The sequence below is a fragment of the Melanerpes formicivorus genome, unplaced genomic scaffold (genome assembly GCF_026170545.1).
Source record: "Melanerpes formicivorus ecotype bairdi unplaced genomic scaffold, bMelFor1.0.p_v2 SCAF_30, whole genome shotgun sequence".
NCBI classification, from domain to species: domain Eukaryota; kingdom Metazoa; phylum Chordata; class Aves; order Piciformes; family Picidae; genus Melanerpes; species Melanerpes formicivorus.
Genome location: NW_027142382.1, coordinates 7,536,003 through 7,665,477, shown reverse-complemented (window position 1 = coordinate 7,665,477; position 129,475 = coordinate 7,536,003). Strand labels below are relative to the sequence as shown.

At 47.2% G+C, this 129,475-nt stretch overlaps 3 protein-coding genes across 10 annotated transcripts; all 3 read right to left on the bottom strand.

Annotated features, from left to right (window-relative positions):
* Positions 1-14,032: 14,032 nt before the first annotated feature.
* Positions 14,033-43,627, bottom strand: LOC137449608 (cystathionine beta-synthase-like). The gene is made up of 16 exons (XM_068155297.1): positions 43,601-43,627; positions 40,947-41,101; positions 37,269-37,375; positions 31,293-31,427; positions 29,841-29,920; positions 28,550-28,681; positions 26,723-26,792; positions 25,408-25,499; positions 24,502-24,627; positions 23,444-23,528; positions 21,292-21,397; positions 20,416-20,487; positions 19,062-19,196; positions 18,399-18,507; positions 17,628-17,712; positions 14,033-14,472 (listed from the first exon to the last, which is right to left on the bottom strand). Exons 1-16 carry the CDS (start codon positions 43,610-43,612, stop codon positions 14,285-14,287), a joined length of 1,689 nt encoding a protein of 562 aa, XP_068011398.1. The 5' UTR covers positions 43,613-43,627; the 3' UTR covers positions 14,033-14,284.
* A 14,204-nt stretch (positions 43,628-57,831) lies between these two features.
* LOC137449559 (cystathionine beta-synthase-like protein) lies at positions 57,832-92,416 on the bottom strand. 4 transcript variants are annotated; one of them, XR_010989424.1, is made up of 18 exons: positions 92,312-92,416; positions 84,657-84,782; positions 83,398-83,609; positions 82,219-82,325; positions 79,499-79,633; positions 76,825-76,904; positions 72,631-72,765; positions 71,411-71,480; positions 69,644-69,735; positions 68,668-68,793; positions 67,858-67,942; positions 67,549-67,654; positions 66,681-66,758; positions 65,843-65,977; positions 64,810-64,918; positions 60,897-60,981; positions 59,056-59,226; positions 57,832-58,401 (listed from the first exon to the last, which is right to left on the bottom strand). XR_010989424.1 is itself a non-coding variant. In XM_068155185.1 (17 exons), the coding sequence occupies exons 2-17, from the start codon at positions 84,741-84,743 to the stop codon at positions 59,117-59,119; spliced, it is 1,752 nt and encodes a 583-aa protein (XP_068011286.1). In that variant the 5' UTR covers positions 84,744-84,782; positions 92,312-92,416; the 3' UTR covers positions 57,832-59,116. The 4 variants fall into 4 exon arrangements, 3 of the variants coding, with proteins under 3 accessions (XP_068011286.1, XP_068011288.1, XP_068011287.1); XM_068155185.1 differs by having other exon boundaries at positions 57,832-59,226; XM_068155187.1 differs by having other exon boundaries at positions 57,832-59,226; positions 83,398-83,582.
* Positions 92,417-105,798: 13,382 nt separating this feature from the next.
* On the bottom strand, positions 105,799-121,130 carry U2AF1 (U2 small nuclear RNA auxiliary factor 1). 5 transcript variants are annotated; one of them, XM_068155180.1, is made up of 11 exons: positions 121,022-121,105; positions 119,607-120,143; positions 118,446-118,533; positions 118,186-118,242; positions 116,298-116,328; positions 115,623-115,689; positions 111,342-111,391; positions 110,687-110,785; positions 109,274-109,407; positions 108,852-108,944; positions 105,799-106,580 (listed from the first exon to the last, which is right to left on the bottom strand). In XM_068155180.1, exons 2-11 carry the CDS (start codon positions 119,791-119,793, stop codon positions 106,445-106,447), a joined length of 942 nt encoding a protein of 313 aa, XP_068011281.1. In that variant the 5' UTR covers positions 119,794-120,143; positions 121,022-121,105; the 3' UTR covers positions 105,799-106,444. The 5 variants fall into 5 exon arrangements, with proteins under 5 accessions (XP_068011281.1, XP_068011282.1, XP_068011284.1 ...); XM_068155181.1 differs by lacking the exon at positions 119,607-120,143 and having other exon boundaries at positions 121,022-121,130; XM_068155183.1 differs by lacking the exons at positions 116,298-116,328; positions 118,186-118,242; positions 119,607-120,143 and having other exon boundaries at positions 121,022-121,130.
* Positions 121,131-129,475: the final 8,345 nt, after the last annotated feature.

Sequence of the window (129,475 nt, the reverse complement as noted above, 5' to 3'; positions counted from 1 at the left end):
CTGCAGCCACTAGCCCATGGCTCTCATTGAGGTGGCCATGCTGAGGGAGACAATATGGTCATGCAGATGCTCTTATCTGCCATGCCCACCTTTGGAGTGCAGTGGTTTTTTGGACATAGAGAGCTCTCATGTCTCTGGTTGAGGCACACAGGAGCCCTGGGCAGCATTAGCCTCCATGGGGACCCTTGTTTAGGCTTGAAAGGCAAATTTTTCTACTTCCTCCAAACGTTTTCTAATCCTTCTCTTGAATCTCATCCACTCACTGTTTTGTGGTGGGTTTGGGGTTGGTTGGTTTGGGGGTTTGGTTTTGCTTTGTTTTTGCAGTTGAACATCAAACAGAGCAGTGAAGAGGAATATGAGAGCAATGCAGGGGGCATGTTTAACCTTTTCAGGTATAGTGGGGTCAGGGTAGCTGGAGAGAGGCTTGCCTGGCCTGAGTAACACCAGCTCATGCACAAGGAAAGCGTTACTGATGTGCTCATCAGGCGCTTCCAGAAGTTTATTGCTAGAGTGCAGTTCATTCAGCCCCTTGAAAGAACAGAATTAACACTTGTTAGTGTGGTTTTATTATAGACTTGCTACATATATGTGTGTGTGTGTGTACATACATCCATATACATCAAAGCATGCAGAAGGTGCAGTTCTGCTGTATCCTGTGCCTGTCTCCAGCAGTGGTAAGGGGAGAGTGGAAATGAGGGGGACATAGGCACTACTGTGCAGTTTGGGGTATTCCTGCTGATACAGGACACAATGAGGACTGGCACAGGGTCAGCCCTGGGTAGCTGCTCATTTGAGATGTCCATGAGTTATTGACCCTTGACTGCCAACCCCCTCTACATGGTCTTCATGGCTTTGCTCTGGAGAATGGAGGCACAAGGTGAGGGGTTCCTTCCTCCCTAGAACACAGCCATGTGCTAGCCTACCTACTCCTCACACCTCAAAAAAGGCCTGGAGAGGGGGATGCCAGCCAATCATCTGATTTTTGTCCCACCACTTTGGACTTAATGAAATCACAGGAAGCACAAGTCTGGCTCCCAGGAGGAAGTTTACCCAGCGAGCTGCAAGCACAGGCTATATAAACAGACACAAAAGCCCAGTCATTTACAAATAACTGCATTGTTTCAGTTACCTGTTAGCAGCTACCTACCCTCTCCCTGCCCACTGCCGTGGAACAAACCTCACAACAAAGAAAGTTCACCCTCTCTAGATGCTTTGCCTGGCCTATACATGACATGCAAAGTGGCACCTCTCCAGCACCCTGTGGCACAGCCACGCCCATTGCCAAGTCCTTTAGGAGAGTTTGAAACATTTAACGCTTTTCAGCAGGGGTGCCCCACGCTGCAGAAAGCCTTCTGCTGCCAGAGAGGCTCCCCTGTCCTCCTGCCCTTGGCCAGCAGAGAGGAGAGGTTCACTCCTTGCTCTCCCCACCACTGCATTGCAGCTGGCCCCCCTCGGGAGGGCAGGTGCAGACCCGGGTGCCCTGGGCAATGACGGTGCCAGCAGGCACTGCCATCTCCTCCTCATTGTAGCAGACGCAGCGGGGGCAGCCGTCAGCCACGGGGCTGCCCACGGCCTGGCAGGTGGGGGGCAGGCGGGGGCACAGCGAGGCACAGGTGATGTCCCCATTGGGGCCACAGGTGCACAGCTTGCGGGCAAAGTCAATGTAGAAGGAGCGGCCGGCAGGGACATGACCACTGGTGAAGCCTTGCGTCTTGCAGTCGTCCTGCAGGTGCGGGGGGCAGGCACAGGCTGGGGGGCACTGGGAGCAGCAGCCGCTGTCAGCAGGGGTGGGTGACTCCTTCACCTCCCTTTCAGAGCATGAGGTGCAGGTACTGGGGTCACAGGTGGGTTTTGGGGCAGCACTGCAGAGCAGGAGGCAGGTGAGCATCCAGCAAAGAGCGCCAGCAAAAGCCATGCTTCTGGGGAGAGAAAGGGGGAGATAGGCAGAGGCATCATGCTGGGCATGGCACACCAAACCCACAGTCTGGACTCTCTCAAGGTTTGAGGTGAGCAGAGCATATCCACCTCTCCCTGCCATGCCCATTAGCCATAGTTCTGGTCATCTGCAGCTTGCTGGGACTAGATTGGTTTGCTCTAAGACAACACCTTGTGCCCAAAAGTCCATCCTGGTGATCTCCAGGCACCAGGTGTTCAGATGGCTGCACACGGGCACTGAGTTATCAAAGCACACAGGGCAGCATGCACTGAGGTTTGACATGGTTGCCTTGGCCAGCAAATGGCTCTTGTTAACCCCTGTATTGATGCTAATAGTTTACATTTCAGTGAATATTATTCCTGGGAGGCATTCAGGCATGGACACATGAAGGGCTCAGAGCAGCACTGTATGCTTTGGTGGCTCATCCTGTGGCTACTACTGCAGTTGGGACCCTCTTTCTCCTTGGACTTAGGTCAGTGCCTGCTCCCAGCCTCTCTTGGTGTGCCTCTCACCACCTGGCAGCTCACTGCCTACCTTTTCCAGCCACCTTGCTCCCTCACAGGGAGACAAGGGCATCACCTCTGGCTTCATTTTTTTCAGCCAGTCTTGTTTTAAAGTGGAGAGCTACTCCAGCATGAAATCCCCTCCCTGTGCCTGCTGCCTTCTCCTCCTCTTGCACCTCCTAGGACACACAGCACTGCCTGGCAGCTCATGCTGGTTCTCTTCTCCGATATAAGGCTCTTTACTACCAGCTTTTCAAGACCAAACATTTCCTTAGCTGTTGCCAGCACTTTTGGATGCCTTTTCCCTGTCTGCATCCTGCTGCATTGAATACACTTGCTTCCCTCCTGCACTGAGTCCTAGCAGCCTGGATGTCTTTCTCTAGTTGCCCCAATGCTGCTTTTGATTACAATTATGTCATTACCTTCATGCTGTGCATTTGATAACCCAAATTTCCTACTCTTGCAGACCTGCAAACTCTCCCAATTACTTCTTAACATTTCCTTAAGCAAAAATATTTCCAAATTGCAAAGTATAAAGAAAACCAGAACCAAACCCAAACAAACAGCAAATTGGAAGCATGGATGCCGTCTGCCTTCATTTTGAAAACAAACCCAGTGGAAGCCCCATCCCTGGAGGTTTTTAAGGCCAGGCTGGGTGTGGCCCTGAGCAACCTGATCTAGTGTGAGGAGTCCCTGCCCATGGCACGGGGGGTTGGAACTAGGTCCCTTCCAACCCTAACAATTCTAAGACTTCAGAGCTTTCCTGTTTTGAAAGCAAACTCTTGCTTGTGTAAGTTACTGGTAAGTGCTCCATTTTAGCTGTAAGTGACTCTTGTGCCCCATTGTTTCATTCACACATTTAACCTGCCAGGTACTTTATCACCCCTCCCAGCAGTGTGATAGCTGTGCTGATTGGCATGGGGCTCAGACCAACGCCTTGTGTTAAGGCTGCTGCTCAACAAGGATCTCGCTTTTGCAGCCCCATGCCCAGGGCTCTCTCCCAGCTGCTTTCCTCTTCAGTCACCCAATTCCTCTGGGCTTCACACACAGGCAGAGCAGAGCACTGCTGTCAAACACTAAGTCAAAGGTTTTGCACCCTCAAGCCTCTGTCTAGCCCCAGCAGTACCATTCACCACCAAAAGCTTTGACCCACCCCAGACAATGAAACTGAGCTCTTTCAAGGGATGGTTCCCAGCAAACCCACAATATTGAGTTTGTCATTGGGCAGTGCAGCAGGAGCAGCCTCCTGCTCACGCCAGGCTACTTTTCCTGGTGAAAATGCTCCTCCTCCTCCTCAGTTTTGGAAAACCAAGCTGCAGGCTGGCCAAGGTGCTACCCTCCCGTCCCATCCCATGTCCCCGTGGGTGCTGGTTACCTGCAGGGTGGCTGGGCAGGCAGGATGGGTGCTGGGGTGCGGTGCAGGACCTTGCACAGCGTCTCCAGTCTTCACCCCACAGCCTGCCCAGGGCCTCTATTTAAGTGCTGCCGGTGGTGGTTCCATGACGAAACACTGGTGGGGGGAGGCAGGGAAGAGTCCATAATGTGAAAGGTGGCTGGGCAGGGCCAGCAAGATGCTTATCTTCTTAGTGGTGTTGGTTTAGTGCTTCTGACTGCAGACTAATCCAACATCTCCCAGCCGTCTGCACGTCTGCTCTCTCTCCTCATGCCTCTCTTCGCAGGCTTCAGTCAGGGGTGTTTGAAGTGTCAGCTTTCCCCTGTGCTTTACAGGCTAACAGAGGCATGGATGACAACGGCCAGAAGAAAAGCAGAATGATTTAAAAGCTTTAGTGAGGTAGCAGGGGTGGAGGGCAGCCAGCCCTGGAGTGATGCACCCCACAACGGAGGTTCTTCTTGGGACATATCAGAGAATCATAGAATTGTCAGGGTTGGAAGGGACCTCAAGGATCATCTAGTTCCAATGCCCCTGCCATGGGCAGGGACACCCCACACTAGATCAGGTTGCTCACAGTCACATCCAGCCTGACTTTAAAAACCTCCAGGGATGAGGCTTCTACCACCTCCCTGGGCAACCTGTTCCAGTGTCTCACCACCCTCACGGGGAAGAACTTCTTTCTAACATCCAACCTGAATTTACCTATTTCTATTTTTGTTCCATTCCCCCTAGTCCTATCACTACCTGAGATCCTGAGCAGTCCCTCCCCAGCCTTCTTGTAGGCCCCCTTCAGATACTGGAAGGCCACAATAAGGTCTCCTCAGAGCCTTCTCTTCTTCAGACTGAACAGCCCTAGCTCCCTCAGTCTGTCCTCATAGGAGAGGTGCTCCAGCCCTCTGCTCATCCTCGTGGCCCTTCTCTGGACACCTTCCAGCACATCCAGATCCTTCCTGTAATAGGGGCTACAGAAACATTTTAACTTTTCCAGTTACCTTGAAAAAGTTGAACACAGTACTCCAGGTGGGGTCTCACCAGAGAGGAGTAGAAGGGGAGAATCACCTCCCCTGACCTGCTGGCTATGCTTCTCTTGATGCAGCCCAGGATGTGATTGGCTTTCTGAGCTGCAAGTGCACACTGAGAGCTCATGTTGAGCTTCTCATCCACCAGTATCCCCAAGTCCTTTTCTTCAGGGCTGATCTATTAATGAACTTGTTAGCCTGATCTATTAATAAGCTCACTAGAAATGTGCCCCCCAGCCTTGCAGAGCAGTGGGATGAAGAGCTGGAAAGTCTTACAGGAGTAGGGACTGTGGAGAGCAGCAAGGGGCTTATCAGCACAGCTCACACACACATGCCCCATAGAGCAAAAAGTATTGGCAGAAGAGCATGGACCTTCTGCCAGGGTCTGTCTCCTGCACCAGAGCTGGGTGCTGTGCCCAGGGCAGGAGGACAGGATGCTGCCTGGCCCTCACCTTCTTTCAGCTGCTATCTCAGGCATTATTAGTTGCCGCATTCGCAGGTGGCACACAGAAATTGTTGTAAGTATTCAAGGTCACTCTTCAGCACTCACCTTACCCTGTGCCGAAGCACAGCCTGACTGCAGCTAGCAACCACCCTCTGCAGTGCTGGGACTGTGAGACTGAGAGGAGCTTCAGGCCAGCAGAAGTCTGGGCAGTCATTCCCTGCTGTCAGGTGGTCACCTGGTTGTTTTTTTCCAGAGCTGCCACATTTTCCCTGTGCAGGGGAGTGCACAGCCCCTCCACCCCAGGCAGCAGCCTGCTCTGCAGGGTTCCCCTTCAAGTGCATCAAATACTGGAGTTGTTTCTGTTCAAGCTCAAAGCAAGAGGACATCTTTTGCAAAAAACCATTTCTGAGAGGACAAGCCATGCCTCCATAGCCTTGGCCACTGCTGGAAAGCTGTCTTAAGCTCCAGTCTGCATGCACATGCAGCAGCAGCCTGGAGCTAACATTCCTGATGCAAAGCTCTTAGGTGCAACTCCTAAACATCCTAAAGCTTCTCTAATCCTCTGGGAGTGACCTGCCCAGCACACAGCATCCCATTTCCATGTGCACTTAGAGAGGCTCCCTCTGGGGCAGGGCGGTGGTAATCTCCAGACACAGGCAAATCACCGCATAGCTCTGGAGCTGTCCAAGGAGCTGTGTCATGCTTGGCCTTAAGACTCATGAGCTGCCTTTGAGAAGAGCCTTCCCACTGAGGTACTTGCATAAGGAGTGGGGGATCTGGGGGCCAGAAGGGAGGATCCCAGCTCCCAGTGAAGGGCAGCTCCCTGCAAAGAGAGAGGTGTCCCTGGCTGTCGGGTGAAGGCAGATCCCCACTCCTTCTCTTGCAGCCAGGTCTATTGCACAGGGAGGCATAACACATTTGGGGGTGTCCAAGAAGGGTCTGGCATGTCCCAGGCTTCAATGTGGTCCAGAGTCAGAGTCAGTTCTGAGCTTCATGGAGTTATGGGACACTTACAACTTGTTCACTTGAATCTGTAATACACACATGGGCTAATATCCTTCAGTCTGCAACAGATCTGCTAATAAATACACTACACTGAGGTCGAGCTAATCAGTTTTTACTTTTTCTGGATAAATATGGTTATTACTTAAGCAAAAATTCACAGAAGATCCGATATAGCTTGTGGCACTCGGGAAGCAAAAGACAGCAGGGCCGCTCCTCCCATATATAAATAATTCAGCAACCTATACTTTAACGAGAGTCTCATACAAACTGGATCAGAGTGATTGCTGATTTTAGCAGCAAGCCAAAATCAAAATTGGTTCTTGCTCCCTTGGAGCAGCTCCTGAGACTGACAGAAGGGCTGCAAAGCTCATTGCATCTTTTGAGAGCAGCTGCCCCGAGACAGGTTTCAAGGCACTTCACAGCTTGGTTCTTCAGCTCTCCTTTCACAAGTACTTTCATTTACAGTTTTCCCAGCCATGGTAAATGGCTCTTCTGACCTTCATTATTAGTTTCTGGATGTGGTGGGTTAACGCCCTTTTCTGAAAACAAAAGAAGAAAGCAGGGGGAGGGCTTGCGGGTACTTTACCCTCCCTGCAGGGCGTTTCCCCTGGGAAAGCTGAGTCTGTTCCACTCCCCCCTCCCTGTCCAGCTATGGTATAAAAAGCAGGACATCATAGCTGTTGGATCTCCTTTTTGGCTCCTGCCTCTGCTGGATGAGAGCTACTGCAGCTGCCCTCCTTCCTGCACCTCAGCAACGTGGCCAGACCTGATCCTTTTCCCTGCTGCCTCCGCACCTCCTCAGAGAAAGACTGGTTTTGTATTATTCTTTTCTGTTCCCCTCCCATCCATTCTTGTTCCTTGCCCTTGTGAACTTTTTTTTTTTTTCCCTATTATTGTCATATATATAATTTGAAGAAAAATTATTCACCTCTCTACTTCCAAGCTGACTCCAGATTGTTGTTTAGTGGATTTGCTCCTTACCCTTTTTTTTCCCTCTCCCTGTTTGGAGGGAGGAGTGTGGGGGGGAGTGGGGAAGAGATTCTCAGCCTTTTCCCCATTTGAGCTTTTAACTCTCAGCTAAGGCTCAAACCACTACAATTTTTTGGCGCCTCCAACTTGGGGCTTGGAAATTGATCTTGTATTGGGAAAGCAATACTTTTTCTGAAAAAGGAGCTAGAAGTAGAAATGGCAATTTTAAAGACCCTGATGGTCCAAGCCTTTGCATGGGCTTTTGGCTGGATCTTTTGGACCCACATCTACAAATTAATAACTTACCATGTGGTGTGGTTAATGATAGAGATGCTGATCAAGTGGATAAAAGCTTTACCAATGAAGTTAGGCATGTATCTCTTGAATTCATTGAATTTCACTGTCAGTACTTTTCTAACATAGGAAACTTTCCTGAAGCAAGTTATGAAACCAATGGTGTAGATAAAAGTGCCTGTGATGGAAAATTGCTCTACGTTGCAATATGCTCCATATGCCTAAATGTAATCCTTATAGGGGCATTTGCTGGGACCGTGTTGGGTGGAGGACTAGCTAACCCATTAAGAGCTGTTTGGAGGGTGATAACACACTCCTTTGTGCTCTTTAATGACTGGGGGCATGTCTGCTGTGGGCATTGTAAGCACTCTGTAAACACAAAAAGGGAGGGGTCGGGTCGTAATGACTGTGCCAGATCTCAGCCTGAGCCCCAGGCACAAGGGTTTGCCCCACCACCAGCAGTCCCACAGTTGACCCCTGATGCTCCTGCAGTCTCTCTAGCACCGGTCACCACACGCAGGAAAAGAAATCAAAAATCATCGCCAAGCACAGATGGTGAGGAAGGAACCTCAGCAGGCCCCAGCACCTCACAGAACCTATCAATGGATGAAGATGATTCAGACCAGGAAATAACTGTTACATCGCTGCCCAGAAAGGAACTAAGGCAAACCTGTCTGGATTACGCAATGAAAGAGGGTGAGCCAATACTAAGCTGGGCCCTGAGATGCTGGGACAAGGGGGTGGACACAGTGGACCTGGATAAGAGGGAGGCAAAGCTTTTAGGCTCCCTGACTCATGATGCTGGTCTGGACAAAGAGTTAGCCAAACTTGAAGGAATACACACTCTCTGGGCCTGGATTCTGAATGCCATCAAGAGCCGGTACCGCTCAAGAGATGACCTGCCCTGGGCCCCAGTTAGATGGACAACTATGGAACAGGGCATTCGGTATCTGAGGCAGATGGCCGTGATGGAAATAATTTATGGGGATGGCCAGCTCCCTTTGGACCCAGATGAGGTGCCCATGAGACGGCCCTTCGTAAAGAAACTCACCCAGGGTGCTCCTCAGAAATATGCTCACACATTAGGAGGGATACTCTTGACTGGACAGGATGGAAGTCCTAATACTGTCTGTGAGTTTGCCAATGATTTAAGGGAATATGAGGACAGCGTAAATCAGAAACCCCTGATCTCAGCCATAGAAACTATGGCTAAAGACATTGTCAAAGAGATCAAGACCTCCATGTCTGAACTGAAAAAGGGGAGCGATGCCTCCTTTTCCCCTTCTCCTTCAGAATGGGTCCAGGTTTCGGCAATCAGGAACAGGCGACCTTCCCCTAGGAGATCACCCCAAGCCAATTGGGGGATGTCAAGGGGGTCTCTGTGGAGGTTCCTCTGTGACCATGGAGAGGACATGGACACCTGGCATGGCCAACCCACCTCTGCCCTCTGGAACAGGGTGCGGGAACTGCAAGGTGGGCACCACGGGGATAACTCATCCAGGAGACGAGCTGCCCCAGTTTCCTGGAGTGGTCCCTCTTGCTCAAGAGACCCTTCCCCTAGTAACACAGGACCGTGTGACAAGTGTGGACATTGCTGCCAGCATTAGAGGTGCCCTACCTCCAGCCAGGTGGAGGCCAGGGACAACAGAGTATACTGGGATGTGTACGTGAAATGGCCTGGCACTTCAGAAGCCCTGAAGTACCGAGCTCTGGTGGACACAGGGGCCCAATGCACCCTGATACCATCGGGGTACAAAGGGGCTGAGCCCATAAGCATTCAGGGAGTCACAGGAGGCTCACAAGACTTGACTGTACTGCAAGCTGAGATAAGCCTGACCGGGAATGAATGGGGAAAGCACTACACAGTGATTGGTCCAGATGCACCTTGCATTCTTGGCATTGACTTTCTGTGGGAGGGATGCTTCAAGGACCCTAGGGGGCACAAGTGGGCATTTGGGGTGGCAGCTGTGGAGACTGCAGGCAAAGAACAGCTGTCCACCATGCCCGAGCTGTCGGATGACCCCTCTGTAGTGGGCAGCCATAAGGTGCAGGATTTGAAGTTACCTATTGCCTCTCGCATAGTACATCGCAGGCAATACAGGACCAACAGAGACTCTCTGCACCCCATACACCAACTGATTCGACGACTGGAGAGCCAGAGCGTGATCAGCAAGGCTCACTCCCCCTTCAACAGCCCGATATGGCCAGTGCGGAAGGCAAATGGGGAATGGAGACTGACTGTGGACTACCGTGGCCTGAATGAAGTGACTCCTCCGATCAGCGCTGCCATGCTGGACATGCTGGAGCTCCAGTACGAGCTGGAATCGAAGGCGGCCAAGTGGTATGCCACAATTGACATTGCTAATGCCTTTTTCTCCATTCCCATTGCAGAAGAATGCAGGCCACAGTTTGATTTCACCTGGAGGGGAGTACAGTATCAATGGAATCGGTTGCCTCAGGGCTGGGTCCATAGCTCAACCATCTGCCATGAGGTGATCCAGACTGCCTTGGAGAAAGGTGGAGCTCCTGAGCATCTGCAGTTCATTGATGACATCATTGTATGGGGTGAGACAGCAGAGGAAGTTTACCAGAAGGGTAAGAGGATAATTGACATCCTGCTGGAGGCTGGCTTTGCCATCAAGAGAAGCAAGGTGAAAGGGCCTGCCAGGGCAATCCAGTTCCTGGGTGTTCAATGGCAGGATGGCCGTCGCCATATTCCTCAGGAGGTGGTGAACAGGGTAGCCACTATGGTGCAGCCCATGAACAAGAAAGAGACACAGTCGTTTTGGGGGCTTGTGGGCTTCTGGAAAATGCACATTCCCGGGTACAGTCAAATTGTGAAACCTCTCTTCCATGTAACAAGGAAGAAAAATGATTTTGTGTGGGGACCTGAGGAGCAGGTGGCGTTTGACCAGATCAAACGAGAGGTGGTCCATGCTATGGCTCTGGGACCTGTTCGAACTGGGCCAGAGATCAAGAATGTGCTGTACACTGCGGCTGGTGAGAATGGTCCTACATGGAGCTTGTGGCAGAAGGCTCCTGGTGAAACCAGGGGCAGGCCCCTAGGTTTCTGGAGTAAGGGGTACAAAGGCTCTGAAGCCAACTACACCACGACAGAGAAGGAAATCCTAGCTGCCTATGAGGGCATCCGGGCTGCCTCTGAGGTAACTGGGACTGAGTCACCTCTATTTCTAGCTCTGAGGCTTCTAGTCCTGACCTGGATGTTCAAAGGGAGAGGCTCAACCCCACATCATGCCACAGATGCTACCTGGAGTAAGTGGATGGCCCTGATAACTCAGTGAGCTCGGATGGGGAACTTCGAACGCCCTGGCATAGTGGAAGTGATCACCAACTGGCCAGAGGGTGCTGACTTTGGAATGCCACCAGAGCAGACAGTGACCCGTGCTGAGGAGGCTCCCCCATATAACGATCTCCCTGACAACGAGAAGGGCTATGCTCTATTTACAGATGGGTCCTGCCGGCTTGTAGGAAGCAAGCGGAGATGGAAGGCAGCTGTCTGGAGCCCAACAAGGCAAGTGGCAGAAGCAAGGGATGGAGAAGATGAATCCAGTCAGTACGCAGAGGTAAAAGCTGTCCAGCTGGCCCTGGATATAGCAGAACAAGAGAACTGGCCAGTGCTGTACCTCTACACTGACTCCTGGATGGTAGCCAACGCCTTGTGGGGGTGGCTGAAGGAATGGAGGAGGAACGGGTGGCAGAGAAAAGGGAAGCCTGTTTGGGCCGCTGACCTGTGGCAAGACATCTCTGGCCGCCTGGACAGGCTGCCAACCAAGGTACGGCACATTGATGCACACATCCCCAAGAGCAGAACCACAGAGGAGCATAAGCACAATCACCAAGCAGACCTGGCTGCTAAGATCTCCCAAATAGACTTGGACTAGGAACACAAGGGCAAGCTGTTCTTAGCTCGCTGGGCCCATGACACTTCTGGCCACCAAGGGAGAGATGCCACATACCGGTGGGCTCAGGACAGATCCGTGGACATCTCTATGGAGGCCATCTCACAGGTCATCCATGAGTGTGACATCTGTGCTGCCATCAATCAGGCCAAGTGCATGAAGCCTCTGTGGTATGGGGGGAGATGGTCGAAATATAAATATGGAGAGGCCTGGCAGATCGACTACATCACCCTTCCTCGGTCTCACAGTGGCAAGCAGTACGTACTGACCATGGTGGAGGCAAGTACAGGGTGGCTGGAGACCTACCCAGTGCCTCATGCCACTGCTCGCAACACCATCCTGGGCCTAGAGAGACATATCCTGTGGAGACATGGCACCCCCGGGAGGATTGAATCAGACAATGGAACCCACTTCAGGAACCATCTCATAAGGGACTGGGCAAAGGAACATGGGATTGAGTGGATTTACCACATCCCATACCATGCACCAGCTGCAGGGAAGGTCAAGTGCTACAATGGCTTGCTAAAGACCACCCTAAAAGCCATGGGGGGTGGAACCTTCAGGAACTGTGAAAAGCACCTAGCTCAAGCCACTTGGTTAGTGAACAGCAGAGGAGCTGTGAACAGAGCTGGTCCTGCCCAGTCCAACCTGCTGCAAACAGTGGATGGAGATGGAGTTCCTGTGATTGCTGAGAAGAACCTGCTGGGGAAGTCAGTGTGGGTTTTCCCTGCTGCTGGTGGGGGCAAACCAACCCGAGGGGTGGTCTCGGCTGAGGGTCCTGGTCACACGTACTGGGTTATGTTAGAAACTGGGGACATTCAGTGTATCCCACAGCAGAATGTGATTCTGGCTGAGAGGGGATGAACTCAGAGGAGGCAACGCTCATAAATGTAATTGTGTGAATAGTTATAAGTTGTTCTAAGTTTCTCCATCCTAGCTTAATACCAGCCTAGCATCCAGGACTCAACGTACCCACTGCACACCAACCCAAAGAGTTCCTGCATCATCTCACCTGCACCTGTTCCTGATGTCCTTACAGCAAGGGACTGTTCCCAATGTCCCTACAGCAACAGACTGTTCCTGATTTACTTTTCTTTCCCTTTCAAAGACAGACTGATTCCTGATTCTTCTCCACATGCCTGCCCAGTTCAAGCACCACCTACAGTGACCATCACTGGAGAGAGAGAGAGACTGCCCTGGGAGAGAGCGAGCCGGGATAGCAAGGGACTTGCACCAAGGATTTAAGTACCACATGTCAAGATTGCGTGAAGGGGCTGTGGCAGGAGGGAGGAAGTGGAACAGAGGGGTGGATTGTGGTGGGTTAACGTCTTTTTCTGAAAACAAAAGAAGAAAGCAGGGGGAGGGCTTGCGGGTACTATACCCTCCCTGCAGGGCGTTTCCCTGGAAAAGCTGAGTCTGTTCCACTCCCCGCTCCCTGCCCAGCTAGGGTATAAAAAGCAGGACCTCATAGCTGTTGGATCTCCTTTTTGGCTCCTGCCTCTGCTGGATGAGAGCTACTGCAGCTGCCCTCCTGCTCCTCAGCCACATGGCCGGACCTGACCCTTTTCCCTGCTGCCACCGCACCTTCTCAGAGAAAGACTGGTTTTGTATTGTTCTTTTCTGTTCCACTCCCATCCATTCTTGTTCCTTGCCCTTGTGAACCTTTTTTTTTCCCTGTTATTGTCATACATATAATTTGAAGAAAAATTATTTGCCTCTCTACTTCCAAGCTGACTCCAGATTGTTGTTGTGGATTTGCTCCTTACCCTTTTTTTCCCCTCTCCCTGTTTGGAGGGAGGAGTGTGGGGGGGAGTGGGGAAGAGATTCTCAGCCTTTTCCCCATTTGAGCTTTTAACTCTCAGTTAAGGCTCAAACCACTACACTGGAACACAATAGTCTGGCACCAAAATTAAGATCAACCTCTCCTTCCCCTCTACCCCTCATTAATGAGCTCTCAGGACACATATTCATGAGATGATTGTTACAGTACACGGGGCTGATGCCATGTCGCCTCTCCCAGTTACTGCATCATGAGAATGAGTCTTCTTGAACAGGTTCAGTTCATTGCCTTCTCCCACAGGACCATGTGTGAGACACCTAGTGCTGACAGCTCCCCCAGATGTGGGGAAGGTACTTTCCAAAGCCTAGTTGTCATGACAGGAGCAATCATTTCCCAGCAGCCCAATAACTCATCCCACTTGCCTGTCACCGTCCTCAGCTGTTCCTTCCCATTCCTCCCACCCATGCCTGCCTAGCTCCCCCTTTTGTGTGCCAGAGTGCCATGTCCCATCCACCCTCCTCCTCAGGAATCCTTAGGGGCCTTGCCCCTTACACTCCTCCCTGGGGTGGAAGAGGCTGTCTTCTTGGCCCCCAGATGGAACTGAGGGTGAGAAGGAAGGTCTCTTGGGGGCTGTCTGCAACCCTCCCTTTGAGGAGTGGAAAGAAGCAGGAGGGTGTAGCTATGATGTGTCTTGCCCCCAGCCCTCAAGAAGGCTGGAACTTCTCATGGCAGAGAGAGGCTCCAGCCCTGGTGGGACCAGGACAAGTCACAGCACACTGGCAAACACATCAATTCCCCTCCATCTGCTAAAATCTGGGCAGCAAAAAACGTCTCCTTCCAAACTCCTTTGTGTTACCTCTCTAGCTCTGGGAAGCTTGATGTAACTACACATGGCTATGAAATGCAATTTCTTTAGTTATTTTCTCTTCAGTGTTGGTCTGGGTGGCATTTAGTGGACAAATGGTTATTACATCACAATTTTCACATAGTCATTTTGAGAAACTCTCAGCTGGGTTACTCCTAGAAAGACTCTCGGCCAGGTGGTTCAGGCGTAGGGGTTGCAGCTGGCCCTGCTGGGGGAGCAGAGCTGGATGCAGCCAAGCTGCTGTGCTTGCTCATGTCATCTCTACTGACAAAGGTGAGGAGGTCCATTGCTGTCACCACACCAAACACCACCTCCTTCCTGAGGGAACTGCCATTTCCATTGACTGTAAACACAGAAAATGCCAATTTAGTGGGGGAAAGAAACAGAAAATAATAATGAGCCACCCCCACCCCCACCCCCCCCCGCCCCGAGCTGTGCAGAGGCTGCTGTTAGTTTATTAAGAGAAAACCCCAGTGGGCACAGCAGCTGTCTCTGCTCCACTTCAACATCCACTGGGGCAGCTTCTGTCAGGTTACTGGGATCACATCACAGAGGGTTTAGCTGCTTTAGCTGCTTTACCAGAGCAGGGAACTTCATTTCCCAGTTGTTTTTACCCAGCCTCTGTTCCAGTCCTGCTTCTATCACCACAGAAGTTTTCACGCCAAGCTAATGAGGCTCTCCAAGAGCAGCAATGAGACACTTTCCCCTCTGTTCTCATAATGTCCTACAGCACCCTTAATAAAACAGCATTGCAACAACCACTTTAACTACCTGAGAAACCCTTCTCTTAAATAAAAACAAAATTAGCCACCAGAGCCTGAACAGGAGATGAAATGCAAGCTCTGAAGATGTGTCAAAAAAGTAATAAATAAGAAGGTAACTGTGACAACATTAAAACAGCAGCTCTGGAAAAGAAACAGGAGGTTGTTTGAAAAGCAGAGCAAGAGGCACTGCCTACAGCTGGCTGATACTTTTTGGGGGGTGACATTTAATTTGCTGATACCACTGGATTTATAACAAAATGTGGTACAAAATGGATTTTCATTATTTTGTGACAGAACAAGAGGACACAGTCTCTAGCTGTGCCAGGGGAGGTTCAGGCTGGATGTTAGGAGGAAGTTCTTCATAGAAAGAGAGATTGGCCATTGGAATGTGCTGCCCAGGGAGGTGGCGGAATCACCATCCCTGGAGGTGTTTAGGAAGAGACTGGATGGGGTGCTTGGTGCCATGGTTTAGTTAATTAGATAGTGCTGGGTGCTAGCTTGGACTCGATGACCTCTGAGGTCTTTTCCAACCTGGTTAATTCTATTCTATTCTAAACATAAAATAGTGACCTTCGGAGGTCCCTTCCAACCCAGACTATTCCATGATTCTATGATCCTATGGTTCTATGAACCTATGGTTCTATGAACCTATGGTTCTATGAACATAGGTGAGAAAGGAAATCCTCTCTAGCATTATTTTTGGTGAGAGAACTGGAAATGTGCATCAAAGTTAGTTCTGAATGACAAAACTCAGTTTGCAACACTTTTTGGGAAGGTGTCTGGACTTACAAGGCAGGTTTAGGGCTGGTGAGGCTTCAGGGCAGCAGGCCATGGAGATAGAAGTAGAAGAGCTGGGATGTTTGAATGGGGTGAGTTTTGGAGGCCCCAGGTTCACAGCATCACAGTATCACAGTACATTAGAGGCTGGAAGGGACCTCCAGAGATCATTGAGTCCAACCCCCTGCCAAAGCAGGATCACTTAGGGCAGTCCACACAGGAATGCATCCAGATGGGTTTTGAAAGTCTCCAGAGAAGGAGACTCCACAACCTCCCTGGGCAGCCTGTTCCAGTGCTCCATCACCCTCACTGTAAAGAAGTTTCTTCTCATGCTGAGGTGAAATCTTCTATGTTCAAGCTTGAACCTGTTGTTTCTTGTTTGTGATACAGTGCAATATTGCATAGTGTTCAATGTAGGAATGCCTTGCATGTTCAGTGTGCAATGCCATGAAATTAGTGTAATGACAGCCTTCAGCTTTTCTAAATAGAAGACTGGGCCCTAATTTGGAGGACTGGGCTCTGGTTTAGAAGACTGGTCCTTCTGGCTGCTTTTCTCATCTTGCTAATGTTTTAAACAAAGCAACTCCCTCAAGGCAAGGCCGAATCTGTACTCCTGGAAGTTTTGTGGTATAATTGCACTGGAAAGGTGTGTTAGGTCAGATTTGCAGAACAACACCTGCCACCATACCTGGGTTTGGTCAGGGCAGCAATGAGGTGTGAACCCTGCTGCCATCAATGTGTCAGCAACACTTGTGCTGGTGTGGTCCCATTTGCTTCCTCAAGAAGGGGGTGGCTGTGCAGTGCCTTGAGAGTAAATCAAACCTGCTGGTACAGCTGCTTTGTTAGACTGGTATAATAGTGCTCCTGAACTGGCAGAGTACCTCTATACCCAGCCAGGGACCAGGTAAGGCTCATATACAGATGCCCCAGGCTGCACAGAGCAGTGTGCATTGTGCTTCCTGACTCATGTCCCCCTGCCACAGGGTTTCCTTGCTGTCCAACACATCTGTTTTCAGCTTTCTTGACTTATCCTGGACCTCCAGGGAAGGTATCTGATAGCACCCGGTATCTGATAGCACCCAGTATCTGATAGCATCCAGCAAGCTCCCTTAGCATACCAATTTACCCAGACCCGTTGGAGCACACACCAGTAAGGACAGCTCACTGCTGCATCTCCAGAGGTGGCAAGTGGCAACAGATGGCACAGCCTTGGGGCATGCACAAAAGATGGTCTCTAAGCAGTGGGATGAGGCTGTGTAGTTTGTTCCCTTACAATTACACATCTGAATTCCACCTAAGCTTTATCTCATGTGTCCAAATGCTCCTTTGCACCTTTCCCTTGGGATATTAAGTCTATAGAGATTCTTAACTCTGCTGCCCATAACCAGCCAGGCAGTGATTTGAATTCAAGATCAAGAGACTAAACAAGTACTGGAGGCCTGAACCCACAGCTGTGCAGCAGAGGCACTGCACCTCAAGCTGCTACCTACAGTCCACCTTGCCTATCAGAGGGGACCAAACAAAATCCCATAATGAGTATCTTTTCATCCTCAGAAATGCATTTCCAGGGAAACCATGAGATGAAGGGAGGGCATGGAGTTGATAGAAGCCTCACTGTCACCCCTGCATGGGGAAATAACACAGCTCCCATGGCCAGGATCTTGGAAGTGCTCCTGTAGGACACACACCCAGAAGTGTGCTAGTTCCAGACTCCTGTGGTTAAGGCTTCCCACTTCTCCCCTCATCCCTGTGGTGTCAGAAAAGGAAATGGGTGAATAGTTGGCCGTTTCAGAGCTTTGCAGAGCCATGGGGCAGAAATCCTTCCTGCAAAGGCTCAGGGGCCACATGTGGATCAGCTATGCTGATACCTGCCAAGCTACCTCAAAAGTTTAAGAATTTCCCTTTCCTGTCTCAAGTATTCATGCCAAGGCCATCCAGTGCTTCTGCAGATACCCACACTGTGTTTGCTCCTGAAACACAACAGCGAAATGATCATCCTCCAGGATGCAGGAAAGCTTCCCAAGGCTGTCCTCCAGGCCAATCTAAACAGGACAAAGAGACTCGTTATTGCGTTTCACTTTACTCCTAAAGGACAGTGGTGTGGAGCCTGACTCCTGGCTTCGACTAGCCATGAGTGGGCAGGATGGCAGCCTGCTGGCCTGAGCTGAGGTGTGCCTCATCCACCTGCACTGTTCTGGGAACACTGAAGGGGATGCAGGCAACCTGCAGACCTGGCTTTGCTGTGATATCTGCCCCCAGCCCAATGGGTTTCTATGGACTCCAGCTGTGCTAACACCATCCATTTACTTCATCTCTGGACCACTGGTGGCTGTATAACCCAGGCATCCCTCCCCTGCACATCCACGGGACCTGCCCTGTGTCTCATCAGCCTGTGCCTGTACCCCAGCCCTGCTGAGCCCTGGCAACGGTTCAGAAGATGCCAACCTCCCAGCTGGATAAAATCCTCTGACAACGTAAGACTAGGGCTGGACTTTCACAGACTTTGCCCCCTGGTGTGAAAGCTCCCATGTCTGAACCCTACAGGCTCAGTATCTTTTTTGCAGGTACTGGCTCTCACTCTCACCTCCTTGCTGTCTCCATAACTCTCTCCACCTCCCCCTGCCTTTTTAGTGGCCTCTTCTTCCAGCTCCTCTCACACCTTAGGGTGGTGGTGCACCTCTCCCTGTCCCTGGATACCACTTGACACCAGCCACAGCCTTAGTGTTACCTTTGAGTACTGGTTGCAGATGACCTTTGTAACAGGGTCTGAGAAGTGTGCGTTTCCAGCCAGAACTGAAGTGAGGGTATTGCTGAGGGTCACCATACCCACAATAACTCTGCAAGAGAACAGAGTGCTTTCCACAAGGCCAGACTTGAGGCAGGACACATGTTTTTATGTAGGGACAGAACTGCTCCTCTTTAAGTCAGTGACTAAATTGCTGCTGCTTTTAGTAGAAGGCAAGAGGTTTCTCCTCATCTGAGAAGGGCAAGAAGATCCTTTCCCTCACCAAGCTGTTGGTTTAGCAGTAGTTAAAGTCTGCTATTGCAGTCCAGGGCTTGGCAGTGGGGAGAAGGAAAACTCGTGGACCTCCTCTTGCTTATTTAGGTGGGTTTCCCATCCAGCCCTCACCTCTCCTCTGGCCTCCCCTTGTCTGTGCATTGATCCAACCTCTGCTGGGTCTGAAGGGCTTTGACTTTAGCCACCTTATTTACAGGGAGTTTTCTTGATGAATCCTCACAAGGAAGCAGATTGATATTTGCAGAACGTGCATCACAGAAGCCAATGTAAGAGCCCCAACACTGCAGGAGTAAATGGAACTTTCTCTTTAGCTTCATCATGGCTGCTTTTCCTATCAGAATGGCCATCTCTGTAATGAGTAAAAATAGTTACCCTGATTCAGAAACTACAGGAGCTTGGTCATATCCCTTCTCCTGAAGGATCTCAATTGCCTTCTGACAGCTGACTTCTGGAAGGAGAATGAAAGGGGCTGAGAGATTCAGTTTCTGCACCTTGATGTTCCACCACCTGTTGAAAGACAAATGGCAGGAGCACACAGTTACTCTCTGCTGTGTGGCTGTGGGCTTTGCTCAGGGAGGCAAGACCAGCAGAATTCAGACCAACCAGAGATATTCTGCTTGCCTGCAAAGCTTGCCACACTCCTAGCCCCAAAGCAGTAATGCCACAAGGCCACCATGACCAGGTCATGTTGAAGCCAAGGTTTTCCTATGCCTAGCGTTCATACAGCTCCAGAGGAAAGGCTGAAGCCAGTGGCTGGTAAGGTGCTGAGCTGTCCTGAACCCAAAGAAGCCACTGAGGACTTCGCTTCAAGCTCTTGAGTGGGGAAGCCTAACAGTTTTACTTCTTTGGTTTGCATCCTTGGTCCTCCAAAGGCAGCACTGCAGAGCTGCTTGTGTGACTTATGAGGGACAAGCTATGATTGTGGGTGGCAACAGGCAGCTCCCAACTCCTCTCAGCCCTTTGTCCTTGCAGAAAGGGCAGGGCAATGCTAGAGGCTGGAAGAGCCAAAAGCAGCTCTAACCAGTCATGAGAGCCCTTGGAAATGTATTCAGTCTTTAGGAAACAGTTTGCAATAACCTTTGGTTGCAGCAATCCAGAGGAGCAGGTGACATCAACAATACCTGCTGGCTTTAAAATGACCATAGACACTTTCTAAAGATCCAGCATTTGCTCAGCCACAAGTCCACTGGCATCAGAGGTCTGCCTGGGATTCCCTGTCTGAAGAGGACTCTTTCCCCATGGTGTGCAGCAGACAGCTGAATTGGTCATCTTTCTGACCCACAGCCCTGGGGTGTGAAAAGTTCCTATTCCCTGCCTGAAAAGACCACCAGAGCTGACTGAAAGGGTGCATTCTACAGGAGGGACTCATCACCCCACTGGCCCAATGATTGTTTGAACATGAGTCGTGGAGCAGAGGAGTTTTTGGGTGGAGCTAGATGTCCACTCCAGATGTTCTGCTTGGGAAGATTAAGGTGGCCTGGGCAATGACTGGCAGGTGGGAGTGGGCTGGCAACTTCAGGACAGAAATGTCTCCTTTACAGACATTGATTTGAGAGCTGGGATATTTAACCACTCCAAAGAGAGGAGCTGACATTATGGACTCCCAAAAGGGATCTAGGCTTTTTAATAAATACTAAAAGAGAAGACTTTCCTTTGAAGATAGTAATTTCCAGACTCAGAAAGCTGACTCCCTTGGCACAGTTTATACTGCTGGAAGTTGTCTTACCAAGGTTTGTGCTCCTGGATGTCATTTAGGAAATCATTTCTTATCATCCACTTGTCATTCACAAATTTGGACCTAGAAATCACCAGAAAAAGAGTGAGTCTGTGAGCCTTCCAAGAGAACTCTTGCTTTGTTTCATGCACTAGACTGCACTACTGCTCTGGGGCTCCCACAGTTTTTGCAGCTGGCTGCTCTTAGTCCCTTCTAAGGACAACAGAAGCTGAGGGTGCTCAGTAAGTCTTAGAAGCATGCCAGCTATTTGCCTGCCTAACCTTAGGCATGCAACTTCAAAAACTGTAGCTCAACAGATTCCTGCTCTGTGTAGTAATTCAGTGACAAGAGAAAATAAACCCCAAGTGCCACAACACCCAGCCCTTGGGGTTTGCCATGGTGGGACACTATTTCTCCCCATTGCTTATTTTTTTAACCCTGTGAGCTGCTTGAGAGAGACTCTCAGCTCTGGGCTCACTCCAGGTGTCATGTTATGAGAGTTACTGGAGTGGTTTGTAGATAGGCTGTAGATTTAGACTTGAAGTAAGGATGGCATTTCTTATAATGAGGGTGGTGAAACATTCTAACAGGTTGCCCAGAAACATGGTGGATGCTTTGTCCTTGGAAACATTCAAGCTCAGGCTGGATGGGGCTCTAAGCAACCTGATCTAGTTAAAGACGTCCCTGCTGACTGCTGGGGCACTGAACTAGATGGCCTTCAAGCATCCCTTCCAACCCCAACCATTCCATGATTCTGTATTTTCCCAGCAGCCCACAGCACCTGGGCTCAGCAGTCACTGAAGGGTCCGCCTGAAACACATGCAAAGAGTGAAGGAGAAGACTATAGAAGGTCCCACCCCAGCACTGGAAAGGAAGCAAGGAACTCACATGTAGTTTCTGACAGAGTCAGGCAGGATAACAACACAGCGCTGGCCTTCCTTCAGGTCCTGGGCAGCTCGCACAGCAGCAGACATGGCACTGCCTGAGCTGCCACCTGACAGGTGCCAAGAAGAGAAAGAGCAGCATGAGGGTTGCCCAGAGTGCAATACCAAAGTGCTGGTGTGTGTGTGCCACCCAGCTAACAGCACAGGGGCACCCAGGCAAAGCAGTAGCAGAGGTGGCACCTTGTGCACCAGGGGAGCTCAAGACATTGGGGCTGGGAAGACATTTGGCCCCACTCCCTTATAGGCTTTAAGGTCAGGAAGAGGTAGGGATTGAAGGAACATATTCATATAGTGGCTCTTGGCAATGGGCTTTCTAGGCATCACAAAAAATCACCTTATGAACTTCATGAACCGCTTCTTGTGGTGACTCTGTGGGCAGGCCAAAGGCCGGAAGGTTCTACAGGGGGATATTTGTGCCACTGCTGCCCATCCCAGACCCTTCCTTTGGGTGAGGAAAGGACCATGCCAAGTCTAGAGCTTCTGGCTGACATACTTGGCAATCAAAGACTGGCTTTAAACACATTGTAAAGACTGAAAAAAACCATAAACATTACATTCATGCTTGGAATACCAGGCCAGCGTGATGGGAAGACTGGAACGCTCCCTGTGTCTGCGTGCACACATGTGGTTGGCTGCACGTAGGGAAAGCAGGTCCCTGCTTTACAGAGGCAATCCTTCCAGCAGTGCTGAAAGTCAAACACACTGCACTATCTGTGTGCCAGTTACACACTGCACTCCAGGCAGCACGTATTTTACAGCAGGTTGATTATCACTGGGTCACGCTTTTCAAACAAATGAGGAAAGGCCCTGGAAAGTGCAGTTCAGGGAACACGAAGCTATTAACAAATGATAGTTGAGTTCAACAGGGCGGTTTCTATTGAAACACAGTGTCTCTGTGTCTGCCAGGTTAAATCAACATTCAAGTGTTTCATTACAAACGGCCTGATCTTTTGCAAAACTCTCCAGGTGTGAGCGCTCAGGACTCTTATCAGCTGTAACTACAGGTCTACATACTGTCTGGTCCTGGCTGCAAACCTGCAGCTATCTGCTGGCTGACAGGAAAGGCTGATAAAACCCTGATGCTGTGTAGAAGCTCTTTGGGTAGAGGCAGGGTCTGTCTGAGTGCATCTGTTCACTTTGGAAAGCCCATGGGATTATTTACAGCTTGTTGGCACAGGGATAAATGCTCAGTAAGAACATCTCATGCTTTCTTTACTTTCAAACTTTCCTGGTCCAAACCTGGCACTTCCAGCGTGGCAACTGTTCAACAACAGAGAGCACAGCCTCACAGAGCTCTTAGCAGAGCAGCAGTTTTAACCCACCTGTCCTGCCCCAAGTCCCACTAATCCTCTCGTCAGCACATGTAACCCTACACTGCACAGGATTAGGCCTGAAGATCCAGTTCCATGTGCAAAAGCGTCCCTTGCAAAAGCACCAATTATAGAATTGCTTCTATAATTATTGTGGCTGATGAGTCAGATCCCAGACCACAGTCTCACTGCCACACCTCTGAAGTCTACAGAGACTTACAGACCAGCTCAGGGTTTCACAGGATCACAGGATGTTAGGGGTTGGAAGGGACCCTGAAAATCATCGAGTCCAACCCCCCTGCCAGAGCAGGACCATAGAATCTAGCACAGGTCACACAGGAATGCATCCAGGTGGGTCTTGAAAGCCTCCAGAGAAGAAGACTCCACAACCTCTTTGGGGAGCCTGTCCCAGTGCTCTGTGACCCTCACAGTGTTCTTCACTCCTCCTCATGTTGAGGTGGGTTTGGCCATTCAGCCCTGATAACCTAGCAGACAGGTGATAGGTTGGACTTGATGATCTCAAAGGTCTTTTCCAACCTGGTCTGGTCTATTCTATTCTATTCTATTCTATTCTATTCTATTCTATTCTATTCTATTCTATTCTATTCTATTCTATTCTATTCTATTCCATTCCATTCCATTCCATTCCATTCCATTCCATTCCATTCCATTCCATTCCATTCCGATACAAAGTGCAGAGAGCTCCTACCCCAAAGTATTTTGGTCCTAAAAGCATGAGGTTGAGAAAGCTTGTTAGGAGAGGCAGCTGTTGCCATTGGTGCTTACCACACAGCAATCCTTCCTCTCTGATCAGCCTGCGAGACATGAGAAACGAATCTCTGTCGTTGCACTTGTACCACTGATCAATCACCTGAAGAGAAAGCAAGAAAGCTGGGTCTTCAAAATGGTCTTTTGTGCTGTCCTGACCCCCTGACCCTTTGACTTATGCTGTGATCCTGATGCCTGCAACATCTGGCAGATTGCTGCTGCTTCCTGCACTTCAAAGCAAAGATATCTGTCAGGCCCCCTTGGTTTGGAGGGTGTGTCCTCGCTTGCTGTCACCCACTCCAGCTTTTCCTTGGAGGTCCAGAGTCAGGATGCAGAAGAGGGAGTGGTGTTCATGATGTTCTGACTAGGCTACGATAATGGTCAAATTTTGGCAGGCAAAATCAGATTCAATTGGAAAAAGAGTTCTGGGTTATTAGAGGTCATGGCTCTAAAGCCATATGCCAACAGCAGAGACACACTGAACATCAGAAAAGAATCTGAGGTGTGAGGCTGTGGAAGATCTTTCCAAGGAAGGAGCCAGGGGAGCACAGCAGCTTGAATTAGGGCATTAAACCTCTGTGCCTGGTGGCTACTGATACAGAGAAGAAACCTTACCAGATGTGGTATGAGGTTCATGATCTATCATCTTACATGGCCCACAAAGGGGGAAGATTTTCTGCTCTGTGTGGTGCCTGCAACAGTGAAGGCTCAGGAAACAGCAGGAGAATGAAGAGCAGCCAGGGCACTGATCTCTTCTGTATGATCACAGCAAAGGAAGTGAACCCTGAATGTTGTTGAGGCTGAGTTGAGGAAGTTGGTACTGTGACAAATTCCTACTTTGCCCCTGTATTTGTCTTCTCCTTGTAGGTCAGTTATAATCAGATTTACTCAGAGACATGCTTTAGTGCTGGGATCACAGTCCTGCCACAGAGGCTTGTTCTGCCCTGGGAAGGTACGCAAGTAGCCTCAGGGCTGTGCCACAGCCCAGTGCCAGAGCTCTGAACCTCTGAACTTGGGAGTAGGTGGGATGCAAAGCCAAAGATGAGACAGAGGACTCTTCACACATGGCTACTTACTGATCTATCAAGGACAGTAGGGATAAAGTCATGCCCAATGCCCTCCACCTCACTGCTTGTGGTGTTTGTTCCGTTCAGCTCACTGGGCAGGGCGACGATGGATCCATCAGGATCTACACCAACGATCTTTGAGAGAAGGAAGTTTTGTTAAACCACAAAGAGAGTTCAGAAGTAGTCACATACACAAGTCAAAGGAAAAATTACCCCCACTCTTTTCAGCAACATTTTCCTTCCCATGATGTTCAATAACATTCCTATCCATTGGCAAAGCAGAAATCTTTCAGGATAAAGGGGTTCTGTTTCCCACTGGCTTTTTAAATTGATCCTGGGTAGTGTTTACCTGATGCACAATGACTGGTGGCTTAGAATTACCACTTCCCACTCTCAAAGTGCTTCTGGTGGACGGGGGATTGCTCACACACTGGCTACACTGGAGAGACAGTTAACTGTCAAGCCTCCTCCAGACTGCCTTGAAGCACAAACTCTGCAGAATGAGCACCTCTGACTGGCATCAGCCATAAGGCAGGGATGCATGTGAGAGGCACTCACACACTGTGCCCACACACAGCTGCCAGAAGAGAAACTTTCAGCAGGTAGAGCAATGCTGTCAGCTGGGACAGCCACTTCTGCAGTGGATGCCTGACAGTGTCCTGCAAAGGGCACAGCACCAGGCAGTGTGGGATTAGTAACGGGGCCGTGGAGCTTTTGACTTCTAGGGCGCTCGATGGATCTAGGTCAAGCTGAGAATAACTCTAAATTACTTCCAGCAAAAGACAGGCTCACTGTGAAAAAACAAATAGGGGGAGACTAGCTCAGGTGAGCCATGGGGTTATGCTTGATCAAAAGCACAGGCAGAAAAACCCAGGGGACACAGCTCTGAGTGGGCAGTTCTGCCCCCCAGCTTACCTTGCACTCTGGGCACTTCTCCTTCAGCTTCCTTCCAATGCCAGTAACAGTGCCTCCTGTGCCAGACCCAATCACCACCATGTGGACTTTGCCTGCAGGTCAGGGAAAAGAGAGGCTTGCAACTACTCATCATGGCTTCCAGCACTGTCTGCCCTTTGTTCAGGGTCCTGAACTGATGCAGAGCCTGTATCCCTCAACTGCTAGAACCACACATGTGAAAAGGAGAGACAGAGGTCATGCCAGGGGCTAAAGTGTGGTCCTGTGAAGCTCAGATGAGTGTGTAGGATCTGAGCATAGTTGATCCTCCCTCAGCACAGGAGGCTGAAGGTGACCTCCCAGTCTTGCACTAGTGCCCACCATTTCTGTGTCTGTGGCACCTCCTGGCTCATGGTCTCAGCACTTCTAGCCTTTTCCATCCACACCATGTTAAAGCAAAGCATGCATGTGGATAGCAGCACATACCAGTAACAGGCACCACTTTTTAGCTAGTGTGTCAGCATCCACAGTGGGGAGATGAAAGAGCTCTGCCCTGGCACTGGTGTCAGTCACATGTAGCCCCACTGGTGTCAGTGAAATTATAATGATTTAGGACTGGTAGGAGCAGAATCAGCCAGGCCTTCAGAGCCTTATGCTGCAAGTGCTTTGGGAAAAGGGGACTTGTAATTCACTGCTGGCAGCCAGTAGGAACAAATCATAACATTGGAGTGGAAAGGAGGGTAGGACTGTCTTTGCTCCTGTTGCTACCCAACTGGTTTACTGTTAGATAACTGCTCTCCAGTGAAAACCCTCTTCACATTTTGCAGTGCTCCCAGAACTGGCAATAAATTCCACTTCTATCTATACAGACATGGTCTGGGGTAGACTTTCATCCTCACCTAGCTGTCACATCAATTGTCATTAGTCTGTGAAGTTTCAGTCTTTTTTGACTTGTGAATGAGTGTGCTGGATCAAACGCAGTTTGCCATGTTCTGGTGAGGCCTCTTGGGGCTAAAACAGAGATGTTGTAGCCAACAAGAGATAGGTTCTTCATTCTTGGGTATAGCCTTAAGCTGTTAGCACTCCAATCTCCTCCCTTAGGCTTTTGAAATAGGGGGCCATAGCAGGGAAGCCCTGCAGGCTCAGATCTACCTGGAGTGGATTATGAGAAGTTGCTACACTCTGCCTGTTAGCATTATTAAGGGTGCCTTCACTTACAGAGGCCCTTCTGGCCATTTCTAAACATTTAGGTTAATAGGGTATGTAAAATGAGCCTCTCAAAGAGGGTTATAGCCCTGTGCACCTCCCCAGCACGTAGAAATGACAGCACAGGCAGTACCTTCACACTGCTCCAGGATCTCCTCAGCTGTGGTGTCGTAATGAGCCAGGGGGTTGCTTGGATTTCGGTACTGTTTATTTCAACAGAGAACAGCATGAGTTACTGCGTGAAGCATAGGTCAAATACCAAACTAGCAATAGCTCCTGGTGAGCTTTACACAAAGCATGCAACTTCCCCCTCCCTTCCTTGATGAGAGGTGGACTGCAATCTGGCTAGGCCAGGTCACAGGTGTTCCTCCTGGCTGTCACTTTGGGACAGATTTCCGAGGAGACTTGGGATTTGTTCACACTGGAAGATTAAACGTGCCCATAAACACTCCCTCCCTGTAGCTCGGTGCCCATTCAGTGTGGGGAAGGTGCAGCTGTCCCATAAGCTGCAGTGCTGGGTTTTCTGCAATCTGGTGCTTTTGCTGAAGCCCTAGCTTTAACACCCAGAGTTTCTGGGCATTTTAGCTATCCCTGAGGTAGAATCATACAATCATAGAATTGTCAGGGTTGGAAGGGACCTCAAGGATCATTCAGTTCCAAATCCCCTGCCATGGGCAGGAACACCTCACACTAGGTCAAGTTGCTCAGAGCCACATCCAACCTGGCCTTAAAAACCTCCAGGGATGAGGCTTCTACCACCTCCCTGGGCAAACTGCTCCAGTGTCTCATGACCCTCATGGTGAGGAACTTCTTCCTAACATCCAATCTGAATCTACCCATTTCTATTTTTGTTCCATTCCCCCTAGTCCTATCATTACCTGACACCCTTAAAATGTCCCTCACCAGCTTTCTTGTAGGCCCCCTTAAAATTCTGGAAGGCCACAATAAGGTCTCCTCAGAGCCTTCTCTTCTCCAGACTGAACAGCCCCAACTCCCTCAGTCTGTCCTCATAGGAGAGGTGCTCCAGCCCTCTGCTCATCCTCGTGGCCCTTCTCTGGACACACTCCAGCACCTCCAGATCCTTCCTGTAAAAGGGGCTCCAGAAACATTTTAACTTTTCCAGTTACCTTGAAAAAGTTGAACACAGCCCCAAAATACTAAAAAGCTCAGAAAGCAAGCAAACAAAAAACCTCTCCTCAAATGTCAAATGCCATATTAGAGAATTTTTTTCAAGTACCATATATATATGTGTGTATATATATCTATATCCTTTTGAGGGCTGCTCTGTCAGTTTTCTGGTTGACACTGCTCCCAGCAAGTTATGTGGCTGAGAACTGTGCCCAGAGGGATTCACCCCAGGGGCTGCAAGGGTAGGGCACTGAAATGTATGCAGTCCCATGTGCTGCTTCTGAAAGGTGCATTCAGATATTGAACTCCTTTGGGTTTTCCTCAAAAGAATGGAGCTTCCCTGACTTTTCTGCACTGTGGGGACTCCCTACTCACTGTGGGGATGCCTTCCTGCAGCAAGGTCAGGCTAAAGGGAGAAGTGCCCTCCTGTACAAGAACCAGTGCTGCAGGAACAGCTGGTGTGAATCATCACCGTTTGCCCTTTACAGCCTGAGGCTCGGTTTTGAGGCAGAACAGAGGCTGCTGGCCAGGCATTAAAAGTTATTTTTTCTTTCAGGTCAAAGTTAAATCTGAAGTCTTTGAATTGTGCAAGAAAACCCAGCCTCCCCCACACCCAAGTTTTGGCAGAAGCATTGCAGGTTTGGAAGTGTCCCTTGTTTTGTTTCTGCCACCCTGTGATTTACAGAGGAGCGACTGAGTTTCCGGCGCCATAAGCCGCTGATGAAATCTGCCTCTGCTGCCGGTTTGAATGGAGCCCCCAGACGCAGGCACCCTTGGAGCACAAGCTATAAGCTGTGTTTGGTAGAGGTGTCAGTGGAGGAATGATGTATACCTGGTCCAGGATGTGGGAGTTTGGGATTTCACTTTTCAGCTTCCAGGCGACACGGATGTTAGAGTCCGGGGCGTCGAAGCTGCCACAGGGGGTCCTCACAATTTCAGCGCCCAGTGCCCTCAGAATGTCAACCTTTGGGAGGGAAGAGAGGTAAGGTAACTCACATAGCAATGGTAATCCTAGCCTGTGAGCTCATGGCAGTGTCAGATGCCAAAGGGACTTTGCACATGGGAGACTTTTAGCATTTGGAGATACTTAGCTCTACTATCTTTGGCACCCTCCTGGCACTCAGGGCTTCCTGCCTGAGGCTGGCACACAGATTCAAGCCTGGCCTTGTGCCCTGCCCTACTCAGAAGGCAGGCTAGGGACACAGCAGAGGTAGCAACTGTGCTATTTCTTGGTGTCTGGGGCAAAAGAGAAATGGGGTAGGGAATACTACCTCCTGTGTGCTGTGGTCTGAGCCCTTGCATGCAAGGAGGAAGTTAAAGCTGTCTTTACTCCAAGTCTCATCTCCTCTCTCCCCTCATCAAGCCCATGGAAGAAGCAACTACAAATTAGCCTTAGGGTATTAATCCAGTGGAAAGGTCCTCTCCAGGGAAAAGGGGTTCAAAAAAGAAGGGTAGGTGAGTGTCAGGGCCACCTGGAGATGAAGCCTATGGTAGCTGGAGGGGGCATCTGATCCAGACTGAGCTTAAATGAGACTTAGGTTGAAATGAAAGCAGTACTTTGGAGGGCTCAGTTTTGATCCTTGTCAGGGTCCAAGTCTAGCTTCACTAGTGTGAGTTCAGATGAGCAGTTTGTGAGACTTTTGGCTTGCTAAGGTGGAGATTTCTGCCACCTCCAGGATGGCAGTTGTACCTGAGCATCAGCTCCCATCATTTCTAGAAAGCCTCAGACAATCATAATTGTCTCCAGGTTAAAGAAAATCATAGAGACACAGAGACACTAAGTGACACATCAGAAGGGAAATTAACAGGACCAGAAGCTGAGCCTCAGCACCTGCCTGCTTCTCCTCTGCTCCATCCAGCCCTTGTCCTTGTAGGCAGCAGATCCTGCTCCGATTCTCTGCAGCCACACTGTGTTTGGCCAGCACATGAGCCCAGCTCCACCACTGACACTACACTGTCAGTCAGGCCATCACAGAGAGGAAACCTGAATAACTACAAGGCAGTGTGTGTGGCAGGGCTTGTCACCTTTTAAAGGAGAGGGCATGTGGTCTCGAGAAAAGGAGAGACAGAGAAAGACAGAGGAGATGTTCCCTGCTGGGGGTGATAGTGTGGAGAGTTCTGACCTTCTCCTTGCTCATGTTCTCCGGTAAGACAATGATGCAGCGGTAACCTTTCACTGCAGCTACCAGTGCCAGTCCAATTCCTAGGTGGTGGAGAGGAAAGGGAATTGGTTGACAACAGCATTTGGCAAGGCTGACCCATGTGTTGCTTCCTATGCTCCTCTCTCCCACAGGTGAGCATAACCTAGAAATGCTCACTAAGGAGCTACGAGTGAGAGCATCCTCCACGATCCTCTGGGGGTGTGCCAGGAGCACCAGGAGCACGGGAGGGTGTGCTAAAAGGCAAGCTGAGCTGCAGTAACCCCCTCGCTCGCAGGAGCCTGTTAGTGTAGCAGAGTGAGCAGAAAGGCTCGGGAGCACCTTCTTCCCCTCACCAGGCTCAGGCCTCTTCCTTTGTTCTCGGAAACAAAGAGGTGGTTTACTTCAGAGGTATTTTCCCCTCCCCCTCAAACGCTCTCAGCTGAGGGAAAACGCACACGAAGTGGCACATGTCACCCCGTGGCGAGCAGGTGAACAGAGTCTCTACTCCAATTTCACTGAGAGTGATGGATGGAGCCAGCTGCTCCCCAGCAGGTGAGGCTGCAGCAGCGCGTCCCTGTGAGAGGGCACTGGAGGTGGCTACAGGGAGTGTGTGCCATCCTGACTGCCCCCCGGGGTTGGGGAGCCAGCACAGCCACCCGAGGAACAGCCCGAGGCACACAGGTCCCTTCACAGGTCGGGGGAAAGAGGGACTGGCTCTGGGGTGTCTGCAGCCACAGGCCAGTAAGGAGTAAAATCCTTTGTGGCTAATGAGGAGGAGATGAGAAACACAGCAAGGGACATGATCTCAACTCCATCCAGAGTGCCTTGACAGCTTCCATCATGCTGTTTGCTGTAAAGCAAGCTATGCACACATGCACCTCCCTGCCGTGGTGGGGATCAAAGGGACATGGAACCTTATACCAAGGAGCCTGTGTAAGCTGAAAACTTAGGGGGATGCTCCTCTATTGTGTTTCCTTGTCTTGTACCCTCTGGTGGTACCAAAACCTAATGCCTGAGAGAGATGACAGTGAAAAAGAAGAAAACCCCACAGACTATTTCTCTCCCAGCCCATCAGGGGAAACTTCTCTGAGAGCTCTCTGAATATTAAGAGCTTCCCAGTCTGAAAACACCCAGGGGTGCCCAGCTCCTTCAGCTCTCCAGGCTGTTTGCCTTGCTGCAAGGTAACCTGTCAGACACACCTGTGTAGGTGTGGGACCCTTACAGACCCTCAGGAATTTTTCTCATGATGCATCTCAGAGCCCCAGCTGCTGGGATGGGGCTGAGGTGAGGATGAAGCCAGATCTGTGGAGACCAAATCTGTCTTCATAGCTGTCAAGTGGAAGAGATCCTCAAATCCCTTGCCCTTCCTACAGTCCCTCAGAAAGGCCACCTTACCCAGTACCCTGGCAGAGAAAGCATCTTTGTCCTTCCCACCTGTGTTTCCTGAAGTAGGTTCAATCAGTGTGTCTCCTGGTTTTATAATCCCAGCTTTCTCTGCATCTTCCACCATCCTCAGGCCGATGCGGTCCTTCACACTGCCCCCTGCATTGAAGTACTCACATTTGGCCACTGGAAATGAGAGGAGAGGCTCCATCAGGGACAAGGTGCAGCAGGGAACACCAGCTCTCTGCTCCCCCAGCCCTCACTGCAGACATTTGTGGACACTCTTTTCTACCCTGTCAGATGGTCCTTTGCTCAAGGAAAAGCATCCACCATCTGCTCACAGAGTGCTGAAACTTGTCATGGGATTACCCATCAGTATATCTGCCTGTAGTTCATCTGTCCCCCAAGTTTCATCTACCTGCAGCACCCTGCAGTAGGCAGGCCCAGCAAGCCCAGGATGGGTTTAAAATCGTACAGTGGTTGCTATAAGTCCCACATCAGTACTATACACCTTGCTGCCCTGCCTCAAGGACTCTTCTGCACATTGACCACAACAACCCCATGCAGTGCTACAGGCTGGGGTCAGAGCGGCTGGAGGGCAGCCAGGCAGAGAGGGACCTGGGGGTGCTGGTCGATGGTAGGCTGAACATGAGCCTGCAGTGTGCCCAGGCAGCCAGGAGGGCCAATGGCATCCTGGCCTGCATCAGGAACAGTGTGGCCAGCAGGAACAGGCCCATTGGAATGTGCTGCCCGAGGAGGTGGTGGAGTCACCATCACTGGAGGTGTTCAAGAGGAGACTTGATAGGGTGCTTGGTTGCATGGTTTAGTTGGTTGGGTGGTGTTGGATGATAGGTTGGACATGATGATCTTGAAGGTATCTTCCAACCTGGTCTGGTCTATCCTATCCTATCCTATCCTATCCTATCCTATCCTATCCTATCCTATCCTATCCTATCCTATCCTATCCTATCCTATCCTATCCTATCCTATCCTATTTCCAAGTAACAGAGACTTTGCAAGGCACACTCAAACTGCAAGGCACACCTTGGCTCCCAGTCAGGCCCTCCACACTGCTAATGCTTGGGGCATGACTCTTCCTGCTAAGGTTTTGATGAACATCTAGAGCTGAATTGATGGTACTGAGCTCTAGAGGGTTTATGGACAGTAGGAAGAAATAGGTACTTTCAGGTTCACCAACAGAACCTCCACCTTGGACTTCCGAAGGGCGAACTTCAGCCTATTTAAAAAACTTGTCTGCAAAGTCCCCTGGGTACCAGCCCTCATGAACCAAGGGGTTCAGGAGGGTTGGACCTACTTCAAACAGGAGCTCTTGAAGGCACAGGAATTGGCGGTTCCCATGTGCCGGAAGGCAAGCCGGCGGGGAAGGCGACCGGCCTGGATGAGCAAGCAGCTCCTGGAGGATTTAAGGGGGAAGAGGAGGCTGTATCACCTTTGGAAGGAGGGGAAGGCTTCTCGAGGTATGTTCAAGGAAGCTGTTAGATTATGTAGGAATAAAATTAGGGAGGCTAAGGCCCAGCTGGAACTGAAGCTGGCCACCTCAGTCAAAGATAATAAAAAGCATTTTTATAAATATATTAACAATAAGAAGAAGGGCAGGAAGAACCTGAACTCCCTAGTGGACCTGGAGGGGAACACAGTTACTGAGGATGAGGATAAAGCTGAGGTCCTGAACACCTTCTTTACCTCAATGTTTAACAGCAAGGCAGGAGTTCAGGACGAGTGGTCTCCGGAGCTGGGCGTTGGGGTCGGGGAGCAGAGTAATACCCTGGAAATCCATGAGGAGTTAGTTCGGGACCTGCTGAGCCACTTGGATATCCACAAGTCCATGGGACCAGATGGGATCCATCCTAGGGTGCTGAGAGAGCTGGCGGATGTGCTAGCTAGGCCACTCTCCATCATTTTCCTCCAGTCCTGGCTCACAGGTGAGGTCCCAGATGACTGGAAACTGGCCAACGTGGTCCCCATCCACAAGAAGGGTCGGATGGAGGAACCTGGAAACTACAGGCCGGTCAGCCTGACCTCAGTGCCAGGGAAAGTGATGGAGCAGATTATCCTGGCAGCAATAACTATGCACCTGAAGGATGGCCAAGGGCTCAGGTCCAGCCAACATGGATTCAGGAAGGGCAGATCCTGCCTCTCCAACCTGATCTCTTTCTATGATCAGGTGACCCGTCTGGTGGATGTGGGGAGGCCTGTGGATGTGGTCTACCTAGACTTCAGCAAGGCCTTTGACACCGTCCCCCACAGCAAACTGCTGGCTAAGCTGTCAGCCTGTGGCTTGGACCACTACACTCTGTGCTGGGTTAGGAACTGGCTGGAGGGCCGGGCCCAGAGAGTGGTCGTGAACGGTGCCGCATCCAGCTGGAGGCCAGTCACCAGTGGTGTCCCCCAGGGATCAGTGCTGGGCCCTGTCCTCTTCAACATATTCGTTGATGATCTGGATGAAGGGGTAGAGTCAGTCATCAGCAAGTTTGCAGATGACACAAAGTTAGGGGCAGATGTTAGTCAATTAGAGGGTAGAAAGGCTCTGCAGAGGGACCTCGACCTCGACCGACTGGACAGATGGGCAGAGTCCAATGGGATGGCATTCAACAAGTCCAAGTGCCAGGGGCTGCACTTTGGCTATGGCAATCCCATGCAGAGCTATAGGCTGGGGTCGGAGTGGCTGAGAGCTCCCAGACAGAGAGGGACCTGGGTGTGCTGATTGACAGCCACCTGAATATGAGCCAGCAGTGTGCTCAGGTGGCCAGGAGGGCCAATAGCATTCTGGCCTGCATTAGGAATAGTGTGGCCAGCAGGAGCAGGGAGGTCATAGTGCCCCTGTACTCTGCTCTGGTTAGGCCGCACCTTGAGTACTGTGTCCAGTTCTGGGCTCCTCAGTTTAAGAAGGACATTGAGACACTTGAGCGTGTCCAGAGAAGGGCAACAAGGCTGGTGAGAGGCCTTGAACACAAGCCCTATGAGGAGAGGCTGAGGGAGCTGGGATTGTTTAGCCTGGAGAAGAGGAGGCTCAGGGGTGACCTTATTGCCCTCTACAACTACCTGAAGGGTGGTTGTAGCCAGGAGGGAGTTGGCCTCTTCTCCCAGGCAACCAGCACCAGAACAAGGGGACACAGTCTCAAGCTGCGCCAGGGGAGGTTTAGACTCGAGGTGAGTTCGTCATTGGAATGGGTTGCCCAGGGAGGTGGTTGAGTCATCGACCCTGGAGGCGTTCAAGGGGAGATTGGACGTGGCACTTGGTGCCATGGTCTAGTCATGGGGTCTGCGGTGTCAGGTTGGACTCGATGATCCTCGAGGTCCTTTCCAACCTAAGTGATACTGTGATACTGTGATACTGTGATTCACTTCATCCTAGCAGAGGCAAATCAGGTTGATAACCCAATACTTGAGTAGCCAGCCTTATGGGGAAAACACAAATCTTGTGCTCATCATTACATTTTATAATGCAACACTGCCAAAATTTCAGCTCCTCAGAAGTCCCTGAAGGCACAGCAATTACCAGGTAATGGTGTCCAACCATAGCTGATTCCTTGACACAGAACCGCTGCAAGCACTCTTGCATTTGTTCAGCCTGGGAAAAAGCAGGCTTCAGGGAACCTTGCTGCAGCCTTTCAGTTCCTGCAGGGGGGCCTATAGGAAAGATGGGGACAGCCTATTTAGCAAGGCCTCTTGCAACAGGGAAAAGGGGTAATGGTTTTAAATTGAAAGAGGGTAGAATCAGACTTGGCATAAGGAAGTAATTTTTTACAGTGAGGGTGGTGAAACACTGGCACGAGTTGCCAGAGAGGTGGTAGATGGCCCATCCCTGGAAACATTCAAGGATAGGTTGGATGGGTCTCTGAGCAACCTGACCTAGTTGAAGATATCCCTGCTGACTGCAAGGGGGTTGGACTAGATGACTTTTAAAGGCCCTTTACAACACAAGATGTTCTATGAAGCTATGATTTGCTTGGTAAGAGACTGCTGACCTGCAGCTCACTGATGGCCACGCAGCTGCTCTGCCTGTTCTGCTCTCCCTCCCTTCCTGTGCCAGGGGAGGGAGACACCATCCCACCAAATCCTGGCTTCCCTGCTGCTGCTGGCACCAAATACTCCTACTCTCGTTAGAAATACTCCCCACTGAGACATCCTCCATGGGACAGACTGCTTCTGAGAGGAACTAGGCATTGTAGACCTGTCCTTCTGCCTCTGACACCTCTGCTCCATGGTGCCCTACTGTCCCTGAAGTCTCATTCCTGGAAGAGAAGGGTGGTGCAGCATGGGAGATTGCAGTGCTAGCAGCCTGAGGATCTCAGATCCTGAGAAGGGATCTGGCCAGCATGCACAGCATGCTCCTGGGAAGATTCCCTGCTGCTATACAGAACTGCAAGGTCCCACTCAGAGTACTCATCAAGTCATCTTCCTACCCAGCTACATGATACTTGTGAATCTTACTGTCCTTCTGTCCAATTTGGCTGAAGAGAATTAGAGGAAATAAGACTGAAAAGTCCATATACACAGAGACAGCCTCATCACATCATCCTTATCTTTCAAGGGAGCAGGCTAAAAATAACCTTTACATGAGGTAGCACCAGTGCTGCCCTAACATCCCACCATGGGAGGACTTGGGTCCTGCTGGCAAACCTGACTTCACAGCCAGCACCATGGCCTGGCTTTGAGCAGGCCTAGCATTGGTGTTGTGAGTCACTGATAAACCTGTCTGTCTGCAGCCCCCACTCTTCTGCCTTGGGCTGCATTTTGGGAAGGTCCCCAAGGGGAAGCTCTTTCCATCTGCAGGACAGTGATGCAGCAGAGAGCAGCCCCAGGCTCAGCCACAGGTGACCCGGGGGAAGTGGCATGGCCAGGCAATCACAGAACCATAGAATGTTTTGGGTTGGAAGGGCTATTTAAAGGTTGTCTAGTCCAATCCCTCTGCAGTGAGCAGGGACATCTTTAACTAGATCAGGTTACTCAGAGCCCCATCCAACCTGATTTTGAATGTTTCCAGGAATGGGACACCCACCACTTCTGGGCAACCTGTGACGGTGTTTTGCTACCCTCCTTGCTAAAGTTATTCTTTGTATCAGTCTACCCTCTTTTCATTTAAAACCATTACCCCTTTTCTGTATTGCAACAGGTCTTGCTAAAAAGAATGTTCCTATCTTTCTTATAACACCACCACCCCCCAACACACCCACCCCCCCTTCCCTTTTAAATACCAAAAGGCTTCCATAAGGTCTCTCAGAAGTCTTCTTTTCTAGGCTGAACACCCCCAACTCTCTCAGTCTTTCTTCATAGAAGACATGTTCCAGCCCTCTGATAATTTCTGCGGCTCTCCTCTGGACTCACTCCAACAGGTTCACATTTTTCTTATGCTGAGGACTCCTGAGCTGGACACACTTCTCTAGGTAAGGTCTCACCGGAGCATAGTGGCAGATGCCAAGGCAGAGCAGGGCTCCCCCTGTGTGGGACTTGTGGAGCTATGAGTCATTGGTCTGGTGCCTGGCTGAAGCCTGTCATGAGCTCTGCCTGGTGGCCAGGGGCTGCCCTGGTGTGTATATCCTGCAGCCTGAGCTGGCTCCCTCTGCCAGGGCAGGCTCTGGGAAGGTTCCTGCCATGCTCTTTGCCCCATTCCAGTCACCACATTTTGGGAAGGCTCAGCCAGTCTCTCCTGTGTGTGTGGTATACTACCCTGGGTGCTGCATCATTCCTGTCAGTTGTCATGGTGTCATCCACTCATCCCTAAATCCAGCCCAACTCTGTTCTGATTTGAGGCTGCAGTTACTTGGGGAAAGTGATGCCTCCATTACTGTTGGGCCCCTGTGCATTGTAGCCTGAAACCATCCTGTTTGACCTGACAAATGACTTTAGTGTACCCTAGTAAGCAGGAGAACACAACACATTCCCCATCTGGTCCCCTCCATCTGTGCTTGCTGTCCACAAAGCCTCTTCTGAAGCTTCCCTCCAATGTCACCCCTCACCCTCACCTCATGGCACGGAAAAACCTGGTGGAAAGGGAACACTCACAGAGCTCACACTTGAGCCCATAGGACTTCCCAATCTTGTTGATTCGGACTAGTGGGGTGGAGCCAATTTTCCTCAGGATGTTGGGCAAGATCTTTGTTTCTTTGGGCCTGAAATAATGCAGGAGGAAAAAAAATAAAGTCAGATTAAAACAACTGTTGTACAATATCAACCCTGATAAACTCAAAATGAGGCTTTGGTAAGCTGAGCAAAGCCACCAAGAGATGCCCCATCTCCAAGAGCAAAGGTCCTCATTGACAATGAACGGCACTAGGAGCTACTTACAGCTTTTTATCACTCTTGCAATGAATTATTAATTCTTTGGCATTGCAAAAAATAAAAGATAAAGCAATTAATTTCAGAGCTGTTCTGAAATGTCTTGTTCTGCAAGGCCCTAGACCAGGCCTGAAGTGAGAAGAGCTGATAAGCCTTAGGATTTTACACAGCAGGTGAGAAAGAGAAGGCCCTGTACATCCTACCCAGCATCACCTCCGCTCTCAGCATTTTCAGCTACCTCTGGGCCAACTGGTGCTTGCCTGGCCAGGACTTCCAGAACTTCAAAGCCATCAGGGAGGCCCAAGCCATAGAGGACTCTGGAGAGTTTGGGGGATTTTTTTGCAAATAATTAAACTGAGCACTTTGATCTGTGCAACCCAGCCTCCCAGTTTTGCTAGCCCCTGCCAGACTCCAGCAGAAGCCAGGAACCACATCACAGCAATTGCAACCATAATCAAAAAAAACAACTTTGTTTGCCAAGTGCACAACCAAACTCACCGTGCAGCCAGGCAACTCGTGTCCTTGGACTTCTCAGAAGATGGAGGGAAAATATTGATGAGAACTGCCTTTATTTGGGCCACAAATGCATTGCCCCTGGTTGGCAGCCAGCACCTGTCTTTTTTGAGCAGGGTGAAGTGCCAAAGCTCCAATTCTTTGCTGCTCAGCTTCCCCTTGCACAGCTGATGACATCCTGATTTTCTTAGAGACACAGACGCCTCCCTCCAAGTTTTGCAAGCTTGGTATGAACACCTCTTGTTTGCAAGAGTAGGGGGGTAGTAGTTTAGTGCAGGTCTTTACTACTAAAAGGAGTCAGCATTCTTACATCTCAAGCCCAGAAATGAGTTTTATAGTGCTGCTACCTCTCCCTCCATTGTGTGACCATGCACATCACAAACTCTCTTGAGTGCTGGTAAATGAATGTGGGGCAATGCTCACTTAAATGAGCTTTCCCCCACAGCAGCAGCTATTTGCCATCTGTGCTAAAAGCCACCAAAATGCTCAGGGTTTTCAGTGGGGTTGAGCCATGGCATGGGGAAACTCCATCTCCTTCAGCTGGCATTTAACTAGAGCCTGTCCCTTACATTACACATCTGGATTGCAGGAAGCCAGCTCAAGAGAAGAAAGTAAGGACATGTGCCTTCAGCTAGTAATTGTGGTAAACAAGAAGCTACCATGCCCTTTGAACCCCAGCAAGGCATGATGTGGAATGGAGAGATGTTTTGCAGCTCTAGAGTCTGCAATGATGGAGCCTGGTGAGGGGACAGGGAAGTGGAAGAGAACCTGCTCCAGGGTGAGCTGTGCCAGGCGGGAAAAGGTGGGAACCAGAAAGAGGACAACTCTTTTGCATTGCCACCAGCTACCATCCCCTAAAAATAACAGCCTTTCCCTCACCCTGGGGCAAATTTTCTGCAGGTCCTATCAATTTTATTTCCTAATCACTACCATATTTTACTACAAAAATAATAGTAGCTCTCCTCCCCAGCTGCATGAGCTCTGTGCAGGAGTCTGCAGGCAGCAGGTGTATGGGGATACGAGGGTCTGTGGCCAATGTCTTTGGTGCCCCTAAAGGATGTGGTGGGGACATTGAGGCCTGTAGCTGCTGGTATAGGCTCAGGATTGCAGTGGACAAGGATGTTTTTTCTCCAGGATTTCTGCTTTTACTGATGGCCTGTTATTCCATAAGATATCCAGGGGAAAACCAGTCCTGGTAAACCAAGTGATTGCTGCTGAGGTTATGGCAGGTTAGAGTGGGCTCAAGGGCTATCAGAACTAGTCTACCTGTATTCTTGGGGGGAAAAATATTCTTAATTAAAATAACATCACTGTCCTCCTCCACCCCATCCCCTGCTTCTACCCCCAGAACTCAATCAGGTTTCACATGGGAACCTCAGAAAGCCCAGAGATGTTTTGTACATTGGCTGTCATTTGTGATCTACCCAGGGCACAGAAACCAAGCAACCCTCTCCATACACTGCTGCAAAACAAAAGTGTGGTGTGTCCCAGTGTATTTTCTTCACTGCTATGTTTCAGTCCCTGCCCCAGTGCTACTGCATGGTCCCCTTCAAACAGAAGACTTATCCAGGGAGCTTTCTGATGCCTGGCTGCCCATCTCTTCTAATGTGGGGTGTAGGATGAGCCCTGGCACCAGCTGTGCCTCTCTGCCCAGTGGCACCCTGATGCTAAATTGGTAAACCCCAAGAATGTTATCCTGTTCAGTGTGATAATGGAGGAAAAAAAAGCCAACACTTTGGCTGAAAAGAGCTAATTCTATCCGTGGACACTAGCTGCAAGGATCGCCCTGAGTGCCTTGAAGCATGTTTGCTGAACCTGCTCTGAGGTTCTGGAGCCTACTCCTCCCTTTTTCATGGCCCAGACCCAGAGCCTATTTTGGTCTTCACACATGCTGATGGCCGTGCTGTGTCCATGTCCTGCCTGGCATGCAGTATGAAACTCCCCCAGTCAGCTCCCAGCTGGCAGGTATCCACACAGAGCAGTGTCACACCTCCCATGGGCTCCAGTTCCTCATATGCTGGAGCTGAATTCATGTTTTACATCTTCAGCACAGCCAGAGAAATGTCCACAGTTCTCCTGACATTTATAGAACAGCCTTACCTTTATTACCTTGTCTGGGTCTGGTTTGCTGGGCCATTAAAGCTCCTCTCGACTAGCCTAGTCTGGGTATTTTGGCAAGCTTGCCTCACCCCAGGAGGAAACTTGCTGCTGTGAGGACAAGAGGCACTCATAACTGTCAATTCACCTTGCACTGCGCTCTTGGCTTGCTTACAAAGAGCGGGCAACCTCTGTGTGGGCCATTTTCTGCTTATTTAAAAGCCCAGTTTTGGCAACCTGTTTCCATGGAAGTCTCTTAGGTGAAGGTATTGCTACTACTTAGAAATCTCCTTACACACAGCCTTGGACTGTTTGAATGGAGAAGGGCAGTCAGCCTGCAGCCCTTTGCTGACTTTGTGCACCGTGTAACAGGATGAGTGCAACAGCATCGAGGAATCTTCATGCCTTACAGTACAACCAGGAGAGCCAACACTGCATTACACTTGGTTAGAGGTGTACAAGGCCCTGGTTGAAATCTACCTCTAAAATATGTTCATCTTAGTTCTTCTGAAAGGAGATGCCCCAGTCTAGCAGATGCTTTCCAAAGCGTGCTGGGAAGCACAGATCTGAGTCTCGAGCCAGCCATGTCTTTCTGCAGGACTCAAGGGAGTGGGAAAGCTCTTCCTGGAGAGGAGATACTAGGTAGGTTTTGCCTCCTGGAAAAGTATCTGTCATTAACATAACATACTGCCAAACTACTGACTTCTGTTGCAACAATAGCACTTTGTCTTCAGAAGAGAAAGAAGATACTGAGCTGTCTGCACCCTGAAGAGCCAGGATGACAGAATTACTCACAAGGCTATGCAGGAGTGTGGAGACATGGCAGCTGGCGTTGCAGCAGTCCACGTGCACCGACTGGGCAAGTTGGGAAGAATCCACGTGCTGTCAGCTTCACTTTCCTGACTTCCCCTGCAGCTGCTGTCTGTGAGCAGGCATGTCTTGGTCAGCTCCTGTGTTGTGGAAACACAGACACACAATCAACTGGGAGGAAAAGCGTGCAGTCAGGCCCCAGGTTAACACTTGTCAAAGGCAGGAAATGACATTTGGGTGTGAAGGCAGAGTGGCCAGCCTGCATAGAGCTCAAGTCTCCTTCTCTGGAGACCTTCAAAATCCACCTGGATTAATTCCTGTGAGGACAACCCTAAGTGATCCTGCTTTGGCAGTGGGGTTGGACTCAATGATCTCTGGAGGTCCCTTCCAACCATGCACATCACAAACTCTCTTGAGTGCTGGTAAATGAATGTGGGGCAATAACTCACTTAAATGAGCTTTCCCCCACAGCAGCAGCTATTTTCCATCTGCTCTAAAAGCCACCAAAATGCTCAGGTGTACTGTGATACTGGCATTTCAAAAACCTCAACATAACAGAGGCACAAAGGTGCCTCTGTCAGGTGGTACACCACGCCATGTACACCTGGCCACCATCTTCAGTAAATGATCCTCTGCTCTAGTGTACATTGAAACATTCACTCCACTAGAAAATTCAGTGCTCTGCATTTAGTGCACTCCTTAGTGCACTTCCCTGCTCCTGCTGGCCACACTAGTCCTGATGCAGGCCAGGATGTTGTAGGCCTTCTTGGATGCCTGAACACACTGCTGGCTCATGTTCAGCCAGTGGTCAACCGGCACTCCCAGGTCCTTCTCTGCTGGGCAACTTTTCATCTACTCTGCCCTAATCCTGCAGCATTGCATTGGGTTGTTGTGACCCAAGTGCAGCACCTGGCACTTGGTTTTGTTAAACCTCACATAATTGACCTCAGCCCATTAATCCAGCCTGTCCAGCTCTCTCTGTAGAGCCTTCCTACCCTCAAGCAGATCAACACTCCCACCCAGTTAAGTGTCATCTGCAAACTTACTGAGGGTGCACTCAATTCCCTCATCCAGGTCATTGATAAAGACATTAAAGAGCCCTGGGGAACACCACTTGTGACCAGCTGCAAACTGGATTTAACTCCATTCACCACCACTCTCTGGACCTGACCATCCAGCCAGTTTTTCACCCAGCACTGTCTACCCACCCAAGCCATGTGCAGCCAGTTCCTCCAGGAGGATGCTGAGGGATACAGTGTCAAATTGAGATAAAAAAAATGTGTATGGTGGTAGCAGGCACAAAGTGCCAGAACATCTCTGCTCTGGCACTTGAGTGTAATAAAAGTGAAAAAAAGATATCTGATAGAAACAAAATGTCAGGGAAAGGTAGCAAAGGTCCTCAGGGGTACAGAGAAAGTTCCACAGTAAACCAGCTTAACTAGAGGAGAGTTCATCAGACTGGAAATGACACAGGTGGCTGATGGTGAGAGCAGGCTGTACATCTTGGGGGGGTCTGGGGAAGGTGACAGAAAAATGCTTTTTTGTTTCCCAGCATCAAAAAAGTAAAGCAAAATGACATTATCAGGAACAACTACAGGAGCACAGCAGGTAAAAGTGGCTCCAGACAAGGGTTAAACAAGTTTGCAAAGGTTGAATTCCTTAGTGGCTCTTAAACACAGCAGCTCTAATGGTACCTTTGCTCTGTGACCATGGTGATTTGCTGTGCTGGTTTCCCTGTCACCAGAGTATACACAGGCAAAAGATGGGCTCTCTTTGTGCAGTTTGTTCTCAGCAGGTGCTGCTGATATAACAAGAGTTACAAGCAGCTTTGGCATGACCTCTCTGCTGTGACTCTTCAATCCCACCCTTTTGTACCAAGGAAACCAGTCCCATGGAGGACAGGCACATATTTTTGGTAACTGGAAGCTTCCCTTCTGGCTTGGTCCCAAAATGAATTTGCCCTGCTTCAGCCTGTGCTGAGTAAAGGGACCTTGCAGCTCAACAGGGTCATGGTTGCAGACTTGTGTCTTACTTTGATTGGTGATGAAAGTTGGTGTTAACCTGCTTGTTGTAGCATAGCCTGCCCTATCTTCCTACACTCCTGTCATGGTGTATTTTGCAGTTAGAGCAAGTGTAGTGCTCTTGGCAACTTTACTGTAGTGGGAATTCTCAAGGGTATGATGCAGAACCTTCCTTCTCCATTTAATGTCAGGCTGAGAACAAAGATGTAATTTTGCAGTTTGATAGAACCACATCAGTGGCACGAAGAAGAAATAGCTCATTTCTAAACATAGAGCTCTGCCTACAAAAGAACCTGGCCTGCTACCACGTGGAGAGGATGTGGGAAATCCACTTCAGCTGCTTCACTGGGGAGGGAATTCCGGCAGCTGACAGAAGGATGTTGAAGCCAACACGCACAGCACAGATAGCACAGGCTAATAGGTCTGGTGAGCATCATCTTCATCCCAGGCCATAAAGTTACTGCTCCACCCCTTCATGACACCCAAACTGTCTGCAGTGCATGTGAAGACCTGCTGACTCACAACAGCCAGGCAAGCAGACAGCACACAGTCATGGCCAGGCCCAGATTATCCCATTAATTTGTGGCTTCACACGAGCCAGAGGGCAGCCTTAATTACCATTTCTGCCATCCTCCTTCTGCTCTCTTGCTTGCTTCAGCCACTTGGCAGGAGGTGCTTTGAAGCAGCACAGTGGGACCACCTGAAGTTAGAGCTGTGATTTCCTCCCTGTCCAGGAAGATGGGGCTGCAGTTCACTCCCTGTGTGCTGGGGAGTCCCTGAAACACAGAAATACACCACACTGTTATTCTAGCTACAGCAGAGGGCTAAAATGGCCCACGCTGTGCAGCTGAGCTTTCTTCTCAGCCAGAGGTGCTCAAGCATCTTGAAAATAGAGGTCAGCAACCTCATGCCACCTCCTGGCTCTGCAGCTGAAGCTTGAAGCAATATGGCAGGCAGGGGACACTGATCCACATCATTAGGTGCCGAGTTGTCTTTTCTCCCCTGCAGACACCAACCTCAGCCCCACAATGCAGTGAAAGACCATGAGGGTACAGGGAAGTCATGCTGAACAGCCTGGACCCTGCAGCTGGTCAAGCAAAAAACTCTCACAGTAAACTTTGCTTCTCAGCACTCTTCCCCTCCACCACCAAACTTGCTGCTTCTTGGCAGGGGGGAAAGAAATAGTTAACTTCCTTGCTAGTCAGGATTTGTGTCAGCCTTGAGCATGTCTCCCCAAGCAAATCCATATTTACCTGATGAATTAGCTGGGAAGGATCAAAAGTCACTTGTGGGTGAAGAAGAGATAAGCTGCAGCATACCGGAGGTGGTGAGCACACTTTCACAACTGAGGTCCCTGGTTCCTAACTGAAAGGTTGGCAAAACAGATTTTACAAGTAGGTTTTTTTCCCCTTTTTATTTCTGGTGATGCCCATCTCCACTGTTTTGCAGTGGGATGAAAAAAGGGGAGAGGTGGGGGGCTGAAATTATTAGGGATGCTTTTGCAGGCATTTTCTCTCTCTACCAGCATGTGGCTTCCCTGTGTCTGTGGATGCTGGCCCTGAGGGAGGCTGCTAGCATTGGCTCTGGGGCCCTGCAAAAGCCCTCCAGCTCTGACTCCATGGGTGTACTGCCTGTGTCCCATCTTTCCCATGGGGCAGCTGCAGGAGTGACATCAAGCTGTGGGGATTACTGGAGAGGGACGCAATGCCACCGGTCCCCCTCTACACCAGGGTTTGCACCCCAGCTTTGTTCGTAGAGCCTTTGCATTCCTGCTGAGCACATGGGCAGCCCAATGTCACAAAATGGGGACAGTGACCTGGCAACCCTGGGTGAAAGTGGGTGATCTCTCCAGGGGCTCAGGAGAACCCTGACACCACTCAGGCACCTGCCACGGAACAGCAGCACCCAACCACCTCCCTCTTCACCACCACAAAGCACTGCAGGCCCCAGCATCATCCCTGCAAGGGAAGACAGCCTGGACCTAAAACTGAGAGTTGGAGGCAGCACACGATGCTGAAGTGGTTGGTTCCTAGAGGGAAGAGCATGACTGGCTTTCCACCTTGCTGTGCTCAGTTCCCTTAACATCTGATAGAAGAAAATGGCAAGATGGGCGGGGTGGGGTGGGGTGGGGGTGGTGTTTCATTTGCTTGCTCACCCAAAGTAGATACAGACCTATTTTCTAGAAGCCCAGGGAACAAAGAAACAAGACTTGCCTCTTGACTAGGTCAACAGCTACATTCTTCTCTACTGGAGAATTTCTCCTAAGTCTCCTCAAAGTTTGGTTTATTCCTGGCATAGTGCTGCAGGACTACACAGATGTTTGCATGCAGACATCTGAATCCATCTCTGCATCACTGTGCCCTACGCCTAGATTCATATTTAAGCTAAGCTATGGTCCAGCCCACTGTCTCTCTGAAGGTAATATTAAAAACTACCTCAAGTATAGGAATACCAACAGTATCTATGCAAGGTGGTGACTTGAAACAGTACCAAAGGATGGGAAGAATCTGACCTTCTCATCTTTTGGAGGCCTTGACATGACACCAGTGAGCCGCTCCCCTGCTGATGGCCTCAGCAGTCACATCCTGTAGGGCTGAGAGGAGCAATGTCCAGTGTAAACATCTCCCCATGCTGACTCCAGTGCAGTTTCAAGTCACCTTATGACACAAAGCAAAGTTGTGTCCTCTCTTGATTCCCATAACTATTACTTATTGCTAATGCTCCTCCTAACCCTTGCCTGAAGCTTCAGCTGTGCTTGATCAGCCACCAAAGACATCTAAGCTATTACAGGTGCCCTGTAACAGCCTCATGACTGTCTTCTAAAGAGAGAAGCATGAGATAGCACAGGCTAGACAAAGGGTCAATGGAAATATCCACTGGAGCTTGGAAGTACGCCATGCTAACGTGCAATTATGCAGCTGCTGCCACTTACTGAAGATATACAGCAAAGAACACAGGCCAATGTTTACAGAGTACCTTGCAGATAGGAGATTGCAATTATTAGGTTATCAGACTGCACTGATACGAGACACTCATGAATTAAACTGCAGGAAAATCAGATGAACTCAGCAGAGCAGAGAGAGCTACCTGCCAATATGCCCCAGTCAAAGCAAGATGCCATTGCCTTGCTTTGTTTTAAAGAAATGGTATTGCTGTCACTGAGCAAGACAAATGCAACATGGGTTTAACAGGATCATGGAGTGACCCAGGCTGGAAAGGACTTTAGGAGGTCCCCAGTCCAGCCTTCTCTTCTAAGTTGGATCAGCACTAAGATTAGACCAGTTCACTCGGGGCTTTGTCTTCCAGTCTTGAAGACTTCCATGGATGGAAACTGCACGAGCTTTCCAGCAACCTGACTGACTTTGCAGCATGAAGCCAGAATCTCCTTAGTTTTCAGATTTATTCAGATCTTGCTGAAAGTTCAGGCACTCCCCAAAGCAGAGTCAAGCTTTGAAGAGGCTGAGAAGCAGAGGGAAGGCTGTGGATTCCTTTTCCTTTCAGTCCCCTACACAACAAAGTTACCTGGTTAGTAGGCATTGCTCCCATGCAGTCTGCCATTAGAAAGCAGTTCAGGAACAGACTTACCACCTTCGGTCGCATCAGCAAAGTGCCTTTGCTGCACTCCAGCACTGAGCTTATATGAGCCCAGTGGCAGGGGACACCAATGAGCAGCACTTAGCCCCTGCGAAGGGATGCTGATTGGGTCCTGCTCCACACCTCACCGTGTCCAGCAGCTGATTGCTCTCCAAGCTTTAAACGATTGGGGTATAAAGAAAGATAAGCAGATCATTGTTCATTTTAGTTGGTATTTACCGTCAGAAGTTCTCTCCTCCCATGTCCTAGCGGTTTTGTGATGTTTTAAGAATCTTGCTTCTGATCTGATTCCATGACTCGTGCTTAACCTGCTGCTTGGACTGTGATCATCTGTGTCAACACGTGCCTCGCTGAATCAGGAATAAGCACTGACAGAAATGACAGATTACATTAATTGCTGCCTGATATGAACTCTGTGTCTTCTGAGATTCTTGGGTTAGTCTCACCTCCAGCCCTAAAGCTCTTTCTCTTTCTCTTCCTCACACTTTACTGTTAAAACAGCTGAAAGCAGTGACCAGCTTGTACCCCATCACCACTCCTAAACGCTGGCTGGGCTATTAGGAGATCCGGGTTCAGATTTACTGGAACAAGAAAAGCCCCCAGGAATTTCACTCCCTGCTTTCCCCATTCCTTTCCACAGCTGTGGCAGTGCACAGTGTCATCAGTCCCAGGCTGGGCTGATGTTCCCCCAACACACAGCTGTGAAGGAAACTTCAGTACTGTTCAGATGATCAGGCAAGAAGGCAGCTTATTGGAATGCTTGCTTTGGCATTAGGACTTTCAAAACCACGACTGTTGTAAGTGTTAGGACAGGAATGAAATTACCTTTGATCTTTTTGCAATAAATGAACTCTCTGGAAATCATTGCCAGAGATAATCTGTTGTAAGAAAATCTTGTGAGCTATCTGATATGATGCAGAGCTTGCAGGTTTCTCACAAAGAGGCTGCAAATAACCCTAACTCCTGCAAGAATTGTGTTTTCTGGGCATTGCAGTTACAGAATAACCCAGGGACCCCTTCCTGTCTACCTCCTGAAGCAGTGCCTGCTTCAAGTGAAGACAGTGAACAATGAGATTCTTCCCTTCAGCAACCAAACTGCAAAACAAAAATGAAGTTCTTTTCAGCCTAAAATGAAGCAGAAATATGGATGGGCATCAGTAGGGACAGAGGGACTAAAATACTTGGTTTAATGATTTTATCTTTGTAATAAAACATTTTCTTTAGAAAAGATCTAAATGACAGGTTTGAGGACTTTGGAAAAAATCCCCCCATGCCCTTTTTTTGGGGCAAGGTGTAAGGTGTTAGCTAAATTGGATCAAAATGCTAGAGTAATTTGCCCATCACCCCCATCCCCAGAGCTGCTGTGCAGTCTGGCTCTGTCTGGCACCGCCAGCCCTAGGGGCACACACACAACTGGCTTTGCCCCTCACAGGTGAGCATGGCAGGTGGCTTGATGTGGGTTTTCCTGGTTTGCCTGAGTGCTGGTTAAGGGCAGAGGAGAAGCTGTTCTGTGGGGGTGTGACTGAGGCCTGCACTGGCATCCTTGTCATGCTCCCATTCCATACAGACACAGCAGGCACATCACAGCCCATGCACCTAACACATCCCATAGGCACTTAGTCTTACCTCTACAACTACCTGAAGGGTGGTTGTAGCCAGGAAGGGGTTGGCCTCTTCTCCCAGGCAACCAGCACCAGAACAAGGGGACACAGTCTCAAGCTGCGCCAGGGGAGGTTTAGACTCGAGGTGAGGAGGAAGTTCTTCACCGAGCGAGTCATTCGTCATTGGAACCGGTTGCCCAGGGAGGTGGTGGAGTCATCGACCCTGGAGGCGTTCAAGGGGAGATTGGATGTGGCACTTGGTGCCATGGTCTAGGCATGGGGTCTGTGTTGATAGGTTGGACTCGATGATCCTCGAGGTCCTTTCCAACCTAAGTGATACTGTGATACATGATACCTCGCTCTTCTCTGGTGCTTGTGTGTAAGCATTACTAACATTACTAAGTTGAAAAAAACACATAAGAGTGCAGCACACAGCTGTTTATTCTACAGCAGGTTGACATCACCCTATTCTCTATCTGATCAGCTACCCTGCAGCTTTTTACCCTGCAAAACCCTGCTGATTAAACAGCAGTGTCCTTGGATGGGGAAGCAACCACAGGCCAGAACCAGCCAGCTAGCTGCGAAAGGAGAGAGAGGCACAGGGAGGGATGGAGGCAGCTGAGAGAACCAGGAAGGCTCCTGGCTCTCACAAGAAGTTGTGAGATGAATGGGAGAGTCCATGCCTGTGCACAGGGTGAGGGCCTCTGCTTTTAAAGCATCATCAGAAAGAATCTTTGCAGAGGTAGATTTATAGCACCAGCATCAGCAAGGTCGGAAGGGACACAGCACTCACGTTTTACTTCTGGGTGCTTCCAAGGAGGGATCGTTTGTGACTGGCAGATACACATCCACTGGTGATTTTTCTTCTCCTAGAAGAGACAATGCAGTTTTACAGTGTTTCATATTCTGCTGTATGAAGCAGGAAGTAATCCATATTTTCCCCTCCTGTGTAATTCAATAATCAAAATGGCTTCATCAAAGCAGTTGAAGACCTGTGGTAAAGCTTGATAGGATGTCTGGAGAAGAAGGATTAGCAACATTCTGGGAAGGCACATCAGTTAATTCAGGGCAGAATAGGCTTTCCTGGGCTCTTGGTTTATCTCTGGCTGTCAAAGAAAGCTACTTTGGTGTGAAGATGTGGGGTTAAAATGACTACTGATCAAGCTGGATGGGATACTGGCCAGGCTGAGTTGGAGCACTGATGATAATAGCTGCTATCTGAATTACATGGGGAAAGTAGGAGAAAAGTAGGATGTTGCTTGAGGTTGAACATATTGTTCATCAGTTCAACACACTAGGTGTTAAAGCCTTATCATAGCACAAAACTGTTCCAGATGAAATACGACAGGTGCTAGCTGTACAAAATATGGATTTTATGATCTTACCAAAACCAGACAGAATTTAACTGACTGTGGCTAGAGCCCACTGCCACTTCTGCTCAGTGCCACAGTTCAGGAGTAGCCTCGCTTTGGAAGGTATCCCGATGGTGGAGTGAGGTACTTGGTGTAAGGTACACTAGCTGAAGTCTGCCACAGTCCAAGGCAGAAATGGATTAGAAAAGTCCTATTGTTGTCACTGCATTGAAGAAACCATTCACACCCACCTGCTTCAGGAGAGGTTAGTATTTGCTTGTAAATCCCATGGAGGATTCCAGTACATCTGATGTGCCTCCTGTGGTGTTGCACCTGCTGCTGGTGACTGTAGGGAGAGCTATGCTCCAGAGGTAGATGTGTTCTCCAGAGGAGAACAGACATGCTACCTTTTCTTATGAGGACACTGGGAAGAACTCACGGCATGAGCAGCTCCAGATGTGCAGGTTTCCCACTCTTTCCAGGTTAGATCCACTGTGCTTGCCCCATGGGGCTGAACTGTGCATTTCCATGCCCTGGTGGGTTCAAAAGGCAGAAGTCTCACTGTGAATTAGCACATTGCCTTCACTCTGGTTTCCCCACAGACATAAAGCATCTGCTAGGTACCACACTGTGCAGGGAAGGCAGGGGCAGGCAGTCCATGCAGGCCATGTGCCATCTTTGGGCACACTAATCCAGCTGGTTACCACCTGGAAAGGCAGTGACTTTTCAAAGTCCAAGAGCTGGAAGCTGTGAAAGAGAAAGGCACATTCATGAAGAAGCTGTACATGAGCAGACAGTGTGTGCTTGCAGCCCAGAAGGCCAGTCACATCCCGGGCTGCATCAAAAGAAGCACTGACAGCAGATCCAGAGAGGTGATTCTGCCACTTTGCTTTGGTGAGCACTCACCTGGAGTACTGCATCCAGGTCTGGAGCCCTCAATACAGGAAGGACATGGACCTGATGGAGTGGGTCCAGTGGAGGGCCACGAAAATGATGAGGTGGTTGGAGCATCTCTGCTGGGGCTATGGGAGCTGGGGTTGATCAGCCTGGAGAAGAGGAGGCTCCAGAGACCTAATAGCAGCCTTCCAGTACCTGAAGGGGGGGCTAAAAGGAGGTTGGAGAGAGGCTGTTTACCAAGGCCTGTGGTGATAGGATGAGGGGCAAAGCCTTCACACTAGAAAAGAACAGATTTAGATTGGATATTAGGGATGAGTTCTTTATCATGAGGGTGGTGGAACACCAGAACAGGCTGTCCAGGGAGGTAGTTGAGGCCCTGTCCCTGAAGATATTCAAAGTGAAGCTCCAGAGGGCTCTGGGCAACCTGATCTAGTTGAGGATGCCTCTGCTCACTGCAGAGGAGGTCAGACTAGATGGCCTTTGGAGGTCCTTTCCAACCCAGACCATTCTGTGTTTCAGCTGAAGCAGCTATGGTGTATCTGCTTTTTCCATAGCTAATCTGCAGTGCAAACAGCACTTGGCTTTGCCAAATCTACTAGGGGTAGATTTTTCTTACGAGAGGGGTGCATGGAAGGCAGCAGAATTGCCTCTGGCTGCCACAGCGCGGGTCAGGTTCTGCCGGCTCTCCCCTTGGGTCCCCATCCTCCCTCACTACTGCCACCATGTGACTCTCGGTGCCGGCACTGGAAGAAGCGGTGGCTGGGGACAGCCGAACACGTGCCTCGCCTCCACGGTTCCTTCTCGACCTTGAGGAATGCAGGGGACACAGTTAGATGCATCAGGTGTACCCAGCCAAGCAACCCTGCTTCCCACCCTCTCTCCAGTCATCCCTCTCGGACGCTGCCCTTTTTATTACCGAAGCCTAGAGGAAAAAAACAGAAAACCAATGTCACCGATGAGGTGACGTGGTGCAAGGGCAAAGCTGCATTCCAGCTGGATGTGGTCTGCAATGCAATTCACTCTGTAGAGCTAAGGCAGCTCTGAGGCCAAGCCAGGGTCCTGGCAAGCAAGACAGCAGCATGGGTGGCTGGCTGCAAGGCTGGGCGCGGGCATGGCTGCAGCACAGCTTGGGCAGGGACTGAAGGAAAGGGTCCAGGCTCACACAGGAGGCCATATGTGCAGGAGAATCCCTGCTCTGTGCATTTATACACCACAGCAAGAAGGGCCAGCACCGTGATGCAGGCTGGGCTCCTTGCACCTGACCAGGAGCTGAGCCTTCACACATCTGCACACAGCCACTTCCCTCTCCAAAGCTCCACCTTCAGTTAACTCACATAGATAAAGAACACCTGCAGAAATATTGCAGGACAAAACCCCAAAGACCTCTGCTGTTACCTTGCAGGAGCATTCCCAGCAGCAACACAAGTGTGGCTTGGTGGGTTTGTTGCTGTTTGGGGGTTTTGTGTGTGGTTGGTGTTTGTTTTTTTCTCTCCAAAGGGTATTTATTGCTTTTGCATGGTAGCTTTCTGGACTGAAGTCCTGTGTTTATCTCTAGAGCCAGAACATCAGATTGTACCCAGTACTTTTCCCATGTGTCAGTGACCTTTGAGGAGAGGCACCTCTGCAGCTGGGGCCAGTTCAGTCCTAGCAGTGCCATGAGGCAGTGCCTCAGCAGTCAGGAAAGGACTTGCCTCGCTCTGCAGAAGTTGGGGGTGTGCAGTCTCCTACGTGCAACACTTGAATCTGGAGGCAGCTGCTGATGGGATGTCCTTGGGGCACATTGAGGAGATCTGGATGTTTCTTTCAGTAGCTGCATTGGCTGAAATTGCCCCTTTTCTACCTAGGGTACTTTTAAACTGGTTCAGCTCCCCCTCTGGGACTGCAGCCATGGCACGGTGGCAGGAGCTGCAACACAGAGCAGGGGCTACAGCTGGGGCAGGGCTACCTTTAATCTGCAGGCAGGTGGAACGTGATCCCATCTGCTGCCTGCTACTGTCTGTGCTTTTGGCCTTTCTGCTGAAACGTTCTCTCCTTGCCCAGGTGAGCCTGGGAAAGACATTGGCCCTCTGCCTGTCAGAGTGTGATATCAGGATAATTTTTGCTTCTGAGCAGACAACCAAAAGGTAAAGGTAAAGCAATGATCTGCAATGACTGCTGGCAGTGGCAGCATTTCAAATAATCAGAAAAGGTTGTGTGAGGTAAAGGAAGTTTAGTGTATTGTATACCTGCTGCTGGAGAGCAAACTGGATCGGGAGTGAGAAGATGAAGCTGAGGATAGAACAGTGTGGGTCTGAGGAGGCAAATGAACCTAAAACATGCCCCTGTAAGAAAATTTGATATACAGGTGAGCAAGCCAGCAAGCTCATGCCACACACCTGCAGGCCTGGCCCCAGCAACTGAGGCAGGCAGAAGCAGCCCCTCCTGCAACTCTCCACCCACCAGTCTTCCCCTGTGTCTCTCTGCAAATGGAACAACATCCCAGTGAGACTGTCTGACAAGGTCTTAAGCCAGTTGGACAGGGTTAAGTAAGGACTGACCACACAAGGAAATGAGGACCAAAAAATCAGGGGATGAGGGGTTTACTTGCTTGTTTAGCAGATATAAGCCACCTTCAGCCTGCTCTAACTTGAGCAATTGACCAAGACACTGAGTGGCAGCACAAACACACAGCTCTGAAATAACTGAGCCAGCCCCTTTGGTTTCTCCCATAGAATGGTTTGCATTGGAAGGGACCTCCAAAGGTCTTCTATGAGCAGGGACATCCTGAACTAGATCAGGTTGCCCAGAGCCCTGTCAAGACTCACCCTGAGCATCTCCAGGGATGGGACCTCTCTCTGCTGGATGCAGTACTCCAGGTGAGGTCTTACCAGAGCAAAGCAGAGATCCTTATTCAAAGAACAGCATCCATGCACCTCACTTTATTAGCATGATAGCTTCACCATAATTCCCCAGAGACATTGCCATCTCACAGATGCACAGGTTTGCCCAAACTCCTTACATTTATTCAGAAATGTCTATCCAACTGACCACACATGAACCTACTGCTCTAGGAATTTCAACTGTGGCAGCTAAGCCCTTGCTCTCCATCCTTCTTTCCTACTCTATGCAGAAATACTAGAACTGTAGTAAGAGAAGCAGTCAAGAGAAGCAAATCATAGGCTGGCTCACCGTGGGCTGGCTCACTGACAGCCCTGCCACACCAGCATCTCTCTGGAGACTGAGCAGAACTGCAGAGCACTGCAGTCAGCACACTGAACACAAGAGGTCTTCTGCAGCTGACTAATTTCTCAGGCTACAGTTTAACACTCTCAACTCAAACTGCATTAAAAACCCCAGAGACATTCTGCACTCAAACAACATTTACTGAACTCTCTCTACTATACATTTGTGAACACTGGTGCAGCAGAGTGCACAGTATTGATTTTGCCCAGCTCCTTCTTGTGTTTAACCCCAGGTGGCAACCAAAACCCACACAGTCGCTCGCTCACCAGTGGGATGGGGGAGTAGAAAACTGATGGGCTGAGATTAAGAGTTTAATAGGTTCAGCAAAAGCTGTGCACACATCCAAAGGAAACAAGGAATTAATTCACCACTTTTCCTCAGCAGGCAGGTGTTCAGCCATCTCCAGGAAAGCAGGGCTCCAGTACCTGTAATGGTTACTTGGGAAGTCAAATGCTGTTAACCCCAAGCATCCCCTCCTTTTCCCTTCTTCTTCCTCCAGCTGTATATGCTTTATATGGAGTAGCCCTTCGGTCAGTTGGGGTCAGCTATCCCCACTGTGTACTCTCTCGAATTCTTGTGTAGCCCCAGCCTACTTGCTGGTGGGGTGGTGTGACAAGCACTGCTCAGCCATAATGAAAAGATCCCTGTGTTATCAATCCTGTTTCCAATACAATTTCACAACATAGCCCCATGTTAGCTACTGTGAAGATGATGAACCCTGTCCCAGACAAAACCAGCACACTCCTACACTCCTAAAAGCATAAAAGGTAGAAACACTACTTTTGTCACAGGAGTGTGTTGACACTACCCAGTTGGATCTTGAGCACAGCCCTATGAGGAGAGGCTGAGGGAGCTGGGGTTGCTTAGCCTGGAGAAGAGGAGGCTCAGGGGAGACCTTCTGGCTCTCTACAACTACCTGAAGGGTGGCTGTAGTCAGGAAGGGGTTGGTCTCTTCTCCCAGGCAACCAGCACCAGAATAAGATGACACAGTCTCAAGCTGTGCCAGGGGAGGTTTAGACTCAAGGTGAGGAGAAAGTTCTTTACAGAGAGAGTTGTTAGGCATTGGAATGTGCTGCCCGGGGAGGTGGTGGAGTCACTGTCCCTGGAGGTGTTCAAGAGAGGCTTGGACATGGCAGTTGGTGCCATGGTTTAGTAGCCATGAGGTCTGTGGTGACAGGTTGGACTTGATGATCTTTGAGGTCTTTTCCAACCTTGTTGATTCTATGATTGTACGAAAGGCTGTTGGCTGACAGCAGCAGTGCTAGGAAACGCCTAGCAGTAAGCGTACTCTGTGCAATTCACAACGGCAAACAGAAGATTTCAGAAACCATTTAATGATGTTTGGTGAGCAGATGAGGCTGCCCTGGCTGCTTAGAGGAAACACAGCTAGAGAGAGTTCTGGAGTCTGCCACAGCTTGTGCAGGCAGTGGGAAATCACGTCGGATGTGACGACTTCAAAACGATCCTCGACTCATGGCCCGATAACTGCTTGCAAAATATTACACAGGTCTTAATGGATAATTGTCTTCAGGTAAGAAAAACAAATCTATTTTTGCAGAGCCAACAGTAGACCAAAAAAACTGATATGCTCTTAGGGTGACAAACAGATACAGCATAAATAGCTGATGTGAGTAACCATGTGCAAAATAGTGTCCAGGCATATGGCCGGCAGCTGTTTAATCAGCAGAGGTAAATAAAAGGCACAGGCATGCTCTTCAGGAACAAAAAGCCCAAACAAAAGCAAACAACAACCCCACTCAAACAAACAAACAAAACCCCCAATCAAAAAAAACCCCAACAAAACAAACAAAAAAATTCAAGCCCACAAAACCCCCAATCCAAAACACCACCACAACCCGAGCTCAAACAAAATCTCCAATACAAAACAACAAAACAAAACCAAAATCCCCCCCAAAAAAGACAAACAAAACAAACCCCAGCAAACTATTCTGTTCAAGCTTTGGAGCTGAATTTCAGGGTAAACACCAAACTGGTCCTCATGTTGTTTGAAAGAGAGGAGTGCAGCACTCACACAGTCCTACCACTACTAACCAGGACCAGGCTACTAACAGCATTCTCACAAGCACAGAAGAGCATCATGCTCATAAGCTTCTGCACCAGAGGAGCTTCAGCTCTGCAGGATTCCCCATCCCTTTCCTTTGCTGCCTTCATCCCTGCTATGGGAAAAAGCTCTGGAAAGCTTTTCAGTCATTCAGCAACTCCTTATTTATTTACCCAATTCTGATCAGCTGCTACTGTGGGTAAGGATGGATGCTGGACACCTTTTCCTCCTTGTGCCAGTGTAGAACAGGAGACAGCTCCTGCTCTTAACAAGCTGCACAGGCAGAACAGCCTAGGTACATTTCTTTAGATGCTTTGTCATACCTAGAGTGCTTCAAGACTGGCATCCCCTCTTCCACCTAACCCTTAATGGGAAGGCCGTGAGTTCAAGCCTGCAGTGGGCAGTAGCGTCCTCCCTACTCTAGTCATGAGGTCTGTGGTGACAGGTTGGACTCGATGGTCTTTGAGGTCTCTTCCAACCTTAGTGATACTGCATACTGAACCAGCCCTAACCACCCCTTCCTTCTCAGTCAGCAGTGCTGCCTGCTTTCATATAGAATAGAATAGAATAGAATAGAATAGAATAGAATAGAATAGAATAGAATAGAATAGAATAGAATAGAATAGAATAGAATAGAATAGAATAGAATAGAATAGACCAGGTTGGAAGAGACCTTCAAGATCATCCTGTCCAACCTATCATCCAACACCACCCAATCAACTAACCCATGTAACCAAGCACCCTGTCAAGTCTCCTCCTGAACACCTCCAGTGACGGCGACTCCACCACCTCCCCGGGCAGCCCATTCCAATGGGCAATCACTCTCTCCGTGTAAAACTTCCTCCTGACCTCCAGCCTGAACTTCCCCTGGCACAGCCTGAGACTGTGTCCTCCTGTTCTGGTGCTGGCTGCCTGGGAGAAGAGACCAACCTCTGCCTGTTTACAACCCCCCTTCAGGTAGTTGTAGAGAGCAGTAAGGTCACCCCTGAGCCTCCTCCTCTCCAGGCTAAGCAGCCCCAGCTCCCTCAGTCTCTCCTCATAGGGCTTGTGTTCCAAGCCCCTCACTAACTTCATTGCCCTTCTCTGGACTCTGGAACAGTAAACTAAACCCAAGCAAACAAAAACCCCATGAATTATAAATCTGTATATGTTCCTCTGTCACAGGTAAAGCTTCCCCTTAATCTTCTTCTCCCCCAACTCCAAATTCTCTCCTGCTGTTCTGAAAAGCAGCCTTGGGGAATCTACTCCTATCATTCTTATATTCTTGCTAAATTCATGCTAGAGGTTGGGACATGGAGATTTTACAGACACAAATGAGAAAAGGAAAAAAAAAAAACCCAAATAATTACTTGTATATTTTTAGACTTTAGTAGTTCATTCCAGAGCCCTGAGAAAAGTTGTCTGAAATCTTAAAGAGGTATTTGAATTGAATGGTTAGACTGTAGTTTGAGGTATGTATGGATGATGTGACTTCATTAATGACCCTAATCTAAAGGGACAGCCAATATCTAAGGAAATAAAGTGAACAAGGGCAGAATAAACTTTGCTCTTTAATGCCATGCTGGCGAATGCTATCAGAAATCAATCTCGGGCTTTTTATTATTACAAAGTTCTTAGCATTCACAAATTTAAGGTGAGAGGGAAGCAGCTGGAAAATATACCAGGCTGTCACAGTGCTGACAGGCAGCACTGCCACTGGGGTCACTTCTTTGGCTTTGAGCTCTTGCCTCCTTTGGGCTTCTCTCCCTCCTCCAGGCCACCTTCCTCACTCAGGGCACAACTGCAAAGGCTCTGCTCGATGCTCTTTGCTCAGCACTGACATGGGACAGGGCGGCTTTCACCACCTCTCCTCTAAGCACACACTTCCAAACTGTACAGCAAATTCAACTGGCACAGGAAGGCCAAGGTAGAATGAAATCTGTACACAGGAGGCAGCAATTGTGATTTTTAAATGACCCCTTTGTTTCCTCTCAGCTGACTCAACCCTCTTCAGCTTTTTAAAATATCCAAACAAACCAAAAGTGACCAACCAAATCACTTTGCTATCCTACCAGCAATAGCCCCAGCCTAAACAGTATTTTTCTACTTCAGTGGAGAGAAACAAGCAGAGAAAAACATCACTTTTACTGACCAAAATCTTTATTCTTAGCGAAAGACCAGTCAGAAGATGATTAGAGCAGTCATTACGAAGATGAAGAGCAGCTATTCTTCTGCATTAACCACAAGGTGATTCCAGTCATCAATTACCACTAGCAGCAGTCAGTAGCCTGAGCACAGCTACAGAAGTCAAACATTACTGAAGAATCCAAAGGTACAGAAGTGGTGAAAAGTTGTAGTTGCACACACCTGCCACACATTACTCTCGTGTACTCTTGACATTACCAGTCCATATTGTGCTTGCCAGTTACTTCCAAGCTTGGCTGCAGTGAATTCAATTGATATGATAGAGTTTTTCTTCTGGAATAAAGCAGTACAGTATAGAAGCACTTGAACAGGATTTGAAAGAATTTACAGCTCTTGACAGATTACCTTTGGTTCTTCTAAAGCATGCATAAAAAGAAGCACTTGAACATAACTAAGAAGGTGAAGAAGTAAGGGGAAGGTAGTAGGTGAAACAGTCTGATTTTCAGAAACCTTCAGGCGAGAAGCTTGATCTTACGTTTTCACTTGTGCTTAGGTGTCAGGGTACAACTGGAAGAAAGGAGAAAGGGCTGTGTCTGCAATGAAAGCTGGTGCACTGTGTAAAACAAAGGCATTGGTCTGTCACTTCACTGTCAGGCTGCCACTGAAGCCATTTCTTTCCTCAACCCCAGCCCTCTGGATTTGTTCCTGTTTTGCACTGGTGTGACCAAAAATGGAAACCCTCCTTTCTCCTCCTCACATCCCAGTCCCATTTTAGTCTTCACAAATATATTATCTAACTTAACACTCTTGCATGAAAGAAAACCCCAACTAATCCAGAACTTCCCAGAGCTCCCTTGGTCCTCTGCTTCAGTAACTTTTTTATTTCCACACATCTTATGAAACTGAAACAATGCTTCGGAAAGCGGGACTTTAGACACCACAAGTAAGGAACACACCAGTTAGTTTAGACAGTATCTTTTACACATATACACACACATACACATATATATATATATATATATAGGTAAAAAAATAAATTGTCTTGATAAGAACTATTGCCTAAGCCGATTAAGGAACAAGTCCCCAGAAGTTGTGCAATGCAGCAAAATGCGCTGGCTGGATAGGTGGCGTCAGGATAGTTAACTGCTCATTTTCAGGATTTGGAAAGAAGGAGAAACAAACAACACCTCAGGGAGAGACCACTGTACCAAAGAAATAAACCTGATTCTTTGCTGGAGATTGCAAAATGTTGTTGAAGAGGCTGCACGCCGCTGCTTGGGCCTCAGTTGTACTTCCTTTCCCGTTCCCGTGCGGTCACAAAGTTAAGCAGGTCGATGGCTGTGACGATGCCAAACACCATTTGTCGCTTGCTGGAGGAACCGTCACTGTGATCTGCACACAAAGAGGGGATCCCAGCTTTAGGAGGCACCAAAACACAGCATGCCACCCCGTTTTCGTGGCACTGCTTGTAAAGGCAAGTGCCAAGCCACCTCAGCTCCATGTGTCTGGGCCTATTGGTGGAGCTGGTTATCACTGACAGCCTTTGTACATTGAGGGAGAACCCAAGAGGCATCTTGACCAACAGTCACACATGAAGTGGCAAGGATTTTCTTTGCAGCAAAAGGGATACAGAAGCCAAAACATTATGGAAGGAAGGAAGAAAGGAAATAAGGCAGGCAGGCAGGAAATAATGCAGGCAGGCAAGGGTCCATCAGATTTTTCTTAACATAAAAATTCAACCCTAAGGCTCTGTTATAAAGTGTATTTTCCTTGTACATTACTTTCTGCAGCTAGGCTTGAAGCAGCTACAAACAAATATTACCTTGCTTGAACCAGGGGCCACTAAAGAGGGATATGTGACACTGCCACTGTCAGATATAGACACAATTAGCATAAAACTCACAATACAACATTTCACCATTTATATACCAAAAAAAAACCCAACTTATTAACCATCTAATCATTGCTGCATTGAGAGGACAGGTCCAAGTGATTTTCCATTGGGATCATAAGCCTTTGACCTAGGAACTAAGTGTCCAAGTGAATTCTGACCATTTGTCTATGGTCTAAGTTCTCTGTTCCTAAAGTCTGGCTGTATTGAGATGTTTAACCTGCTCAGTTAGTTCAGCCTGCTGAATTGTCCTGTACTTTTCCTTTACACAATCTTTGCTCCACTGCAAGCTTCAAGTCAAATTCTAGGTTTATAAACAGTTAGTCACAGTACAGCCAGGAGCATATCCTTATCAGGAACAAGTCCAAATTTGATGACTATTCTTCAATTGCAGTTATAATTGAGGTGCCTGTCAGATAAATTTATCAAGTGAGTCTTAATATTGGTTTTAGTTTAGTTTTTCAGTGTCTGTAATCTTGCAAGTTGCCTGCAATAAGGAAGAAAAAAACCAGGAAAAAATGTTACATGTACCAGTGAAACAGCCTAGCTTTGGAGATTATTTAGTCATGTACAGTTCATAAAGAAGGCAATGCAAAGAGATTTGAGATGGATGAAGCAAAGCAGGGCTTGGTGGAAAACTACCAGGTGAAGGAGAGTAAGGTAGAGTAAATGAAACAGACAGGAAAATGAAATACTAAGCTGTCTTGAGATGGTGATGTCAGTGTTGACACCTAGATCTTAAACTTTGTGAAGTTGTAACAAAGGCTTTGCTTTAGGAAGGGAAAACTGAAGCATAGTTAACCTGCAGGGGTCACTGTGGTGGAACTGTGGAAGTTGTACGACTGGAGTAGGAAGAAGCAAAGATCAGTTATACTGCAGGAGAATATCTGTTGGCTTACTGCTACTAACAAAGCCACTGTGCAGTGGCATCCAATTCGGGGCAGCAGCTTTCTCCAAAAGCTGGTAGATGGCAGTTTGTGAGGCTATGCATGGATCTAACATTTACTCCCCAAGAATTAAAGTGCCAGTGTCTTACCAAGCATTATGAGCGCACAGTTACACAGACAGAGGATTTGTCTTCTTCAGAAGTTATTTTCACACTCACACTTGTACTTGCTTCTTGCTACCACTCACAGATTACCTCTTACAAGGTGCAGTACATCATACTCACATTGAATTTGTTCGTGAACCACTAGAGCAAAGTGGTCTATTTCCAGGATATGAGAGAGTTTGCCCAAGTTGTCTTTCAGGTTAATCTGAGGAGACAATTAGAAAGCTTAAAGGAAAGAGCCCTTTATATGTTTAGTAGTCAATAAACCAGTACTAAACCAAATACCTTTCCACACTGCTCCCATCTCAAGTACTGTTCAACGCTAACAAATCAAAAGCTAACTTAAAAGACCAGCTTGCTTTGTTTCTAATTTCCAAACCAGAACAAAACACACCAAACCACAGGAAGTTAACCATTCTGACTCTGTAAACATGATGAATAGACTGAATACCATCTGAAAAAAATGTTAATGATGGAAGGAGGTCGAATGTTCCATGTGTCTAACAAAGGAGGTTACCATAAAGCTCATTCCACTCGGTGATTTCACCCTAGCAAGGCTGGGAACAAGTGAATGAATCGGGCTGCAAATCATTATGAAAGTGAATACAGTCTGCAAAGGTGGCAGGGGAAAAGTCCAAACAAGCCCCCAAAAAACCCCAAAACCAACCCAGGGTGAAGATTGCTCAGCTAACACTACATTGAAGTGCAAATCAAGGAACTGAGAATTAATAGTGCATTTCTAGGGAAGTTTAACTTTACTAAGACTAAACAAGAAAGGGCCCTGTGCTGACTCAGCCGGAAGAAACACTCAGCCAATCAGCTACTGGAACCATATGAAAGAATGCATCAAACTCTTCTTCCTACATGCTTTAAAATATTGAGCATCAGCAACAGGTCTGTTACTCAGGTGACTCTCCCTGGGTAACGGTTGCACCCATTATCTGACACACTTCCACTAAAAGATTAAAGGAATGTACAGCAAAGTCAAACCTTGCATTGCAGGTTAAAAAAGCCTTTATCATGCAGTGAGCTTGGCTTGTGGCTGAGCAATAAATGCCACAGCATGAACACTTAGGCTGTACTGGAACACAGGGCTCTTGTCTCCATGCTGAGAGTTAGAAGAGATCAAAAGGATTCCCAGCAGCTTGTGTTTAAGGGGTGTGCAAGCTGTATTGCATACTGCAGCATCAATCCTTAAGCCTGTGGGTCAGGCAAGGGCTGAGGTGAAGTCTGCAGCTACTGCCACATCAGTCCTACTATCAGTCACCACCACTGACAAGCAGTTTTGTGCAAATGGACATGCAAAGCCTGACTTTTGAACCTAAGTTCAAAGCTCACTGAAGGGGTAGAGCCTGTTGCCATCTGACTGAGCACAATCAATAGCCTTGTTTTCAGGGACTAGGTAGGCTGAAGATGACCAGGAGAAGCAGCCCATCAGCAGCTCTGGGATAGCTACGAAGCCATAAACATGTTTTGAAATGCTTAATGGAAATACAAGAGAACTCCCACTGAGTTTTCCCCTGTTTCATCACTGCTCATTCAGGCTCTCTAAAAACGTTGTTCAGGAGTTTTCTCACATTTAGGCACTTTAAGAAAGAGCCCTACTGTGTGCGTAATGCAATTAGCCTATGCTCATGCTACTACACTGCACAACTGGGAGTGCTTCTTGAGCTCTTAGGGCAAGTGATAATGCACTGCTCATGGCCTTACAACTCAGTTCTCTTCTTCCACACATCTAACAAATGCTAGCAGTTGATCCTTTGAAGAAAAATGGGTAGTAAGACTCCAAAACAGTGGAACTAAGCTCTGAGTTCACAGGAGTTGCCCCACTCTCCACTAACACTCAACACTCATTTGGATTGGCAAATTATCCTGTGATTTGTGGTTCAGATCCTTAGAGTTTTATCCTACTGGAGACTTTAAAAATCCATGACCATTGCTCTTCTATTCTAAGAGACTGTCACAAAATGGTCATATCAGAGTGATCGTATCAAAGAAAGCTTCCCAGGTTGCCAGAAAGATAGCTTAGCCTTGGTAGGCACAGGCAAAGCTGATTATCTTATTGATGCATACCATGGTACATGTCCCAACTGTAGGATATCCTAAGTCATTTCAGTGACACAGATGACCTGTTTTCCCCATTCCATCAGTAAACAAGCCAAATAAGCTTGACTAAAGCAGGAGAAAACCAAAGTGCATTAAATCATCAATTCAAGTGGGAAATAGCTAATGAATTATGCTTTTGGTTAGCATTTTACCAATACCACCACTTGTGGTGCTATTCTCCATTAAATCATCAATTCAGATGGAAAACAGCCTTTCAGTTAGCATTTTACCAATACCACCACTTGTATGTTACCCCTTTTCCATCCTCCACCAAAAGTCAGAACTAAAGAGGAAAGAAGAAAGAGGAAAGAGGAAAGCTCTTCTCTGCTGAAGAAGCATGAGGAACTTCAAGCTGCCCAGGGAAAAAAAAGCCACAACTTCAGAAGCACAGAGGATTGGCTGCTACAGCTAACACCAGTACAGCTTCAGAAATGATGACAAACCACCAGCCCCAGAAAAACTTAAGGTGTCCAAGTGAGGGAGAACATGAACTAAACAGATTTGTTATGCACCACATTTCCACCTGCTGCTTGATTATCTGTCTGGGGAGGAAAAAGTACCTTTACATTTGTCCATAAAGAATAAGCATCATTTCTCAACCTCAGGGACTTTGTAGTTTGTAGACTGAAGGGACCCATTACATTCAGAGTCATAGAATTATAGAATTGTTAGGGCTGGAAGGGACTCCAAGGATCATCTAGTTCCAACCCCCCTGCCCTGGGCAGGGATACCTCACACTAGAGCAGGTTGCTTACAGCCACACCCAGCCTGGCCTTAAAAACTTCCAGGGATGAGGCTTCTACCACCTCTCTGGGCAACCTGTTCCAGTGTCTCACCACCCTCATGGGGAAGAACTTCTTCCTAACATCCAATCTGAATCTAGCCATTTCTATTTTTTTCTTCATTCCCCCTAGTCCTATCACTCCCTGACACCCTAAAAAGTCCCTCCCCAGCCTTCCTGTAGGCCCCCTTCAGATACTGGAAGGCCACAATAAGGTCTCTTCAGAGCCTTCTCTTCTCCAGACTGAACAGCCCCAACTCCTTCAGTCTGTCCTCACAGGAGAGGTGCTCCAGTCCTCTGCTCATCCTCGTGGCCCTTCTCTGGACATGCTCCAGCACCTCCAGATCCTTCCTGTAATAGGTGCTCCAGAACTGGATGTGGTACTCCAGGTGGGGTCCCACCAGAGCAGAGTAGAGGGGGAGGATCACCTTGCTCAACCTGCTGGTTACTCTTCTCTTGATGCAGCCCAGGATATGCTTGGCTTTCTGGGCTGGAATATGATGTGATTTGCTTTCTTATTTCTGGAATATGGTCCCTCATCTGCTCTGAGACACTGTTGCAATTAAAAGCCTGGTGGCAACTAGGGCAAGCATTCCATGTTAAAAATGAAATCCCTTTCCTGCTAGAGAAGCAAAGTGACAGCAACAATAGTTTATATTTTAAAAGAGCATCCACAGAGCTGGGGAGTTGTGGTGTCTTGCACACTACGTTGGATGGACAGGTGAAACTGGCTGGCATCAAAATTCACTTGTCTTGACAACATCAGCATTCAGCAGCCATCCCCATTTCAAGCAAGGTGCCTGATACAAGAGGCAAACAGCTGCTTGTTTTTAGCTGATACAGAAATTATTCAGAAGAGCTGTTTCAACATCTCTGTCTCTCCTCCTGGATTGCCCAGATTTGTGCTGGCATTTTGGGGGAAGGAGGAAAGGACTATCATGCTAGAAGAAAGCCTGTTGAAGTAATGGAACAGCACAATACAGAGACACAATACAAACCTGGGAGTTTAGGCCATGTCTGTGCTCTGTAATGGCTGCTTTGTGTGACTCCACGTAAACCTTACCCAGCCTGATGCCACTGTCACGTTAGGACACTTACAGCAGTACTTTAAACCAGAGTTAGGAACTGCAGAATATACCTGCTTACCTGCTTAAATTGCTTGTAGATTACTTTTCTGACTTCATCAGAAGGTTGAACTTTTCCAGCAAGCAGTGAAGAAAGCATGTTACCCAAGGTCACCATGCCCAGAATCACCCTGACAAAGCAGAGAGAAAAGGTAGGCCTAAACAACACAAACCCCTCAAGTGTTCCTGAAGATAACAGCATCCACTCTCAGCCAGCCTGCAGAAGTCAGCTCACTGCTTCCTTGTGTGAAGTTGTATTAATGGTGTATTTGGATTCTGTGTCTGAGAGTCCAGTTCTCAGAAGTTCTGGAGACACACAGAAGTCAGCAGGTGCTGTGGGTGCCCGGCCCTTTTGAGCTTTGAGCTCTTTGTAGCTCTGGCTCTTGCAGCTTCCAGAGAGAGCTTTTGAAAAGCACAACTTCATTGTTTTAAATCCTCCTCTGCCTTTTGAAAGGTGTGACAGGGCCAGAGACATGCTCACCTCAGTTCTGCTTATTCCCCTTCTTCCTGTTGCATGAAGCTGTGACAACCAAGCCCCTGGAGTTATCTAGAGAATAACTGCACAACTCTTCATTATTCACCCTGCCCTAGGGCAGACTTTCAGGGTAATAAGGCATCCCAGGTTGCTGGGGACATCCTAGTTTATAAGGGTCACTACAACATTGCATTGTAATGCAGTGTTCCGAATCAACTGGGTGAAAGCTGTGGTGGAGATTGGTAGGTTTGGAGTTGTTCATTTTAAATATGATTTTTTTTTCTTTGTTAGGTTAAACAGCTATTTACAAAAAATAAATTACCTTATCCTGCAGAGAGACTTAACTAAGTGTACCATAATAATCATTAGAAGCTTATTAAGTGAAGGGCAGGACAGTTCTGGCATTACAACATCTTAAGTCCAGCACTGGTGTGTTTAAGCTAACATTTCTGAGCTCTCTTACTTATGACTGGAGAATTATGAGAGGATATTATACTTCTAGTAAGCATTTAAAAGACATCCCTTGGGACCTGGTGAGGGGAGTGATACATATGCTGAATAGTGATATATGTGGACATACCCAGATTCATCAACAACTGGTACCTGGTCGAATCCCTTCTCCCGGAGAATTTCAACAGTCTTTGCACAGGTAACAGTTGGAAGCACAGTCAGGGGAGCAGAGAGGCTTAGCTCCTGAATGCTGATGTTCCACCACCTGAGGATGAAATGAAAAACAAACCCATGCAAGTTTTATGCAAAGGACAGAACCAGCTGTTCACATACAGCAGCCTTCAGCACTACAGAAATGACAAAAGGCTGCAAGGCAGAGCCAGAATTCAGCCAGGGTCAGGTCAGTAAAGTTTCAAGGCTTTCACATTCTCTTCCCAGTGTCAGAAGCTTAGTAGAGTATGAAAAGGTTTTAAGACCAAACCTTTTTCCTTCATTTAATCTCCTTCTAGGTTTACAGACAGTTAGTGGAGAGTACTAATCTCTCTAGTTTCATTATTTATATCTTACACAGAAAGTGTTATGCTCCTCCTCAAAGAGTTAGCCATATTTATAGTCATTATGTGCAGTAATTTAGGGAAGATCTCCTTCCAACTATTGTAGACTTGCAGTGCTTTGCACTCAAGAACTCTGATCTTGGAAGGCTTCTTTGTATACATTTTCATTTCAAATACAACCCTTTTCATTATACAAAAAACAAAACAAACAAACCAACCCCCAAATAAACATTAAATACCAAGTCCTATTCTGCAGCCATGCAGCTCAAAGGAGAGGTTAATAAGGGCAGTGAACACAGTGAAAGATTGGCTAATCAAACAAAGTAGTGTAAATTGAAATAAGTTTTAAATTAGCAATGCCATACAGTCACTTGAATAGACTCATGAAAGTCCAAATGGATCTGACATGCTCACCAAGGTTTATTGACAAGGTCATCATCTTCTTTCATGAACCCTTTCTGAATCATCCATTTGTCGCTCAAGAACTTGGTCCTGGAAAGCATCAGGAAGTGAAAAGCTCATGAAAAGGCTGAACACGTGACAGAAAACCTAGAGGCAGCTATTTACAGCTCACTAGCACTAACATCTAAAGCATAGTTGAAAATATACTGCCATTTACCATCCAAGCTTAACAGCCAGGGACACTGAGAAGAAATAGGAATCCCATAAGAAACAAGAGTTTCAACTACATCAGTCCCATGTACTATAATAGACACAACCTGGAGAGGAGAAGTGCCAGCCTGTACTCAGGCAATGTCTGTCCTTAAGTTCCTAGTTGCTTAGCATGGTGCTGCAGGAAAAGTCAGGAAGCACAACTGAAAATACAGTGTTTTCAGATATGTTTCAATGCAGTAGGAGAGAAATAACTGCTCAGCACAGCTCCAAGCCCTCTCTCTTCCACCTATAGAGTCACCCCAACCCTGGCTGCTGCTGCAGTAGTGTTGTGTTCTGCTGTGGACACAGGCAAAGAGAGCAGTTTTAAAGGGGCACATCCAGGAATGAGATAATACCAATGGTCCCCAGTAAAGCAAACACTGAAAGCAAGTCTACTGCTGTGAAAGATGCTAACCAGTGATGGTTATATATTGAAGTCAGGCACGAGTTGGAGCTCAGCTTTCAGAGGCGTAAGCTCCTTTCTACTCAATGTTAGACCCTTTCCAGATATCGTCACAAGTTGTGCTCCAGACACATTCCTTACTTCAGTAACTGACTGCTACAGAAATAAGGAGGTCTGAGGGGCTGCTTTACCCTTTTGCCAGATAGGAAACAAGCAAGTTCTTACATGTAGTTCCTGACGGAGTCAGGGAGGATAACAACACAGCGCTGACCTTCCTTCAGCTCTTTGGCTGCTTTCAAAGCTGCAGCCATGGCACTGCCTGAGCTGCCACCTGCCAAGATTCAGATCAGAGACCAAAACTGTCAAACATTGAGCAAAACAAGAAAAAAAATGAAAGAGAGGAGGAGAGATAGTAGAAGAAGTGAGGGTGAGGAGGACAGTTTCTGAAGTGGAATGAAGTCTCCTTGACCTGCACAACGCTTCAGCCTTCCACATGCTGTTCAGAGAAACCCAAAGGATTTAAATCTCTCTTACCACACAGAAGCCCTTCCTCTCGGATCAGCAGGCGTGCTAAAGCAAATGACTCCTCATCATTGCTCTTGTACCACTGGTCCACGGCCTGGGGAGGGGCAGGAAGACAGAAACAAAGGCCTGTTTAAATGAGAAGGGCTAGGGGAGATACACAACCAGTGTGAATCCAAGCCACGCTTTTAGAGGTAACCGCTGCCCTGACAAGACATGTTCCTGGATTTCCATTCTCCAAATGCCAAGCATTTGTGTTTGTCTGCCAAAGTAAGATGACCACACTAGCACAGAAGGCTTCTTATTGAAACCTTACTGTGAGAGCTGGCTTTTCTTGTGAGTCAGACAGAGAGAGCATCAGTGTGCTCCCTTCTCAGAGGGCTTCCCAGGGACACGGGCTCTGCTCAGGACACAGTCACATTGCTTATGGCCAAGAGGGGCTGGGGTGCTTCATTGGTTTCTTTTTGTTGTTGTTGGTTTGGCTTTTTTTTGTTGGGTTTTTCTGTTTGGTTGCTGGGGGCTTGTTTGTCTGGGTTTATTTATTTACTTGTTGGGGGGAATTTTTGTTTGTTTAAAAGAAAAGTACTGTGTTCTAGCCCAGTGTTATCTGCTCACAGCATTTCAACTTAGCATTGCAAGTCAAATATGGCCAGTGCAGAAGCCTTCCAAGGACTGTTTTTTTCTCATGGAGAGCACAGGTTTTGCCTGCTAGCCCTCCCCTTTCAGCTCAAACAAATACTTCTAAGTTTTTCCTCCACCTTTCACCTCAATTCTGCATCCCAACAGAGGGCTAAGAGCAGTAAACCAAGAAATATGACTTACAGATCTGTCCAGCACTGTGGGGATAAAATCATATCCAATTCCTTCCACTTCATACGTTGTCTTGTCTGTCTTATTCAGTTCTTCTGGTGTGGCAAGGATGGAGCCTTCAGGATCGACACCTACAATCTGGAGAAGCAGTTTCCACTTTGGCTACCATGATACACTGCTTTTGAGAGGACAGCTATTTACTCAGGAGCTCTGACCTTGCTACATTTGTTGGTGCCACACTGGCCACACAAACAGCCAAGCCAACCTAGTTATTTCTTCTAGCCATCTCATTTGTTCTTGGCACCCTTCACCTTCCCAAAGAGCAAAATGCTCTGCTGCTTCAGACCCCATGGCAACCCATTGTGTCTCCTCAGGCTGTGGACACTAAGTAAGGGGCATCACTTGTTCTACATGGGTTTTGCTTGGTTTCCTCAAGACAAGATTGTCCTCATTCACATCAGGCACCACTACAGCCATTACCTTTGTGCCACATGTATGATGCTAAGTTTTGTTTTGTTTACCACTCCCTGCATACATAGTAAAATATAACTGAAACGTAATACCAGCTTCTGTGAGACAATCTAACACAGCACCCAGACAGACACACAGCTTTGTGTGTGCAGAGAGAATTTCACTGAGCAAAAACTGAGCAGCTCCAGACAAGGTAACGAAGGGGCAGTCAGAGAAGAAACATAAGACTGTAGACCACACCATAGAATGAAGTTTCTCAGACACTCCATGAAGGGCTCTGAGGGCCAGTTTTCATCTGCTGAGCCAGTCCTGAGCTCTGGTCACAAGTAAGCCCAAAGCATGATGGTTCCAGATAATCTGATTTTTTTTCTTTGCTGCTCAGAACTACCTTCTAAATGAGAACATCCAAGAATTTCCCATGGAGACCTGGGACAGGCATGCAAGGCATGGGATGTGCCAAGTGGAGCAGTTTGAGGTTCACTCTACTAAAGAGAAATGTTTCAGGCTTGCCACTTACTTTGCAATCTGGACACTTCTCCTTTAGCTTTCTGGAGATACCAGTGATAGTACCTCCTGTGCCAGCACCAGCCACCACCATGTCTACTTTCCCTGTTTAAAGGTGAAGAATAGAAGGCATTTGTGCAATTTCTCCAGCACAACAGATTAAAACCCCACTTAAATCAAAGTGCAAACTTTCTTTAACAAACACACACACACAGAGGTAAGATAAGGCTCTGTGTTACGAGATCTACTTTGAGACCACCTTGCTCAATCCCCCTTTACTTCAACAACGGTTTTGAAATACCCATCCAGCAGCCTGGCACCAATTCATGGTACTTTGAACAGAGCTGGAGATGGGCCCACACAGCTGACACCTGTAGTTTTCCAGTCACTGCATTTGCTGATGTAGATGATTCATGCTTTAACTTAGAATGAGCAGCCCATTATATTAATTTACTGACTGAGAGCCAAGAGCATGGGGTAGGCATTCATTGAGAGATCTGCTAACACAACTACTCTGGCATTTTCATGTGAAAAACACTGCTCTGCTCTGCTCATCAGCACCCAGAGTGAGCACAGGTACAGCAGTTCACTCTGCTGTGACACAGTTTCCATGATGCACCCACACGACAGCTTTGTTAATAAGAGCACATTTTAACAGGTCACTAATTCACACACAAAACCAAATGCTCACCAGGCAGAACAATTACAACCCTAGGCACAAGTTCAGTAATAACTATGTAGTGCCTGGCCTGTGAGAAAAGGTAAATAAAACAAGAAGCCTAAAGCTAGAACTCATCTAGACTCTCAGTTTGGCAGTTTATATACTCATTTTAATTCAAATGTGAAGGAAAGTTTGCCACACAAAGACAAGCTGAATCATCTGAACAACTCGAGTTACTGTGGAGAGAGGGAAGAACTTTTTGCTTGGCCCTCACCTTATTGAGAGGGAATTTAACTACTTTGCTTATTAGAGGGTCCCATCAGAATCTGCACTGTTTCATAAGGCAGGTCAGTAGCCTCTTACATGACTTCCTTCTACTATCTATGGCAAATGCCTACATGAAAGGCTGCAGTATCCCACTGAATGCTTCCCATAGCTCTCAAACCAATTTCTCAGCTGGATGAATTAGCCCAGCTAACAAAAGCTCTCTGCTGCCACAGCTCAACCACTTCTGGCACTCCAGCTTAGCTCAGTGACCCCTGCAGAGTGAAAAAGGTCTTATTGGTGACAGCTGCAACACAGAGCAGTTTGTACTCCTGAGGGTACCTGACTGAAGAAGCTTGCAGCATTCTGGAGTATTTGGTCTGTATTTGTGATTTGAGAAAATTGACCCTGTTCTTTTATGCCAGTCTACTTACAGCTCCTTCTCTTTCACAGAATCATATAATGGTCCTCCAAAGGTCAGCTAGTCTGACTTCCCCTCAGTCAGCAGGGACATCCTCCACTAGACCAGGCTGCCAGGGCCTCTTCGATCCTTACCTTGAATATCTCCAGGGATATATTCAAGGGAGAGAGTTTCTAAGAGCTCATTTCCACATCACTACTTTCTCTACAAGCAGAGGAGACTAAATCCAAAGTATTCTTCTTGAACAGAAAAAAACCCTGAAACACTACTGCAGCTACTCAGGCAAGGGAATTCTCTAATGACACAGCATATATATGGGATTCACTGTACCAAAGTCCAAACATTTCTCATCTACCTCAGGTCTCACTCTCCAAGTACCTAACAACAAGAGAGGACTAGGGTGCCACTGAAGAAGAGCAGTAGAGCAAACATACCATCACACTGCTGCAGGATCTCTTCTGCTGTGGTGTCATAATGCGTCAGAGGGTTGCTGGCATTACGGTACTGTGTCAAAAGACAGAGCAGCCATTAAGCAGATCAGAGAGACAAACCTGACATTATCAGGCTTTTCAAGAACATGACAAACATTCTCCAAGCCCCACAACAGCTACACATACTGGACATAGGCTTTTGGGGGGGTGGGGGGGAAGGTACAACCTTCCTAAGCAACCTAATTTAAAAGTAGCTCTAAGGTGCCAGCTGGCTCCCGTGCCAAGATCAGTCCCGTCTGTGGGGCAGTTTCTTTTAGCAACACGACCTTTGTAGCCATTCTTCCACACAGGACTGCCAGCTGAGTGGAAAAAGCCACTCACGTGTTCTGCCGTTTCTGCCAACACAGGCTCGTTTCTGCCCTCTAGTGACACTAAAACCTTGCTACCCTACAGGGCGGTCACAGAATCACACAGAATCGAGCAGGTTGGAAGAGATCTCCAAGATCAAGTCCAACCAATCACCTAACCCTAACTAATCAACTAGACCATGGCACTAAGTGCCTCATCCACCTCTAGGGACGTCGACCCCACCACCTCCCTCGGCAGCCCATTCCAATGGGCAATCAGTCTCTTTCTGGGAAGAACTTCTTTCTAACATCCAGCCTAAACTTTCCCTGGCACAGCTTGAGACTGTGTCCTCTTGTTCTGGTGCTGGTTGCCTGGGAGAAGAGACCAACCCCCACCTGGGTACAACCTCCCTTCAGGTAATTGTAGACAGCAGTAAGGTCTTCCCTGAGCCTCCTCTTCTCCAGGCTAAGCAACCCCAGCTCCCTCAGCCTCTCCTCACAGGGCTGTGCTCCAGACCCCTCCCCAGCTTTGCTGCCCTTCTCTGGACACCTTCCAGCAACTCAACATCTTCCTTGAATTGAGGGGCCCAGAACTGGACATAGTACCCAAGGTGTGGTCTAACCAGTGCTGAGCACAGGGGCAGAAGGACTTCCCTGCTCTTGCTGACCACACTATTCCTGATACAGGCCAGGATGCCACTGGCCTTCTTGGCCACCCGGGCACACCAATGCCTCCTGTTTGCTCAATGATTGCTCAACTACTACCTGGGACATCTTTTCCTCCAGAGACACTTGTAAGGTGTTGAAGTCTGTCAAGGACACTAAGGAACAAGGCTGCAATACCTCCTGCCACAATACCTGCACCTTGGCTCTTACCTGGTCTAGTATGTGTGCATTTGGGATTTCATTTTTCAGTCTCCATGCTACTCCCACGTGAGATTCAGGAGAATCAAATCTGGCAGTAGTTGGGGTCCTCACAATTTCAGCACCCAGTGCTCTCAGAACATCCACCTGTAGGAAATAAAGGTGGTCAAAGTACCCCCAAACAAGCTCCCAGCATAGAGACTTCATTGAGATGCAGGGAAAAGAAAACACCTTCCTTTTCAACTTGTCAGCAACAGTGGTTCTCCTAAACCCCAGCCTCGCATCACTGAGCCAAAGGTCCAAATCCTTAATGTCATTTGGTTGCAATTAAGCTTTACATGGAAGCTAGATGTCAAATTTAGGTTTCTATTCTGAGCTTTGAGACCTGTAGGGACTATTACTACACCTTCAGAAGCCTCATTCAGGCAAAAACACCTTTTCCTTTCATGTCAGTCGCACATGTTCTGCACTCAGCAGTGCTATAACCCAGGATTTTATATATAAGTACAAATTACATGCATTTGCCTCCTCCTCTGGCCATAGTCAACAAAGGTGACCTCCAGGGTCCTATGCACAATTCAACTGCTACAAGGGAAAGAAAGTTTATGACACTGAGCTAAGGCATGTCTCCTATGAGGACAGACTGAAGGAGTTGGGGCTGTTCAGGCTGGAGAAGAGAAGGCTCCGAGGTGACCTCATTGTGGCCTTCCAGTATCTGAAGGGGGCCTACAGGAAGGCTGGGGAGGGACTGCTCAGGATCTCAGGTAGTGATAGGACTAGGGGGAATGGAATGAAGCTGGAGGTGGGGAGATTCAGGCTGCAGGTGAGGAGGAAGTTCTTCCCCATGAGAGTGGTGAAGCCCTGGAATGGGTTGTCCAGGGAGGTGGTTGGGGTCCTGTCCCTGGAGGTGTTTAAGCCCAGGCTGGCTGAGGCTCTGGCCAGCCTGATCTAGTGTGGGGTGTCCCTGCCCATGGCAGGGGGGGTGGAACTAGATGATCCTTGTGGTCCCTTCCAACCCTGACTGATACTGTGATACTATGATAGTGGGGTGGGAGGCCTTTGGTGCTGTGGCACATGGCAACAGCCATACTGTATCTTTCTCTCCAGAGCAGGCAAGAACAAGCAATGGATATAGGCCTTCAGAGTTATGTCCTCATTTGTGCCACTGCCTTTCAGTTGGAACATTGAAAATGTTCAAATTGAAACAAGTGGCTTTGCTGACAGAAACTTACTGCCTCAGCTGTGAAGCACAGGGGATCTCTATTCTCTTTTTTGGGTGTAGGTGCAGTACCACATACCAGGGCTTGCTGTAGAGCTAGATGTTTTGTGTTTTCCACACTGAAGGTAAGAGGATATTACCCAGGTGGCTTTTCCTTCATTTGTTGCTGTGGTGACACAGATGAGACACTTGCCAATACCCCAGTGTAACTTGAGAAGATAAACAGTCTCCCTCACAGCCTTGCCCAGAACAGAATATTAAAGGCTTCAGCATTGCTTTCCTTGGCTCCCCTTTGCTCAGTGAAGGAAAGCTAACCAAGTGTCATGGATTGAACTGAACCTGCTGCTGTTATTCCTACCATGCTGCAGGCATGCCAGCTTCAAAAATGAAAGTGCTGACTGGACCAAAAAGTATTATGGGGCTTGAAGTTCAGATTGCAGCATGGAAGGTTTCCTGTTCCAGTTGCTGCTTCTGGGTTCTGGGTTCTTGGGGTGTTGGTCTTTTCCACTGGGATGGCAGTGGGACAAGGAAGGATGGGGCAGTAGTTTTCTGGTGTGGGTTTTTGGCTGGCTTGCTGCTGCTTTGTGCTGTGCTGCTTCTGCAAATAGACTAAGGTAATTCTGCATTCTGTACCATGGATATCAGAGGTTTGATCAGTAAACTCTCTTCTGCTCTCACTACTTTTTTTTTCCTTTTTTTGGTCTCAGTCCCAGGGTTTTTTGTGTGTTACCTCTTCCCCTCACTCCTGTGCTGGGAAAACAGCCAGGTCAAGCCAGTGGTTCTGCTCGGCCCCTTTTGTTCTGATTCAAACCATATTGCAGTGCACCAACACGAGGCAGCAAAAGCAGCTGTGTTAATTAAGACAGTCGACTTTGGCAGCACACAAAAGGATTGAGACAACAAAAGAGAGAGATAACAAGGGGATTCAATTAAGACTTGAAGCTTGTTAAAAGAGTTTTATATAGTTTTTTCCCCCTGTGCTGCATTCACTGTGTTGAAGTATTTGCTATCTGCTGGCAGCTGGCTCCTGTGTGTTGGCATTTTGTGTATATCCCTTCTGGTGAGGAGCCTTATCTCAGGGAAATGGCTTACAGCTGTGATGCTCCTGTGCTGGATGCCAGCAGGCCAGGGTTTTTGTGGAGCAATACAGGGCTTTCTCAAGGATATCACTGAGAGATCCGCCCCGATGCTGAATAATGAGGAGTGGCAGGGTGCATGGGAATATCTTGAGTAAATTCTTAGGGCAGTGGAGTCCTCTGCTGGTTAGGAAATTCACCTCTGAGCAAGTGCAAAATGCTGAGAAGCTGGTGAAATGTTTAGGAAAAGTCTGTTGTCAGCCAGGGAGTCCCGAGAGAAAGAAATCATTGTGGTGTGCTGGGGATTAGCACATGCATAGCAAAATCTTCTCACCACTGTTCAGAGGGCTCAGGAGCAAGAGGAGGTCTCTGGGCAAGCAGACATGGCTGCAGCAGAAAATCAGCCTGTGCCAGTACCAGCTCCCCCTGTGCAGGAAGAGAAACCTAAGGGGAAAGCAGCTTTTTCTACAGAAGATGAGGACAAGCAAGGGCCATTGTGAGAACATGAGAAAAAGCCAGAGCTGCTTGTGCAGTTCTTATCTCTGGCTTTGGAAGATGGCCAAGGACAAAGAGTGGATGAACCAAACAGAAGGCCTCAGCAATGTGAGGGAGAAAATCTCTCCTCCTCTGTCCAAGCCTATATTTCAGCTGTGAAGAAACTGCCCCAGGAGGTCCATCAACTCAAGAACAATGCTCTGCTCCCCACCTGTACAGTCCTGTGTTTCAGCTGGGAGGAGCAGGTGCTCCCCCATCTGAGGGAGTGAATCTGGGAGGTACACACCACAGTGTACCCTGTGGGTTTATTTGCATGACCGTGGGGAGGACATGAGGAAGTGGGATAGAAACCCCACTTCAGTCCTAGCTGAATGAGTATGTGAATTACAGGGGAATTCTTCCCTGCAGAATGATGCCTCAGTTTCCAGTGGGAAATCACCCCAGAAGAGCAGACAAGCTGATACTGCTTCTGATTCTTCTGAAAAGACTCCCAAAGCATCTTTACAAGATGTAAGTGATTCCAGTCAGAATTAGAGGGGCCCTGCTTCCAAACAGATGGAGGGGAGGGACAACTAGGTTTATTGGACTGTATGGAACCAATGGCTTGGCAGGTTGAAGAGGTGGAACCCATCTGTATTTCTGGTGTGACAGAGGGATCTCCACTCCTGCATCCCTTGGAAGCTGAACATCAGAATGAAGCCATAGTTTGCTTTCACTTGGAGGGGTGGAAGGAGTCACTGGACTCAACTGCCCCACTTGACTGCCCCAGGGGTAGAAACACAGCTCCACCATTTGGACTGATCCAGACTATACTGGAATGAGTGGAGCTCCAGAGCATCAGCAATGAGCCATCTGTGCGCTGCAAAGTGATCTCACTTTGAGTGAGAATGGGCAGTGACTGATGAATGATGCCTATTCTTTGATGTTGATTGCTGCTGGGCATGATGCAGATGGCACAGAATAAGGGGTGAAAAATGTCATGGATTGAACTGAACCTGCTGCTGTTGTTCCTACCACGCTGCAGGCATGCCAGCTTCAGAAATGAAAGTGCTGACTGGACCAAAGTATTATGGGGCTTGAAGTTCAGGTTGCAGCATGGGAGGTTTCCTGTTCCAGTTGCTGCTTCTGGGTTTTGGGTTCTTGGGGTGTTGGTCTTTTCCAGTGGGATGGCAGTGGGACAAGGAAGGATGGGGCAGTAGTTTTCTGGTGTGGGTTTTTGGCTGGCTTGCTGCTGCTTTGTGCTGTGCTGCTTCTGCAAATAGGCTAAGGTAATTCTGCATTCTGTACCATGGTTATCAGAGGTTTGATCAGCAAGCTCTGTTCTTCTCTCACACTACAGCACTCATCTGCACCAGGAACTCTGCAAGTGAAAACATGCTTATTTTTAAACACTTGGAAAATGAAAGCAGACCTGACCTTTTCCATGCTCATTTTCTCTGGCATCACAATGATACAGCGGTAACCCTTCACTGCTGCAGCCAAGGCCAGCCCAATTCCTGGAAGCAAGCAAAGACATGTAGAACGTACAAGGAGGAGCAACAAACAACAAAATCCACAATGCCAGCTTTGGCATGCCTGGCTTTAATCAGATTTTCAGCAAAGGAGGTTGGAAAGGGAAGGTTTCTGACTGCTGAGGAGATCTGCCTTTACAGATGCTGCTAGTTCTGAGGATCCCAGCCAACAAAAGTTTAGTCAAGGATAGGGAAACTTGACATGTGCCAACTGCTAGCTTTACCACATGTACAGCACCTTCCTCCTGTCTCACCCACTTCATTTTTACAGAAGTAATTCAGGAAAGGAATGAGTTTTAAGCTAAGGCAGACTACATCAATCATTTCTGTACTGTCAGAAGAGCATTAGAGTCCAACTGACTCACTTCTGCACTAAAGCCCTAGTTAGCAACGTGCCAAAATGAAGTCTTTTCTAAAAAGACAAGATCTAGATGCTGTGTGTGATTAAGGTTCTAAGGCACCACATTAACTTGCTACCACAGTAAAGTACCTTGAATGTTAGAGACACACCTCATTTTTACTTCAAAATCTGTGTGTCCAGCCTGATTTCTGCCTTACAGCTTGTCACTGTCTGCCTTCCTGATGAGGTAAGATCAGAAGTGTCTAACCCATAGAGGACAAGCTTATACCTGTCATCAAATCTGCTGCACAAGCAAAACAGATCTAGTTAGTGGATGTGTTTCTGTGGGCAAACTGCACCTCCTTTGCTGTTTTCAGTACTGGGTATGATATCAAGACATGCCCATGACAATGCCTCACAGAGCAGTGTACCCCACACAGACACTTGCTTGTTCAAAGCTGTTTCTATATGGTGCTGGATTGTGTAGGGGTTAAAAAAAGAAAGCCTTCAACTGTCACTGGGAGGTGTGCAAAACTTACACCTCAAGTAATTAAGTACTGTTTAAATATTGGGGGTGGGAACTTCTTCAGTATATTAGAGAGAAATATGGATTCCCAAATACAAAAGGAAAAAGACAGCACTCTCTAGTGTTGACAGACTAGTGCCAGACAGATTCTCACTGAGGTCAAAGGCTAAAGAGAAGCCATCCAGCACTTTCCCTTACAGTCTGTGATGAAGAAAGCATTTTGAGACCTGGGCTCTTAACACTTTGTACTTTCTGCTACCAACCTGGAAATGCAGCAAACATCAAACCAGAACTCTGGCTGAGGAAGAAGCAAGATGCAGAGAGGACAAAAAGTGTAACACATTAGCTCTCACATTTAACTTGCTCACAAGCTCTGAGCAGTAGCCTAGAGCAAAAGCCAATTCTCTCCAGTTACTGTCTGCCCTCATCTTTGCTTTTACATGAAGAGACAACTTTCTGGAGTACCTGCCCTGTATTTCCTTCAGTTCTGCCTTCCTTCTAACTTTTGGCTTCTGTGGCAAGGAGGATCATTTATCAAGTACAGATGAGGAAATCAGGATGTCATTGTATGACCTCGGATACTGAGGGAACGCAATCTATAAGGATATCTTCTGCTAGATGCCATTGCTCAGGCAAAAGGTATAGCCACAGTCACAAGGGCTTCAGTTACACTGCTCCCCCCACAGAATACCTGCCAAGCAAACAGCCACAAATACAACTTTCCACTTGTCTGCTGAAAGCAGGGGAACTGGTCACAGAGCAGCTCATCAACCCAGTCTCTCCATTAACAAAGGCTGGACAGGATCAAAAGAGCAACAGAAGGATCTGCCTGGCCTGTCTCTAGCAGAAGGCAACAGTGGATGACTGCCAGGAAAGAGTGTAAGAGTAGGACAAGACACCTCTCCAGAACACATACGAGGAAGTAGCTTGTAGCTCAGCTCAAGAACCTCTTTAGAGGTGGCAGTGTATTCCATATTTAACAAGCTCAAGTGGGAACATTCCAGGTATGTCCACTCCCCACCAGCAGAGCAGCTTAACAGTGTAGTACAACAGAGCAGTACAACAGCTTGATGTGGGAGCCCAAGTTAACACCAGTCTGCTTAGATCATCAGATGGCCCCTGACTAGCTGAATTGTTCCTTCCTCCAGCCTTCCAAGAAGAGACACTAGCCCGAGTGGAACCTGTTGAAAGGTATGCAAGGGCTGTGTTAGCAGATAGTGCTGTTGGGACTCATTTAATCTCCCATCTTAGCTGCAGCACATGGGAAAGACTGTTTCTCAAACCATGTCCACCTCAACTGACAAGAACATAGGAACAAGGACCATGGGACTTCCCAAAGAGAAAGAGAATATTCAGATTCATAGCAGTCATTTGGTGCTTGATTTCCAGTAACTGCAGTCAGACTTTAGTTCCTAAATAGGACCTAAAAGACCTTAATGAATCTGGCCTAACGTTTCTTTTCACTTAAAGCAGAGACCCTACAAATTTGGCAGCCCTTCTCAGATGCTCTGGTCAGCACAGGACATTGCAGAATTCCTCCTTGTACAACACAGAAGCAGCTCTGCTCCCTACTATCATGCAGGCAGGATGAGATTCCCTTTTGTCCTTGCACAGCCAGCCTCCATGCTCCAATCTCAAGTCTGCCTCCTCCTCCAGGAAAACCACTACAGCACTTTTCCCCCCACACTTTGCTAATCTCTCCCCATCCTCTACCTGTGTTTCCAGAGGTTGGCTCTATGATTGTGTCCCCAGGCTTCAAGATTCCAGCCTTCTCAGCATCCTCTACCATCCTCAGGCTGATGCGGTCCTTCACACTTCCCCCAGCATTGAAGTATTCACATTTTGCCACTGGAACCAAAAGAAATCAAGCAGACTTCTTAAACAGGAGTCATTTGTTGAACAGGCTGCTGGTCCCTAACACATCTGCAAAGGTGTTAGCATGTCTGCCAAATTTACCTCCCTGCTTTATAACACTAGAGATGAGAATTTGGCTCACAGCATCTCCACCATTATGGGTCACCACCACACGGTGAGTTTGGTACCTGATACTGGCCAAAGAAGCCAGGAACCCATACTCTGTCAGCCTCCTCAAAAGATCTCTCATCTTTCCTCTTCATTACAGCCTAATCATTAGTAAAAAAAACACCCCAGGGCTCTTCCAGAGCAACAGCACAGGGGACAGAGAACTTGCCTTTTCCCTGCACCTTTCTCCAGCCAAAGAGTTTCTGATCAAATGGTTAAGTTTCAGCCTACACTTATTTCAGGACTCCCAGCATTAATCCCTACAGTGGTGTTCAAATCCACCTTTCGGGATTTTATTCAGAGTCTCCAGATATTTCCAATATCATTGGTTTAAAACAAACAAACAAAATGTTAGGTCATTGGCTGTGCTGGCTCAGGAACTGGCTGGAGGGCCGAGCCCAGACAGTGGTGGTGAATGGTGCCACAGCCAGCTGGCAGCCAGGCACTAGTGACGACCCCCAGGGATCAGTGCTGGGCCCCATCCTCTTTAACATCTTCATTGATGATCTGGATGAAGGGGTTGAGTCAGTCATCAGCAAATTTGCAGATGACACCAAGTCAGGAGCAGATGTTGGTCAGTTAGAGGGTGGAAGGGCTCTGCAGAGGGACCTCGACCGACTGGACAGATGGGCAGAGTCCAACAGGATGGCATTCAACAAGTCCAAGTGCCAGGGGCTGCACTTTGGCTATGACAATCCCATGCAGAGCTACAGGCTGGGGTCAGAGTGGCTGGAGAGCTGCCAAACAGACAGGGACCTGGGGGTGCTGATTGACAGCTGCCTAAACATGAGCCAGCAGTGTGCCCAGGTGGCCAAGAGGGCCAATGGCATCCTGGCCTGCATTAGGAATAGTGTGGCCAGCAGGAGCAGGGAAGTCATTGTGCCCCTGTACTCTGCATTGGTTAGGCCACACCTTGAGTCCTGTGTCCAGTTCTGGGCCCCTCAGTTTAAGAAGGACATCGAAACACTTGAAGGTGTCCAGAGAAGGGCAACAAGGCTGGGGAGAGGCCTTGAGCACAGCCCTGTGAGGAGAGGCTGAGGGAGCTGGGGTTGCTTAGCCTGGAGAAGAGGAGGCTCAGGGGTGACCTCATTGCCCTCTACAACTACCTGAAGGGTGGTTGTAGCCAGGAAGGGGTTGGTCTCTTCTCCCAGGCAAGCAGCACCAGAACAAGGGGACACAGTCTCAAGCTGTGCCAGGGGAAGTTTAGGCTGGAGGTGAGGAGAAAGTTCTTGACCGAGAGAGTCATTGGTCATTGGAATGGGCTGCCCAGGGAGGTGGTGGAGTCACTGCCCCTGGAGGTGTTTGGGAGGAGACTGGACGTGGCACTTGGTGCCATGGTCTAGCCATGAGGTCTGTGGTGACAGGTTAGACCTGATGATCCTCCAGGTCTCTTCCAACCTTAGTGATACTGTGACCTCAGGTCTATTCCAGCCTCAGTTATTCTGTGATCCTGTAAAATCCACAAACCTAAACACCCCACCAACACCCATTCACTGCCAGTTTGATCCCTGTCATCATTTTTAGTGATCTGCATTTTTACACACACTGATGAATACTCTGAAGGTAAAAAGCAGTCAAAAACTTCCTACAACGTTTTGGAAATTTAAAAACAACCACAAAAAAGTATTTTCTGTGAAAAAAGTTTTACTTTTTCTCCCCCCCTTCCCCAGAAAAAAAAGAAGATCAAAGAGATGACTGAAATGCTACATGAAGTAAAAATGGAAAGAGATTTATGGTAGTTTTGGGCTATGCCTTTAAAGTTTTTTTTCACAGATGTTGAACAGAAAGGTAGTAAAATGTAAATAAGTCACTGCTGGGTGGAAAAAGGAAAACAAAGATAATTCTAAACAATTCCACTGGAGAGACAAGATTGGGTAGAGCAAAACAATTCCCTCTAGCTAACTTGCTTCTGCTGGGCTGTGGCTGCATGGTTTTGGTTAAGTCTAACAGCAACTTTCTCTGCTCCTTTCTCCCTTCTTTTGTTTGGTGGGGTCGGGGGGGCAGAAAAGGAGAAGCTAGAAGCTTCCCCTGGTCTTTAGCCAGGGAGGTCCTTGTGCCATTTATTACTTGTAAATACTGTTATTTTGCACATATTCATTGCATTCCATTGTAGATTGTAGTTTTCCCTGTAAATACAGCTTTCATTGGCTTCCAGCTTTCATTGGCTTCCACCTGAGCTGGTCTGGCAAAGTTAATGTTGGGGGGGGGGGAAATTATTTCAACCCACCACAATATTTTAGTTGACCAAATCCTTAAATCTGGAAAACCTGCCACCAAAAAGGAGGAATTTTTCTCACCATTTTCTGCAGGGTATATCCACTCCTCCTCCATCTAGATGACATGACACACTGCTAACCATGACTACCCAACAGTGTTTCTCACTTTGATTTTCTGCCTGCAGCAGTACTCACAGAGTTCACACTTCAGCCCATACTGCTTCCCAATCTTGTTGATTCGCACCAAGGGCGTATTGCCAACTTTATTCAGGATGCTTGGCAGGATTTTCAGAGGCTCTGGCCTGGTACACACATTGAAAAAAAAAGTCAGTGTATTCACAGAAGGGGCCACAGGCAGGTCACACAAAAGCAACACAGTATTTCCAACGCTTTCTATTTTAGCCAGGTTTCTCCTTTCCCTTTATCATGCAAGCGATTGTAGATAACTTGTTTTGAAAGGACGTCCCTTGGATACACATTCACAAAACATCCAGTCCTTGATCCAGAACAAGGGTTAATCAGACATCAAGCCAAGTGCTAAGGCAAGAACAAAGTGCTCTGCACTCCTTCCTGGCATGAAGTAGCTTAGCACTGCTCAGAGTCAGCTGTTTTACAAGCAAAAGGCATCAACAGAGCAATCTTTCATTCAGTCATGGAACTGCTTTCCAGGTAACTTAATGTGTTAGTTCCAGGCCATGCAGTTTCACATCTTTGGTGTGCTTAATCTGAGTTCTTATCTTTGCTTACAGTGTCCAATTCTGGGCCCCTCAGTTTAGGAAGGAGGTTGACTTGCTGGAACGAGTCAGAGAAGGGCAACAAAGTTGGTGAGGGGTTTGGAACACAAGCCCTGTGAGGAAAGACTGAGGGAGCTGGGGTTGCTTAGCCTGGAGAAGAGGAGATTCAGGGGTGACCTTATTGCTCTCTACAACTACCTGAAGGGAGGTTGTAGACAGGCAGAGGTTGGTCTCTTCTCCCAGGCAGCCAGTACCAGAACAAGAGGACACAGTCTCAGGCTGCACCAGGGGAGGTTTAGGCTGGATATTAGGAAGAAGTTCTATACAGAGAGAGTGATTGCCCATTGGAATGGGCTGCCCGGGGAGGTGATGGAGTCACTGCCCCTGGAGGTGTTTGGGAGGAGACTTGATAGGGTGCTTGGTGCCATGGGTTAGTTGTTTGGGTGGGTTGGATTGGTTGATGGATTGGACACGATGATCTTGAAGGTCTCTTCCAACCTGGTCTGGTCTATTCTATTCTAAATTAAGAAGCACCAGCATATCCAAATTTAAAACCGTCATCTTTTAATAAATCCACATGTCTCTGAGAGGACCTGGATTAGTGCTGTACTGAAAATCTGCAGATAAAAGTAATACTTACAGAGTGACATGGCGATGTGGGGAGGCAGAGAGGGGCTTCCCAAGCTTCCATGTACATTTGCTAGGTGTATCAGGGCGGATCCACTCTCTTTCCTTCTCATTAGCCTTGCAGTTCTCATTGTCCATCCCACCAGGGAGAAAATATTTGCCAGGCCCATGAGGGCATGAGTTTGCATCTGGTGTGTCCTGGGAAGGAAGTGTAGATGTTTCATCCTTGGGGAAGGGAGGGGAAAAAAAGAAAAGAAAAACGAAGAGGAAGGAGGAAATCCCAACCCAAACAAGAGAGAGTGATTCATAAGCCCCACTTTAACAAGGTCTGAACATCTTGTGACACTGCCAAAATCATTGAAGTTCTGCACCATGGGAAACCACCCATTCACAACCCTGCCCTCCCTACAATTGCTAAAAATCATGTTGCTAATAAGGAGACCTTATTCTTATCTCTGTCCCGTCACCAACTTAATCTATTTCCTGTCTAGTGTTTCAGCATGCAGTTCTTCAGAGGGAAGCCTGAAGAGAAACTGCCCTGGTGCCAGTTTTCAAGAGAGAATCATTGTCTATAAGCCAAAAGAGACAACAGCAACAACAGCTTAATGCTCAAGAGCAGGTTCTACCACTGACAAGAGATCCTGTCACTGTACCTAGGACCTAAGTATTAGGACACAGCAGAGGATGTCTCAGGACAAATCCCATTCTCAAGTGTCCCAGTCTTGTTTTTTCCTTATATAAAAAAGGCCACAACAATGGTTGGTTGATGTTTTCACAGTACTGTGAAGATGGGAAAGCACTTCAGCCTAGCTTTGATTTGCCAACTCCTCCTCACCAGAACAAGAGCTTTGCACCACAGTGCAGAGTGCAAAAGCTCAGTACAGTGGCCTACCTGAGGGTAACTTAAGCACACTGAAATAGGTGCTTACTTTAAACAGTGTCCATAAATATCAAGAGAACAAAAAAAACCTAGCCTCATATGAGACACTCTTCCCACACCAAAAACCAGCTTTCTGAAATAAAACCTCCCCAATTCCAAGAAGAGAGGAAAAGAGTAGGACTAATTAGAAAGTGGTGCTCAAAGACTGCATTGCTATTTGTGGTCCTGGAAAACTCCCTGAGAAGGGCTACTGGTTTTGACAGTGTCTACCTACACTGCATTCCAGAAAAGGAAAAAAAACCTAGAAATCCCTCTGAAAAACAGGTAGGGCTTCCCCAGATTCTGGTGACAGAAAGGCAGACAAAGAGTATTCTCCAAATACCAATGAATACCTTGGGCACAGGAAGAGGCTTATCCATTATCAGCTCCTCCAGCTTCTTTGGCAAGGGTGATGGAACAGCAGAGTGAACTTTCTTCATGACACTGTGTGGATCACAAGATTGGAATCCTCTTCAGAGCTGCACATCATGCAAGTTAGGAAAAAAAAACCAAACACACATAAGTGGCAGGAAAGGGTCTCATGTAGGGGAAAGATACATGTCCTACTGTCATAGAGCGGGGAAAAAAAGGTAGCTACAAAGTAATTTGTATAGATTGGACTTAGAATAGAATAGAATAGAATAGGAGTGTCCTCTTATCCAGTCTAAGCAACCCCATCTCCCTCAGCCTCTCCTCATAGGGCTGTGTTCCAAACCCCTCACCAACTTTGTTGCCCTTCTCTGGACATGCTCCAGCAAGTCAACCTCCTTCCTAAACTGAGGGGCCCAGAACTGGACACAGGACTCGAGGTGTGGCCTAACCAGTGCAGTGTACAGGGGCGGAATGACCTCCCTGCTCCTGCTGGCCACACTGTTCCTGATGCAGGCCAAGATGCCATTGGCCCTCCTGGCTGCCTGGGCACACTGCAGGCTCATGAACAGGATCAATGAACAGGATCAATGAACTTTAGCACTTGATCTTGCACCACTAATCACTATCAACTCCTTTCTTGCATGCTGATTTGAAGAAAATGTGCAAGGCATTTATACTGCCTTCCTTGAGAGGCAAAAATTCCAACACTTTCCAGACTAAAGCCTGAAATAGTTCTTCTCCTGTATATAAAGACTTCCATGCCACCACAATGATACAATTCTACTTTATTTGGGTTAGTACATGCCCAAGAGCTAAGATGTACTTCACCCTGACTTAGACTACTGACCAGAACCAGACTGAGAAAGCTAATTATCCCTTAAATATACCAGATCTAACACCAGCCAGGTTTTGTTACCAGAAATTAGCTTACTTATGTTTCTAGAGGGAAACTCTGCATTCACTTCTATTCCTAAAAGAGTGATTTGTTCACAATCCAGAGCATCAGGACTTTTTTTAGAAAGGAGCTGCAAGGCTTCTAGGAACCACATCCATACGCTCCTTCAAACAGCTGGCACACAATGCCAGGCATAGACATGGACTGCCTCTGCTCACAGGGTAACACTACCAATATTTTCAAAGTCCATCTAACAAAGGTACCTTGCTGCCAAAGGATCAAGCCCTTTCAATGAGCAGGAAGAAGGGATCAAGGAGTTACAGACAGCAGATTTTGTTCCTTTCTTAGGTTCTCATAAATTAGGTGTGCAAAACCTTTAAGAGGTTTACATCACCAAAGTGCAGTGTCCTTCAAGACAGTCCAAAAATTGAGGAAAAAGGGAGAGAAATTTGTGGCAATAGAGGTTTCAGAGGTTTCAAACAACAAGGACTTGTTCCTTGTATTGACCACAGGAAAGAAATCACAGTATCACTAAGGTTGGAAGAGACTTCAAAGATCACCAAGTCCAACCTGTCACCACAGACCTCATGACTAGACCATGGCACCAAGTGCCACGTCCAATCTCCTCCCAAACACCTCCAGGGGCAGTGACTCCACCACCTCCCTGGGCAGCCCATTCCAATGACTCTCTCAGTGAAGAACTTTCTCCTCACCTTGAGCCCAAACTTCCCCTGGCACAGCTTGAGGCTGTGTCCTCTTGTTCTGGTGCTGCTTGCCTGGGAGAAGAGACCAACCCCTTCCTGGCTACAACCACCTTTCAGGTAGCTGTAGACAGCAATGAGGTCTCCGCTGAGCCTCCTCTTCTCCAGCCTAAACAACCCCAGCTCCCTCAGCCTCTCCTCACAGGGCTGTGCTCAAGGCCTCTCCCCAGCCTTGTTGCCCTTCTCTGGACACGTTCAAGTGTCTCAATGTCCTTCTTAAACTGAGGGACCCAGAACTGGACACAGGACTCAAGGTGTGGCCTAACCAATGCAGAGTACAGGGGCACAATGACTTCCCTGCTCCTGCTGGCCACACTATTCCTAATGCAGGCCAGGATGCCACTGGCCCTCTTGGCCACCTGGGCACACTGCTGGCTCATGTTGAGGCGGCTGTCAATCAGCACCCCCAGGTCCCTCTCTGTTTGGCAGCTCTCCAGCCACTCTGACCCCAGCCTGTAGCTCTGTATGGGGTTGTTGTGGCCAAAGTGCAGCACCTGGCACTTGGACTTGTTGAATGCCATCCTGTTGGACTCTGCCCATCTGTCCAGTCGGTCGAGGTCCCTCTGCAGAGCCCTTCCACCCTCTAACTGACCAACATCTGCTCCTGACTCGGTGTCATCTGCAAATTTGCTGATGACTGACTCGACCCCCTCATCCAGATCATCAATGAAGATGTTAAAGAGGATGGGGCCCAGTACTGATCCCTAGGGGATCAAATCAATGTGGCTCTCTTCAAAAGCTGTCTTTTGGAGGATCTCCTCCAAACTAGGCAAGACAATACCTTCTCATTTCTTTGATTGCCAGGCAATTAGAAAGAAAAATCCATAGTCAACAGCAACAGCCCCCACCTCTGGAACCAGAAACAGCAAAAATGGAGAAAAAGCTGTATTTATTTCCCTTCAGCTAAGCTGTGAGAGTCTCTCATATGTTTACAATGGCAATACTCTAGTGTTTGGTAAAAGTTTCAACAATGGGGCTAGAACTGTGAAGAAAAACAAGGAGAGAGAAAAAGATCATCACTAATGCTGCCAACAAAAATCCTGTCACCAAACCATAAGCAAGATCCTTCCTTGGAAGGAACACAAGCTCCTGTTCAAACAAACCCATTCAAATCATTTCATGAGGCATCATTTTAAATAATCCCACACAGCCTAGAGGAGATATGTATGCGGATATAAAAGTTAAACTCTAATCATGCTAGTAGAGAGTAAGTCCCAGCTACAATCTAGCTAACGTCTTATGGCTTTGAAGGCAGGCAAAGCCTAGGCCAGCCTTGGCTGTTCTCCAAGAGGAAGTCTTACTACAGTTCTCAACACAGACACAAAAGCACCTGCAATGGCTTACAGTTATTGTTAAGAAACAGGTCAAGCACACAGGAGCGACTTCATCCAGAAAGAATAGGATAGACCAGGTTGGAAGAGACCTTCAAGATCATCGCGTCCAACCTATCATCCAACACCACCTAAACAACTAAACCATGCAACTAAGTACCCCATCAAGTCCCCTCCTGAATACCTCCAGTGATGGTGACTTCACCACCTCCCCAGGCAGCCCATTCCAATGGGCAATCACTCTCTCTGTGTAGAACTTCCTCCTAACCTCCAGCCTGAACCTCCCCTGGTGCAGCCTGAGACTGTGTCCTCTTGTTCTGGTGCTGGCTGCCTGGGAGAAGAGACCAACCTCTGCCTGCCTACAACCTCCCTTCAGGTAGTTGTAGAGAGCACTAAGGTCACCCCTGAGTCTCCTCTTCTCCAGGCTAAACAACCCCAGCTCCCTCAGCCTCTCCTCATAGGGCTTGTGTTCCAAACCCCTCACCAACTTCGTTGCCCTTCTCTGGACTCGTTCCAGCAAGTCAACCTCCTTCCTAAACTGAAGGGCCCAGAACTGGACACAGGACTCGAGGTGTGGCCTAACCAGTGCAGTGTACAGGGGCAGAATGACCTCCCTGCTCCTGCTGGCCACACTGTTCCTGATGCAGGCCAGGATGCCATTGGCCCTCCTGGCCACCTGGCCACACTGCAGGCTCATGTTCAGCCTACCATCAACCACTACCCCAGGTCCCTCTCTGCCTGGCTGCTCTCCAGCCACTCTGACCCCAGCCTGTAGCACTGCATGGGGTTGTTGTGGCCAATGTGCAGAACCCAGCACTTGGATGTGTTCAGTCTCCTGCCCTTGGACTCTGCCCATCTGTCCAGCCTGTCGAGGTCCCTCTGCAGAGCCTCTCTACCCTCCAGCAGATCAACTCCTGCCCCCAGCTTGGTGTCTTGACTTGTTGCATTCAAAACTAGAAGGAAGACCTCAGATCTTTGAGCTACTTCAATGCTACTGATGAGCTTCCTGACACACCACACAGAACATCCTGCTGATGCTTACAGTCCTAGGTGATGCAACTTCAGCAAAACAGGAAGCAGAGATGGCCAGTCCAGGACATCCAAATTCCCTGGCTGCTGGCCCAAAACCAGCCATAGGAAGCTGGCACATCTTTCTACTGTGAACATCTTAGGGGAACAAAGGAAAAGAGGCGAGCAGAAATCACCAAAACAGAGGTTGACAGCAACTTCTTCACTAGCCTGACTTTCTACTGGGATGCAGACTGGGGAGACAGTACAGGAGAATGGCAGTGCCTCTTCTGTAACTACAGCTGAATGTTGCTCAGGAGAGTTAGAAGAAAAGCTGCAGGAAGAGTTTCCCATCTTCAGGAAGAAAGCCTGTCAGCCTGAATTTGATCGGGGTGTGGGCAGAAAGTAACTAGAAAAGCCTGACTAACTTCTGCCATTACGTCTGCAGAGCACAGGACGCAGAAAAATCAGAAAGACAATTTACAAAGCCACTTAAACATAAGTCATTATGAGATCCAGAATGCCTCATGAGTAGGGATCACATCTCTGGATGCCTCTCCACAAGGAACCCAAAAACTATGCTGTTTTTCAGCTCTTACAAAACTGGATCCAAGGCCAGTGAGTGAAATTAATCCCCAAAGAGCCTGAGCCGAACTCCTTCCACAGATGTTAGGAGCTACAGTTTCTAAGGCTGTTTATGTTGTCAGCACTGCTGTAGATATTTAGTGTCGTGTATACAAGAACCTAATTAATTTGAGCCTTTCCTGAAGCAGAAATTATGCTGTCTAAAAGCCAGGTATGAGAGGTGGATCAGAGAAATGCCCCAAAGGCAGACAACTCAGCAAGAGATGTGATACCAGATTCCATTATGCTATGGCCTGAGAACGGGAAACTTTGATGTGAAGCAGCTACTTTGAGCAAGTAAACCACTACCAACCAGTTGTTCTGCTCAAAGAGTATCACACGGCCTTGGCAAGCTTTCGGGTCTTTACAGGTTACCAGATGTAGCAATACTCACTCAGCTTCTGGAAGCTGTTTGGAAGCACCAGAGCTATCAGTGATTCAGGAGCCAGCCAGCCATTTGGGGTTTTTCCTGTTCTTGTTGCGTTGTGTGTGTGTGTGTGTCCCGTCCCTGCTACTTCCTCAGTAGCAGCTAGCCATTGCTCCTGGGCCAGAAGACATCAACAAATTAACAACTCTATGGCTCTAGGAAGATTCCTCAAGAGCTGAAAGTCTTATTTGCACTTTCTTCTATGATGCAGATGAGCACGTAAGTGTCCTCTCAATGATCACTCTCTTTCAAGGACAGACTTCCGTGCTAGATAGCCTTTGTGATGGGAAATGGATAGCTCTTTAATGCCCCCCACCTCAGTAACACTGCGAAGATATTAAAAATTCAACAGCAGAGCAACTTCCACCACTATGGCAACTGTTATGCCAGAGATCAGCCAGTGAAAACATGACACCATTCAGTCACCTTCCTCCCAAAGAATGGAAGCTTGGTATGCACCCCTAATACAGGGATCTTCTGACATCCCCCTTTCCCAAGTTCACTTCAGCTCTGTCCAGACTCACGTGGTAAGTCTTCCAAGTGAAGTAATGCCTTCAGGGAGCACTACAGCATTAAAGACTGGAGAATGGCTTACCTGCATTTTTACTTGTCACAATTAGAAGCTTTCATGACTTCTTTCATTGCTTCTAGTTCCCTCTCCTTTGTCACCACACAAAGACAGACCAACACTACAGCCTGAACTCTTCAACTGCCAAGCTTACCAAATATAGGGAGAGCAGCACTACAGGTAGGGCAACTGAAGCTTAGAGGTTAAGCAAGTTGCCCAGCATGACAAAGAGCTGGAGCTCTGCTCTCAATTTCTGACCAGGTCTATAAAACAGGTAGAAGCAGAGCTCCTCTTACCCAGCACTGTGGCATGCTGCCAGGTATCACATCTTTTGTCAGCCATGGGACTTCTGATAAAGGCTGGCCGAAAACTGCTGGCCACCACAGCCCGGGCAGAAAGCCAGCTTTTTGGTCGATATGTGTTTGGTGGGAAAGGCCAGCTGCCACTCTGGTTACATCTGTAGAGCTGTTGGCAAGCATTCACCGTGCAGCCAGGAGCACAGGCCATCCTGCTATCTGCCTAGGTCCTATGGATGTCACATGCAGACATGGCCAATAGCCAGAGGCCAGCCCAACCCAGCCGTCGTGGCAGCACCTGAGCCAGCAGGTGCACTCCAGGACATAGGATCCTCAAGAGCCTGAGTACTAAGCACAGTTTGTAGAGGTACTGCTCTGGCTTCAGGAAAGCAGGCTGGTGAACTCACACATGGCAGGCAGCACAATAAGATACTAAAAAGCCACCAACTAATATCAAAAAGGATGACATGCCCAAACACCCCAGGTACCGGACCTAACCTAGCACCTAAGCCATACTTCATCAGTAGAGATCTCCCTGCAGCCATTTTCCTGCCAAGAAATAGCAGGTTCTGAGGAGGTCTCAGTTTCCCAAGAAATACCTTTCATCTCTGACATAAAATCCTCAGGTTCCACGTATGTCCATGTTCTGATCCCTCCCTTCTTTCTGCGGTCCAAGCTTTGTAGAACACGGAGCTCTCATGCCTCAGATCAGCAGATTCGTTTGAAGTGTAAACAATCTGAGCAACTTTGCTGGAACAGGGCCCAGCACCTCAAAAACCTCTATGGTCAAAGGCTTTAAAGTTAGAGATACACAGAAGACTAGACACAGAACAAGAAGAGGAGAAGAATCACTTGTCTTTCAAGTAGTGGCTGGTTTAATAATATGCTAGCATTACTAATGCTGCTACTGAAGTAGCTCTTTAAGGTTTCAGTCATGTTCTGACCTTTTCCAATAGATTTAGAGCAACTTATGAAATAAAACATAAGAAAAGATGCTTCTTGATCTACCGCATTAGCCATGCTTGACAAAAAACATTGGCAAGAGGTCCTGATGGACCCCTGAGAACAATGGGTGACAAGCCACAAATGGCACAAGAGCTGGTGCCAAAGCCAAAGAGAAAAACAAAAGGCAAGCCTGTGCAAGAGGCAAAAAGACAGTCCTTTCTCCTCCTCTTCCCTGCTCGCAGGAGGGACTCCTTAGGCACCCTCTGAGCTGCCCTGAGCATCCCCAGCAGCCGGCACCTTCCTGAGGCCTGCCCTCCCATCCTCCCCGCAGGCAGGCCGGCGCCAGGTCTGGCTCCAGGGCTCCACTTGCCTAAACACCTCTGAAGCTGCCCATTCCTATCTCTTTTCTTAATTACAAAAGGAAAACTAGTATCCGAACTAGTAGCACAACCACGTCCACCCACCAGCCCGCAGCCCTCCATCACTGCACGCCACCGGAGACCGCAGCGAGCGAAGCGCTCCTGAGGCAGCCTTCCCACCACCGCCCTCGCGGTCACGCCACTCCACGCCACGGCAATCGTTCAACGGCCGCCGCCGCTGAGGGAGAATGCGGTACTGCCCGTCTCACGCGGCCCGGCAGAGTCGGAGGTTGAGGGGATGGAAAGACACGACCTCCCCTCGCCCAGTTCTCCTCCATCACCCCACGCCCGTGGATGATGCAACGGGCGGGCGAGAAGGGATGCAGCCGCCCTGGTTCCTCCCGCTACGGCCGCCACCTCACCCACGCGAGCAGGGGGCTTTCCAGGTCACGGCCGCCGCCCGCCCGGGCTGCAGTGCTGGCACCCCGCCGAGGATCAGCAGCAGGAGGACGACGACGAAAGGGAGGCTCAGGCGCAGCACGAAGCCGGCCGGCGTGCGAGGGTTAAGAACAGCCCGCGAGCCCCGTGGCCCCGCCCCAGACGCCCTCGGAGAGGAGGGAGAGGAATCGCCCACGGCCATTGGCCGGTACGGGGGCGTCGGCGAGTCAGAGACAGCCAATGGGGCGGCGGTGCGCGGACGCGGGGCAGTGCCGCCCGCAGCTTTGCGGAGGCCGGGCCGGACTGAGCCGAGCCGGGTCGGGCGTACGGGCTGCCGGCGCTGCCCGAGTGGGGCACAGAGGGACAGCAGAGGGTAGAAGGCCTGGGGTTCTCCAGATGGCTCTCTGCAGAGCACGGGGCGAAGTCCCTGGGCTCTGCCGAGAGCGTAATTGCCCAGGCACCGGCATTGAAAAGCGACGTGTGATCGTGGGCTTGCGGGCACCATCGGGAGGAGCGGACACAGATTGCTTGTGACTCCCAAACACTGCGTGTTTTATTGGCTTCTTCTCTAATCTGGAAAAAAAAATCCCACCGCATCAGAGAGGACTGCTGTGTGGAGAGTTTCACAGTCAGATGCTGCTCCTTGACAGCTGAGCTCTCTGAGGTTGCACTGCATCAGATCATCTCGCCTTGTGCTGCCAGCATTGCAGACCCTGGCCTAGCTTGTCTTGACCAGCGCAGCAGCAGAGGGGGGGGGCCCAGGCACCTCTTTCGTCGAAGCACGGGAAATACCCAGCCTGGAGCTTGGAGGGGCCAGGAAATCCCCCAGCTAGTAGCTGCAGGCTAGAACTGCTTCTATAGAGGTCTACACCTGGGCTGGGGCAGTCTTTGCTATCGATACTGGCTAGGGAATGATGGGATTGAGAGCAGCCCTGTGGAGGACCTGGGGATACTGATGGATGAAAACTAGGACATGAACCAGCAATGTGTGCTCGCAGCCCAGAAAGCCAGTGGTATCCTGGACTCCATCAAAAGAAGAATGGCCCCCAGGTCAAGGGAAGTGACTCCCTCTACACTACTCTGGTGAGACCCTTCCTGGAGTAGTGTGTCCAGTCCTGGAATTGTCAGCACAAGACAGACATGGACCAGTTAGAACAGGTCCAGAGGAGGGCCACAAAAATGATCAGTGGGATTGAACATCTCTCCTGTGAGGACAGGCTGAGTTGGGGTTGTTCAGCCTGGAGTAGAGAAGGCTCTGGGGACATCATACAACAGCCTTCCAAGACTTAAAGGGGGCCTATAAGAAAGATGGGAACAGTCTTTTTAGCAGGGCCTGTTGCAACAGGACAAGGGGTACTGGTTCTAAACTAAAAGAGTGTAGGTTTAGACCGGGTAAAAAGAAGAATATTTTTACAAAGAGGGTGGTGAAACACTGGAACAAGTTCCTCAAAGGTGGTAGACACCCTGGAAACATTCACAGTCAGGTTGGACAGGGCTCTAGATAAGCTGACCTAGTTGAAGATATCCCTGGTGACTAAACTTTAAAGGTCCCTTCCAACCCAAAACATTCCATGATACAAAAACTAAGTGCAAGTGCATCTCACTGAAACAAACCTATTTCCCTAGCAGTAGCTGTGCCACAAATCAGGAAGCAAATTGACCCTGCAAGTGCCAAGCCCTGAGCGTGACTTTGGAAAATACTGAAACACTTTCTGTTAGAAGCTCCTCTGCTGCCTGGAATTTAGCACTCATCTGCTGGTGCACTTGCTGGCACTGAGGCAAGCAGGCTGCACATTGCTTGTGGAGGAGGAGCAGCCATCTCAAGCCTTGGCGGGGACGGGGGCTATGCCCTAGCTGAACTAGTTTCATCTCCAAGAGTCATTATGACACCAATGCAATGAACAATTTTTATGCTCTGATGTAATTATTATACTTCCAATGGCATCCAAAGAATGTGATAATGAGGTTTTGGCTTGGGAAAGTCACTTGGTGTCACAATGGCTGCATTTGCATCGTGAACTGAGCTTTATGATGCAGAACAGGGAATGCAGGTGAAGGTAACACGCTCACTGCAAATTGTCTCAGAGCAATTCTTGAAAACCACAAGGTGCTCCAGGATTATGCAAATTAAAAAACCCCACCCAACCAAAAACCCCACAAAAACCCAAACAAAAACCAACCAACAAAAAAAAACCCAACCAACCAACAAACCCCCACAGAAACCCTTCCACAAAAGCGTGAGGTACTGAAAAGGCTTACCAGAGAGAAATGTCTCGAGAATGTAACTTGCTGCTGTAGAAAGCCCAAGCAGCAATTTCTTCTTTATCTATAAAAACCCAAAACCAAACCCAACCAAACACACAAAAACCCCAACAAAACAAAACATAAAGACAAACCAAAAAAGAGAACAGCAATTTGAGATAGCTTTATTTCAGAGCCTGATTCACCCTGCAGTGTTCCATGTGTTTTAGGTAGGCGAGGGAATGATTTGGGTGTACATCTCCATCTGTTCATAGAGGTACTGCATAGTGTAACTACTTGAAGAGCACTGTATGCCATATAAAAATAAAAAGTGAGCAGCAGGATGTTTTAATCAAGTGGTAAAAATGACAGAGGAGATTTCACAACGGGATGTGACTGGGTCTGAAGTCGAATGATCAGTCTCAGTGAAAATAAGGGTCTCCTTGGTAAGGAGATTGACCATGTATATAGAGTGTGGGGTGAAATTTATGGGGAAAAAAACCACATGGGAAAAACACTGACCAATTAAAAACACATCAAGATAAAGAACCAGGTATTTCATAGTGGCCTCAAATAAGAGCAACAGAAGCAGCTGTATCACAGTCTCACAGTATCACTAAGGTTGGAAGAGACCTCAAGGATCATCGAGTCCAACCTGTCACCACAGACCTCATGACTAGACCATGGCACCAAGTGCCACGTCCAATCTCCTCTTGAACACCTCCAGGGATGGGGACTCCAACACCTCTCTGGGCAGCACATTCCAATGACAAATGACTTGCCCGGTGAAGAACTTTCTCCTCACCTCCGGCCTAAACCTCCCCTGGTGCAGCTTGAGACTGTGTCCCCTTGTTCTGGTGCTGGTTGCCTGGGAGAAGAGACCAACCCCTTCCCGGCCACAACCACCCTTCAGGTAGTTGTAGAGGGCAATGAGGTCACCCCTGAGCGTCCTCTTCTCCAGGCTAAACAACCCCAGCTCCCTCAGCCTCTCCTCACAGGGCTGTGCTCAAGGCCTCTCCCCAGCCTTGTTGCCCTTCTCTGGACATGTTCAAGTGTCTCGATGTCCTTCTTAAACTGAGGGGCCCAGAACTGGACACAGGACTCAAGGTGTGGCCTAACCAATGCAGAGTACAGGGCACAATGACTTCCCTGCTCCTGCTGGCCACACTATTCCTAATGCAGGCCAGGATGCCATTGGCCCTCTTGGCCACCTGAGCACACTGCTGGCTCATGTTGAGGCAGCTGTCAATCAGCACCCCCAGGTCCCTCTCTGGGAGCTCTCCAGCCACTCTGACCCCAGCCTGTAGCTCTGCACGGGGTTGCTGTGGCCAAAGTGCAGCATCTGGCACTTGGACTTGCTGAATGCCATCCTGTTGGCCTCTGCCCATCTGTCCAGTCGGTCGAGGTCCCTCTGCAGAGCCCTTCTGCCCTCTAACTGACCAACATCTGCTCCTAACTTGGTGTCATCTGCAAATTTGCTGATGACTGACTCAATCCCCTCATCCAGATCATCAATGAAGATGTTAAAGAGTTTCATTACATATGCTAAAAAACCCCAACTAAATAAATTAAAAATCACACAAATTGCAGAGAAAAATCCTTGCTGCTGACAGACTACACTGCTTTTTTAATCTGTCTCTTTCTGGATTTGAAGTTTGAATACCACATTGTTACTCTCATTTACCTAAAGAAAGATTCACTAGAAAATGCTGCTGTTAAACTGGACAATGATTTACTTTAAACAACAGTTTGCCTGCTAACTATATCTGAAATAGGCAAGTAAAATGAGGTTTGCATATAACTGTTAGCCCCACTGGAAAAAACATCCATTTGAAAAGCATGAGGAATCGTATTCTAGCTGTTGTTTGGTGCAGCTAAATTACAGAATGGCACAAGAGGAGTGCAAAATGTGAAAACAGTGATGCTTGACCCTTGAAATAGGCATCTGAAAACCTTGAGACACCAGGACATGTGTGAAGCCCAGCTTCAGAGCACAGGTAAACAAAAATCCATGAATATTTGGAACAGAATAGGTGCATGTGTTTGAAAACTGCAGTGATAGCCACTAAGGACAGCCAAGGAGGGATAACCATACCTTTGTTTTGCCTTTCAGGAGGGACTGAGGGACAAAGCACTGAGTCAGCTGTTCTGTCTGAAAAAGTGCCAGCCTCACAGCAACCACTGCAACTTCAAGCAGATGGTTGTCAGGATATGAAACCAGAAGCACAGATGGGTTTGCCAGATCCTGTAAAACATAAACCAGATACCTCAGAGGAGGCTTGTAGGACCAAGTGACAGCTCTTTGCATGTTGGAAACTATCTGAACATAATGTGTGAGTCTAATGACAGGGATTTGTAATTGCATCACAGCTCTGCATTGAAAATCCAATCTCCTTCACCATGGTAGCAGCCAAGTGAAGGTAATCTGGCAACACAAATTCTTGTTGGAGTTTTCACTTTAAAAAAAATTATTACTCAAAAGATATCCACAGCAACACTGATCCACACTGTGCCATTGGCATTAGTGGCATTAAAACCACTCATGGTGGCTGGGAATGAATCATAGAATCACAGAATTGTTAGGGTTGAAAGGGACCCTCAAGGATCATCTAGTTCTAACCCCTCTGTCATGAACAGGGACACCTCACACTAGATCAGGTTGTTCAAAGCCAGATCCAAATTGGCCTTAAAAACCTCCAGGGATGAGGCTTCCACCACCTCCCTGGGTAACCTGTGCCAGTGTCTCACCAACCTCATGGGGAAGAACTTCTTCCTAACATCCAATCTGAATCTAGCCATTTCTATTTTTGTTCCATTCCCCCTAGTCCTATCACTACCTGACACCCTAAAAAGTCCCTTCCCAGCTTTCTTGTAGGCCCCTTTCAGACACTGGAAGGCCACAATAAGGTCTCCTCGGAGCCTTCTCTTCTCCAGACTGAGCAACCCCAACTCTCTCAGTCTGTCCTCATAGGAGAGGTGCTCCAGCCCTCTAATTGTCCTTGTGGCCCTTCTCTGGACACGCTCCAGCATGTGAATGAATATACAAAGTTTTTCTTCACCCTACTGCCCACTGATTAGACCCATCATAGCTGAGCCAAATCAGTGGGACACTTGGATTACTTTTCAACCCAGCCTTGTGCATAGCTCCCATAAATCAGGAGGTCATCACTGATTTCAGAAGTAGATCTGAAAATGCTTTGGATTTTTTTTCTCCCATGGAACAAGAGAAGTTGCAGTGAGGGTTGGTATATAATCAGAATTATGATGGGATCAGCACAGCAGAGATGTGACACTGCCTGGAATATTAACATAGAAAGAAACAGATTGTTTAGGAATGGCAAGGAGAGAATGTTGTGTCTTGTATCAGTGATGAGTAGACGTGCTGAAGACTGAAAGGTTGAGGAGGGAGATTCTTTGGATAAATGCAATCAGTTATCAAAGGGAGGGGGAGAAAAGGATAAATGCTGTTGTGGTAGGATCACTGCAGGAGGAAGATTATGGGGGAGGCTTTTTGTGAGTGACTAATGAAGTCACCCAAAGAACCAATGGTACCTTCCTGGTGCTCAGAGCCTTTTTGGGAAGGGAGAGTAGAAGGCTCATGGAAATATTTTCATACAAAGGGAGAAAAGAGCAGCCTAAGAAGATATTTTAAGTTGATATTTTAACTTCATGGGAGAGGCCACAAATTTGGAGGATACAATCATAATTTTAAATTATCTTGGACAGACTAGGGAAACAAGGGAAAGCAAAATAAGAAGTTGTCTGATAAGGACAAATGCAAAATTTTATAGCCAGGCAGGAACAATCAACTGCTAAGGTATCTGAACAATGATTGTGTAGAGTGGAAAGTATGAGTATAGTGCCATGTAAACTCAATGTGAGTCAACAAGGCCCTGCTGTTGTGAAAAAAGCAAACATCATACAGGGTTATGCAAACAGGAATAATGCCTGCAGGACACATGGCACTCTGAGCACTGGTGTGCTTTGTGGAGGTACCATCTCCCATCTGGAATGCTGCACTTCAAAAAAGGTATGGCTCGTGTGGGCCATGGCCTGAGGAGCACGAGAAAGTGCAGAGAGAAATATGACTCAGGAGTATACACTGAAAGAAAGGGACTTGTGCAAAGACAAAACTGAGAAAAGGCAGGGCTGCCTCCATTTAGCTAAAGAGTCATAAGGAAGGTGATAAACCATTTTTCATGCCCCTTCAGGGCAGGTGAAGGTGTAAAAGGCCAAAATTACAGTATCAAGGATTTAGGCTGAACATCTGAACCAACATTGCTCAGGCTGGAGAGGACCTCACATCATCTGCAGCTTCCCTCTCAAGGCAGGGTCCATCTAGAAGTCAACACAAGTTGCTCACACCTTGCCCAATCAGGTCTTGAAGGACTCCCAGGTCAGACTGCAGCACCAGCCCAATGCCTTTATAGGGAAATAGTTTTCCCTACACCCAGCTAGAACCTCCCTGTTCTCAATTTATGACTTCAGTAAAGATCCTGAGTTTCCCCACCCCACAGGCTAACCAATCCCTGCTCACCTGGCCTGTCCTCACAGAGTCACCACTCTAGCCCCTGACTGTCGTAGAGGCCCTCTCCCCTCTTACTTACTGATGCATTTTCCATCTTGGCCATCCAAAATTATAAACAGTATTGGATGTGGTCTAATGGGTGTCAGGTAGAGGGGAAAAATCACTTCAATCTGCTAGCTGCTTCTGTTCATCTCATCAAGGATGCAGCTGTCCCTCTGCTCTGAGGACACACTGTGGCTTTATGTCCATTTTGCGGCCCACCATGACCACCAGGGCCCTGCCTGAAGAGCTGCTCCCCTGCCAAGCAGCACCCAGGCTGTGCCCTGCTAGGGATTGGTCTACTCCAGGGGTAGGACTTTGTGCTCATTAAATTTCATGAGGCTCCTGTTGGCCCATCCCTTCATCACATCCAGGTCCTTGTGGAGGACTGCCTTGTCCTCTCATGTGTCAGGTGTACCATTTGGTGTCATCCACAAACCCGATGAAGATACACTCATTTTCTCCTCTAAGCTGTTGATAAAAAGATTAGACCAGGACAGTTTGCCAGCACAGGCCCTATGGTACTCGTAACTGGTCTCCTGGGAAGGTATGAACTATTAATCACTACCTCCTACATCAAATGACCCAGCTAGCTTTTTCAGTCACATGGCAAGCCACCTGTGCAGGCTGTACCCACCTTGGATACCAGGGTAGAGTGAGAGACTGGCAGAAGCCTTGCCCAGTCATCTACTGGTACTGAACAGAGGACATCATCCCTTGCTCTCTTTACTGAAGATGTATTTGGTTGTTGTTTTTTTTTCCCTTTCTTTTCCTGTAAGGTGTTACAGCTGCCAGTTCATGTATTTGAGAATCACAGGACTGCCCAAAAGCCCAAAGGCTTCCTCCTTGGAAGCTGAGCAAGAATGGCACTTAAATGTCTCTTTGTTGTGGTTAAGACAGTTACATGAAAGGGTCAAAAATCATGACTCAAACCCTTCCAGAATGAAAAGGCTGTTCCAGACATTAACGAGGCCATTACTTGGTCAGATCAAGGCCTTAGACTTTGGAATTTCTCTTGCCTGTGTTCAACAATGCAACAATTAACTCCAAGACAGCAAGGCTGCCTGCTCACTTTCCATAAGTGCTTTGCCCAGAAACCAGTTCTTCATGTCCTGCCTCAAAATTCCTTTATCAAGTCTCTTGCTTCTGCAGCTCCAGGACTCTGTTCTCCACCAATACTAGAAGAAGCAGAGAGGAAGAATCCACTGTGCTCACTAAAGAAGAAGGAGAAGCAAATGATGGAAGATGCAAGACTGTGTTAAACCAGGAAGGCGTCTCTCCTCTTTCTCATAGACATGAGCAATATTAACTCTCAAGGGAAATGGGTTGGTAGAAAAGAAAGAAGCAGTCACTCCCCTTGGCTCCTCCCACAGCTCACAGGCCCAGGAGGGAGGCTGGCACACAGGCTGCAGTAGGAGCAGCTCCTTCCCTTTACCTGGCCAGAATCCCAGAGTGCTCCAGGAAGAAAAAGTGACAGCAATCTGAAACGTGTCCAGTATTCAGCTGCATAGGTAGCAAGACTTGAAATCAAGCCAAGTACTGGGAAATGGGCTTGATTGCCATCTGCTGCCTTTTCTCCTCACTTGTATCTTGCAGCTCAGTGACACCAGAGAAGAAACTATTTTTTCCCCCTCCAGACCTGACTAACCATGCAGCTTTTGAAACAGAGCTAGAAATGGCCTACAGTGCACCTATCACAGCACTCAGGAAAACAGCACTCTGCATACCTTTGTCAAAAAATGCATAGGAACCCAACCCCAAACCACACTCATTTTCTCTTTCTAGTGAGAACAGTTTACAGACTCCTGGATATTTTACAGTGCTTGGATCAAAGCAGCAACTATAGTCTCACAATCTGCTACAGGGCTCCAGCTGACTCAGCATGACCATTTCATCACAGAATCACAAAAACATTCAGGTTGGAAAAGATCCTTGGGATCACCAAGTCCAACTGATAACCCTGCTCTACAAGGTTCACCCCTAAATCAGATCCCCACGCACCACATCCAAATGACCTTTGAAGACATCCAGGGTTGGTGACTCAACCACCTCCCTGGGCAGCACATTCCAATGCCTGACCACTCTTTCCATGAAAAAAATATTTCCTAATGTCCAGTCTAAACCTGCCCAATCACAGCTTGAGGCTGTTCCCTCTTGCTCTATCACTTACTACCTGTGAGAAGAGACCAGCATCAGCCTCTCCACAACATCCTTTCAGGTTGTTGTACACAGCAATGAGGTCTTCCCTCAGCCTCCTCTTTCAAACTAACGATCCCCAGCTCCTTCAGTTGCTCTTCATAAGATTTATTCTCCAGGCCCTTCACCAGCTTCGTTGCCCTCCTCTGCACTCTCTCCAGCATCTCCACATCTCTCTTGTATTGAGGTGCTCAAAACTGAACCCAATATTTGAGGTGTGGCCTCATCAGAGCTGACTACAAGGGGACAAATTTCTGCTAGCAAATTTCTGCTCTCCTAATGTACAAATGCAATTAACTTCCTTTTGGTCCTGTCAAAATGATATAGCTAGGAAGCAAGCATCCACACTGAAATTATAAAAAGGTACTGAACCTAATGATTACCAGAGCCCTGCTAAGAAGCAGGCATTTACATCCTGACAGTTAGGTAAGCACACCCTTCCCCCTCTCCCTTTGCACGTGTTGAAAGGAAGCCACTGGTTACCAGAGCTAGCCTGTTGGCTGCAGACCTGGTTTGTAAGCTTTCACCATTCAACCACAAATCCCATTCACAGTTGAAACTTAAGATCAATTGAATTAACACCTATTTTTGGAAGTAACCTCCAGCAGGGGAACTGGGGGGGTGGGGAAAGGGACCTTCTAAAGTGGTTCTGCTGCTGCTGCGTTAGTACTGCAGGAGTGCAGTGTATGATAGCAGAGTCCTTTCACTAGTGGCTCTCCTTGCTGTAGGTTGTAACTGTATTAAAAAGGTAAAACATGGGATGCATTAACAGGGGATTAGATGTTTATGAATGATGAGCACGCTGCTGACAAGGAAGGTTTGTCCCCATAGTTCTGGAAACTGTTTCTGCTTCTTTTTCCAAAACATGGATTTCACAAAATTGATGTTGAAAACAGGGAAAAAAAATGATTTGGATGAATCTGTGAAAACATTGGCTAATCAGGTGAATTCAGCATGGCATACATGGTTTTTAAATGCACCAGGCTGAGGGAGCTGAGATTGTTCAGCATAGAGAAGGCTCTGGGGAGACTTAATAGTGACATTCCAGTACCTGAAGAGAACCTACAAGGATGGAGGTGTACAAAGGCCTGCAGTGATAGGATGAGAGGCAACTGTTTCACAATAGAGATTTAGATTGGATGTTAGGAACAAGTTCTGCACCACGAGGGTAGTGGAACACTGGGACAGGTTGCCCAGGGTGGTAATCAAGGCCCCATCCCTGGAAATATTCAAAGTGTGGCCTGACAGGGCTCTGGGCAACCTATCTAGTTGAGGATGCCCCAGCTCACTGCAGGACAGGTTGGGCTAGACGACCTTTGGAGATCCCTTCCAACCCAAACCATTCTGCAATTCTATGTATGACTCCAGCCTGAGGTACTGTTTATTCTATATTTGGTTGCAATTTCAATTTTTTTCAAGATGTAATTTATGTACTCCAAAGTAAAAATTCCTCTCAAGTAAGACAGCTCACCTTCATCCTTGCAATAGATAGCAAATTGCTGCAGCTACAAACCTCTACCACAGCAGCCTTACCTTTGAGGTCTTAAATCCTTAGCAGCTGAAGTGAGCTTGGTTCTGGATTTTGGCTCTTTTACTGAAGAGGACTGTGTTTTGGGGCAGCCATCAGCACAGCAGCATCAGCAGTTAGAAGCATTTGGAGAACAGTGATTAACACACCCTCCCACCTCGCAGTGTGACTGCTATGAAGGCAGTTTCATTTCTTGTGTATCAGAAACCGTATGTGAAGTTTAAGGTGCTGCTGTTAAATAGCAGCAAGGGGGACAGTTGCTAGAGCCCAGTTTTGCAGCTTGAGCAATGCAACTCTAGAACAACCTTTTAAAAGCTATAAGCCCTATCAGTGACTTGTTTCTCCAGTTAAACATGCTCCTTCAGTCAAAAGCACCTTCTCGTTCCCTAGACCATCCCTACAGAAGCTTGTAGGATCTCTCAACCGGAACCCTTACACACTTAAAACCAGAATAAAACCCCAAGTCCCAAGCATAAGTTGCACTCTTGATACTTCAACTTCATGAAGCAAATATGGAAAGGTTTGCTTTTTTGTGATTTTTATTATTTTTAGTTGAAGACATGCTCCACCAGCTCTAAAACCAGAAGGCAAAGAATCACTCCAAAAATAGCTCAAGACCAGTGCTAAGAATGTGAAACTTGTAGTCTAGGTCCTCATCGGTAATTTCAAGAGCAACATCCCATCTAAAGCAAAGGGATAATTTTTTGTCAGATTCTTATAAAAAAGGCTTTATTTTGAACAAGTTTTCTCCATTTGGTTTTACAGTCTCAACATACATCATATTCATGGACAAGCAGCATTTTCACAGAATAAGAGCCAAATACAAAGAGGAAGCCACTTAGGATTAACAGTTTCAACCTGACTCAAGACTTCAGAAAATACTGTATGCTGTCACTTATTTGAGGTAAAGGAATTCCATAAATTAAGATCCACTGTTTAACAGAAGAGTCAACAATGAAATATTTCTGAGAAGTAGGTACACCTTGGGGAAGAGAGGAAAAAATGATCAAAAAACTTAAGACACTGAACAATAAAAGGGGGAGGCAGGATCTCCACTTGGTTTGCATTAGTAAGCCAATAGTTTGTACAGCCACCTCTAAAATGTTCAGCCCAATTCGTGCAGCTTAAATTTCAAGTTTGATGAATTCTACTGGCAGTATAGTCTTAAAGGTGAACCTAACTGCAGTTATGTTGTGAGTTTAGTTTATATGCTGAATGCTGTCACTAGGTAATCATTACACAATCAGGTAATGATCAGTGCACAAGTTGGTTTTTTTCCTCCTTCAAATATCCAGTAAAATCCACTGCTTTCAGTGCCTGTTGTGACCTATTCCAGTTACACTGTTGATTTTGGGGTAGCTATGCAATTAGCCTGCAAAATGATGCACTTGGCAGAATTCAAGAGTGCTTAACATGGGGAAGAGGAAGAAAAAAATATCAACCTGCTGTCTGCCCATGCAAAAATATACCTGCAGTTTAGCACACTTTAGATAAACCAATGAGAGCCATTACGAGGATACCCTTATACTAGTTCAAAATGAACTTGCTTATGCAGCAAATCAGCTTGTGTCTGTGTAAAAACAATCTTAACCCTTTTTATATAGTTCACATTATGGTAGAAACTTCTATAAAACCAGAAAGACTCCTCACCTTTTTGAGATTTTAATCAGTTCCCCATTAATCCTAAACCTCACTGAAGAAAGGGAGCTAGATTCATATCCTGTAATCTGTGGGAACTGAATTAGCAATGTTAAATTCATGTCTAGCAGAACTATCACAGGTTTCAGTTCAGCCATTTATTGCCAGACACTGCTCAGTTTCTTCCAGTGGGGAAAAAAACAAAGGCATCATTTGGTGTATGAACTTACAACTGCAACAAAACATAAGCAGTCAAGCCAACTTCACACAAGAGTGATGAATTCCTTTGAAGTTTGTGGAATTTACTTTGCCAGTAATTTGGGTGGCCAAAACACCCAGTGCTTCAAATTGAATTGGTGTAAAAGGCAAAGCAGATCCATTTAGAAAAGCTGCTTTTAGAAATATTGGTTTCTTTGCCAACTCCAAGTTCCAGTGAGTGCTTTTGGAGGCATAAACTGGTTTCTTAATCTGGCTGTCTAATGCTTCCCATATCCTATTTCTTTCATTTAAAAAAGTAGACTCAAGGAGCAGATTTATCATTTAGCAAGCTGACTCAGAACTCAAAACACACTAGTAAATTCTCTGCCCCATTGGAAAGCTGTACTGCCTTGTATAGTATCATGTGTATGAAGTTCTATCTTGCAGGAACTTGACCAGACCAAAACATTACTTCGAATAAAAGCAGACAGACTGCAAGTCAGTCATGTACAAATTCTCTCAAGATGCTCCAGCAACGTTTCAATTAGAACTTTATCTCCTTCAGAAATACACAACCTATGATCTATAGCTATTGTGCAAGTCAATTAAAACTCAAGACAGAAAGATGTCTTGTTTGAGAAGAAACTCCTATGTATGTATTAGCTTTTATCACACTTCAGAAGATCAGAAAGCAAGTGAAAGTGGGAAAAAATATTTTCCACTACCACCTGACATAGTTTCCTATGACCTTGGACACTAACAAAATGCTTTTCATGAAATGACAGGTAAGAGAACATACAAGTGAAAAAACCCCACAAAGCAACAAAATTATCAGTCTCAGAGATTTGGACCTTGTATGTCCTTCCACAGATCCTTTGTACCATGCTGCATGGAGCAGTTTCTTTTTAAACTTCAACTGCCTGCTACAAATAATTGCAATAAAAATCTTTTTTTCCCCCACAGTGCACTAAGCAACTTTCTTTCCAGTCAAAGGCAAGGAATTTAGTCCAAAAAAAACCCCACCAAAAATTGAATTATGAACTCTGGCACAGCCAGGAGTAGCAACTCAACTACTCCAGAGTGCTTAGAAAATAGGCTTTAGCTTTTACATCAAGAAATTGGATTTATTGTAAATGCCACAGTCACATTGATAGACAGAGCACAGACTTCTGGTAACAAACAAACATACATTGGTTTTTTGTAACTAAGCGTTTCTACTGGGTAAATAAATGCATTTCGCACAGCCTTCCTTTTCAATGTGCCTAAACTAACCTAAATAAGCAGACAGCATAGCAGAGAAGGGAAACTTATGTAACTGTTTCTTAAGCAGTATATTATTTTTTACTATGTATATAATATTTTATATTATATACACACATTTTCAGCAACAGTTCAAATTATATCCGAATAAAAAAAAAACCCCAACCAAACAAAAAAAGATCAAACCCAAAAAAACAAAGGGGGAAAAAAAAACCCCAAACCAACCACAAACCCAAACCAAGAACCCAAACTGGCGCTCCTCCAACACATTTACCACCTTTCCCTCAGGCATAGTTAATCCATGTATTTGTCAAGATAGAGGAATGACAGTTAAAAAGACTCCCCCCACAAGAAACAAGTTACACAAAGAATACTGTATCACTACAAATTTTTTTATTCAGAAGCCCATCTTTAAAAAAAATCTCATTATGAACTTGTTTGGTCAAACTACAACACTTTCTAGCAGACATACAGTAAAAATGGCATGGCTCAGAATCGACCGGATCGTTCACGATCTCTGGATCGCCTCCTATCACGTTCGCGTCCTCCTCCACCACCGCCACCTCCACGACCACGATCTCTGGATCTAGACCGACGTTCACGGGACCTTGACCTGGATCTATGCCTTCAAAGAAAGTGTGAACATTTTAGTGTTTCATCCCACCCAGCCAGTTACTTACAGTACCACACAGCGGAACACTCAGGAATTTAAGTAATGAAGGAGAAGAAAGACAACGTGGCATTAGGAGGACTGGTAAATTGGCACTCAGGCTGCCAAGCCATGTATTTACAAACTGAGCAGAACACAAGGACTCAACACACTGCTAAAAGCCTCAACTCTTTGCTGCCAGTCACTCATTAGAACGGGTATGCAAAACCTAAGGACTGAGGTGTGCAGAAGAACCAAAGTTACACAGCTGTTAAAGAAGCAAGAGAAAGGGACACCTGCTTTTGCAGCTGTGAATAGTTCTAAACAACACACTGCAAAAGTCTACAGCTGTTTCCAAGTCCTTTCCTATTAGATCAGTTGTGTTAATTGGCAATTACAACTTGGTGGGGTTTTGTTTGTTTGTTTTCTCTTTCCTTCCACCACTCTTCCCCTTCCCCCCATTCCAGAAGCATTTGCAAATACTCTTCCTTGCCTCAGCCTGATGACATGAACTTAACCTGGAGAAGAGCAGGCTCAGAGGTGACCTCATTGCCCTCTACAACTACCTGAAAGGTGGTTGTAGCCAGGAAGGGGTTGGTCTCTTCTCCCAGGCAAGCAGCACCAGAACAAGGGGACACAGTCTCAAGCTGTGCCAGGGGAGGTTTAGACTCGAGGTGAGGAGAAAGTTCTTCACAGAGAGAGTCATTAGTCATTGGAATGGGCTGCCAAGGGAGGTGGTGGAGTCACCGTCCCTGGAGGTGTTCAAGAGGAGATTGGACATGGCACGTGGTGCCATGGTCTAGTCATGGGGTCTGTGTTGATAGGTTGGACTCAATGATCCTTGAGGTCTTTTCCAACCTTAGTTATACTGTGAAGAAAGCTAAAGTCATCCAGACTGTACTGCTAAGACATCTACTATGGATTTAAAGTTTACATGGCACTTGTCAAGGAAAAGAGTGGCCTGAGTGTTTTGAAGCCTTTTAGAGAAGTTGATTTGATAAGATTCGCAACCAGTAGTTTCTAAGGGGTGCAGGAATCACAGCAGAACTAAAAGCTCAAGGAAGCAAATAGTGCAAGTCTTATTTTGTAGACTATTGCTCTGTGGTGAATGAATTTGGGTTGGGAGCATGTGTTGTGAGAAATTTTACTGACAGACACACATACATAACTCTAGCACACACTGAATTGCCCCAGGTTATTAAAATCATTCTGTGTAAAATTACTTTCAGGTCAATCTAGTCTATACTATCTACCCATGAAACCCCACTGACACAAGAAGTATCTTTTTCCCCCATCAAGCCTTACTGCTAACCTCTGCCAGCTTTAGTTTCATGAAGAACTGAAATAGGAAAAATAAGAAAACTGTACGGAGGATTCAGCTCTCTTGTTTTAACAGAGACTGAAATTGAGGTGTATGTATAACAAGCCTGTTCCAAAGCCAAACACACACATCTTATATTTCTCGCAATAAAAGGTGATATCTTTTAATTAAAAGTTACTAAGTCAGAGATTCAGGTTCATAAAATAATCCAAAAAGCCATTAAGAGTGTAATTTGCCTTTTTCATAAGTTACTCAAACTCCTGAAAAGTTTGCACTTATATTTCAATTACTATTGGTTGAGATATTTCAGTATGTATTTAGGCATAAATATGTGTGCCTAAGCAACACCATCTACATTTTCCTAAGTTAAATTCACCCTCAGAGACACTGCCAACTAGAAACTTTTCTAGGAAAAACACATTCATGATCCTAGGCTCCTTCTGTGATAGAAACAAACCTACAAAACTGCTTTATTTGACCTACAGATACCCATGATTGCCTAACACTGAAAGCAGCCCATCTGATCCTGTCAGAATTCCCATTAGCCAAGTAGCCTGCTTCTAACAGCGGCCACAAGCAACTACATTTAGAAGAAAATAAAAGAGAGAAGCAGCACTTCTCCCAAATAATGTCTGCCTGTAACTGTCTGCAGTTTGGACATTTCAACCACAAATATGTTCCATGTACTTAGTAACTCGGTGAACATCCTCGTCCTTTAACCCTGTTTTCTTTTAAAGCTGTATAAACATTCAACATCCACAGCACCACAGAGCAAGAAGCACCACAGCTGGTCACTTGATGCTGTCACTGGCACGCATCATTAAGCTGTCTAAGGAAAAGCAAGACAGTTTAAAAGATTTGCCTTCAAAACTTTCAGCAATGCTCCTTGATTTACATGCTTCCATTGTGTCTGAAAGTAAACTTACTTTTTACGACGACGTCCATACAACTCGCGTCTCAACTCTCGAGAAATGGGCTTCAAATGCATGAAGTTGCAGAAACCTCCTCGTGTACACTCCCTGAAACAATTCACGAGACAGTTAGAAATCTCAGCTTTGCACTGTATAAGCTTGCCCAAGCTCTACTGGTCCTCTAGTCATGTAATAGCTAATCACCTCTAACATTAAAACCAGTGAATTGCAAGTACCAATTACTGACACCAACTCATTCCTAGACCAATATCCTAAAAATATGGCAGAAGCCAAGCAGTTGAATGCAGGCCTTGGACACTAACAGGAGGGGTTTTCTTTCTATACTAAGCCACACAAAAGCCACACCCAAGCACCCACCCTGTCTGTGCAAGCATTTCAAAGATACTGTCATAGGCAAAGAGCAAGTCAGTGTTTACCCCATTTCATATTGACGACAACAGGCCTCTCTGAAATCAGTCACAGGTGAAAGCTCAGCATGAATGGGCTGTCCATTAAACCAGCGGTTGTTCAGGTCAATCACAGCCTTTTCCGCATCCTCTTCACGGCGAAACTGAAAGTAAAGTTAACATTCACTCAGGTTGTAAATAGAGAAGAAACGGAAGCAGGATCAGGACTCAAAGCTCATTAAAACACATTTTATCTTAATTATCTGCTGTTTGAGCTTTCCAGCTTTGTGGCTTGTATTAGAAGATATGGTAGCTTAATATACCTTTAATCAAAGAGAATGCTTAAGAGTACTTTCTAGAACATTAATGCTCAAAGTGTGTTCTAAGCACATGAAAGAAACTGTGTGAGAACTGAAGCTCTCCTCCAGGTAAATGGGAATTTGCAGAAATCTGATCCTGTTTTATGATGGATGCAAAACTCAAATTTGCAATTCCTATTCATGACTTGCAAATTTTAAACCCCCTTTTATTTCTGATGACCTACACTGCTGAGAATTTTAGGTGTGACAGCATTTTTCAGTTAAGGGAACAAACAGTAAAGATATTAAAAAACCCAATTAAAACCCTCTTACACATCTTCAAGACCATGTACACGATAAAAATCCTGCAGGTGACAGCTTTATACTCCTTGTTCTGGACATACAAATGCTTTTTAACAGCTAAACCTAAGTGCTCTGCTTTGCACCTGAAACTCTCTAACTACTCCCCAATATAACTTGGTTGCAAGACATTTTGTTTAACTGCAAAGATAGAAAATAAATTAAGCTGTTGAAAATAAACACTCTTCTTGCTAACAAACCTCTGTCCATTACAAAGTGCTTTAAAGTCAGCGTGAAGGGAAGACAGATCCCAAATTCCATTCTCACAGGTTATTAGCAATAGAACAAGAGGCAATGGGCTCAAGCTGCAACAGGAGAGGTTCAGACTGGACAGTAGGAAAAATTTTTTCACAGAGAGAGTGGTCAAGCACTGCAACAGGCTGCCCAGTGATGTGGTTGTCACAACGCTGGGTGTGTTTAAAGGTCGTCTGGATGTGGTGCTTGAGGATCTGGTTTAGGGGTGAACCTTGTAGAGTAAGGTTATCAGTCTTTTCCACCCTGAATGTTTCTGTGATTCTGTTAAATTAAACCTGGCAAAGTGAACAGTCCAGCAGTGTTGGTCATGTGTTTGACCATGTAAAATTAAGGGTTTATCTATATAAACGCCACAGATTTTGACTACAAAGAAAGCTTCTCATGTCTTCATCTATTAACGTTTATACTGTGGAGAGGAGCAAATATCCTGGAGAGCTACTAGTGCAGAATCTACAAGCATTCAGTAGCTTTTAGAAGTATACATCAATAAATACCCTCTCATGAGGATACAAACATCTCTTTATCCTACCTTTACGTATACATTTCCAACTAGATGATCTCCAAGGTTATCACAAACGTTCATCTCCTCCACTTCACCATATTTTTCTTCCATTTCTGTGAAGACCTCCTAAGCACAAATCAACCAATTAAAAGTTTGCAGCACACTGGGTTTAAGTACAGAACTATTGTATTTAGCTGTAAGTAAGGATTATATTTTTCACAATTCTGATTTTAAACTTAATACTTGCTTGGCCCATACTGTGTCCATCTCTAAGTACAGGTCACAGGATACAATAAAAAGCTAGGGAAAGCACTATGCATACAGTATTCACAGAATACATGAGACACTGAAAATACTACAGCTAAGCCACGATGTCACAGTTGTAGTTGATTTGATTCTATACAAACAATTAAGTATATTTTCAATATACAGGAAAGGAAATTATGAAATCCAAATGATATGACTCTTAATTGCTGATTTAAACAGTCTATCACAAACAGTAAAAGTTAAGGCCAAACTAATCAAAGGTTATAGAACTTCCAGAGCTAAGTATTTCCTGGTAAGTTTTACAGGAACAGCTGCAGAAACAAACCATCTGACTGTGCTATGCACTGAACACATCCAACTCACACACTGACAAATCCACATACGCTTTAATGCATTGTGAGCGTCTTCTACGTACCTCAAAGAACTCATCGTAATGTTCCTGCATCTCCACATCGCTCACGGCACCTACGAAAAACGGAGATTCATATCGATTAGAGCCTACAGATAAGGAAGAAGACATTTTGATCACACTACAAACAATCTACAGAGGCCATCTGGAGCATTAAAGACACCATATAGCATGGAGCTAACTAACAGTAACATTACAGATACTTGTGTGTGAAGAGCTTTGAGTCCCCAAAGTTTACGTCAAGACATTACGCTGACATGACCAAATTGAAACAAGTTTTAATCGGAGCCAAACTTCTGCACCACAAATTTAAAGGGGAATTACTTTGAAGTATCACTTAAGTTTAATGTACAGTCCCAGTCTCTAATTTTACCTAAACAGAAGGCAAGTGCTTTGAACATCTGTGTATTTTAAAAAGACAATTACAATTTAGTTTTCCTTGTCTTAATAGCAGAACTTTAAGATGTCAAGCTCTCCAGCACCTACATTACAACCTCAGAGTTCACAATCTACCATTGCCCAGAATTCCTTTAAAATTTACTCAGAACAGATACTGGGAAAAGTGTGTCATTTCAGTGCCCTCAAAGAAGGGCACCATAATGCTTTGCAATCAAAAGCAATTTTCTAGTTTAAGTATCACTGAGTATTTGTGTAGTCCTGGGTAATACCTTTTAGGGCAAGACAAGCCAGTCACATGTTCAGGTTAGATTATTTTCAAGTTCCAAGCTGGAATTTACAGATGAGCACTGCTTGCCTGCTGCTACAGAACACGATGCAAGTTTGGCTGTTTTTTCAAAGCATTTGGTATATGAAAATCAATTTATTTCTTCCAGTCTACAGTATTCCAAGCTCCACTAAGCTGTGCATGTTAAAATCTAACATATTAGCTCTTCGCAGTTAAGTGGTTTATTAAGATAAAGTGGAGCAGTTTTTAAAATGAACCCTGTATTTCATGCCAGAAAAATATTCTAGCCTTTAAATTACAGATGCTACTGTTTTAGTTTGCAGAATGTGAAAGCCAAGAAACTCAGCCAACAAAGCTGTTTTTTTGGTTTTGGGTTGTTTTGGTTTTTTTTTTCCCCCACTTCATGCTGCTGTGAGAAAAAGAGATGCTTTGGGCTCAGTCCTTTTTGCCTAACAGTGCCACTGGACAAACTTTACATTCTTCTTCCAAGACTTTAATATTAACCAGCCACACACTGTAGCTGCAATTACTTTTCTTCCACCCAGGTCACCTCCTGAAGAAGTGCACAGGGCACTTGTTATATAATTTATACTAACAACATTTTTGCAACTGAAAGATGTTTGCTTCCAAGAACTTTTTTCTTCCCTGTGCTTATACAACAAATTAAGGAATAGCAAACATTAAACCAGTATTCTTAGATAGTTTAATACTTAACTATATTCCCAAGTCTCTACCAGTACCACTGGTAACAGCTTACTAGTAGCTACCTAAAGGTCTGGGGTTGTTTTTCCTTATGAATGTTTTTGTTTTGTCTGTTGGGTTGGGTTGTTTTTTTACAACACATTGGACAGGCTCAGTAAGCCACACTGGGAAGCACTACTTTTTACCAGCTGGACAAGTGCTAAAAACTTCTAAGGAGATTCCATTAATCAAGTTAGGAGATCATAACAGTTAGTTAATGACTACTTAAATGTCCTCCTGAAGTGGGAAGTAAAGTACACATAGGCACAAGCTTTACAAACATCCATACTCCAGGGCTATCGGTATCTAAACCTTGACAAGCCCAATTACTAATTACTCAGGAAAACTATTGCTGTTCAAAACTAAGGTTAATCCTCTACGACGGCAATAGAAAGGAAGACAGTTAAGCAACAACAGAAGCATTAAATAGCTACCCAAAAGTTATCCATTTAAAATACATGCAGTACTGAAGTAGGGACAAGTATCAAAAAACCAGGGAGCCAGAGATTTCAGCAAGCCTACTGGTAACAGAGCTCCAGCTCTACCACAGAAGGTACAGTCAGGCTATCTCACAGAGCTACCGTTTGCCAAGAGACACTGGAGCTGGATACCGATATTTAGTGCACTAGAAAATCTGTCCAGAGACTCTTGCAGCTGTACAATCTAAACAGCTCCACAGACCAATCTGCCGTAACTTTGTGCAAATTAGTTACCAGCGCATCGGTGATTTAGCAACAGAGTGGAAATACCCAACTGTGTGTTGTTTGGTTTGCTGACACAGCATTCACTACTGAACATCTGCAACAAGGACACCTACTACAAACCAATAGAACTGTTTAAGCATCTAGACAAAATGACATCGTTCATTGTGTAGCTAGCTTGATTGTGTGACAAAACTCGCTAATTACTTAATTGGGCCACTACTACTTTTAGAAGCAGAAGAGACAGTGTTGACTTTAAAGTGGCTGATTTCACAAAGTATGTCTAATCAGAAGCTGGTAACTAATCTGAACTAGTCTGGAATACAACAGTCAAAAAAAAATAAGAAAGAAAAAAAAAAAAAATAAAGCCAAACAAAGCTTTATTACCACACAGTCAATATTCACTTCAACAAGAAATATTAGTTAGAAAATAACACCAATCCTTTTTGGTTCTGAAATTATGACTAGTTTTAAAAATCTTATTCTACTGTTGATGATTCAATCACAGTTATCAGTAATCGCCGATCAACAATCAGGATCATTTAACCTTCTGCCAGTCTCACAGTAGCTGTGTTTCTTTTTAATGCCCATTCCTACCTCACCAGGAGTCATTAAATTACTTCATGACCATACCCAAATGCCTTCCCCTCCTCAGAAGTACTTTTAAAGATATATTTTCCTAGGTAAATATGCAACTTGGGTTTGGAATTTGAATTTTTGAAGCATGGAAGGAATCTGAAGCATGCACCTATCCAAAAAGGACAGCTGCCAGAAAGGAAGCATTTGTCAGAGTATTCTTACAAAGCAGACTCTAAATGGAAGCTGCATTAACCTAGCACAAGTTTCTGCATGCAGTCTGAAAAGTTTCAAATGAAAGTTCTCTTTAACATTTACAGAGCAGGACATATGTTCTGGGTGAAGTCAAGGTGTCACTGTCCTGTTCTTTTAGACACTGTAATCTAAGGGACAGCATAAAACATACAGAAAAGCATCCCTAGGATGCAGCCAACAGGCGGGGAGAAAGGAAGGGGAAAGAAAGCAGTGCAACCAAGACTGCTTTACAGGGGAAGGACAATTTTAACTCTTTTAGAACAGAGGGTAGAGATTCTCCTCATAGTTTTGGGAGTAGGGACAGGAAAAAAAAAAGGATAGTATTTTTGGTTTGGTTTCTTTTTTGGTGTGTTTGTTTTGAACACAATTTAATGAAATGTGGTCAGTTTGATCTGTTAAACTAAAATGGTAGACCAGCTTAAGTCGACACTGAGCTCTGACAATCAAGCCCAGGGAACCAGTGAAGGAACTTGTATGAACTTACAGCGCAAACCGTCAGCAGACTGGGAAGAGTTTTGAGGGTTACGGTAAATGTTCAAGAGGGCAATGGTCTGAAATACAAAACGCAACAACTTTATATTATGGAAAATAATTTTAACAAGAAACCGGTTTCCTTTAGGGTCGCTTTAGCCGAGTCTGTGCTGAAAGAGAGGTGGTTATTCTCTCCCTAGAAGGAGAACTTTCACTGAGATGGTGACCTTTCTGATTCAACCTAACACTGTAAAGCAATGGAGATCTCATGATACTTCATTATTGTATTTGGTTTTTTCATTCACCGGTATTACTATGCACGATTTCAGGCAGACATGCAGTAGATGGCTTCCAAACACAGTATTCAAATTACACCTTGTTTGAATTTGATCTTACCAAGTTGTTCCTTAATAGCAAAATCCCGCGGAAGGAAGCAATACAATAATTACAGCATAGCATGAAATCTCCATTTTCCTTAAAAAGATAAGATGAAGAAAAACCTCAAGTTTTGGGAAACTTACCGTACACCATGTATACACCTATTTATTTGGTTTTGGGGTGCTTTTTCTTTTGTTACATCAAGAATTTGAGAAACGTCTGCAGCTTTACTACGAATGTCAGCTTCGCTTTGCAGCGCAAGTGAACCCGCATCGAGCCCAATTTATGCACTCGGTTCTACATTCCGAGCCGCAGACATTTGCCAAGTTCTCGATCTGTGCGCAAGGAGAGTTCCGTCACTTGTCCTGTTTGCAACAGCTTTATGTCAGCAGCTCAGAAGCCAACATTATTTTCTCATAAATTAGGAGTGGGCTCTTTAACACCATTCTTTAAAAAAATTTCTCCAACTGTGGGACTTACAGTGTGAGCCGTCAGCCGTCTGTGCACTGTTTTGGGGGTTACGATAGATGTTTTGAATCAAGATGGTCTGCGGGGAAAAAAAATAAAAAGGGGAATTCTACTGGCTGCTGTGCATAGAATAGACAATTGCAAAGAGACAACTTTTGCTTGCAAACAGCTAAAAGTAATATTTTAGTCTTAAAGAATTCCTCTCGTATTTGCAGAATATCTTCCAAAACTGCATCCAGACCATCATATTATGAAAACAGTTGTAATTAACCACCAAGAAAGAGCTGCGTTCGTCTCAATGGCTAGCCTCAAAACGGGAGTTGCGAGGCACAGTCACCTGAACCATGGTATTATGGAGATGCCTAACTTTCAAGACCAGATCCATTATTGTGAGTCTTGGGCGGCAGGGGGTGGGGGGGAGTGTGGTGGGGAAAAAAAAATGTGTTATGTGCACAGCATGTCATACATAACGCCACAGAGTCTAAAACGTTACACCAGACAGTAAGGTTTTCAGGTAAGAGCTACGTCTCGTTTTGTGCATCAAGAATTTCTTGGTGGAATTTCTGTTTAAATAATATAATAGCATCATAGGTTCACATGTTTCCGATCCTTCAAATAAGGACAATATCCTTTTAGCCCTTCTGCTTTTTACTTGAAGAATTAGCCCAGGCAGACTTGAAACCTTACATTTGTACCGTTCTTCTTAAAATCAAGTTGTCTGAAAAAACAAACCATGTTTAAGTTAGTAAACTAATATTGCAAAAAAATTCCAAATGTCCATATCACTGTAAGCAGCTCAAAAATTGAAATCTGATTACTTAAAATACAAGCTCAACGTTAGTTAATACAAATCGCAACCCCCAAATAATTTTAGTTTACACGTTATTATTAGTCACAGTAAGAATTCAGAGCTTAAGGAAGTCAAAGGACCAGCAATGTCATACCTACACATGCTGCCCCCTTACCATGTAAAAAAAATTCAGAGCATCACATTTAAAACCACACGATCATATTATAATGGGTATGGGTCATACCAACCAAAGCTTTGTGCTTCCACGGCCCAGGTCTAAACTATGTTTTAGCCTAGGACTGGAGAGAGCCAGAAACATGCATACAGTCACAATGTTTCTGCTGACCAGTAGTAATTTGATCACCCTGGATTGCACCACCTCTCCTAACACAGCTCTTCTATAAAGTAGCTGCCCCAGCAATAGCAACAGGAGATAAAAATATTGTGCCAGGAACCTCCCATTAGTAAGATACCTGTTCTTCTGTTTTCTATCACAGCTGATTATCAACATGCATATAAACAAAGACTTCTGTAGGGTTAACTACACATCTGCCAAGTATGTTAAGGATGTTACAACACAGCATGGTGCCAGGTGTGATGCTGTGGCAGCCTCAGACATCACTGGATGAATCTTACAAGCCCAGCTGACCCACTTCAGGTAGCACTGCTAACTGCAGCTTTTAAAGCAATGCTGAAGGCTGCACTGAGGAAAAAAAAATGTTGTTGCACACAGAGGACTTTCATAAGAAAATAAATGGAGTTTGGGTTTTGTTGCTTGTTTTTGCAGCTTTTGGTTGGGCTTCTTTTCGGTGCTTTTTTTTGTTTGTTTCTGTTTTAACCTTAATGACTACTCTGGAAGTTGTCTAATTGAAGAATATTTTCCAGCAGCCAAAGACCTAAATTCAGGTCTCTAAATAACTGATCATATTTCAGCAAGCTCTCCATGTAGGTCATCAAGCCAGAATAGCTTTGAAATTTGGAAATATGCTTTTGAGATCCAGAAAGTAGAAAACTGATCCTGTAAGTGAAGTGGTCCCCATAGATCAGTAACCTAGACCATCCTCCTCTAGACCTCCTCCTGCCTGCTCACACACAAGTTAACTTTGAGTACTCGCCTCCCGATTTCTCTGCAAACTCACATGAGCCCACCACTCACACCGATTCTGCTTTAAGTCAGCTAAAATTAACTTAGAGGACTCCACTGCTATGGAAACTTGACCTCTGCAGGCAAATTTCCTGATAATGCAACAACTCTAAGACACTGCTTACATCATAATACAATTTTGCCAAAGAAATCTATTTACCTGCATAATTGACAATCAGCAGTGATAGAAAAATTAAAGCACACAGTTTTCCAATCATGTAATTTCTGAAAACTACAGAGCTCATGATTAAAACCCTATCACCCACTGCACCTGGTTTCTCATTTTGTTTTTTCTACCCCTCTCTGGCAGGCATGCAGTCACATACCATGTTTCTAACAGTATTCATACAGCCAGAGATTACTTAATCTGTCGAGTCAACAGACATGTGCAACCAGGCAGGTTGTTTTTAAGAAACAATTCTTCCACAATCAAGAATAGTATGAAAGTGACTGTTGAACCTTATGAGCCTGGGTCAGAGAACAAATGTATCGACAGATGAGTTGCTTTTGTTTTCTTCTATTGTATGTACAAAAGGCTCAAGTTCACACCTCTGCGACAGGCGGAACAGGCTGCCCTCGTTTGTGATTCAAAAACCTGGGATGGTTTAAGTGCCTAAACACCACTGAGAAGGCACACTCACCTGAAAGTTAGCACTGGTTGGTCTCTACTACAGGCAAGCTTACAACAGCATCGCTTCCTGCAGCCATTAAGGGTGACAGGAGATAATTAGAAATGCTGGGAGAAGTAAACTGAACACCCCCACAAGAGCAAAAACCCATATAAACTGGGGCCAAAACTGAACTAGTTTATCTGGAGCTCGGTTATTATTCACTTGTATCTGAGAGTCTATGTTTTAAAGAATATACTTCCACAAGAAAGAGAAACAAAAGGAGAACAAACCTGGCTAAATGTTGGTTTGTTGTGCAACCGAGAACATCTGTCTCCATGACGACAAGCTCCAATTTTGAAGTAAAATGAACAGTTGACTCTGCAAATAAAAGAATTAAATATGAAAGTAGTTATGTATTAGAAAATATTAAGATGCCATTCCTATACAACACATGTTCTAAATGCCTTTATAGTAATGTGGAGAATATAGGAAGTATATTCAAAACAGTATAGGAAGGCATTCAGTAAAACTGCTCACATCCATCCATTCTTCTTTACCCCTAATTTACAAGAAGTCATCTTATCAATTTTGCCCATTGCTCAAACCCCATTCATGACACCACTATGGGCAGAAGCAATCACTACTGTTTTACTCTTCCACTTCTCCATTCTTGCCTTTGTATCTGTTTCACTGGGTGATGGGATGGGAAATAAGGTGAAAAATAGTCTGTAGAGTTATGCTATGTACTTGTGTCATGTAACCCGCTAGTTCAGGCAATACAACCAGGTTTTAATCTCACACAGCTGCACCTATCTAATGTTTTATAAGTCATCTGTTTGAAGTTATACTACATGGGTAACTCACACCACTGCCAAAATACTGGGAATAATTCAAGTCAGAGGAAAAAAAAAATCACGTTACAGAAAGAACACACATAAGCAAAACAAATTCATTTAATCAAGCCATTTCCATGAATTTAGTTAATAATTTTAAAAGGAAGCCTTTTTTTTTTTTAAAACCACAAACTTTTCTTGAATTAACTATCATCTGATAGTATCTCTAAAACTATGCTGGTTTAGGAATGCTAGTAAAAACCTCTCACACAAGTGTTAATTCACATGGAACGATGACAGAAAACCATTCGAAGCGTAGTTACCTTGACTGGGAAAACTGAATGCAAAATTCTGAAGGGCAAAGAAACTATGGTGGGCTATATACAAGTAAGTGAAATGTAAGAATTTTCCTGGAAGAAAGGTTATTATTCCCAAGCTCACAGTTAACACCAATTCTCTCCACAATTCTGTGTTATCAACATCATCTCATGGAGGGGAGAAACATTAAAGTACTAAAGCGTAGCTGGTATCTAGCAAAACATTCCACTGTAGAATTGCAACATGCTTACTGTTCATCACGTTTTTGAAAGTATATACTTAGAATTACAATATACTTACTGTCTTTTCTGAACTCTATCCTGAAATAAAAAAAACACCTAACTATAGAATTTCCAACACTGCCTCCAATTTCCACATTTTCTGGAGAAGTCTGCTTGCTTTTTGAATACAAAGACCAGTACAGGAATTCCATGCTCGCTGTATTGGCACGTACTAACACTGTTAAAACGGTAATGCGTTCTATCATAAAGGATGCTAAGTAACAGAGCTCAAGAGAGGCTGCCGATACTGCTTTTCTGACAGACGAGCAAATTGGAACCAGCTTGTAGCACTACAAAGTAGAAAGAAAACAGAAGCCCCACGGCCAGGGGCCGACAAGAGTAATTTAGTCCAGTAGCACATCGATGCCCCCTTTCATTTTTACGAGTGGAAAAACACGTTGGTTTGGTCAGGCCGACGGTGACCAAATTTTCGATAGGAGGGTTTTGTAAGTACGCTTCCAACAACCAGAGAAACTAGAGGCGTTCCCGACGCGTGGAAGGCTGCAGGCAGAAGCCTGAGGATCAGGATGCAGCAGTCGGGGAAATCCTCCGCACCCTGGGGAGGGGGGAGAAATAACCAGTCGCTGTCCTTGCAGCAGAGCGGAAGCTCTCGGGCTGCTGCGAGGCGCAGAGACACGAACAAAAGGGAAGAGGCCCTTTCTGGCAGGAGGCGGTGGCGGCGGGAAGCTCGGCACCCAGCAGCCCCGACTGCTCCCGCCCGCCGCCAGAAAAGCGCAGCCGCCAGGAGGGGGAGGGGGTGGGGAAGAGGAAGGACGAGGGACGGCAACGCGCCACGAGGTTCGGGCACACCCGCATGGCGGCCGGGGAGGGAGAGGAGGGAAGGGGAGGAGAAGAAGAAAGTCCCCGAAGAGCACAGACCCAGCCCGGCCCGGGAGGGGAGAGGGAAGCGCATGGGCGGGGCCGGCGGCGCGGGCACGCGCAGGCCCCACGCGGCTAGGGGCGCGCGCGCGCCCCCACCCTTCCTCCTCGTCCCCGGCAGCGCGCACGCGCGCTCTAGCAAGGGGGGAGGGGAAGAAGGCCGCTGCGCGGGCCCGAGAGAGGCGGCGGGGGGGGGATGGAGGGGGAGGGGAAGGCGCCCGCCTCGCTTCCTCCTCCCTCCGCGGCCACGTTCCAGAGCGGGGTGGTGGCGCGAGAGGGGGGAGTGCCCAGGCGCACGTCCCGGTCCCGGGGGCGCCACGGGCTCCTAAAGCGGGAGTGGAAGAAACGGGCCGGGCCCCGCCACGGGGAAGGGGGGAAGGAGGGAAAGGGGGGGGGGGAGGGCTAACCGCCACGATCGGAACAGGCCGCCCGGGCGGCCGCTGCGCGCCCTCGCGCCCCGCGGAACGCGCCACCCGCCTCCGGCCTCCCTTGAGCTCCCTCCCCGGGGCGCCGAAGCCGCGGGGATGGCGCGGGAAGTAGGGATGGGCCACTCACTTGTCCTTCTCTGTTCCGAAGATGGAGGCCAGATACTCCGCCATCTCCCACCGCCCGCCCGCCGGACAGCCCGGCGCCGACCGCGCACGTCACAGCCGCAGCGCCGGAAACACTTCTGCCGAGCCGTGCGAGGGCGGGAGAGGGGGGGAGCGATGCTCCTTGCGCATGCGCGCGGGGCCGGCTGCTCCTCCTTGGGGGCGCGGCCTGGGCCGGTTTTACTCATCCCCCACCTGCGAGGAGCGGCTTCAGCTACGAGGTGCTGCTGCTGCGCACGCGTTTGCTGCGCTGTGGTGGAGCAGGCTTTGCTACCGTGAGACGTTGGTGCTCTTCTCCCGACCGATGCCTGGCTGCCGCCAGGGCTAGAGCAAAGGGGAAAAGGCTGTTGTGTACGCCGACAGGTGGTGCTTTGGGAAGGGGCGGCAGCAGCCCGCCAGTGACTGAGTACCCTGTGGTGGGATGGAGACAGCTCTGGGGGAGCTGCAGTCATCTCTACCGAGAGAGACTGGCATGTGTCTCGCCAGAAGTGTTGCATCAGTTAAATCCTGTTATACTCTCCCAGCTGTCGGTATTGCTGGACTGTACTATACCTCTTTGTCCAGATATGTGCCTAAATATCGCAATTCCACTCTCATGCTGCCATGTGGTGTGGCCATCAGAATCTTACACTGAAACATCTGAACCAATCTTGCCAGAGTAAGCTCACAGCAGAAAGCGGAGCTAACCGGTGGCTCGAGGAAATTGGGAGCCTGTGATGGGTGTTGAAGCACATGGCCAAGGGACAGTCTGAGGAAAAAACGGCCAAAGGCAGGCATTTAAAGAGGGATTGCTGAGGCACAGCATTTGGAGCAGTTCATGATAGTTGGGAATGATGCTGCTTGGAGGCTTAAAGGTTCTCTCTGCAGTTACTTGTCAGTACAAAGGACACCGTCAAGAAATCCTCATTTAGGCCTTTGTTGTTTTGACTTCAAGTGCTGGAAGAAAGCAATTGCTTAAAGTCAGGAGGGTGCAGGTTCTGCAGGAGGGAAAAGTTGCAGAAGCTGCAAAGGAAAATGTGCCTTTTAATTAAAAGCAGAGTGGAAGGTAGGACCAGAACTCTTCTGGTTGTTCTGGGAAGTTTCATGGAATTAAAGGCCAAAAGATGCAAATTTGAAGCAAGCAAATCGAAGTTTAAAAAAATGTAATAGTAATGCACGTGAAAGACTGATGCTGTACAGCCTGAGAGCATTTGCAGCATAGGTCTGAAACTGTTCCAGTCTGAAAACTGTTGCAGGAAAGCAATTTCATTGATGCAGAAAACAAAGACTGAGCACTCAAATGTAAAAGTTGCCTCTTACATATTTTGGGATTCCCTGAAACTTTTACACATATGCTTTATTTCACATAGTGCCCACAGCCTTAGTTGTAGCCCACAGGACTGTTTGCAAGCAAAAATACTACATTGTGCCCCAGCACAATTCAGTTGAAACTTAACAGTCAGTCCAGTTCTGAGACAGTAAGCTGAAAGTTTTTCTGTCTATCTCCAAAAGGTTTTTAAAATGCATCTTCTTTAAAAATGGAACAACGTTTTTAGTAGTGTTTCACTACTTTGACTATAGTTACAGTATCACAGTATCACTAAGGTTGGAAGAGACCTCGAGGATCATCGAGTCCAACCTGTCACCACAGACCTCATGACTAGACCATGGCACCAAGTGCCACATCCAGTCCCCTCTTGAACACCTCCAGGGATGGTGACTCCACCACCTCCCTGGGCAGCACATTCCAATGACCAATGACTCTCTCAGTGAAGAACTTTCTCCTCACCTCCAGCCTAAACTTCCCCTGGCGCAGCTTGAGACTGTGTCCTCTTGTTCTGGTGCTGGTTGCCTGGGAGAAGAGACCAACCCCTTCCTGGCCACAACCACCTTTCAGGTAGTTGTAGAGGGCAATGAGGTCTCCCCTGAGCCTCCTCTTCTCCAGGCTAAACAAGCCCAGCTCCCTCAGCCTCTCCTCACAGGGCTGTGCTCAAGGCCTCTCCCCAGCCTTGTTGCCCTTCTCTGGACACCTTCAAGTGTCTCGATGTCCTTCTTAAACTGAGGGGCCCAGAACTGGACACAGTACTCAAGATGCGGCCTAACCAGTGCAGAGTAGAGGGGCACAATGACTTCCCTGCTCCTGCTGGCCACACTATTCCTAATACAGACCAGGATGCCATTGGCCCTCTTGGCCACCTCGGCACACTGCTGGCTCAACACCCAATGGAGGGAGTCTAGCTTTCTATAACATCCCCTGGAATTCCTCAGTTGATTTGAGCTGGTTCAGAGATGTTGTGACCTGTCAGGACAAGGACAGTCTTCTTTGGCACTGCTGTATGTCCTGTCATATTCTTCCTGTACATACTCTTTTGGGATCTAAATCTTTCTTGCCCACTACTGCTCCTTACTGAGATGACAGAAGCTTTCTGACAGAACTTCTGCCACATACAGACACATGAACTTCTCTTCACTCCTTCCTCCTGCACTCTCTGACTTGTCATCAAATTCACAGTTGTGATCCAAGTATTCGGGGCAAAAATTAGTGGCACAGTCAGAAAATGTTGCTATCAAAGAACAGGTACTGCTGCCTGGCTTTGTCTTGCAGTGTACATGCCCGCTATGGTTTTTGTGTTAGAGGATGCATTTTCTTTGCCTCAGTTGCTCACTGTTGGTCTGCCTCCCACCTAGGCTTACTACTGAAGTTTAAACTCAAAACAGGCAGAAGCCAAACCCTGCACATAAGTAATTTCCTGCTCATACAGCAAACTGAACTGGCTCAGTAAGTTCAGTGTCAGTATTAGGAGGGAGGATCAGGACTGCTGCAGCTGTAGTTTGGAGCAAGAGTGATGAAGGAGTGGGACAACCCCTTTCAATAGCAACTTAGTACTAGATCAGCTCAATCACTTGGGAACCAGCTGCGAGTCTTGACCTAACTGAAGTCATCAAGGGAACGACAACTGCATCAGCCTGCAATGAGCTTTGACAAAGTAGAAGTTCTCATGATTTTCATTCACCACTGAAAGCAGCCTGTAGTGTGTGTTCACAGAGTGTAGACTTTACATAATAAGCAGAACAAACCTGCACTCACTTTTGATGTAATTTTCTCTTAAAGCCTTCAGCTAAAATATGTTGAAATACATTTTCTTTCCCGAGGAATTGAAATCTATTTTCACTATTTGAAATGCATTCACTTTAGCTTTTCCTTTGCTCTAGCTTGTGTGGTGTGCTGCTGAGAGCAAGAAACATTTTCCAGAGCGTGTCTTTGACTTAGCCATGATGTACAGTCAGTTGTCGTGCTGAAGTCTGCTGACCCTGTGATCTGTGTTTGATAGACAAATAACTTGACCTGGACATGTTATTAGAAACCAAACAAAAACGCCTGTTCCCAGGTTGGAAATACCAAAATCTTGTCATGCCTCCAGTGAAAGTTGATACCAAACTCAACTCTAGTACAAGATGAAAGAGGAAATTGCATGGAGCTCTGCTTTGTGGATTGTGGAATTGGTATGGCTCTAGTAGTGGTTGTCTTTAAAAATGTCTGTTCTCAGTTTTGTGAGATAGTAGTCATGGGGCTAGGGCTACAGCTTGCAGATCATGGAACTATCAAAAAGCCTCCCACTCTTATTTTGGTTTTAATTTTCTCAGCAGTTCTCTGTACCAAGAATGCCCCTTGCATTTGGGATAGTGGAGTCCATCCCTGACAGAACTTTATAACCCTCTGTCTGTTACTGTGTCCCCTATCCTTCATGTGCTCAGCCTGGCTAACAAGACTATCACTGCGGCACACCAGAGCAGGAGAGTGCTGTGCTGCACAGCAGCCCTGTGCCAGTACCTGTGCCTGTGCCAGCCATGGTGTGTCCGGGGCAGAGATCTCTGTGCTTTGCATAATAATAGCAGCCAGTATTTTCACGTAGTTCTTCCTTATGTAGGTATCTCAGAATTAATCAAGCAATAAAATGTCTTTGTGTGAATTCATGAAATGTCAATGACCTTGTAACAAACGCAGTGTCAGAGGTCTTAGCGTAGTTGTCACTGATTATCTGAGAAGTGGGATGGCTTCCCCCTGTGTCAGAACAGCCAGACCATTGTTGGAAGAAGGAAGTGCTGCAGTCCATCTGCCGCACGGAAGGAGAGCAGCGTGGACAGATCCTATGGACAGATAAGCGGGGATCAGTCAGCTTCTGGGGACAGCATCGGGAGCTGAACCACCCCCACAGCCGTTCGGCAGAGCGGCAGCGCTCGGTGTCCGGGGCCGGGATACGCGTGGCGAGCGGAGCCCCGCTCACCGAGCTGGCTGCTCTCCGCAAAGCGGCGGCTGAGGCACCGGCGCAGCCGCAGCCTCCGCGGGCTCTTTAAACGCCTCAGGAGCGAGGTCGAACAGCAGGCGACATGGCTGAGGACTACAAGGGAGTTTGAGGAGATAGACTGGTGGAGCCAGGCTCTGCCCTCCCTGCAACAGAAGTGATAGCACCCACCAAATAGCACCCAGGATCGAGGGCCCCCTGTGTTCTGCCCGTATCAGGCAGAAGCCAGAAGCCCAAATGGAAGGGGTGAGCGGAGGCAAGCTCATGGCCATAGCAGAAGGCAGGTACCTCGCTTCCCTAGGTGCCTCTGAGAGATAGATGTGAGGCCCTGCTGGAAGGTGGGCAGTCTAACGGGGATGTGGACAATAGGCAACATACACCAGAGGTCTTACCATGGTCACTTAGGCCTTCCAACCATGTAACTATCTCTCCCACAAGGAAGCAGAGAGGAGTTGCAGTTGTTGGAGACTTGATTCTAAAGGGAACCCAAAATGCTGGGTTGATCCTCACCATAGGGGAGTCTGTAGTCTTCCTGGAGCCCAAATCAAGGATGTCCTTAGGAAACTCCCCATCCTGGTGTGGTCATCAGACTACTACCCACCACTGATCTTCCAGACAGGTGGGGAGGAAGCTGCATCTCATACTCTGAGGGGAATGAGACTTCAAGACCTTGGGACAGTCAGTGAAAGGGTCTGGGGCGTATGCTATTTTCTTTTCCCTCCTCCCAGTTGCAGGTGATGACATGGGATGGAAGGAATAGAAGAATCCAGTCCATAAATACCTGGCTCCAAGACTGGTGCTACAGGCAGGGCTTTGGGTTCTTTGATCACAGCTGGTTTTATAAGACCCCAGGCCTGATGGTAAGTCGGTTAGGCTTATCTTGCAAGGGGAAAAGGGTACTAAGACAATAATCAGCAGGGTTTAATCATAGACCATTAAATTAGATTCAAAAGGGTGATGGGGCTGTAGCTGGGTTTGTACCAGTGGGGCAGCATCCTGGTATTGATGAAGACCAGAAGGCCTCCCACCCGCTTAGAGTAGGATCGGCGTGCTCAGCTTCCTCCCTGCAATGCCTGTGCACCAGTGCATGCAGCATGGGGAACAAACAGGAGGAGATAGAAATCTGTGAGCTGCCAAGGGGTTATGATCTGGTGGCAGTTACAGAGATGTGGTGGGACAGCTCATGTGACTGGAATGTGGCCATGGATGGCTGTGTCCTTTTTGGGAAAGACAGGTCGACAAGGCAAGGTGGTGGAGTTGCTCTTTATGTGAGAGAGCAACTAGAATGTGTTGAGTTCTGTCCTGGGGTAGATGAAGAGTGAGTTGAGAGTTCGTGGGTGTGAATTAAGGGGCAGGCTAGCATGGGTGATACTGTTGAGGGTGTCTACTACAGGCTACCTGATGAGGGTGAAGAAGTTGATGAGACCTTCTACAGGCAATTGATAGCAGCCTGGCAATCACAGGCCCTGGTTCTCATGGGGGATTTTAACTCCACAGATATTTGCTGGAAGGCCTACTCAGACAACCATCCACAGTCCAGGAGGTTCCTCCAGTGCATTGATGATAACTTCTTGATGCAAATGGTGGATGGACCAACTAGGAGAGGAGTGCTGTTGGATCTTACACTCACTAACAAGGAGGTCTGGTTGAAGCAGTGAAAGTTAAGGGCAGCCTTGGCTGCAGTGACCCTGAGATGGTGGAGTTCAGGATCTTGTTATGGTGGAAACAATACCAAGCTGGACTTCACCAGGGTCAACTCTGGCCTTTTCAAGCAATTGCTAGGGGAACTCCTGTGGGACAAGGAACTAGAAGATAAAGGGGTTTAAGATAGTTGGTTAACATTCAAGGACTACTTCCAAGCTCAAGATAAGAGCATCCCAACAAGTAGAAAATAAAAAAAGGGATCCAGGAGACCTGTGTGGTTCAACAGGGAACTGCTGGGTAAACTCAAACAGAAGGAGAGTCTACAGATCATGGAAGGAATGGCTGGCCACTTGGGAGGAATAGAAGACTGTTGTCAGAGGATGCAGGGAGGCAACTCAACTCGGAAAGATAAGGAATTAAATCTGGCAAGAGACATCAAGGACAACAAAAAGGGCTTCTACACTGCAGACAAAACCAACACTAGAAGCAATATAGTACCACTGCTGAATGAGATGAGTGCACTGGTTACAGAGGATAAAAAGAAGGCAGAGCTACTGAGAGCCTTCTTTGTCTCTGTCTATACTGCTAGAGGCTGGTCTCAGGAGCCCTAGACCCCTGAGGCTCCAGAGCAAGCCAGGATAAAGGAAGAGTTTGCCTTGGTTGATGAGGATTGTGCAATCTGGATGTCCTGATGGGATGCACCTATGGGTGCTGAGGGAACTGGAAGAAGTCATTGCTAGGCCACTCTCCATTGTCTTTGGTAAGTTGTGGGGCATAGGAGAGGTGCCTGAGGACTGGAGGAAAGCAAGTGTCCCTCTGCTCTTCAAGACCAGCAAGAAGGAGGAGAACATGAATAGCTATAGACTGGTCAGCCTCACTTCCATCCTTGGAAAGATGATGGAGCAACTTATCCTCAGTGCTGTCTCTAGGCATATCAAGGATAAGAAGGTCATTGGGAGCAGTCAGCGTGGTTTTACCAAGGGGAAGTCATGTTTAACCAAACTGACAGCCGTTTATGAGGACATAACCAGGTAGATAGATGATGCTATTGCAGTGGATGTGGTTTATCTTGATTTCAGTAAAGGATTTGACACAGTCTCCCACAGCATCCTTGCAGCTAAGCTGAGGAAATGTGGTCTGGATGATTGGTTAGTGAGGAGCTGGTTGAAGGGGAGAAGTCAGAGAGTTGTGGTCAGTGGGACGGAGTCTGGTTGGAGGCCTGTACCTAGTGGAGTCCAACAGAGGTCAGTACTGGGACCAGTTCTACTCAATATATTCCTTAGCGACCTGGATGAGGGCACAGAGAGCAGTGTCATCAAGGTTGCTGATGACAGTAAACTGGGCAGAGTGGCTGACACAGCAGAGGGCTGTGCTGCCATTCTGCAGGACCTAGACAGGCTGGAGAGTTGGGCAGGGAGAAATGTAATGAAATTCAGCAAGGGCAAGTGTAGAGTCTTGCACCTGGGAATGAACAACCCCAGGTATCAGTGCAGGTTTGGGACTGGCCTGTTGGAGAGCAGTGTAGGGGAAAGGGACCTGGGGGTCCTGGTGAACAGAAGGCTGACCATGAGCCAGCAATGTGCTCTTGTGGCCAAGAAGGCGATGCCATTCTGGGATGTATTAGTAAGTCGGGAGAGGTTCTCCTCCCCTCTACTCTGCCCTGGTGAGGCCACATCTGTAATACTGTGTCCAGTTCTGGGCCACTCAGTTGAAGAAGAACAGGGCAGAGTCACAAAGATGATGAAGGGAGTGGAACATCTTCTGTACAAGGAGAGACTGAGGGAGCTCAGTTCAGTTCAGGCTAATGACTTTCTGCAGGTTACTCCCCTGTGCCAACTCGCTTAGATCTATTGGGTTGAATGTTGCTACAAACCCTCCTCTGTTTTGGTCTACCTTATTAAGCCCAGCGTCATCACTGGATGCCAACTAACACAAGGTGAGGAGAAAATGGTGCCACCCAGATTTGGTCTGAAGATCAAGAGGTGAGAGAAAAATTAAGGTGGTAGGGAAACAGCCAGTTTTAAGAGAGGTGGAGCATGGAGGAAAGTGGTTCTGAAACAAAAGATGGCAATACTTGGATACAGAAAAGAAAGAAAAACAGAGATGGAAACAAACACAGGAACACGTTCACTACATAAAGTACTTAGTTCATTCACTGGAAAATATCACTTCTTTGTTGCCAGTGCCCAGAAGTCTCTGTTACCTAAGGAAGTACCTGGAGTTCCAGGTCGGTGCACAGGACTTGGTTTCTCAGGTTGAAAGGATTTTGCTGATAGTGCATGTGTAGGGATAATTAGGAACCCACAGCCAGCATGCCTTTTGAACAGTTTTGCCAGCTTGCTGCTTGACACCTTGTGGAAGAAGGCACAATGGGAGGAAAGAGATCAAATTTAAAACACAACAACAAAAATTTAATCAGAGAAGGCAAGTTTTGTACATCAGAACAAAGCTGTAGCACGTAATCTCACCTAATCTCCTTGCATGCCCATACT

What these genes read in the sequence shown, in the direction of transcription:
- LOC137449608 (XM_068155297.1), bottom strand. An exon ending in CCACACTCCTGCATAGCCTT is followed by an intron (nt 37,376 to 40,946) that starts GTGAGTAATTCT and finishes GCATTATTTCAG; the next exon opens with GCCCAAAGAAACAAAGATCT. An exon ending in ACTCCCACATCCTGGACCAG is followed by an intron (nt 26,793 to 28,549) that starts GTATACATCATT and finishes TGAAATAAACAG; the next exon opens with TACCGAAATCCAAGCAACCC.
- U2AF1 (XM_068155180.1), bottom strand. Translation starts at nt 119,793, where the DNA reads ATGATAGAACGCATTACCGTTTTAACAGTGTTAGTACGTGCCAATACA. An exon ending in GACGGCTGACGGCTCACACT is followed by an intron (nt 111,392 to 115,622) that starts GTAAGTCCCACA and finishes CGTTTTTCGTAG; the next exon opens with GTGCCGTGAGCGATGTGGAG. An exon ending in ATTACGATGAGTTCTTTGAG is followed by an intron (nt 110,786 to 111,341) that starts GTACGTAGAAGA and finishes ATTTGTGCTTAG; the next exon opens with GAGGTCTTCACAGAAATGGA.
- LOC137449559 (XM_068155185.1), bottom strand. Translation starts at nt 84,743, where the DNA reads ATGAAGAAAGTTCACTCTGCTGTTCCATCACCCTTGCCAAAGAAGCTG. An exon ending in AGCCTCTTCCTGTGCCCAAG is followed by an intron (nt 83,610 to 84,656) that starts GTATTCATTGGT and finishes CCCTTCCCCAAG; the next exon opens with GATGAAACATCTACACTTCC. An exon ending in AGAAAATGAGCATGGAAAAG is followed by an intron (nt 72,766 to 76,824) that starts GTCAGGTCTGCT and finishes TATTTCCTACAG; the next exon opens with GTGGATGTTCTGAGAGCACT.